Source organism: Lampetra planeri, chromosome 7, assembly GCF_965212315.1.
Source record: "Lampetra planeri chromosome 7, kcLamPlan1.2.h2, whole genome shotgun sequence".
Classification (NCBI taxonomy): domain Eukaryota; kingdom Metazoa; phylum Chordata; class Hyperoartia; order Petromyzontiformes; family Petromyzontidae; genus Lampetra; species Lampetra planeri.
Window position 1 is genome coordinate 17622224 of NC_136113.1, and position 143481 is coordinate 17765704.

The window sequence follows — 143481 nt, forward strand, 5'->3', positions numbered from 1 at the left end:
TGCATGCGCCTCTGCGTGGTGGAGCACGGCTGGGTAGAGTGGCGGGGGCTGCTTTGTGTGCTGGATGGCTGGCTTCGGCAGGGTGGTTATTGGAGAAAGAGGTAGGGGGGGGGGAGATGTAGGGATGATTGCGCCTGTGGTGATGGTGGTAGTGATGATGATGTCGGTGTTATGAAGGGTTGAAACAAAGTGTGGGTTGTAGGAGGTGATGTTGAGGAAGTGCCCCGTGGAAGCGTCTGTGCAGTGTTATCTATCCATCGGATGCACGTGCTGCTTGATTGAAATCGGCGCTTTGACACACACGGCGGTCACGTGCGTGTTTATTTTGGACGCGGCCGCATCCGCACATCCAAGCGTGCGTGTTTGGCGCTTTATATATTTATTTAATTACTGCATTTCGCAGTGTCCATCGCCTTCACCGCTTCTCGCCTTCAAAAGAAGAGCGAGATCAATATTGTCTGCGGGACTGAGAGAGTGAAAACGGCTCCTGGATCGATTCAATCCATGCCGGCTAACCTCAGAGGCATCCAACGTCTACTCAGCCGGTCACTTTAATGGGCTGCCTGGTCAATAATGCAGGGGTCGCCAGCCTTAACCCCGAGCCGTTTCGCCTGCCTGACTTTGAAAGCCTTTGAATAATCAGACCGAGGTCACAGGCATGGCTAACTTCAAGCGTGGAAGGAAACACTGATCGAAGGCATGTTCACTAACATACAAAAGTAATTGTGCCTACGGCTCCTTTTTTTCGTAGAAGCCCTCCTTTCGAGCAAAGCGAGAGGCTCTGTTGTCCTCGAATCGATGGTTCTAATCGAAGCCCGCGCTGTTTTGATTGTCCAGATCAATTAAAATCGTAACCGTGCCACGGCCACGGCGGCGGCGGCTCCGCGTCCGTGCAGCAGCCCCGGTACGCGCGGCTCCCTCTCTCCCTCTCGCCCTCTCTCTCTCTCTCCCTCTGTCTACCTCTGCATTTGTTTGGCCTCTCCCTCCCTCCCTTCTCTCTGCCTCGCGGGATGTATCGGCGATGGACCCGCAGCCAGCGGCTGCATCGGCAACCGCTCCTCTGCGGCCGCGCGCAGCGGCGGCGACTGAAGCGTCTGAAGCGGGCGGGCAGGCAGGGAGGGAGGGAGGGCCTCGTGCGCGACGCGCCGAGACCACCTCGAGTCGCGGTGGCGGCGGCGTCCAAGTTCGAGTTGAGGGGCGGCGGCGGTGGCGGGGCTCGAGGTTGGGGAGGGGGGAGCGGCGTGCGGGGTGGAGGGAGGGAGAGGTTGAGGGAGTGGGGGTGGCGGTGTGGCAGGGGGCGGGAGGCGAGGCTGCTGGGGGTGCAGGGTGGAGAGAGCGAGGGAGAGGGCTCTGCGCTTTGTGTGTGACCGCGTGTGTGTGTGTGCGTGCGTCTTGGGAGGATGGTGAGGGTACGTGAGAGTGCGTGAGCCCGCGCGTGTGTGTGTGTTGGCAGGGGAGCGAGAGGGTGCCGAGGGTAGGCGCGCGCGCGCGTGTGTCGGCGAGTGGAGGCGCAGGCTGGTGAGGAGGGTGCGCGCGTGTGTGTGTGCGTGTGCGCTTGGGGAGGAGGAGGAGGAGGGCGGCTGGGAAGTGGCGAGCGGGGAGGCGAGCGGGGTGGTGTCGTGCGGAGGAGGGGATGCGAGGCGAGGGGAGGGAGCAAGGATAGGGGAGGAGGGGACCGCGAGAGAGGGACGCGCCGAGGCAGTGTACTTGAACTTAGAGGTTACATTCCCCCCTCGCGCGTCGCATCACGGCAGCGCTATCCCCGCGATCCGCGTCCCACCTCCTCCCCCCCCCCTGTCTCCCCACCCCCTCCAACCACCCACAGACCCCCCCGTCCTGCCCCCGCCCGCCATCTTTGTATTATTTCCGATTTATTTTATGTCGCGCGCGGCCATTGAGGAGCTGATTTTCTCCGGACCAGAGGCGCGCGCGTCGATGTGACCACTGGGCGAGTGCGGCCACCAGCAGCATGTCGCGCCGCAAGCAGGGCAAGCCGCAGCACCTGAGCAAGCGGGACTTCTCGCGTGAGTCTACCACACTCGCCGCTGCCACCACCAACACCGCCGCCGCTGCTGCTGCTGCTGCTACACAATCCCACTCCGAGCATTGTTTTAAGATAACCGCACTTAATATTGCCGCCGCTGCTCCTGCTGCTGCTGCCGCCTGTTCTCAGCACTTGTGCCGTGACACATGCACACGTACTGCCTCTGCCCTTCCGCGCTGTTCCCGCCGCCGCCGCCGCTGCTGCTGCTGCTTTTTAAAACAAAAACACAAACTGCTCGGATTCTCTTCTTCGCTTCTTTAGTTTGAGTGGCGCCCCTCTTCGTGCTGTTCCCGTCTTCGATGGCTCGCGCTGTGTGCTCGTCTGTGTTGTAACTCAAAACAACTGTCTCCATTCTGGGATGAATCGTGCCCAGCGTCGCTGTGATGATCCTGGTTGCTACATCGGTAGCTCTCTCTCTCTCTGTGTGTGTGTTCGGCTGCGTGCGCGCGCGTGTGTGTGTCATGCAAACACTGCCGTGCGTTCGGTGGGTTGTGGCTATTGGCGACGGACGGATGCGCTTGTCAGCCGGCGTAGTCGTAGCTGCAGTGGTGGTAGCAGTGGTGGTGGTGGTAGTCGTGGTGGTGGTGGTGGTCGTGGTGGCAGTGCCGGTCTGAAGGGTGCCTCGCTCGGGAAGCCCGCGGGGTCCGGCGCGGAGCTCGAAGCACTTCGCGCGCGCGGTGCCGACACCGCGGGGCACTTTTACGCATTCCCAGTCTCCCTCTCGCACGCTTGGGGTGGTTGGTGGGGGGGGGAGATCCACGAGTGGTGCAGTTGCCGTGCGAGTTTGGTGTTTGCTGCCCATCCTGTACTGTGATCCCAAGCCCGGTCTCTCTCTCTCTCTGTCGCGTGCGTGTGCTGGGCAGGCGGTACACGTGTGAGTGAGGGTGCTTGCGATTTATGTGTTGGACCGATGTCTATATATCGTGCGCGTGTGTGTTGGCAGGGAGTGTGCGTCTGTGTGTATGTCTTGTGTTGGGTGTACGGATGTCTATTTAGTGTGTGTGTGTTGGCAGGGAGTCTACGAGTGTATGTGTCACGTGAATTGTATACAAATGCTCATATCATGCGTTGGCACGAAGTGTTATTAATGTATGTCATTTAATTGGTGTACCAATGAATATATCGTGTGTGTGTTGGCAGAGGGTCTACGAGTGTGTGTGGCACGTAAGTGGTGAACGAATGTCTATATGATGCGTTGGCACGGAGTGTATGGACGTGTCATTGTCACTGGTGTATGTTTGTAGCGTGCGTTGTCGAGACGAGTGTAACGCCATGTGTACATGTGTATACGCCGTGCTGGGTACCCGCATGATGTACGTGTGCATCTGTGTGTGTGTGTACGAACGTACGCTTCTATATACAGATCGCCAGTGTGTCTGTATGCCGTTAAATATGCATGAATGGATTTATGTAGGCGATGCACTCGAGTACGTTCGCATGGCGATGCGCGCCCGCATCTATCATGCCTGTACGATGCAACGCGTGTGCGTTTGTCCGCCTGTGCGTGTGCGTCCGCGTGCGTGTGACACAGCACGCGTGTGCACGTACGTGAAGCTTCCTTGTGTATGTCGACGTTTGTAGGGCTCAGTAAAGCGACGCCGGTAGGCAGGAGAGGGCAGAAGAGGTAGTAGGTAGGCAGGTACGAGGTAGGTGCTGGCCGGGAGCTGGGGAGTTTGTTCCAACGCTGGTCAGCCCTGGCTGGGTGCGTGCGCTCTGGAGCCCCGCGTTCTCTGAGTGGACCGAGCGAGCCGGCTTCGGCTTCCAGCCGGCTTCAGCTCATTGCCGGCTTCAGCTTCAGCTCACAACCGGCGTTTCTAAATCGCTTGCGGTCCCGGCGTCCGTCCACATCCCGGTCGCGGCTACGAGCAATCACTCCTCCCTTGCCCACAAGGCTCTCACGCAGGCGAGGAATGCATACGAATGCCACAATAATTATAACGACGACGACGGTGATGTTGCTGATGTCAGTGGTGGTGAAAGGTGTCCGCGTGTTCGGGACAAGCTGTGCGCGTTGCGCGCCCGTGGAACCCTGTGTCGCGAAGATGAGATTCTTGAGGCTTCTCTCTCTCACCAATTCGCGCTCTTCTCTCTGAAACTCCGCGCTCACTGACGAGGCGCCCATTTCCCGTGCCCGTTGATGTCTCGGATGCCGCGTCTGTCTCTGGGCGCGTGTCCGGTAGACTGATGTCGATGTAGAGTGAGACACGTGCGTTCTGTAGACCCTGTCGATGTAGAGTGAGATACGTGCGTTCTGTGGACCCTGTCGATGTAGAGTGAGACACGTGCGTTCTGTAGACCCTGTCGATGTAGAGTGAGACACGTGCGTTCTGTGGACCCTGTCGATGTAGAGTGAGACACGTGCGTTCTGTAGACCCTGTCGATGTAGAGTGAGACACATGCGTTCTGTGGACCCTGTCGATGTAGAGTGAGACACGTGCGTTCTGTAGACCCTGTCGATGTAGAGTGAGACACGTGCGTTCTGTGGACCCTGTCGATGTAGAGTGAGACACGTGCGTTCTGTGGACCCTGTCGATGTAGAGTGAGACACGTGCGTTCTGTGGACCCTGTCGATGTAGAGTGAGACACGTGCGTTCTGTAGACCCTGTCGATGTAGAGTGAGACACGTGCGTTCTGTAGACCCTGTCGATGTAGAGTGAGACACGTGCGTTCTGTAGACCCGTGTCGATGTAGAGTCAGACACGTGCCTTCTCGTGTTGAGCTCATTGAACCTTGGCTGCGTTTGTCTGCGTGTTGAATTGTGTGGCCGAGTGATGCCACTTTGCAGCTCCGTGTAGCGGGTCGGGATTGTTGAATAGTGTCTGGCGATGGTGATGATGATTACGGTGGTAAAGGATGATCCAATTCATTGCACAACGCTTCTGATTTAAGTTCTTGAGATGTCTAAATTGTAAGACTGTGGTTAATAAAAAAAATCACGTGTATAGGTGCACATATCGCGATGCGTTCCTAATCCATTTGCTCAACAAATTTAGCATAATTTGGCATTAATTCCCCAACGTGAAGTTGACATATTTTAACGACCCTAGATGTTTACGCATTGCGAAACTAGTTCTGTTCATCAGAACCGATTTAATACAAAAAAATACGTATGTGACCGCTTATTCGTATGCCAAAGCTCGTATTTACAAATTCCAATTGCGGCTCCTATGGAAATAAAATATAAATGAGATGAATATCGGTCGCCGGTGGTGGGAGAACGGCGGGGTCGGTAGCCTGTGTCTCGCGAAATTGATTTCTCTCCTCTCAATCCACCGATATGTGTCTGTGTCCAAGCCTCGTACACTCACGCGCTCACTCGCACGCACTCACGCGCACACTCGCACACTCAAGCACTCACACGCACTCACGCACGGACATGTTGCGGACATGTACCACTCACAGACGCCGCGAGCTAGCTCCTGATAGAAAAACAACAGATGGCAGATATATAACGGCTTTTATATTTGTTCTTTTTTGACATCACAGCCTACCTAGCTCATTTATAAATAACTAAAACACCACCCAAGATCGGGCCCTTCTCGTCCGATCACGAAGTCCCAGTCCCTAATATCGAGCTGACGTGGACAGGATAAGGGATCATTGAACGCGGGCGGCGTTGCCCGCGCCGTGCGCCATGCCGGGCGAGGTGAGGAGTGCGGTGCGCTCATCGCACTTGTGCGGCGCGCTGGCAGTGCGGGCGCTTCGACAGACGCCCCATCAGTGCCGGGCGTGGGGGGCGGGGGGCTCGTGAGGGGCTGTGTGCGTGTATATATATGTGTGTGTATGTATATATATGTGTGTGTGTGTCCGTGTGTCTGGTGCATCGAGGTTTGGGGGGGTGGGGGGGGGGCGATGAATTAACGGGCGGTGGGGAAGGGGGTTGTGGGAGAGAGAGGTTGGGAGCATCAAACCGTGCAATGCTTATGGGTGACGATGATCGTGGTGGTGGTGGTGGTGACCATGATGATGAATTCACTGTTGGCCAGGTGAGGCTCGTTAACCCGCGCGGCGCGCGAGTGAGCGCACGCGCCTCGGCTGAAGTCGGGTAACTCGGCTCCGCTCGGATCCCGATGCCCCCCAAAACCCTCAAACCTTACCGCCGTGGGCATCTCCCGCCCCCCTACTTTAGCGTTCTCCTGCACTCGGGGCTGCCGCTGCAACTCGGCCCGCGTCATGCGGTTGGCACCGAGCCGGCCAGGTGCTCCGCACCACCACCGGGGTGCCCACCGGGGTGCCCCCCGGGGTGCCCCCCGGGGTGCCCCCGCGGTGCGGAGGAACTCGCGGCTCTGCTGCTGCGATTCATGGGCACCGATGTTGATTGCCGTCGTCATTGTTGCCGCCGCCGCGGCATTGTTGAATTTCGCATTAACCCTTCACGCGGCCGCTTGGACGAGGAGGCGTGTTCAGCAAACGTGTTCTACGCACGCACACACACACACGCGCGTCCACCGTGTTGCTAGTATACCTGTCGAGTTCACCGCAATGATTAGCCGTTCGCGTGTTGTTGCAGTCGATTCCGCTGCGCAATTGAGTCCAGCAGAGCTCCTTCCTTGGGGCCTGGCGACAGCCTCGCGTGCACCCCTTCGTTACGTAACTCGATCGCGTGCAGCGAAGATTAATTAATGAATCAATTGGGAATGCCTCACCTGGTCCAACCGCAAGGCACTCACTTAACCCAGGATCAGCGATGCGATGTTTCATAAATTTTTTCCCGCAGAGCGCTGCTCGGCGACGAACGCCCGGGCCACGCTCGCACCGATCCGGCGTCGCCTCTGGATAAGATTAGTTTGCAGCGCGCTGCAGATGTTATATCCCCACTATTGATTAAAAGGAGTACTTATTTGAAGTTGCGACTTTACACTTTGACCGTTTTTCGCTTGACCGTTTTAGCGAGTCCCGTGACGCGTGAGCGTGTGAATGCGGTGCCTTTATTATTCCGTCGCAAACATTACGCGGCAATTGTGTCGTGATCGCCGTCAAGAGACGCAAACAATGTTTAGGAACGCGCTTCTGGCCAATATGTGAACGACTGAAGTGGTGGCGGGGCTTCATATATATTTTTTAACTGAACCCTGTATCAAGATAATTGGATGTAAATTTGTTTTTCGCATTCAGCCAAATGTTTGCAAGCCACTTTAGGTGAGCGTGTGAGACTGCGTGGCCAACTCCGCGGAGTTTGAAGCTGCGAATCGCAGACAATCTTGCGGCAACTTTCCCCTCCCTTCCACAAATATGATTAATTAATGTAGCTCGGCATTAAATTACCGTTGAGCATAATGAAAAGTGCTGAGAGTAATGTCAGACATCCACGCGCCCGCCAACCGTTATGTACATAGCATATGGTCAATTCACACCTCTGTTACTTTTTTAATTGCCTTGTGTGTTTTTTATTCTGTCGTTGGAGCATCATCAAATATTCCAACTCATCAGCCTTAAAGTTAATTTTATGCACGGATTTGCATTCTGTCATGAATAAAAGAATCGCACACTTGGCGTAACATCTGACACGTACATTATTTAATTCTCAGGCTCTGGGCTTGTTCTGAGCCCTCTGCTTGTTGTGTAGCGGCCCGGGCTGTTGTCCGTACAGGGGGTGGCGGTGGATGTGCGTATCAAAGAAAGGGGCCACTGGAATTAGATTTGCCGTCTTCAGATGTTTTGCTGTCTCAATGTCTCAAGACATTGTGCACTGTGCGCGGTGTGGTGTGTCTATGGGATCCTGTGTCTGGCTTGCTATGTGTGGTATGCTGTGTTGATGGTATGCAGTGTGCGGTATGTTGTGTTGACGGGGTCCTGTGTCTGGCTTGCTGTGTGTGTCGTGTGCTCTGTTGGTGTGTCTGGTGTGCTGTGTTAATAGTATGCTGTGTGTGGTATGCTGTGTATAGTGTGTTGTGTTTATGGTGGACTGTGTTTGCTGTGTTATGTGTGGTGAGCTGTTTTGTGTGTGGCATACTCTGGTGTGCTATGAGTGGTGTGTGTGTGTTGTATGCTATGCTGTGCTGATTGTGTGCTGTGTGTGGCGTAATCTGTGTGGGGTGCTAGCGTGATGTGCTGGATGTGGTATGCTACGTGTGGTGTGCTGCGTTGACTTCGTTCTTTGTTAAGTGCGCTGTGCCGAATGTGGGGGCAGTCTTAATGGTGTAGTGTGTGTGGCGTACCGTGTGGATGGTGCGTCTCGTGTGCTATGCTATAGGTGGTGTGCATTGTTTATGTTGGGCTGTATGTTGCTTGCCGTGTGCTGTGTTTGGCATGGGGTGTGTGCTATGTGTGCCGTGCTATGTGTGGGTGTGCTGTGCTGATGTACTGCGTGTTGTGTGCCGTCTTGCCCAAGCGTCAAATCACTACGCCGTGTCCTTCGTTGTGTTTCAGCGTTCGATTATTAGCGCCGTTCGGTCGGATTGCGCCATTTCCTTGAGTTGCGTTCCCGCTCAAAGTCGGTCTCCTTAAAGGTATCAGTGCCGTCCCGGTCTCGTTAGCGGCGTATTGACGGTGTCGGGCACGCCACCAGCTTGCGAGCCACGCAGCGCGGCTCGCCGTTCGGCCCCGCTTGCGAGCTCGTGACGAAAGCCAGGATCGCCGCCCCGTCTGTACCATCCGTGATCGCGCCACGGTCCCAGACGCAGGAAATTTGGCTCGCGCACCGTGAAATTCTCCACAGCTCCAGGTGTCGGCTCTCTCCCAAACTCAAGCCAGACGCCCCCCCCCCCGCCCCCCCCCCCCCTTTCGCGGCACCACTGTTGCCGACGGCGTTTTTTAAAACGAAAGTTATCCTTTCAATAAATCCCGCAAACGAGTTTCATCATGCAAGGCATCTCGCCGTCGCGCATTGATGATTTTGTCTCGCGAGCCGGCGGACGGTCGTGGCGGCTCGCGAGGAAGCGTCGTCGCGGGGATGAAAGGGCCCCATTTCGGGGGTCCCTCGACTCCGAGCGTCCGGCGCCCCGTGCCGCCCGGCGCCTGCTCCGTCAGGGGGCTGCGCGCGATTATGGAATCGCAAAACCGGCTACATAATACGCTCCGCGGTGGCAAAAGAATTGTACGGATTATTTCAGGCTTCCTATTGCAAAAATTATTCTGGAGGTGTGGGAACTCTGCTCTTGACTCTTTGCGAGCAGCACATCCGTTAGGAAGTTTAGTTTTTCAGGATCACGCACACACGCATTGCCGTGGTTGCTCTGGTTCGTGGAGATCGCTTCAAGGTCAACGGATTGCCGTTTGTGTTTGAAATCTTGCAGCACTTCATGTCAGTGATGGTAGTCGTGTGTTGGGCTTGTGCATGCATGTCTGCCTATGTGTGTGTCTGTGTGGGGAGCGGTGGCGCAGCGGTTAGCGCGCTGTGCCACCAACCTGCCGCTCCGATTTCGATTCCCGCTCACGGCCAACACCAGTGACGATTATCTGAACGGATTCTGGGCCTCCCCTAGGTCCACTCAGCCTCAAAGACGTAATTGGTGCAGTGTGTACACTTCGCCACTGGGGAGACAAAGGCGGTCGGGTGTGGTGCCGGCCAACCACCCTCTCATGTGCCGTGCCAGGCTTCATAGGTGCTCGCGAACAGCACTTGCCCCTACAGTCTGTAAAGGCTATAGGGAGATCTTTGTCTTTGTGTACAAATGTGTGCACGTGTGTGCGCAAACCAATTTGTGTCATTCACAAAATGCTATCGACTTGAGTTTGTAGATGCACACTTACTCGCAGAAACGTTTTTGGACGTGAATTGAATTAACATGCCTAAAATATTTTTTTATGTCGAAACCAGAATTAAGGGACAAGCAAGAAAGCAAAAAATATATTCAAATAAACATGTAAAATCAGATCAGCTGACAATAAATGCGGAGATGAACATGCACACATCTCTCGATGTCGCACGCACGCGCTCCCTATCTTCATACGATCTACGAGGGCTTCCAAACACATTCTTGCTCAGCCATATGGCGCGATTAATTTTATCGCCCCTATTTAATGAATTCCAAGCAAATGAATAAAAAAACGTTCCAAGCAAATTAATGAAAAAAATCCTGAGATTCGAACGAATTTTGTCGGGAGCGCCGCATCACGGCGTCGTGGTGCCCTCCTGCTGCGCCGTCGTCCTACCTGGAACTTTGCCGCTGTCTCTCTGCCGCTACCTGTGGTGCTGCGGAGAGCCGCCCGCCTCGTTAGCCGTCGCTAAACCGTCGCTAAACCGTCGTCGGTCTTGTTGGCGTGCGGCGCCCACGCTCGCCAGCATCACACGCGCGACGGCCGCCACTTTGGCCGCCGGGGCCTTGCTCGCGCAGCGGCCCAGAACGAGCAGCGTGATGCTGTGGCCTCTTTGCAGGAGGTCCACCGCCGCGGTAATGTACGCACCGTGTAATGGCACCGAGTCACTTCCCTGTAATTAACTGTGCGAGAGCCCATTGAGGTTTATTATCTTTTTCTTCTAAAGATATTCACATAATTGCAATTAAATATGAATTCGTTTTAAAATTGGCGGTTTAAATTCGGGAATTTCGCTGTAGGTATTTTATTTGAGCAGAGACACTGGCGTGTCAATTGCCTTGTCCACATCCTTGTGATTTGTGTCTGTTTATCTCAATTCACATGATCTCCATCGCCACCGTTGCCTGTCGTTTACCCTGAGATTGGCGAAATGTCGTTGGGCTTGCACCACCACGGCTCCATTTGTCATCTCTGTGTTTCCTCTCTTGCATATTGTTCTGCCGCTATGATGTTTTCCCTCACGGAAACCGTAATCCTGATGCTGAACGTTTCCTAATTTATTTTCTTTTCCGGAACCCCGGCGGGGGAAAAAAATATATTAGCCGAGCTTTGACCTTACGCTCGCGACCAGAAAAAAAACACGTAAACACAAAAACAGAACAGCGCCTCGGAACGCCGCTTGCGTTCACCTGCGCCGCGGGACCGCGATCGCTGCGAGGGACTTACGTGGCGATGCGTGTGGAAGGGGCGTGAGCACAACGCGCGCTAGTGTCGAGCTATTTGTGGCTGAGCGTCTCACAAGGGCCAGAGCGGCGCTGGGGAGGCACTGGGGAGGCTGGGAGGGAAGTCCGGCCTCCGTGGGTTCACGGTCGAGCGCTATCGCCGCCCGTGCTGACGCGTTATCGCACGTTCGTTCTTTTTTATTTTTTATTCTTTTCACCCCCAGTCCTCAATCTTTAAGCTCTTCCCTTTCACTTGAGATGGAGCAGAAATATAATTGTCATTGATGTGTGCGTGGTTTCAAGCCAGGGGAAAAAAAAGTGTCAACGGATGCCGTGTCATTGATGGCGACATAGGTGAGACCGGCAGGATTTAAACATCGCAGGGCCGCACTGGCGCACATGTTTCTGCAAACAAACTCACCGTTGTATCGTTCCCACGGGTCAGTACGCCAGGGACAGTAGCTCGCGCCGTACGTTTTTCTTACGCACGCACGGACACGTGTGCGTGTGAGTCGCTAGTGCTGAGCCGCGCAAAGAGCAAGGCCGCCCATAGCCTGGTGGTTGGAGCGTCCGCCCCTCGGTGGCAGTGCGCTGGTTTGTCGGTTCGAATGCCGCCCCTGGCCGGCGGCACGGCGGGGCACGGCCTGGCGCGAAGTGGACGTCTCCGATGGTGGGGGCGCGCCTGTGGGTGCCGTGGCCCAACGGCCATGCGTGGAATATTTGTCGCTGTTTAGGACACGAAGGCGGCGCTGTCGATGATGCCGATATCTGCGCTGGTCGCCATCAGGAGAACGGACCGGGCGTTACTCGTATAACAACAATGCGCCCACGTCAGGCATAGCCGACGGAGAATCATCGGTGACAGATCGGTGTTGATTATCTTTTGAAATAATAATCACGATAATAATTATCTGCAGCTCTTCGTCAATCGACTCCAGGACGAAGGCCTGCAAACGCCGTGTTGGTCGTGGGGGTTCGTTAACCATACTTCACTCTGCTGGTCTGTTGTGTTGTGGTTAAATTTGTATCCGTTTGTTCACCACATTCATAGCGCTGTTATGGAGGCTGAACATCCATTCATTCATTCATCGCATTAGGCCAAAGCCTGACTTTGCAGCAGAGTCATTACCAGTAGAGTCGACACATTTCTGGGGCGCGCGACTTGATCATTTACTGAGCACTGATTACACCCCCCACGCTCTTCCATCCAGAGTCGGAGCAGGGGTTCGTTCAAAGCCAATTCACACCCTGCAGGTCAATTCAGACGGAGTGAAGCCACCCGTGTCTGGGTCTAACACCGCTCTTTACTTGTCTAGCATAACTCTGCTAATCTATTTGATTTTATTATAATTAAGTTGCCTGTGCCGTATTAGTCCGGCAAGATCTGAGGAAAGAAGCCCAGGCAGCAGACCCTGGGTTTCTGCGGATGGTGCGACAGGGAGGGGCTAAAGATGCATTTAGGGGTCTAACGTCCCATCACCCCGGCCGTTCGTCTTCACCGTCTTTTTTGTGCTGTTCCAAATTTTTGAGTGCATCGTTTGTCTGGTTGTATTTGCCCTGTTGGCTTAAACGTGACGACGTCAGCGTGACGCTGGCGTCGATGACGTCCCCACGCTCGCGCGTCAGTGACGTTCCCCCCCCCCCCGCGCGCTACTCTCCCGTGTGCTCGCGCAGCCGAGCCCGAGCGCGTGGAGGCGCTCATGGGCGACGAGGAGGAGGAGGAGGAGGATGACGACGAGGAAGACGACCGCGCGACGGCGGCCGAGGCCCAGGCGCCGGGGGGCGGCGCGGGCGGCGCGTCGGAGCAGGACCTGCTCACGTGCGGGCAGTGCCAGCTCACGTTCCCACTGGCCGACATCCTCCTCTTCATCCAGCACAAGCGCAAGGGCTGCGAGGCCTCGCTCTGCGCCGACAAGGGGCCCGGCGGCGGTGCCGGCGGCGGTGGCGGCGGCGTTGTCGCGGGGGCTCCGCGGGCCTCCCCGCCGGCGCACGCGCTGGCGCGGGCGCCCGTGGATATCGGCGTGCAGGTGTCGCCCGAGGACGACGACCTGGCTGCGGGGCACGCCAAAGGAGGCCCCGTCAAACGGGAAGGCCCGGCGCAAGGTGAGCGCGGCGCGGCCCCCAGCTCGTAGACCTGCCCCCTCTGCCCCTCGTTCCCGTGGTAGGGTCCAGTATCTTCAAAGAAAGACCATTTTGTTAACTTTCTGCAAAAGTGGTGGTATTCATTGTATTGGCCCTGAAGAGAAGACGGGATGAGTCGACGTCTACCCACGGTTTGAATTTACATTCTTTTGCGCTGTCACCGCAGGGCCACCCTTGCGGATTAGCGATTTTTACTTTTAAATAAATAATCTGCTCGCATTTGACGCTCACCTGAAGGGACTCTGAGGTGGCCTGCAGAAGGCAGTACAGCAAGTAGGTTTCCCATAACACTTTAATCTCATCCCCTGCGATCCCCCGGGCACAGCACCCTCGATCAGAAATGTGGTTAAAAATCCCCGACGGTGGGGGCCCTCGGGAATTTCTTGAGACTCTGCTGAGGAATTCTGGGTAAATGAAGGAATATTTGTTTGGCTATTTTATCTGTCCATGACCTTGCCGAATCGGCCTTGGCGGGTCGAGCAGGAGCTTGCGTGCCACGGAGGGACGCGGCATTCCCGCCTCGCGATCCGAAGCCACTGACGACCGTCGGGGCTCAGGGCGTGGGGCGACTCGGTTCTCACTCCACGGTCGTTCGTGTCGCCCGTCATAGCCATGCCACGAAAAATCCTTTGAGAAAGATGCATATATATTTTTACAAGCGATTTACAAAATGCTATAACGGTCGGAATTGCTGCTTTCGTGCGATTATGCCAGTTTTGCAAATGGAGCCTTTGTGGTGTTGTTGCCGGAGAGATGGATTGCATCACACCGTTTGGCTTTTTTAACTTGCCACGCATTCTCAACGCCAGTGTTGGAGGCTGCGCTTCACTTCCCGCTCGGATCGCCGCGGCATCGCGTCAGCTTCACCGCCGGCTGATCGAGGCAAATGAAAGGGAACGTGTTTTGCCAACCAGGCCCGTTTGTGTTGATGTTAGCGGGAGGGCCGGGGCGGTGTGCCAGGCTGCCCAGGTGGCCCATGTAAGGGAGCGCTGACTCCGTCGCCACGATAGGACCACCGGTCCAAGCGCCCTGCCACCGGAAGGTTGTGAGTTAACGGACCGGTGGAGTGCGTCGCTTGCAATCGGAAGGTTGAGTTCAAATCCTGGTCGGGGATCGACTCAGCAACTCATCCATTCCAGGTCGATACAATGGGTGCCACTTAGTGGCAACATTAAAAGTGGTTCCCCTTTGGAAAAACTCACCCCTAGCATAGGAATGTGGAATTTCTAGCAACGGCTCAGTGTAATAAATATGGTAGGAGTGCCAGCGATTGAGTGGGAAACCACTTTGTCGTTTTTGTGGTGAAGCATTGTGGGTAGAAGGGGCCTCCATCCCAATGGTCTTTGCCAGGCTGCGCCATTGTGAGATTGTATAGTTCTCCCCACTGTGAGATGACATCGGCCACATCTCTGTCAGGCCATAGCTTCGTGTGCTGCTGCAGGTTATACTGCTGTGTGGTGATGTGACAAAGAATCCTGCGTGTGGCATTCGACCAAAGCACAACCAGGGCCTCCTCAGTAAACAATCTGTGTGCACGCCATAAAATATTGAAAAGGCACGACAATATTTTGATATTTTATAATGCACCCAAGAACAGATAATGACATTTGTCTGCCGGCTGGTCCATGAACGCCAAACACGTTATGGCCTGGCTTTGCCCACGGTGTTGGGATCAGCCTGACGTTGCTTGGAAATCGATGCGGAGCGGGATTATACCGATCGATAGCGACGTGCATATGAGGAGCGCAGCCCGCGGGGGGTGGCGCGAGCGCCGTGCTAGGCAGCTGTCGCGTGGCCGCCGCCGCCGACACCGCCGCCGACACTGCCTAGGAACGAGCGTCACGTGGGACGCCCGTCCGCGGCCGCACGTGGAGTCGATGGCGCCCGACCTCCGTTTCGCTCGGCACTGCTTCCCCGAGCGCGGCCTCCGAGCCTTGCCTCGTCAGGGCCCGCTCGGCGCGGTCATCGTTGTCGCCGTCGTCGTGTGGTACTGTGTGCGCCCGCGTGTCCGTGCCCCGTACGCCCGGTTGTTGTGCTCGATTCGAGGGCGAGGAGAGACGTTTCGTCCGTCGCAAGATGACTAACGAACCCTATTTATAGGGCGCGCGTTTCCAGCGCGGTACGCGCGCGTGCTCGCCGCGCACGCCCGGGCCCCGCGCGCGGGTTACTCGCACGAGGTGTTTAAAGGGCCCCTGACCTTCGTCTCAATGGTTGGTCACCCGTTACACGCCGCGCCTCCCGCGTGGACACGCCGTTGTTGTCGCACGCGAGGCCGTTGTTGGGCGATGTAAAGCCGCCGGAGAGGATATGAAGAAACAAGGTCGTTCGCATCAGCCTTGGCTGCGACCTTAACCCGCAGACATCGCTGATTGCCTTTTACTCTGAATCCAAGCATGCAGCTCGCGAGCTCCGGGCAGACGCGTTAAGCTACAGTACATGTGATACATTATTCCTGTGACACGTGAAGATGAATTGATTTCTCTATTATTGAACATTTATCTAAAGAATTTTATGGCTGTATTAAAAAAAAATCTTATTTTTAAAATAATTTTATTTCTCTCTCTCCATCGCTCTCTTTTCTCTCATTTTTTTTTTATAAAAGACTCGCTTATCCAAATAAACCGTTATAAGCCTCTGTCACTTTAAAGCCTGCCGCTTTGACAGATATAATTTGATTTAGGTCTGCCCCTTTGAAAATCGCTAATGCTCTTGGCCTGGTCTGTAGTGGCAATGGCGGTCGCTTTGAATTTGATTGCATGCCTAATTTCCACGGCGCGCACAGCTGCCTCGGGGCCCCTTTCTCTCGGCACTGACCTTGGTCACTGGGTTGAGCGGCCAGGGGCTCGCGACGCCTTTGTCTCCTGCTCGCCTCGCGAGCCACGGACGCGCCGGCTTCCCAGGCACCGCGCCGGCGGAGAGGGGATGAGAGCGCAGTGAGGGGGCGGCGTGGAACCAATTTGGACTTTTCCTTGCAAGAATAAATATACACGCACACGCACGCTCGCGCATACTTGCCGTGTATACTCCGGCGCGTGTAACGATTTAGATGTCAGGTACGGTGCGGTTCTATCACGGGGCATCATGCCAACTACATCTGAATTGACCCGATGAGTTGAATCCTCACGCATTCTATGCACGTGCAGTGTTCTTTATTTGAAATTTAGTTCCTTGGAAGTTTAAGCGTTTCATGTATCCCAGAGTCTGTTCTACAAGCGTGCGTATGTGTGCGTGTGCATGGGCGTGAGCGCGAGGACACAACACACAGCAGATGCTCGACGCGGACTCACAAAACACCCCAACACACCGGCACACGTGTACGCACAGACACACACATGGGGTGTGTACACTCAGCACGACAGCCAGCGGCAGTATCTTGAGTCCTCCTGCTATCGAGTTACAGGTCGTGTGTTGTTGGAGGTATGTGTACAATTTGTGTAGTGTTGGGGGTATGTGTACAAGTTGTGTGTGTGTTGTTGTGGGGGTACAGGTTGTTTAATTCGTAGTTTAGTGGTGGTTAATTGAAGGTGGAGGGGTTACCAGCCCCTCGCACCCGTCCAGAGCCCCCGTTTAGCCACTGTGGTGGTCACAGACGCCATGAGGGGAGAGGCCAATGGGCATTGGACCTCCCCCCACAGCACTGCCCACGACAGTGTTGCCCGTCCGGCACCGCGTGGTGACGTCACCGCCACTTAGTGGCGAATGGCGGTTGTTGTACAGGTTGTGTTGTTGTGGGGAGTACAGGTTGTGTGTGTTGTTGTTGTGGGGGTACAGGTTGTGTTGTTGTTGTGGGGGTACAGATTGTGTTGTTGTTGTTGTGGGGGTACAGGTTGTTTGTTGTTGTTGTGGGTGTACAGGTTGTGTGTGTGTTGTTGTGGGGGTACAGGTTGTGTGTTGTTGTTGTGGGGGTACAGGTTGTGTGTGTGTTGTTGTGGGGGTACAGGTTGTGTGTTGTTGTTGTGGGGGTACAGGTTGTGTGTGTGTTGTTGTGGGGGTACAGGTTGTGTGTTGTTGTTGTGGGAGTACAGGTTGTGTGTTGTTGTTGTGGGGGTACAGGTTGTGTTGTTGTTGTGGTGGGGGTACAGGTTGTGTGTTGTTGTTGTGGGGGTACAGGTTGTGTGTTGTTGTTGTGGGGGTACAGGTTGTGTGTTGTTGTGGGGGTACAGGTTGTGTGTGTGTTGTGGGGGTACAGGTTGTGTGTTGTTGTTGTGGGGGTACAGGTTGTGTGTTGTTGTGGGGGTACAGGTTGTGTTGTTGTTGTGGTGGGGGTACAGGTTGTGTGTTGTTGTTGTTGTGGGGGTACAGGTTGTGTGTTGTTGTTGTGGGGGTACAGGTTGTGTGTGTGTTGTTGTGGGGGTACAGGTTGTGTGTTGTTGTTGTGGGGGTACAGGTTGTGTGTAGTGTTGTTGTGGGGGTACAGGTTGTGTGTGTGTTGTTGTGGGGGTACAGGTTGTGTGTGTGTTGTTGTGGGGGTACAGGTTGTGTGTTGTTGTTGTGGGGGTACAGGTTGTGTGTTGTTGTGGGGGTACAGGTTGTGTTGTTGTTGTGGTGGGGGTACAGGTTGTGTGTTGTTGTTGTTGTGGGGGTACAGGTTGTGTTGTTGTTGTGGGGGTACAGGTTGTGTGTGTTGTTGTTGTGGGGGTACAGGTTGTGTGTGTTGTTGTTGTGGGGGTACAGGTTGTGTGTTGTTGTTGTGGGGGTACAGGTTGTGTTGTTGTTGTGGGGGTACAGGTTGTGTTGTTGTGGGGGTACAGGTTGTGTGTTGTTGTGGGGGTACAGGTTGTGTGTGTTGTTGTTGTGGGGGTACAGGTTGTGTGTTGTTGTGGGGGTACAGGTTGTGTTGTTGTTGTGGTACAGGTTGTGTGTAGTGTTGTTGTGGGGGTACAGGTTGTGTGTTGTTGTTGTGGGGGTACAGGTTGTGTGTAGTGTTGTTGTGGGGGTACAGGTTGTGTGTAGTGTTGTTGTGGGGGTACAGGTTGTGTGTAGTGTTGTTGTGGGGGTACAGGTTGTTGTTGTTGTGGGGGTACAGGTTGTGTGTTGTTGTTGTGGGGGTACAGGTTGTGTTGTTGTTGTTGTGGGGGTACAGGTTGTGTGTAGTGTTGTTGTGGGGGTACAGGTTGTTGTTGTTGTTGTTGTGGGGGTACAGGTTGTGTGTTGTTGTTGTTGTGGGGGTACAGGTTGTTGTTGTTGTGGGGGTACAGGTTGTGTGTAGTGTTGTTGTGGGGGTACAGGTTGTTGTTGTTGTGGGGGTACAGCACAGCGAGAGAGTGTCCAGGGACTGTGTACCTCTTCCCCTCGCGCCCCCTCCCCTCTCTACCCCCCACCCACCGCCACCCTCTCTAGAAATATCCTTGCTGGTTTATTCACATTTAACTTTTTGGGCCGCCTTGCCAGCGAGCGGATTGTTACACGCGGCGTACGGCCATTGTCAAAACACCCCAAAATTGCCGTAATTAATGCCTTTTGTTTTCTTGAGACTGTCCAGGCACGCACGCACGCACGCGGGGAATAATCAGATACCTCTCGCGGAATGTCAAAATCCGTCCCGCCTTTTTTTCTCCTTTCCTTTTCTTTATTTTCATTCTTTATTTCCATCTCGGCCGTAAATCCGCCGGGGCCCGGTCGCGGGTCGACCGGAGCGGCGAGCGCGGCCGCCGCGGGCGAACGGCGTGGCCCCGACAACAACGGAAACCAAATTTGGAAAGAAAATCTCGTCCAGCCCCGGTGCTTTCTTTTTTCTTTTCACTGTTAAATAACAACAACAAAAAAAACTCGTAAGAAAGACGCGGTTCAAGAGCGCAGGCCGGTTCAGGGTAGCCTTCTCCTTCCTACACCGCCCCTCCCTCCGTCCTCTCTCCCTCCGTCTCCCCTGATGAACACTGTCCCTCAAGCCATTTCTCTGCATCTCATCGATTGACGCAGGTGTTTAAACACTGTCTTCATTATGCGCCTGAGAGGGCCCTTTGGGCTTCTGGGGAAAAGGGACGTGGGGAGCGCATGCAGGGGTTGGCAGGGGGCACCGTGGGGCTCGGTGAGGGTTCGTTTAGAAGATGGGGCCCCTCGTATCCCCTCTCGCCCACCCCCTCCCGCTGGCAAAGAGCCGTGCGTCACAGTTCTAGCCACAGGGTCCCTTCGGAGACGGAGCTCAGATGCGGTCCTCCTGATGTCTCACGTTCTGTATCACTCACGTCCGAAATCCGTGAGCTAGAAAAATAAATAAAAATGTCACACTTGCGTCTTGACAACGGCACCGCCGCCATTGAAAACAACTCCGCTCTATGAGGCCCTCGGTCGACTAATTCAATAATTCTTGATGCGGATGCAGCCAATTTCATTTTGATTTTTGCCCTCACGCATTTGATGTGCATGAGGTTACGATTAAGCGATTGCGGCAGAATAAATACACACCGCCGCCATCACCCACTCAATCTACGCCATATCGGCACAAACGAAAAAAAAGAACCCTCGTTCCTTCCCCACGCTCGTTGGCCTCCGGGCGAAGTGCGCGCAATCCCCGCGGAGGAAACGGCCGCAAACGTTTACGGTGGGACCGCAGCGGGCGGCCGTAAAAGAGGCGTCCAAAGCCATCACCTCCGCGTGGCTGGCAGCAGCACGAGCCAGCCCGGGGCTCACGCGGCGCTGCCAAGCGTCGCGGCGAGTACTCGCAAAGTGCCGCCGGCCGTCGCGAAGCCACCGCCGACCCTGGCCCGGCCAATGAAGCGCCCCGGCCGCAGCGTTTCTTGGCGTGCTCGTTTCTGCGGCTCGGCGATTTGCCCAACCGGGCGCCGGGAGCTTGTGAGACGGCGATTGTAATGGACGAATGGAATAACAGCGGCACTTTAGCCGCAACAACAACAACGACGACGACGACAGCGGTGGATGAATTCGCGTAGAAACACCGCGGGGCAAAGAGAGAGAGAGAAAAGTACGAGCAACCACTGAGAGTCGAAAGAGAACGGATTGATATTTCTGCCGCAATTTGTTTTACAAATAGTTGCATTGTATTGCTGTCATGTAGAGGAGAAAAAGGTTTGCTTGTGCAGCCGTAATTTAATGTTGCTATATTTCCACAATTTACCAGAGTGGCTTTGTCATGCCAGAAGTAAGGAAGTCAGGGCCTGGCTGAGGAAGACAGTGCTGTCTGCCGCTTGTTTGATTTATTACTCAGCAGCGAGTGTGGCTAATTGAGGCCGCTGAAGACGGTCTGTGTGTGCATCGTAAACTTCTCCATCTCTTCACCTCGGCTACGAAGAGCTGCCCGCGGAGTCGACGTCCCCATTTCCCCAAATTCCGAGTCCTGCTCCTGCACTGGCCCGCAGGCCGCCACGCTTGCACGCAACGCAGGCCCACGGTGCCGGACACGTGACTCACGACGAGGATATCCAGCGGCGCGATGCTGGGGCAGACCCATTCGACTCGCGATCTTGGATCAGATCGCGTAACTTAAAATCCCAGAGTGTGAGTTCACGTTGTGGGTAGTCCTACAGATAGATTGGCCCCAGCCATACGAATGTGGAATTTGCTCCACTGGCTCAGAGCTTCCGACGGAGACGAGCCACCGCCCATCGCTCGTTTGAGCACAGGGCGTTTAAATGAGAGACGCCTCCGTTATTTCAAGAGACATTGTCCGGATCTTTCAAATGCAGCCTTTCGCACTTGAGTGGACCGTAGACAGCCGCTTTGAATGCTTCCCGACCGCGATCCGTGGAGGAGGAGAATGCTCGTGGGCCCTCACTTTAAAGCCCTTAAAACGGTGCTGTGGTGCGTTTCACGACGCTTCATCATGGGAAGCCATCAGCGCTTTCACTGGGAGCCCCGCAAACTACGCGACCACCCCTGAACTCTTCAAAATCTACTTTGCCCGAACAACAAAAACATTCTGCTAATCCCGCTGGGCAGCACTGTGGTTAGAGCCTCGACCCTCGATAAGAAGGTTATGAGTTATGATCGCGGTCGGGGGTCGGCCCGGTCCATCACCCCCACCGTGGCCTACGAATCCAGTAGCACTTTGTTTGTGTACACTTAGCAGTGCTAGCCGCATGGCGAGAGCCGCCCAAGCCAGATGAATGTGGAATTTCCACCGGAGGTGAACATGTTTCGTCACAGGCACATGTTTTCGTTTAGGCTCAAAGTGCCGTCTAACCCGCAACACGTTCCTGCGGAGTGACAATCGCTGCGGCGTGGGGACGCGGCGGCGGTGGCGGCGTGGCGGCCGTGTGGGCCGAGGGTTCGTGTCGCCGTGGGGTGGAGGGGGGTGGAGTGGAGACGTGTCGCCGTGGGGTGGAGGGGGGTGGAGTGGAGACGTGTCTGCCTCTGTGAAGGCGTGGGGAGAGCGCGGTCGCCAGCTCTGGGGTTGCCGTCGCGGTACGGTCGCCGTACGCGGTCGATACCGCGTGTTATTATTCTCGCCGCCGAGTGATTCCTGCGGGCTCGGCGTCACGGGTGCGTCCTTATCTCCACGCCTCTCCGAGTGGCACAGATTTAGAGGCGGTGGCGGTCGGAATGCACGCAGTTTAATTGTCGCGCAGTCACTTCATCTGACGACGGCGCAGCCACCGCAACACTAAAAGCTATTGGAGTGCTGTTGTTTAAAATAATGCCGTTATTGTTACTGATAGTAATAGCGCATTAACCACGCGCATTAACAACGTGCGGAAAGGTGACGAGCCGAGGGTACATTTCCATATGCAAATCACACCGCCCGCACTCCCACCCACAAACGCATTGTACAATGCGAAAAAGTGTCAATGGTGTCAAAATCGCCATCGCCCGTTTTTCAGAGATATTGATGAACTCCTCGTGAAGAGGAGGTGACGTGGACAGGGGCACGCGTGGCGGACGAGGAGACAAGGAGAGAGACGGGCTCACGCTCTGGCCAGGCCCGGCTGATGGGGTGCTTCGTGGCGGCCGCGGCAGAGACTCGGGGGGCTTGCTTGGGGTGGGGGCGGCGAGGGCGGTGGTCGGTGGGTGCCCGCGGGGTCGCCAGGGTGGGCCGGGCAGCGCGGCGAGTGTTTTAGGTCGGCAGGGGTGGTGGGGCTGAGGTTGGTGGTAAGGGGGGGGAAATGCCGCGATTGGGCGTGCGCCGCATTTTAATTACGGGGTGTCATTGCCTTAGCGAGCGGGCCCAGGACATTAAATCCCAAGTAGACAAATCAGCGCCGCTATCACTCCACAACAGTTCAATGGCACAGCTGCCCCAGGGCTCTTTCCCAGCCTCCTGCTTCAGGAAGCGGCGGATAGCGCTGTAATTGATGTCGCAAAAACACGGGCCATTCCCTTCCCCATCTCTCCCGGTGCTTTGTAGATTTACTAACGCTCATTTGAATATTAAAAACTTCTTTAATCTTCAAAGGCAAAATGGGCTCATGAATATTCATTTTGGCCAGAATCTAGTTCATTAAGTTGTAATTAATTCCAAAATGACCATCAAAATCCTAGCAGCACATCCATCCTATTGCCTTGCCCCAACACTTTTGCGGGGGAAGGCTGGGGGAGGGGTAGGAGAGAGAGCTGGCTGTGGGAGGAGGGGGGTGGGGTGATAAGGGGGAGGGGAGTCTGGGAGTAGAAGCAGGGGAGGGATTCCGAGGTTTTTGCGTCCGTGTCTCCAAACACCTTGACGAGGTGTAGGCTGCTGTCATTTAGTGGCATTCTTCATGTCCAGAAAAACGGATGTGGGGGCTGCACCGAAGGGAGGAAGGTGGGGGGGGGCACGTGGATGAGAGAGTGTTAAAAAAATGCTCTGCAAAAAATCAGCAGCTCTGATTTTTTTTTTTAAATCTGCAGCGAAATTTGACTTGTTAATTTTCCCGGTTACTTTCCGCTATTTCATTAGAGTAATTTGCATATGAAGCTAGTGTTAATTACTTTTCATCATGTTCCTGCATTATTAATGAGCCGTTCCCAAGCTCCGTGTCGTCCTCTCCCAGCTCACCGCCCCCGCGACAAAGTCCTGGGGCTGCAAGTGCAGCGAGACGGAGGCCTTCGGACGAGACGCGAGGACAGATAAATATGCATGAAGGATTTGTTTGATTTTCGGTGGCTCGCATTGCAGAGGGCAAGTGACTCCTTTCTCAGTCGACGAGCCGTCAGCCCCTAAACAACAACAGCGACCGCAAGGAATATAACAAAAGAAAAGTACGCTCATTAAACAAAAAACGATCAAGAATTATTTACGTGTAGAACGGTGTCATAAACTTGAACCCGCCGCTTGCCGCTAATGAAGTGCGTCTTCTCATTTGCGGCGATTGTTCGGGGTTCTGACTCCTTTCCCCGTGCATATTTATTTGAGAGGTCCTGTTGCATTTCGCCAGATAATGAATTTTATGATCACTTGCGTACAAATTGTAAGTACGGAGCCTTTGTGTTGTACATAGCTCGAGAGGGTAACTGTTATTGTGGGACTCCGTCTCTGTCAGAATGGTTTCATTTCGGTGCCGGGTTGCTCTTCGGGGTGAAAGTTTATTTCACACGAGAGCAGAAGTCAATTTATTTTCTCCTTTAATTAGAACATTAAAGCAACAAGCAAGGCACGTTTTGTTTATAGAAAAAAGTGCAATTGGGACAAAGGATTTTTTCTCTATTTTTTTGTTGTAAACCGCGGCATCAGAGTCCGGCGCGGTCATGGTGCCGGAATGTGCTGCAGTGGCCGTGTTAGGTATTGAATGCTTTATCCAATTAATGTGTTTGAATAATGACTGGGATTATTGCAATCTTTATAATACCATTTCCCTTGATGTGAATTAACATTCTTGTCAGGGAATTCGTGCAATTTGAATCATGTGGCAGACAGAGCAAGAAGAGTGATTGCTCCTCATTTTCATTGCTTTAGCGCACGGCCGACGCACAACCCTGTCCTTAAAATCACGAGTGGGATTTAAAACCGACGATCGCGAGCGTCTACAGCGTGCGGCGACGTGACAGAGTGCTCGACTCGCGACCGGTCGGAATATTGCAAGTTCAAGTCGCAGTTTGGGTTTTACTTGGCCCATAACATCATTCCTCTGGGGGTTACTAAAATGAGTACCGCTTTGTGGAAAATCAAGCGGCGGGCTCTCCCGTGGATAAATTTTGGTAGCCACGGCGGCACCGTGGAATATGCGCAACTGGCCCAGAGCCACCAGCTGAGTTGAGTGCCACCCCACGCCCATCTCCATATGGAACACTTTGATGAATATTATCTCTCGACGGACATTAAGGTTTGCTAATTGAAAGCACTGGCGATTGCAGCATGATGGAGGGCTGGAGAGAGCATTACAGACCCAGCCAGCATGGAATGAACGCAAATATCGAGAGAGGGAGAGAGAGAGACGTTACGAGTCAGTGGCACGGGTGTGGAGATAGCGGGGGAAGAGAGAGGGGAGGCCACTGACTTGGATCGAGATGAAGCAGCAACAACCGAGAGGCAAGTAGATTAAACGCTGCCCTCGTTTGCTCGCCTAGACTGTTGGGCCAAGTGCCGCTAGCGAGCGCACATCACAGCCAGCACGGTCTACAGAGGTCAGGCCACACACAGTCTCATTTGTCTCTCTGGCCTTGCTATTGACACGTCGCACTCGGCACTCACTTGCGGCTGACTTGGCATACGAGCACGACTTTCGGTATCTGGCACTGCCATTGGCGCCAACCACAGGTAGTTCCGGTCAATGATTGCGTGGCCTCAAACCGTACCCCGGTCACCAATATTTTCAGCGCGGTTTGCACGCTGCCATGCCGCCACTCTTTGAGAGAGCGCGCACGGACGCGGCGGACTCGATGTCGCACGAGGCATTCAGCGAGCATGCAGGCCCCCGCGTCCGCCCGTCACTCTGTTAATGGCGTAAGCGCGTGGTGGCCGCGTGCGCGCGTGCGTTTGCTCCGTCTTGTCACTGTCTCGATGAGCGCCGAGTTTGCCCGAGAATGCCGTGGATTGATCGCCCACTCTCCTGCCGCGGCGTGCGACCCGAGACCTCCCTAGAGATATTTTCTAAAAGGCACCGCAGCGAACAGAGACTGCTCAGAGCTGCCCGCCTGTTTTTTGCCTTCCATTTTATTACAATAATTCACAACGACAACAGCGCTCGTCAGAAGCAGAACTTAGACACTTTATTTTTTATTTTATTTGCATTTCTTTGTCCATACTATTACTTTTGCCCGTGCCGTTTATCCTTGCGTGCCAGGCCACTCTCTTTATTTCGCATTCCCTTGCACGGACCGTCGCTGCGCCCGCTCGGGGTGGGGGGGGGCACACCGTCGACGAGCGCCGCGTTTTGCCGGCTCGCCCACAGACAGCAACGAGCGCTCGCCGCTCTTTATGGAAAGTTGTAAATTTTTATATGAGGCTTGTGGGATGCGCTGAATATTTTATGATCTGATCCCGAGTATGTGTGTGTGTTGTTGAAAATGGGCCAGATTTTCGGCGTGCAGCATTCTCCGCACGGCGCCATCGCGGTGCGTTCTCGCGGGCCCCCCCCCCCGGCCGCGATGCGCCGGTCTCGCCTCGCGCTGTGCGGTTGCTTTTGTCAGATTGCCATTTGTTTGGGTTTCGCGTTTCATTCTGAATTTGTGTCATTTCCAATTTTTCCCGTTGTCGTTACCCCGCCGATGCCGAGACGTTCCCCCTGCGAGTCGGCGCGGATGCTGGCGCCGCGAAGTTGCCCGTTAAACGGTGCCGCTTAATGATGCCGCCATCGTCGCGATTGGGTGCCGTGTCCGCGAGCTCCGTGAGATTCCTCCAAACGAGAAAAAAACGGTGCTGGGTTCCGTTTAACGCTCTCTCATTTTTTCCCCTGCTCCGGAGGGAGTGAAGCCAATTAGCGGTGTGTTTGTGCGTACGTGCCTGCGTGTGTCCGCACGTGCGTGTGTCCATACATGTCATTTATGAATACGGCGCACACTATTGCATGCGAATAGAGAGGCAAAGAGCAAAGTAAAGTCTGTAGCGGTGCGTGTGTTTACAACGCCTGCGTGTGTTTACATGGGATGTGTTGAGGTGCATTTTGAGATTGTGATGTTGGTGTATGGGTGTACACTACCATTTGTTCAGGTTCATTACGGAAGTGTCTTAATTTCAAATGCTATATTCTATTGAGTGGAGCAGTGGTTAGTGCACTGTGCTGTGAACACGACGACCCGGATTTTATTCCCAGCTACGTCTAAAACATGAGTGAAGTACGTAATTTGAACTTCTTTCACACCATACGTAGCCAACCGTGCTACTCGGAGGTGCGGGGTGACATCCTGAACCGGTCCTCAAACTCTGCCCTTCACCGAAGCCACCACGGCCGACTCGGTGTGGGGAGGCCTTCATCCAGCAGTGGCTTGAGCTGTACATTATTGTAATGGTAGGTGAATATTACACAGTGTGTGTGTGGTTTTAAATAAGGCCGTTTGCAGCTTGACACAAATTATTTACGTCATTCTACATGCGTATTTGTACACCATTTAGAGTATCTATGCGTGCGTGCGAAATGTGTTTATAACATTTTGATATTCAGACACAATTTAAAGTGTATTTTTACTTCTAATGACAAAGTTATTTGTGAGGATTTATTTTTATAAACATTTTCTATGGAGAGAGAACGGTAGTCTAGGCCTTACCACTGTGGTGATCCAGGTCACGCTCGCACGTGAGGTCCACCCTCGTCTCGGGAGCTCTCATCTCGTCACACAACATCCCGGGCCACCTCGGTTTGATTCCTGGCCAGCGACAACGCCGGTTGGAATGTGTGTGATTTGAATCTGACCCTGGCCTCTCCTTGGTTGACTCGGCCTAAATGGAGCACGTGGTACATGGTGTTGCCACCGGCAATGAGGAGACGAAAACAGCCAAATGTTCTTTCGCCCCCCCCACCCCTTCTGTCACGTTCCACGCCGGCCTTCATAGACGCTTACTCAGAGCTCTTGGCCTCACGTTGTTCAAGGCTGGACAAAGGTCATTGTCGATGTGTTCCCGCGACAGGAGGACGTGTGCACAAACAATGCGCATTCTGTGCGACTGCTGAAGGCCGCTGCAGTGCCGCCGTGCGCCGGCTATGCAGCGGCTATGGCACAGCCGAGCGAGTCGTGAGCGAGTCGTGAGTGAGTCGTGAGCGAGTCGTGAGCGAGCCGTGAGCGAGTCGTGAGTGAGTCGTGAGTGAGCCGTGAGCGCGCCGTGAGCGAGCCGTGAGCGAGTCGTGAGCGAGCCGTGAGCGAGCCGTGAGCGAGTTGTGAGCGAGTCGTGAGCGCGCCGTGAGCCAGCCGTGAGCGAGCCGTGAGCGAGTCGTGAGTGAGCCGTGAGCGAGTCGTGAGTGAGTCGTGAGTGAGCCGTGAGCGAGCCTTGAGCGAGTCGTGAGCGAGCCGTGAGCGAGCCGTGAGCGAGCCGTGAGCGAGTTGTGAGCGAGTCGTGAGCGAGCCGTGAGCCAGCCGTGAGCGAGTCGTGAGCGAGCCGTGAGCGAGCCGTGAGCCAGCCGTGAGCGAGTCGTGAGCGCGCCGTGAGCGAGCCGTGAGCGAGTCGTGAGCCAGCCGTGAGCGAGTCGTGAGCGAGCCGTGAGCGAGCCGTGAGCGAGTCGTGAGCGAGCCGTGAGCGAGCCGTGAGCGTGCCGGGGAGGGCCTCGCGGTGCGCGCGCTGGCCACGGAGACAGTCCGCCCTGTCAAATCAATCGCTCAACTCTCACAGCCGCCCCGGAAATTTCTGTGCGATATTACCGAAATGCATCTCACCACGGTAAATTGGACGTTAATGAGCCTGTGACATCATCATCATCATCCTCCAGAGGCTATTGTGTGCTTATGTCATCGTCCAAGTCCCAAATTTGACTTAATTAATACATAAGCTCCTTCCCTTGCAAAATCTGTTCCCAGGTCTTGCCAAAAAAAGCCAAAATGAGAGTGGTTCAAGTCTCCTGGTTAATTGTTGGGCAGCGACTGCAGCGTCAGAGATCAGTGTCAAAGTGGAATAGAAGAGGCGAATGTGAATGTTTGACATCGGGTCCCCCTCTTGTTTTTGGGTTTTGTTTCTGCTGTCATAAGGTAGCAATTTGTACGCGTCCTGGCAATTTGAGTCGGGGGAACACAGCGGGAGGGTGGGGGGTGGTGGTGGGGGGCGCTGGGCAGGAGATGGCGGGGCGCTAGGGGGGCGCTAGGGGGCTTTAGGGGGGCGCTAGGGGGTCTAGGGGGGGGGCGCTTTCTCTCTGCGTCGCGGGATGCGAGGGCAGCGCGCGGCACCGTGGGGGGTTCAGCCCAACTGTGGGGAGGAGAGGAGTGGAAGGGGTGAGGAGAAGAAGAAGGCGACAGACAGAGAACGACGGGCAAGGAGCGAGTGGCCGTACGCGGGATGTCGGCAGTCGGACAGTCAACGTGGTGCGGGATCAGAGAAGGTGAGGGGGGGCCGGGCCCTGCCCAGCGACGACGGTGGCGGCGAGGAGGAGGAAGCAGGAGGAGGAGGCCGCGTCCCTCGCAGCCGTCACCAGGCAGACAGGAAAGGCAGCTGCTGCTCCACGCAGAGCGCCACCCCCCATGCCCCCCACATCTCCCAAACCCCGGCGCTCACTCCACAGACTCAGACACAATGGAGAGGAGGAGGAGCGGGCGAAGGGGGGGTGGATGGGTGAGTGGGTGGGTGAGCTCGGGCAGCCCGGCCCCTCCCCCACACCCCCAGTCCCGCACCCCCCCTGCCCCCCCACCTCTCCGGCGGCTCAGCTCGAGAAGGTCGCTGCGCCGCCACATGGCTCTGAGCCCCACGTCTTCTGTCTTCACCGCTCCCTTGACCATCGTGAACAACAACAACAACTCACTCCAGTTGACCTGTAATTAGTTGTTGTTTGTTTGTCTGTTAAGTGTCAGATTTGTGGGTGTGTGTGTGTTTTGTATCTCGTCACTTGCGGCGTTCGTTTGGTGTGTAAACGTCGCCACCCTGCACCGCGCCTCGTGCGAAGCTGCTGCTGCCGCCGCTGTCCGCTCGCAGCGCTCGCAGCCCGACGGCCTGTCGCGGGGCCCACGGGGACCTTTGTTCGCACGTGGGTGACGGCCCTTTAGGAGGGGGCGGGGGGGGGGGATTCGCTACGGGACGTCTGTGGAAAAGAGCTCGATAGCTCATCGGATTCCTCCAGTATAAATAAACATTCTGATTCTGGCAAAGAAGTTCGACCGGGTTGCGTGCGGCGCTTGCACGCCCCCCCCCCTCCTCTCCCACAAGACCGTCAGCCGAGTGGGGCAGCGAGCGGAGAGAGGGAGCCGCGCGGGGTGGGGGACAAAGATGAGAATCAAAGAGCTGCTGCTGCTGCTGGCAGAGCACCACAATTGTGCCCCGACTTGTCGCCTTGGCCGCGCGCGCGCGTGTGCGTGCTGTGTTGGGTTGGGTTGTGTTGGGCTGTGTGCTGTGTTGTGCTGTGTTGGGCTGTGTGCTGTGTTGTGCTGTGTTGGGCTGTGTGTGCTGTGTTGGGCTGTGTTGGGCTGTGTGCTGTGTTGGGCTGTGTGTGCTGTGTTGGGCTGTGTTGGGTTGCGTGTGCTGTGTTGGGTTGCGTGTGTTGTGTTGGGTTGTGTTGGGTTGCGTGTGCTGTGTTGGGTTGCGTGTGTTGTGTTGGGTTGTGTTGGGTTGCGTCTGCTGTGTTGGGTTGCGTGTGTTGTGTTGGGTTGTGTTGGGTTGCGTCTGCTGTGTTGGGTTGCGTGTGTTGTGTTGGGTTGTGTTGGGTTGCGTGTGCTGTGTTGTGCTGTGTTGTGCTGTGTTGGGCTGGGTTGTGTTGTGCTGTGTTGGGCTGTGTTGTTCTGTGTTGTGCTGTGTTTGGTTGCGTGTGTTGTGTTGGGTTGTGTTGTGCTGTGTTGTGCTGTGTTGTGCTGTGTTGGGCTGTGTTGGGTTGTGCTGTGTTGTGCTGTGTTGGGTTGTGTTGTGCTGTGTTGGGTTGTGTTGGGCTGTGTTGGGCTGGGTTGTGTTGTGCTGTGTTGGGCTGTGTTGTGCTGTGTTGTGCTGTGTTGTGCTGTGTTGGGTTGTGTTGTGCTGTGTCGGGTTGTGTTGGGCTGTGTTGGGCTGGGTTGTGTTGTGCTGTGTTGGGCTGGGTTGTGTTGTGCTGTGTTGGGTTGTGTTGTGCTGTGTTGGGTTGTGTTGTGCTGTGTTGGGCTGGGTTGTGTTGTGTTGGGCTGGGTTGTGTTGTGCTGTGTTGTGCTGTGTTGTGCTGCGTGAGCTCCCCGCCGGGGGCGAGACGAGTCGCCCGCTCTTCGACTCACTGGCGACTCGTGTTGACGTGTTGACGTGCGGTCTGGCCGACCCGGCCAGGAACCGGTCGGTCTGGTCTCGGGGCGAGACGAACCGCACGCGCGCTGCTCCTGCTGCTGCTGCTCCTGCTGCTGCTGCCCCGGTGATAGCGCAGTGCGATGATGATGATGATGGCACAACGACTCGCAAACTCAGATCGCTCCGACACGACCGCCCCTCCCACTGGCTTGTCGCAGGTGCTGGAGTTTTAGTTGTTGTCTGGTTTATAATGCCTCGATGCTTAACCTCCATCACGCGTGCCACGATTTTTATTACAGCTCCAAAAATGTCCGCAATGGTGTTCCCTATTGGGATGTATAATGTATTTGTAATGCATTTAGAGTTCACCGCACTGCTCGTGGATGGGTCATGAGCTGACAGACCACTTCAGCACTGAATTTTAGTTCTCAAAACGCCTATATATGTACGGTTGTTTTTTTAAAGTTTATTTTGTTTAATTTGTCAATGGGTATTGAAATCCCCAGTGCTGTGTTTTGCCGCTCTGGAGAGTTACTTGTGGAGCCCCATTTGTTTGAAGACCCCAAACGGGGGCGACTATGAAGCACGCGATGGGTGTGTGTAGGAGCTATCCCTGACGGGGGATGCCGGTGATTGAGAGGAGATCTGTGGGTTGACGTTGCCGATGATGAGTCACTGTGAAACGTACCTAGACAGACATTTGATTACATGTTTTTAAATCTGTGAAATGTCTCCTTCAGCGATAGACAAACATTCTACCCATCTGCATTTTCAAATAAAATGCATTTATAGTTGACACGCTCTCGCAGAATCGATGTCTTCATAAACTGCGCGGCCATAACACGATACAACCAAAACGAAACGTACACAACTGTATAACGTTTATTAAAAGAACCACCACCCCCCTCAAAGTCACTTTTTAATGAACTAAAGAAATACAAAATTGTGAGTAAACCAAATTGATCGGCTTATTGCTGAGGTTCACCCTCGAGCTATGCAGAAGCCGTGAATGGTACACGGCGGGGAGTAGCCGGGCCACCGGCTCCACGGAGCACGGCCCCTGCCACGTGGCACTTGGCACAGACGCAGGAGGAGGGCCGAGGGCAGGGCCACGTTGGAACAATTTGGCTTTGACGTTGGCGCGTTCAGGGGCCCGATGTTTTTTTTTGTCGGCGTGGTATGCTACGAATCTTAGATGGACGCGACTCTGTGCTCAGAGAGAGAGAGAGAGGACAATAGAAGCCTGCTTGAGTTGGTCTGTTATCTCTCATTGCCCCTTCATTTGTTGTCGTCTCAGAATGGCATTTTCTTGCAAAAGTTCTACGACCTTGCATCATGCTCATTCGCGTTTTCACGTCAAGCCCTCCGAGTGAGAGAGCGATTGGGATGCGGTATTTCTAATATGCTTTTCGCGTGGCCCGATTTTACTCCAATTGTAATCATTCTAAAACAGTAAACGGCAGTTTAAACACTTAAGAGGTTTAGTTTCTGTACTTCCCTACGATGTCGACATTCGTCGGCAGATGCAACGCCACCGCTGGATCGTTGTCCTGCGGATATGCAAATGGCCCGTGAATCTGTTCGGCACACGAGCCGCGAGGTGGTGATGTGTTGAAGGGTAAGAGAAAGGGAGAGCGAGCTTAAGTGTGCATCTGGTGTGTGATGCACGGGCATCTTCGCACTAATGGAACACGCACTCAAAGATAAGGGGGCATTTATTTCTTGCAAGTCTGGCTTTTGTAACGGCGCACAGCATCGACCATTGGGTGTGCGGTAGGTGTGCCGGTGAAGGTACGCGCAGGCGGAGATTGCGCTCCTATCGCGTTGCTCGTTTACAAATTGCCGGCACTGTACTCGGCGGAGGCCGGGCTGGAGGTGGTTGGCTGCCGCCGATGGAAGCTTCCTTGATGAAGCATCGGTCGCCTCGGCAGCAGCGAACGCTCGCTCGCACGCACCGCCACGGCACCTCGGAGCACTCCTCTCGTTTATTAAACAAGAGAACTTAAAGCAAATTCGAATAAAGTACGTCTGACCTCTCATTTCCCTTATTTCCAGCGGAATAGTTAAAACAAATTCTTATAAAGCACGATAAGCAAGCTCTGTGGATTCAGTTACTGCAATTACAGCTCTTTGGCCCGTTTTTTTAATCCTTTCTTTTTTTCTGCAGAAAGAAAAACACCGAAAGTTTGTTTAATGGAATTTTCAGGAACTGGCCCCTCACCTTTTCTGCCAAGCCACATCTCACACTCAGGCAGAGCCGGGCCATTGGGGAGGCTGGTGGTGTACACAGCACGGCCCTGGGCCGGCTTAGACTAAAATAGGATGTGACCTTAGCATGCTGCATTATTTAAAAAGAATAATCATTTGACTTATAATTTTAACTATTCTTCTGCTGGCGTTGAAACTGTTTCTGGGGTTTCTTTGTGTATTTTTTTTAAGGAAGGTAGTATTCAGAGAGGAGTAGCAGTGCTTTGGTTTGCACTCTGTGCTATGCAACCAGTTGCCTGAGTTCGAATCCCGGCCATGGCTCACATCAGTGGGATCTGAACCGGCTCTGCCTGCCCGCCCCACCCCCGCACGGCTCCGGCACTCGCCAGCGAGGTGAAGTATGGTTAAAATAACCCCCATAGCCGGCGTGGCTTGAAGAGGGCTTTCGTCCACCAGCAGTGGATTAAATACATTCAACATTAAAATATCTAACTTTAATGAACTGAATAAGACAGCAATACAGCTAACAGGCCCGCAACTTAAATGTTTTTTAATTGGCATTTGTTGATCATGATATATTGGTTTTCATCAGCAGACCAGTCATCTACACATCTTCCAGTTCCTTGGAGTGAGCAACCGTTATTAGGGCTATTAGATGAGCTGAAGCAGCAGGGTATGGTCTATTCGCACCCTGACCTCAATCTACCAGTGTGAAGCCGCACGTTGTCTTGCGTTCAGTGCGATTTGCATGGAAAATCAGGGCGCATGGAAAATACACGATGTCAGTTGTACAATTAAATAACTTTTAAATTATGCCTTGCATAATTTCATGAACTATGCCTTATATTATTAGCAATAATGTGACATGATGTTCTCTTCGTATTCCAGTGTTTAGGAACATCTCGACGCATTCCTGAGATGTTAACTCCCTCGCCTGATATGCAGGAGGTCGTGGGTTCGATCCCGATCCTGATGCCTGTATATTTGGAGTTTGCATGTTCTCCCCTTGGTCGCGTGAATTTTTATCCGTGTCCTCTGCTATTTCTCTCCATGCGTTCAGAGTATTTGGCTGCTGTACATTTCCACATGATAAGCCACTGCATTGAGCTATCATTTGTGGTCAGGTCGTTCCTGTACAAGTGCCATAGAGCTCAGTCGGCCTTACCTGCTACAATAAACACAACTGAAATAGGTTGCCCCCTTTGCATTGTTACGGCCAACCAAATGCCGTGCCCATAAATCGTTCTTTAGCACTTGTACAAAATTTGCTGTGGATGACAATTGCGTTTCTGGAAACCGTACAAGCCCGCCCGCGCCTCGCGACGTCTGCTGCCGGTCGAGCCCTCGCCGAAGCCGCCGCGTCCACCTCAGCACCGGCGCGGCACGCGCCTTGCCACCATCCTTGCCTAGCAGAGAGATGTGTGTGCCAGTAACCAGAGATGTGTGTGCCCCAGTAACACGTCCTTTGCTTCTCCCCCCACCACCTCCCTTTACTTTAATGGGCACTTTCTTCGCCGCATTTGTGTTTTGTTAGGCTGTGCGTGGATTTTTATTTACGATTGCCGTGCCGTGCTTGGCTCGTGCCGTGGGGCCGTAGCTGGCGACAAGGAGGCGGTGGTGTAAGCAAGATTCCTCAGACGAGAGCGCGGCCACCGGCACCTCGCGGCGTTCCGTCCCAAACACGCAGCGTGAGCGCAGTTTCACTGGGGCCTGCGTTCAGGGTGGCCGAGGTTTAGTTGCGCTTCGCGGTTGATACACAACGAATGCAGAGAGCAAGAGACGTGGTATGAATACGCCTGGACGGTAATTTGTGTTGCTTCAATTGCCCCGTCATTAAATGTTTTGGACGCTAATGTGAATAGTTTGAAAGTTTTGGGCAGAGTGCCGTATGGTGAAAGTGTCAATAGTCTATCACCGTTGTTGGATTGGGTTTAGCGCTGGGCTCTGTCTCGGGTTATATCACCTGACGTCGCCACGTGCTCCACACGCCGGCGAATCAATTTGATCTTTATTTACATTTTTTACTTTTTCTCAGACCACGCTGAGACGCGGCGTTTTATTTTTTGCCAAAGGGATCGTTGGTGATAAAACGACAAGCAAAGTTAAAAAACAATTGGGCTTGGCACTGACAGTCAAGTTATCATCATATTCCTGTGAACATTCACTTAACCCTTTGTGAACATGATGCGCTACAACATTTGCTTCATCAAGCTCCGATAATATTTTATCCTCGACTATTTTCCTCTGTTGACAAATGATCCTTATGGCGGTACCCCGAGGCAATTAAATATTTTATTTCTGGGACACTATTTTTGTCCAGGGGTGTACTTCACTCCGCGACTGGGGTACCGATCAATCCGAAATCAGTGCCACTCCACGATGTCGAAACACAGCGAGGACGATTGCGCCGAAACCCTGAACGCTCGCGGTACGCACCGTAGTGGTGCATCGTAGTGCACAGCTCGTCGAGATGAGTCGATTGCCGCGTCGCCGTCCATCAACAGACTAAAGATGACTGTATCACGGACATTGTCGAGAGCCGGAGTACTATGGTACCCTGGGGTACCGCCATAAGGTTCATATGTTTAGATTTCCACCGCTAAAATAATTAAATAATTGCTTTGTCTTTGGCGTGAAGCCCTCAAGTTGCATACTCGGCGAACCACCTGTTAATGTTGCCGCCGTTACACGTGTGGACACTGCAGCCGCACAAATATGAAATTATTAATTCCCTTTTCATTGCAATTTGCACACGAGTGATTGTAGCACGACATGAATAAGGAGTCATTGAAGGCGTATTCGTGGAGACGCACAGCGCTCTCACGTCAGCCGGGTATCAATGAGAGCTCGATTTGGATAACAAAACACCGTTTTTGTAAAATCTCTCTTTGCTTGAATAGTCATTTGGAGCCATTGACGAGTGCTTAGTTTGTGTTTACGATCAACGGCGTGAACAGGATTATTGTGTCAGCGAGGTTCGTTCAATTGCCGGCTGAGGGTCAACCCATAGAGCTCCTGCACGCAAAATGATTCCGTTGCTCCGTCTCCACGGCGGCCGCGCTCAGTCTCAGCGTGTTCCCTCCGGCGGCGGCCGCTTGGCCGCTGGCCGCGGTTGCCGACCACCGTCCCTTCTGGCGCCAACTCACTCGACGCTCATTGACACGCGCCTGACTTGTGCGCGTCCTCTCTGGTCCACACGGCTCCTCGTCTCGCAGTGCAATTCCCAGCATGCCCTTCTGCACACGTCTTCAACACGCACTTTTCAACGTTTGTTCCATTAGCTTTGTCACTTGATCCGTATGTCACAGCGTGTAAATATACGCCGATTAATTACCTTTGCGCCACTTTTCTTAAATCGGGCACTTGGTGTTCTGAAACGAAGCCTAATTGAATCCGTGATAGGTGGGGAAGATTTTTGGTGGCTGCGACGTGGTTGGGGGTGCGGGGGCCGTGGGGGCCTTCGCAATCCGTGCCTCCCTGGCCTCCGTGCGGTGGCAAGCGACCATTAGCTGGTACCGCCGGCGCCCCGTGGGACCGCCAGCGGTGCGGTGCTTGCCGCTGTCGACCAGCGCGCAGCATCAATTGCAGTTTGCCATCCCAGAACCCAATCCAAAATATAGGAAAAAAAGAGCCTGACTGTCACGTTGCTTGCCATCACACCGGCCGTGATTATCGCTGAAACATTTTCTCAGGTGCCTTGGCCTCGCTACAGCAGTTCCAATTTTCCACAAAATCCTTAACGATTTATAGCTGTAAATAAAGCCCTCCTTCCCAAGAGGGCCGAGGCGCCATCCGCAATGCGCTGGCTGGCTGGCTGGTGTTAGAAAAAAAAAACATCAGAACAGGTCGTCTGGTAGATTGGATTTTCTGCATGCGTGCATTACGGACAGCGGGCCTCCCCTCCCTGCTACATTAAAAAAAAACCCAGAGTAGAGTCACCGGCCAGTATCACCACTCTTGAGTAATCTCCAGCTGGGCTCGCCGGCATTGACCTTGACAGTGACATAGAGCAGCCCAAGGCATCTGTGACAAGGAGCTGCCACCGCAATAAATATTTGTCCCCCAATGCATGTTTTAGAGAATACACCCCCAGCCCTCGGCTGGGCGCTACCAGCGCCTCGCTCGCTCGCGCGTGCGTGTGTGCGTGCGTGTGCACGCGCGTGCGTGTGTGCGTGCGTGTGCGCGCGCGTGTGTGTGTGCGTGTGTGTGCGCGCGTGCGTGTGTGCGTGTGTGTGCGTGTGTGCGTGCGTGCGCGCGTGCGTGCGTGTGCGCGCGCGTGTGTGTGTGTGTGCGTGCGTGCGTGTGTGCGTGTGTGTGCTCACCCACGCGCACGCGTGCTGCGTTCCTCACTGTATATTTAAGGTGTTGCCTTTTTTTGCATTTACTCTGTTTATTGATGTTTATTGTTCCTGTAAAAAAAGGATTGATGCTTTACTCTTCCTGATGACTGTGTGTGCACTGGATAAAATAATAATTAGCATCCCTCGGCCGGATAACGGCCCTCCCCACGCCATGTCGGTCAGCATGATTGTTTAACCGTATTTAACCGTATTTAACCGTATTTAAATGCGCTGCCCCACGTGGGCTGGCGAAGAGGGATGGGGACCACCGCTTCCCCCGCGTGCACTAAAGCGGTCCCTCCTAGATAACAAATAATCTACAAAATACATATAAACACACCGCTGTGTGACATGTTGCAATGGGTTCGACTGAGCACTTGGAGGAAGAAAACAACCGTGATTTGACAAACATCTGCCTTATAATTATTGTTGTTGTAGTATATTTATTGTTTTAAAATTCTTAACAATGTAGCGTGGCCATTGCACCCTTGTATTTTTTATATATATTACAAGTCTATATTTTGACATGGATTTTCTCAAAGTCTCTGTAGTCCATTTGCGCAGTGGTTTGTTGAAAACTTGCTTTGGCAGCCTATAATTCTCTGCACAGCTTCACCAATTCATTCTCTTGGCAGCGTTTTATTTTTAATGGGGATGGACCTGACCGAGGCTGCACGGTGAGCCGCTCTCGGGCTCCCACGCCTCCCGGACCGTGGCTCCGGATCCCCAGGGACGGCGCTGGTATTACCTCCCCACTCCAGGCTCTCGGCCCCGCGATCCGCTCCGTCTTGTGCGGACCGCGCTATGTGAATTAAAGCTACGGCCTGTTGATTGGTGTGCAGGAAAAGCGGAGATGGATTCCATCCCCTGGAGCCTGGAGTCGAGAAAACGTAGGATTTGGATGTTATTACGGGTATAGCCGAGAGTGTACGTGGCCATGCAGTTTGCAATGTATTTATTTAGTGCGTGGCTGCTCCGTTTAAGCAACTCGCTCGGTATACCAATGTGCGCCCACTTCGTGGAATGGGTCAATAGAGGGTGACCTCATCTCCTTGGCAGACAACGGCCTCTACACTGGACACCACTGGCGATTTGCCGACACAATGGTGCCTCTTTTACCCACCCCGGACGGAAGATGGGCTGACTCCATCTGGAACCAGAATTTGAATTCATGGCTTTGCTGTTGTTGCCCGCGTTCTCTCAGAGCACGGCACTGCCCGGGTGTTCATTACTGCAGACGTCAGCAATCGATAAATGACGGCAGAAACTCGCGACGTTCCCCGTTAGGTGTTGCCACTTAAAGAACAAAGCAAAGCCATTTTTATCGTTCCGACCTGTGGTGTTGCTTGCAAAGTTATTGAGCTGAGTTTGAGTCGAGTTCCTGATTGCCACCTTCACCAGCACCGCCACCGCCACGGTCATTTCCATCGCACGGCATGTAGCGCCAGCCATTGTGAACACAGCCAGGCCACGTGGCGTCATCTGGCAGCCTGGCCAGCAGACAGAGCTTGATCTTGTCACTTGCTAAATGCTCTTCCGATGTGCGATAATGAATGGTCTGTCGTCACTCTCCACGTGGCCCGTGCCCGTTGCACCGCGCGTGGCCCCTGTGGCCGCGTGGCCCCGCGGCGTGCTCCTGGCGCCCGTAGCGCTCCGCACGCCGCGGTCGCTACGGACTGTGGGCCGATTGGGCGTCTTGGCGTGGCGCCGTGGGTACAGCGCCGTGTCGCGCTGTTCCGCCCAACTGGGAGAGACCTGAATGCAGAGAAGTTTGCACCTTGGGCTCGCGCAGTGAATCCGAAGGGTTCCTGAACGCGCAACACCGGCAGCTCGTGGTGGGGCCGCGGTTTCTGCACGCTCCGCTCGTTAATGCGTTGCTTCATTGCTTCATTGGTCCTTAGTGTTTTTGTTATTTCATGAATAAACATGGTTGGGGTTCATGCGCTCCTACGTTAAGCGCTCAATGCCCAGTGGCTGTGACGGCGGCGCGAGACCACACGTATGTGCGTGCGGGCGTGTGTGCGTTTAACTCCACGTTGTTTGCATACTTCCCGCCAAGCGCTTTATTTGGAGGATTTTAAACAGCGATTCCCCTATGGAGACATACAGAGAGGGCATATCACACACCGTACAATCGGAGGTAGTTTCAAGCGGGTGTCGTCACAGTTGCTCAAATGTTAGCCGTGGTTAAGCCTCCCAGATGTGCGAGGTGGCCAATCAGTAGGAGTTGCATCGTAGTCCTGGAGCGACGCACGGCGGTGCGGGTCTCTTGTTGAGTCGACGGCACGCAGCTCTTCCTCACTGCTCGCCACGTTCTCGAGCTGAGCAAGGGAAGGCCTGCGAGCTCACGGTCCGCGCCAGCGTCAGTGTGTTGTGATCGCCGTCTTTAGTACTCGCGTGAGCACTCACTCGCTTGTGCGAATACAGGTGGACAGAATGTGTGGAGGCACTTTGCTTGCACGGCAGCTCGAGAGGAAGTCGGAGGCGGCAGGTGATGGCTGAACCATTGTGACTCGTCTCCAGAACAACACGCACTCGCTCTGTGCATGGGTCAGCAGCAGCCATTCCATTGTCATGACTTCTTAATTCGGAGAAATAGAGCCTGACGTTTTCAGACGAGAGCCTGTTCGTGAATTACAGCCCTTTGGCGATCCACTGCTGGTTGAATGCCTTCCAATGTCACGTCCGTCAGAGGGCTTTCTGACCGTACTTCACCACGCTGGTTCGCGCAGGGTGATGAGGGGTTTAGGGTGGCCCAGAATCGGTTCAACCCTCACTGGTGTTAGCCACGGCCTGGAATCCACCTGGGTCAGCGTGGTACGCTCACCAGCTCACCGCCTCGCCGTACATGTTGCTCTGAAGTTGGCGCTTATCGTTATTGTCCCATTTTATATAATTGTTTCAATAATTTCTGTAAAATATATCTGAAGCACATAACGTCGGAGCGGCAAGAGCTTACTCTTGTCCACGTGCGTGCGTGTGAACGTGCGCGCGTGTACGAATCTACGTACGTGCATGCGAATGTGCGGACGAGCATGTGTGGGTGTGCATGCGGACGCACGTGCAGACGTACGTGTGGGTGTGTGCGTGTGTACACGTGTGCGTGTGTGTTAGCGTTGGGATGGCCCACGCACACCCCGTTGGCCGCCGTCGCCGCGTTTGGCTGACTGCGGGCGCGAGGGGAAGTGACAGCGTCGTGCTGAACCTGACAAATCCATTAGCTCGCCGTGTTTCACGGGAGGAGATGATTCGGGCCCCGGGCGCAAGCGGGGGGAGCGGCCGCCGGCACGGGACCCCGGCCGCGGCAGGCGGATGTTCTGGGGGCGCCCGACACGGAGGCGAAACGGGGACCCGAGGCTTGACCCGCTGCCACGAACGCACCGATAAAGGCGATGCAATTACGGCGCCGCCAAGACTCTGCGTGCGTGCGCGCGCGAGCGAGAACACACATATCGAAGGGGGGGAGGGGGGCCATAATTTCCGTCGCTAATTATGATTCTCGGTCGGCCTCTGCTGCTTCACTAACAAGGCTTGGTTATCACAAAGTTTACATTTTAGAAATATTGAAGGCGTGTGGCTTTGGGACTTTGGAAATGATTTGTTTCTTTAGTGGTGTATAATGAAAATAAAGCAATCCCTGGCTTCGCCATTGCTTCGGGGATGACCGATTCAGAGTTGGATTGTCTTCATAGACGTTGTTCTTGACCACCGATTTGACGCGGCAATTTCCCGTTGCGCGTCCGACCGTCCGTGCAGCGCCACGCGTGGTCGTCGGCAACGTTGAGATCGATCCCCCCCCCCCACCGATATGCGATGCGTCGCTGTCGTCACGGTGCGAATGTGTTGGCCGCACAAATTAACACGAGAATGATGAAATTGGTTTAAGTGTGAAGGGGAATAAATTGTGGCGTCGGTGAGGGTAATTATTTGTTTCGGAATGTTTGTTGTGAGTTTACGCCACGTCTCATGGTCTAAGCGCCGAGCGTATTCTTTAAACACCCCCTCCAGAAATTAATGATCGTGTGTTGAATGCAGCCGGATGTCGTGTTGGCTTTTCTATTAAACAATGCAGCGGCTAAAATTATTTCTGAACTAACTGTATAATATATAAACATATCAGTGCTCATTGACCTTATCATAACTACTTATTATCATTGGGAATTTTAAATCTTACGATTTAATTTCTTGATTCGGCAACCCTGGTGAGCTCACGCGTGCGTGCAAAGACGAAGGTCCCCTGGATAGCCTCGAAGAGTGGAGGGGAGAGTGCTGCGAGTGAGTGTCACTGTGCTAGTGTCACTGTGCTAGTGTAACTGTGCGTGTGAGTGTCACTGTGTTAGTGAGTGTCATTGTGCTAGTGTCACTGTGTTAGTGAGTGTCACTGTGCTAGTGTCACTGTGCGTGTGAGTGTCACTGTGTTAGTGAGTGTCATTGTGCTAGTGTCACTGTGTTAGTGAGTGTCACTGTGCTAGTGTCACTGTGTTAGTGAGTGTCATTGTGCTAGTGTCACTGTGCGTGTGAGTGTCACTGTGTTAGTGAGTGTCATTGTGCTAGTGTCACTGTGTTAGTGAGTGTCACTGTGCTAGTGTCACTGTGTTAGTGAGTGTCACTGTGCTAGTGTCACTGTGTTAGTGAGTGTCACTGTGCTAGTGTCAATGTGTTAGTGAGTGTCACTGTGCTAGTGTCACTGTGTTAGTGAGTGTCACTGTGCTAGTGTCACTGTGCTAGTGAGTGTCACTGTGCTAGTGTCACTGTGCTAGTGTCACTGTGCTAGTGTCACTGTGCTAGTGTCACTGTGCTAGTGTCACTGTGCTAGTGTCACTGTGCTAGTGTCACTGTGTTAGTGTCACTGTGTTAGTGAGTGTCACTGTGTTAGTGAGTGTCACTGTGCTAGTGTCACTGTGCTAGTGAGTGTCACTGTGCTAGTGTCACTGTGCTAGTGTCACTGTGTTAGTGAGTGTCACTGTGCTAGTGAGTGTCACTGTGCTAGTGAGTGTCACTGTGCTAGTGTCACTGTGCTAGTGAGTGTCAATGTGCTAGTATCACTGTGCTAGTGTCACTGTGTTAGTGAGTATCACTGTGCTAGTGTCACTGTGCTAGTGAGTGTCACTGTGCTAGTGTCACTGTGCTAGTGAGTGTCAATGTGCTAGTATCACTGTGCTAGTGTCACTGTGCTAGTGAGTGTCACTGTGCTAGTGTCACTGTGCTAGTGTCACTGTGTTAGTGAGTGTCACTGTGCTAGTGAGTGTCACTGTGCTAGTGTCACTGTGCTAGTGAGTGTCACTGTGCTAGTGAGTGTCACTGTGCTAGTGTCACTGTGTTAGTGTCACTGTGCTAGTGTCACTGTGCTAGTGAGTGTCACTGTGCTAGTGAGTGTCACTGTGCTAGTGTCACTGTGCTAGTGTCACTGTGCTAGTGTCACTGTGCTAGTGAGTGTCACTGTGTTAGTGAGTGTCACTGTGCTAGTGTCACTGTGTTAGTGTCACTGTGCTAGTGTCACTGTGTTAGTGAGTGTCACTGTGCTAGTGAGTGTCACTGTGTTAGTGAGTGTCACTGTGCTAGTGTCACTGTGCTAGTGTCACTGTGCTAGTGTCACTGTGTTAGTGTCACTGTGCTAGTGTCACTGTGCTAGTGTCACTGTGTTAGTGAGTGTCACTGTGCTAGTGTCACTGTGTTAGTGTCACTGTGTTAGTGAGTGTCACTGTGCTAGTGTCACTGTGTTAGTGTCACTGTGCTAGTGTCACTGTGTTAGTGAGTGTCACTGTGTTAGTGAGTGTCACTGTGCTAGTGTCACTGTGTTAGTGTCACTGTGTTAGTGTCACTGTGCTAGTGTCACTGTGCTAGTGAGTGTCACTGTGTTAGTGTCACTGTGCTAGTGTCACTGTGCTAGTGTCACTGTGTTAGTGAATATCACTGTGTTAGTGAGTGTCACTGTGCTAGTGTCACTGTGCTAGTGAGTGTCACTGTGCTAGTGAGTGTCACTGTGCTAGTGTCACTGTGTTAGTGAGTGTCACTGTGCTAGTGAGTGTCACTGTGCTAGTGTCACTGTGCTAGTGAGTGTCACTGTGCTAGTGAGTGTCACTGTGCTAGTGTCACTGTGTTAGTGAGTGTCACTGTGCTAGTGTCACTGTGCTAGTGTCACGGTGCTAGTTAGTGTCACTGTGTTAGTGAGTATCACTGTGTTAGTGAGTTTCACTGTGCTAGTGTCACTGTGCTAGTGTCACTGTGTTAGTGTCACTGTGCTAGTGAGTGTCACTGTGCTAGTGAGTGTCACTGTGCTAGTGTCACTGTGCTAGTGTCACTGTGTTAGTGTCACTGTGCTAGTGTCACTGTTAGTGTCACTGTGTTAGTGAGTGTCACTGTGCTAGTGAGTGTCACTGTGCTAGTGAGTGTCACTGTGCTAGTGTCACTGTGCTAGTGTCACTGTGCTAGTGAGTGTCACTGTGCTAGTGAGTGTCACTGTGCTAGTGTCATTGTGTTAGTGAGTGTCACTGTGCTAGTGTCACTGTGTTAGTGTCACTGTGTTAGTGAGTGTCACTGTGCTAGTGAGTGTCACTGTGCTAGTGAGTATCACTGTGCTAGTGTCACTGTGCTAGTGTCACTGTGCTAGTGAGTGTCACTGTGCTAGTGAGTGTCACTGTGCTAGTGTCATTGTGTTAGTGAGTGTCACTGTGCTAGTGTCACTGTGCTAGTGTCACTGTGCTAGTGAGTGTCACTGTGCTAGTGAGTGTCACTGTGCTAGTGTCACTGTGCTAGTGAGTGTCACTGTGCTAGTGAGTGTCACTGTGTTAGTGTCACTGTGCTAGTGTCACTGTGCTAGTGAGTGTCACTGTGCTAGTGTCACTGTGCTAGTGTCACTGTGCTAGTGAGTGTCACTGTGCTAGTGAGTGTCACTGTGCTAGTGTCACTGTGCTAGTGAGTGTCACTGTTAGTGAGTGTCACCGTGCTAGTGTCACTGTGCTAGTGAGTGTCACTGTGTTAGTGAGTGTCACTGTGCTAGTGTCACTGTGCTAGTGAGTGTCACTGTGCTAGCGAGTGTCACTGTGCTAGTATCACTGTGCTAGTGTTACTGTGCTAGTGTCACTGTGCTAGTGAGTGTCACTGTGTTAGTGTCACTGTGCTAGTGTCACTGTGCTAGTGAGTGTCACTGTGCTAGTGTTACTGTGCTAGTGAGTGTCACTGTGCTAGTGTCACTGTGCTAGTGAGTGTCACTGTGCTAGTGTCACTGTGCTAGTGAGTGTCACTGCGCTAGTGAGTGACGTCACGCCAAGCACTTTACTAATTTGGGGCTGAATTTACCGAGGGGGCGCTCGGCACAGGTTCGGATGCGAGGTGCCACCGATATTGTCCACGTAATGGTCAACCGCTTCCCACCTGCCTAGTAGGTACACCTGTGTGTGTGTATATCGCGAACGCAAAGATGAGACGGAAAAAAAGACCTATCATCGCTGCAAAGCGGCACACGCGAGGACGTGGTGGGGTTCCCGCCGTCATTTAAGGAGTCGAGAAATGGCAAGGCAGTTTCCGTCAAGACAGCCCAAGCCAGTTAGCCTACCACGACCCAGCCCTTTGAGCTGTCTCCAGCCGTTACCTATAAAAGCTTTTTGTCTGCAGGCTGTTCTCTTCCGAGCAACGTATATTTAAGTGGAGAAAGTAATTGCATGCATCATTCATGGGGTGCAGTCTCTCTCTCTTTGCCACGGCAGGCTGTCAAATCGCATCCGCGTCCGTGCCCCCATGGCCCAGTGAAATTTCGAGGCTCTGGCGTCTGTGGGGCCCTGTCCCCGCTGCCCTCCTGCCGGCGCCGCCAGCGCCGGTCGAGCGGAGGGGCCCCCCACAACCGCGACATTCGTTCTGCGCTTCTTAATTATCGCTTTTGAAATTCGTTTCAGTCACGACCAACAAAAACAATAAAAGCGACATTATGAGATATCTTCTTAAGACGCACGCAGAACAGAAAAAAAAAATCAGCTGTGAACTTTTAATTAGAAATACTCTTTGGGACATTTTCTTTCCAGATGAGGAAACTAATTGCGCTTACCGTAAAACTGACGCTGCGCAAATAACAACATAAATCGGGGCCGTTTTGTGGATTTCTGCGCCCTGCTCGGAATTGAAAGCCGAAGTCAGAGGTCCGGGCCCCTTTCAAACGTTACGGTGCGCCACCGCTGCGGGGCCACGGTGCGACCGGCGGAGAATTAGGCAAAGAGTCTCGGCGACTCGTGCCGGAGAGGGCAGCGCGTCGGCAAGGCCACCATCTCAACTTAATTTCTCTCCCCCCACCCCCCCCACCCACCCCTCCTCTCTCGATCCTTTCACTTGAAATGCTAAAACCGTGGCTTTGTGAGCCCGCGTCTCGCGCCCGTGCAGGTGCGTCCCATTTGTGTTCATCTCGCATAGTCTTTCCATTAGACTCCAAAGGGGTGAAGGTCAATCTTTCACACTGACCAGATGTGGCATTAGAGACAGGTGACCAGAATAGAAAGACTGAAATCACGCTCGCCACAATGAATAGATGCTCTCTCTACCTTTGTGGAAGATGTCTTTTGTGTGGGTCTCTATGCGTGCGCACAAAGCTTGAATGTGGTGTCTTGAATAGTGATGGATAATGGGGGGGCTTTTTTTCCCTTATTGTCCATGAATGCAGATTCTGTGACTAATTCCACTTTGTGCATATTTATAACAGTGCATGAGATTACCACAATCCAATACATAGGCAGAGCCAAAGCTTGAGTCAAAATCCATCGTAGTTATGAATGAGCATGGAAACTCACAATGATAGCGATAAACGTTTCAGATGTAATAATTCATCGTATTTTATTCCTTAATGGTCAAGGTTAATAATGTTTTAACAAACGAACAATAACGTATCAAAATTAATCAAGCAGCAGAGCGTGAATTAAATTACAGCCACTGCAATTGGTAACGGCCCTGTGCCCGTGGGTAGGAGTGGTGGCGCCGCGATGGGGCCGGCCGGCCGGCCGCCCTTCCGTACGCCGCTTCGTTCTCGCCGGGGGTGCTAATCGGACCTCCTAACGAGCCGAGGCCACGGCGGCCTTCGTACTACCCGGGCAGCCGACACGCAACCGACACGCAACTGACACACAACATGTGGCCGACACGCGGCCGACACGCAACCGACACGCAACTGACACACAACTGACACGCGGCCGACACGCGGTCGACACGCGGCTGGCGAAACGGCGGCCGTGTCCCACAGAGCTGGAGGAGGCTCCTCACGTGCCACCAACCTCCGATTAGAAGGACACCTGCAGAGAAAACAAGTCAAAGCCGCCGTGTCGTAATTTGAAATGCGACATCGTGCTCGGGGGAGGCTGTGGTCAAAATAACAACGATGGGGGGGGGGGAAACAGCTTTGCGGGAGTCGTTTCTTCTCCGCCACCACCACCACCGCCACCACCACCACGTCGAGTGGTTTGTGGTTGGCTGTGCCTCGTGTCACCCGCGCCAAGGGTTGCCTCCACCTTCGCTCGTGACCGCTCGCGGCTTCTCCGCCGCGTTTCCCCAGCGGCCCTGTCCTCGGCGGATTATCATTTTGCGTCTTTAAGTCCTCGCAGTCGACGTGGTCAAGCGTTGCGTTTGTTTTATTGGTCACGCTAAATGGTGGGGGAGGGGCTTTGCTGAGAGTGTATCCAACGCCGTTTAAAACGCTTTGCGAGCCGCCAACTGAAAACCCGTGCCAATAACGGTCGGCATGCCTCGGATGATATCTGTTGGTTATAGTTTAGTTTGATGGGGCCAATAAGGCACAGCGGTAATGGACAATGTTCTGCTTTGCATTATGCATTCCACCAGCAGGCAATTAGATTTTTGCTTTGCATTTTAAAACACTTTTGAAAATATCTTCAATCACTTTTCCAAGATATGAAATGTATTATCAGCAATTGAGGATACAAATACCACATATACAGTTAATTAGCCCAATAGCATGAGTATTGCATTAATTGCTGCGAAGGGATTGTGGAGTGGGTTCTCTGAAATTAATTTTGGCCGCTTGCCGCACGTGTCTCTTGGCAGAAATACGACGCAAATAGAAACTGATTTCCTGTACTTCTCAGTGAGTAACCGCTGTGCTCACTCGATTCCGTTGTGGAATCGCGTTATCTCAGCACGATCAATGAGGGCCGATGGCGGTTTTGGTTTCCGCGAGGGTTTGTCAGCGGCCCCGGCCGCGGGAATCCTCCTCTCATCGCCACGCCCGAGCCCCCGTCGAACGTAAATCACGCAACCAAACGTGCCCCGTTTGTCACGGTGTACCACGTGACATTTTTAAGAAGGCAACACGAATTGAAGAGCGGTAACGGTACGCGATCGAGGTGCCGTGCCGGGGCCAGCGTCGTGAGCGCTCCTCCGCATAGAGAATTGCATTTTCGCGACAATATTTCCCCGTGGGTTAAAGTGACGGCACACGTGGCAACAATACTGACTGGCTTTAACAATAACACAAATCATCATTAAGTCATTTTAGCAGGGGCCTTTTCAAATTAAATAATAGACCGCCGCCCACTTACATTTTCGGTGATAATACGAGGTCCTATAGACAGAGGAAGGCATTAACTTGCCAAGGTAAAGTGTTAATTACCATAGAATGACCACATTCACAATTGCAGATAAGCTGCATGGGGAGAAATTAACCTTTTTTCGGTAACCTATTTTGAATACGGACACGCCGTGCACACAGACACCGGCGCACTTCATTATCTGACGAATGTTGCTGCGGTTAAGTATTTTTCCCGCACAAAGCGTTACTCTTGTACAAAATGAACCAAAAGTGATGCATCTATGAGTATATAATTATTCATATTATTACGTGGGCGACAGGAGAGGGGGGAGCGTGGGTGAAGCCGGGTGAATTTGCGCAGCATTTTAATTTCACGTCGATGAAATCTCACTCGGCCGTTTCTACCGCGCCCGCCTCTCTGTCGACGCCGAGGTGACCGTGGCCCTCCGGCCCCCGCGTGCGTGCGTGTGTGCGTGCTGTCGCTCGCAGGGAAGGACGAGCCGTGCAGCTACGTGTGCACGACGTGCAAACAGCCCTTCTCCTCGGCCTGGTTCCTCCTGCGGCACGCGCAGAACACGCACGGCTTCCGCATCTACCTGGACAACGGCCACCCGATCAGCCCGCTGGCGCCGCGCGCGGGCCTGCCGCCCTCGCTCGGCCCCGACTCGCCCGCCCAGCCCCCGCCCCTGCCTCCGCCGCCCCCCTTGCCGGGCCTGCACCTGCCCGACGCCAACCCCTTCAGCTTCCTGCGCCTCTCGGGCCCCCCCGTGCTGCGCGACCACCACCCGGGCCTCCGGGAAGGCGCGCCGGGGGGCCCCGGCGGGCGGCTGCCCCCGACGCCGCCGCTCTTCAGCCCGCCGCCCCCCAGGCCGCACCTGGACCCGCACCGGCTCGACTGCCTGAGCGCCGAGAGCATGGCGCTGGCGGCGGCGGCCGCCCACCACCACCACCACCAGCACGCGCACGCGCACCAGCACGCGCACCAGCACGCGCACGCGCACCAGCACGCGCACGCCCACCCGCACCCTCCGGGCGGCTTCGAGCGGGCGCTCAGGCTGAACCCCATTGGGATGGAACCACCGCTGCCGATGGATTTTTCGCGGCGGCTGCGCGAGCTTGCTGGGAACTCGACGCCGCCGCTTTCCCCGGGCCGACACGGCGCCCTGCCAAGGCTTCTGCAGCCCTTTCCGGCTGGCGGTAGCGGCGCCGGGAACAAGTCGCCTTTTCTCGGCACTCCCCCTCCCCCGCCACTCCCCCCGCCTCCTCCCATCCCGCCCCCTCCCCCTCCGCCGGCCTCCGTCTCGCCGGCCGCGTCCTCGCAGTCGTCGCTCAAGCCCAAGTCGTGCGAGTTCTGCGGGAAGACGTTCAAGTTCCAGAGCAACCTGATCGTACACCGGCGCAGCCACACGGGCGAGAAGCCCTACAAGTGCCCGGTGTGCGACCACGCCTGCACGCAGGCCAGCAAGCTCAAGCGGCACATGAAGACGCACACGTGCTCGCCGGCCGGGGGCTCGTCGCCGTCGCACGGCGGCGCCGCCGGCAACTCGGAGGACGGCCGCTCGGAGGCCAGCTCCCCCGAGCCGGGCGCCAGCGAGGGCCACCGCGGCTCGAGGGAGCGTAAGTACCGCTGCGAGGGCGACGGCGACAACAACGAAGAGGAGGAGGAAGAGGAGGAGGAGGAAGATGCCGAGGAGGAGCTGGCCGAAGAGGAGCGCGGCCGGGGCCGGCCAGACTCGGCCTTCGACCTGAACGCGGAGAGCGGCGGCCGCGACCACGAGCGCAACGGCAAGCCGGCCGAGCGCAAACCGCTGGCGCTCAACGACGTGATGGACGGCGTCGGCCTCAACCCGATGCAGCACTACAGCGAGGCGCTCAAGCAGATCCTGGCCGGCAAGCGGCGTCAGTGCCCGCCCCCGCCCGAGCACCCGCCGGACGCGATGAGGGCGCCGAGGGACGGCCCCGTCGACAGGGACCCTTCCTCCCACGCCGAGTCGAACCACGTCTCCGAGAGTCCCGTCAACGGCCGAGGGTTCTCGCCCGGGCAGCTCCCGGGCACCGCCGTGCCCCGGAACCCCCCGCCCATCTCCAGCCCCAACCCGCTCAGCACTTACCCCAAGCGCATCAAGCTCGAGAAGGAGTTCGAGCTGCCGCCCGCGCCCATGCTGCCCACGGAGAACGTGTACTCGCAGTGGCTGGCGGGCTACGCCGCGTCGCGCCAACTCAGCAAGGATCCTTTTTTTGGGTTCGGGGACTCTCGCCGGTCCCCGTTCGCCTCCTCCTCGGAACACTCGTCGGAGAACGGCAGCCTGCGCTTCTCCACGCCGCCCGGCGAGCTGCTGGACGGCATGAACTCCGGCCAGAGCGGCACTGGCAGCGGCAACAGCACGCCCAACCTGTCGGGGCGTCCCAGCTCCAAGGACGGCCGGCGCAGCGACACGTGCGAGTACTGCGGCAAGGTGTTCAAGAACGGCAGCAACCTGACGGTGCACCGCCGCTCGCACACGGGCGAGCGGCCCTACAAGTGCGAGCTGTGCAGCTACGCGTGCGCGCAGAGCAGCAAGCTGACGCGCCACATGAAGACGCACGGCCAGATGGGCAAGGAGATCTACAAGTGCGACATCTGCCAGATGCCCTTCAGCGTGTACAGCACGCTGGAGAAGCACATGAAGAAGTGGCACGGCGAGCAGCTCATCTCCACTGACGACGAAGTCAAGTCGGAGCACACGGAGACCAGTTGAGGACGGCGTGACGTTTCCTCCCTCCCGCCCGCCCGCCCATCGGCCGGCCGCTCCACCGGTCCATGCCCGGTTCCTCCAAACCCCCCCACCCCCCCCCCCCACATCGACCGCCACCACTCCTCTAGAACCGCATGGCCGTCCTGCTCTGCTCCTAACTCTGGACCCGTTCTGCTCCCCCCTTCCACCCCGCGCCCCCCTCCGCCCCCTGCCGTGTTGGCCGTTTGCCCCCACGCGCCCTCTCAGGCGCACGAGCACACACAGCGGCCTCTCGCGCTACACTCCATTCCAGCCCTGGCGGGGGCTTTTCATTTCCTCCTGCCACCTGCCCGCCCGCCCGCCCGTCCCAGCAATTATATATTTCAAACGTTTTTATTTATTTATTTCCTTTGCTTTGGGTGCGAGCTGGAAGCTTGTAAAGTAATGTAAAAGTTGTGCTGATTTTCTGCCATGAAACTCGAATGGAAACACTTAATGCGGGAACAAAAATAAATCCCGCCTCTACTTTCAAGCGAACGTTTCAAGGAATGACCCGACTTTGAATCCCGTTGCTTGAAAATCAAGCTCATTCATTGTGCCATTATCTTTGAGTCAAGGCTAATGTTTGCAAAATGGCAACGAAAATATCGACTTTAAATATCGCCTGAGAGTGTATCACATTCCGTACAGTCGACCTCGACGGCAGCGTGGTCGCTGCAATGGTGCCCACCAGCGTTGAGGACAACACGCAAGCAGCTATATTTAATTGGTGGAGCCAACTTCTGGGTGGGTTGAGTACTAAATTGAGTGAGGTTATTCGCTTTGTAGCACTGCTTAGAATTCCAATAATGGCAACGGTGAGCACCACGCACACGGGAAATGTACAAATATAAATAACGTTAATGCGTTCTTTCAACTTAACGTGCCCGAGTCATTCAAGAATTTGTTGTCCAGAAAGTTTGCACAACTTGTTTTTTTTTAGATCGTCAACAATTCACTCCCCATGGGACCAAATTGAACAAGAACAGCAAGGGAGGGAGACAGTGGGGGGGGGGGGGGTGAGACGGAGGGACGGAGGAGACGCGACCGTCTCTTGGGCAACTCTGTGGCTGTGAGAGAAGTCCCCGATGCTACGCGCCGGCGACGTCCCCCGTCTTTCTCTCTCTCGTGCAATAACGGTCGCACGTGCGGCGGGGAGAGCGGAGGGGCCGCGTGGCGCGTCCAGTCGATCGCAGGTCACACAGGTTCCTAGTTTTCCGCAAAAATCCTCCGCGCCTTTTCAAATCCACAGTGGCTTATTACCACAGATTTGACAAAATATATCGGCAAGCTGTTGAAATAGACGGCGACTCTCAAAATAGAAGTAAACATTTGCGAGCCTCCTTTCAAATAGACGAGCGCTACAAGACGTCCACCGAAGCGAGTCGCGTTGCTCTGTCGAGGTCGCATTTCAAGTAATAATGGGATCGGAAAATTAATGTGCGAGTGCCTTGTAAAACAGTCTTTCCCCAGAAGCAAACGGAGCCTTCACGACATTTACCGGCCAGAACTTCCCAGGAATATTCTGCCGCATTTAAAAGCGCTTTTTTGGCCTTTTTCTTCTGACGAGATTAAAATCTCACGCTCTGCTAACTGTATACGTCAGGATGAATGCTTGCAAGAGCTCATCACTGCTTTTGTAGTTTTAATCCTGCCTTGCCTGCGTCGAGGGAATCCCGTTCGGTAGCGGTGCGCGCGAAACGCAAAGCACTGCACGCGCCATTTGTACAGTAGGAATCACACACGGAGATGCTAGATATTTAATTTTGAGATTGCCTAAATTATAAGCTGTAAGACTATCACATTAATAAACAGTTGTAGCACAAGCGGAGAGTGAGAGAGGGGTCGATCCTAGCACTGTTTTTCGCATCCCTGATTGTTCAGGGATTAAAGCATGTAAACTAAAATGAAATGCGTCACTTAAAAAGGACCGTTTGTTACTGATATCAACACTTAACTGAAAAAAACGCACTTATCGGCCACTGCGGCTGGTGTAATTTTAGCTCTAAGCTAGCCTGTCGTACTATCTTATTTGCTATGGATGAATCTTTTAAGGACTGAACACGTGAAAATGGATCTTCAAAAAATAGTATTGCATGAGAGAATCCGTTTCATCCCCTTTTTTTCTCCAGTAACTTTGGTACTCGCTAGGTTGCAGATGCTGTATTTTACATGTCAGTATAGTCGCTGATCTTGGATCACAATAAGCAAAATATAATTCAAGTATACGGAGAAGAGGCATATGAGTAAGGTGACGAGACAGAAGAATTAAGAATTCAATGCTGCATAAAATGTGTCATTGTTACCGGTAACTATATATGGAGAGAGAAGCAAGAGTGTACGTTTGGTGTTTATGCATTTATACATATTTAAAAATGCTAGTTACAATGGAAACGCCACAGCTGTGGTCCTTATCGGTAACTATTTCTATGTTGTTTGATGTAGATGTTCATTGTTGGCACTATGCTGTCCATAACTGGGCGTGTAATTTTTAAAAATAAATAATAATAATTGCTTTTTGATGTTTTTTGGTAGGACTTTAGTGGTACGCAGGCTGCCATGGTATATTTTTTAATTTGGCAGGATAATATACAGTGTGGGGAAGGCGTGCAGCATCATTGGTGGTGCTGTGCGTTCTTGAGGTCGGGCAAAACTAAAATTACGGGGGGGGGGGGGCTGCAGACAAAAAATATTGCACAGACGGGGTGGGGGGGGGGGGGCACGGGTGGGGGGAGGGGGGTGTCGTTTAACGACTGTAAAAGCATAATACGAAAAAAATGGGGAAAAAATAATTTTGTCACTTGGAATTTGTAGGTGATGTACAAATGTTTTTGTCAATAATTTCTATATATGGCATCTAAATGATTTGAATGCAGGCCTTTTGTCAAACAATAGGTGGTGTGTTTTTAGCGCAGTTTGGTCCCCTCATGCTTTTTACATTCCAATATTTGATATTGTTGTATATGCAGTAAGCTAAGTGTCCGCTACGTCTTCAGTTACATTTCTTTCCTTACTGCCAACACTCATGGTGCTTTTGTACTTTTGACTGAACATCATATGCAAAGTGATCAAATGTCACTTAAGTCAGTGGTTTTATACGTTGTTTCTCCTTTTAGTTCAGCGTTGTAAATGGCGAGACAGAGTTAATTTGCTACATGCCTATCTCCCTCTTTGTTTTATTTGGTAATTTTTTTTCGTTTGTTTAGTAACCCTGTAATTATGGAAATGCTCTCTTGGTACCCTGGATATGTTCGTAATTTGCTATGAAACTTTATATTTATTTTTTAACGTCGTTATATTTTTTTCGCTTACAAGGCGCTCTGTTAAAAATGGAAGCGCGGTTTAAATGTCTGTTTTTTTTTCTTTTAATTTTGTCAATTTTTTTAAAAGACAAATCTGTAAGGTGTCAGAGGTTGGCCTAAGGTCTCCTTACCCTGACATTTGAGTATTTATTCCGTCAATGTTAAAGATGCAAAATTGGTTCACCCAACATGCACGCTGTTGTGGCCATTGTTATGAATGCGTCCTCAAAAAAAACACGAAAAACACAAAAAAAAACGATAGCTCATTTAGCTTTTTTAAAGCCTCCTTTTTTGTTATTGTTTGAAACATTTCAAATAAAAATTTTGGAAGTTTCTTCCAACTACTGTTTCCCCATTTATTGATTTCTCACAGGTTGCCGCAAAATACCGCAGCAAGCAAATGGTTTGTCGGGGGTCATCGGGGTCACGTGCTCGAAGATCCGCCTAAAAGGATTCTCCGTTTTAACGCGAGGAACACGCCGCATGCATAAAATAAAATAAAGTGGGTTTTTTTAAAATGACTTTTCAAACACTGGATTTCACTTATTGCCTTTTTGAGGAATGAAAGCGTTTTTTTGTTTTTACGTTCCCTATTTTACCTGGGGCCAAACTCTTGTGTTGTGGGGACGATTGTTTTTTTTAAACCAATTTGCCTCGTGACCATCAAAGCGGACCGTCTCCACTAAGTGTGAGCGTCTGCATTTCGAGAGCCGTGAAACCCACAACCTTTGACAAATGCGGGCGTCCGCATCGTGGACAAACGAGTCCCCGTATGCAGGCTTGCGGTGCGACAGAAGTCTGCTCCCGCGACCCACACTCCGAGCTCGCAGTCCCCACCCCCATTGCCGCGCGCGGTTCGCGTCGATCCCCGTCCCGCAGAGCCCCGGCTCGTCGCCGTCCCCTTCACTCCCGACTTGTTGATGAAAACCGCCCGGGCCAAAACTGCCCCATCTACCTTTTAAACGCCAACCCAAACCCCCAGACCTCACCTCGCCCCCAACGAGGCACCTTGGCAGCCTTCCAAACATCCGGGGGCCAAGACGAAGTGGAATGACTGCACGACGAGGTGTCTGGAATGTTAAGTGTGCGCGCGCCAGTCTGGAGAGGGGTGGGGGCCCGGGTAGGGTTAGGGGCAGATTTGATTGCAGCTTTCGCCTCTCGGATCTGGCCTGTCTGCCTTTCGACAAGGTGGATTTTTTTTGGCACGCTGTCCAGTGGAGGCATTAGTTGTGGCTGGAGGTGGGTGCAATGGGGAGAATTCGGTGTGGGTGTGGAGCCGTGTTGGAGGGGGGGGAGCAAGCGTGGGAGAGAGCGACGGGAGAGGTGTGTGGTGGGGCAGATATTTTGTCAAAAGTGGGAGAAAAAAGTAAATAAAAAATATATAGCGTTTGCTTTCTACCTGACAGCGCTGATGAAAGCTGATGTTTGTGTGCGCTCTTACTGCACGACACTTTGCTGGCTCTCACGATGGGGAATTTCATCGCTAGAGGTGCGCAACTGGGAGCCGCGAGTGTTCCACCTAAAGCCTCCATTACTCCGCTCTCGACTGCTAAATCCACCGCATCGGTGGCGTGTAAGAAAATTGACAATGTTCCTATTAAGTTTCTAATTGCATGGAAATACAGCGGCTAAGAAGTCGAGTAATTTTTCTCGCGCTCCGCCGGACCCGATTATCACCGTGCCACCCTCGCGAGCCTCAAAGAGCGACTGGCTGTCAGCAGTTCCTGCTGCTAACCTCTCCAGAAGGAATTCTCTTTGGAGCATCAGAACGTGAAGAATATAGAGAGAGGGGGGGGGGGAGCGGGAAAAAAAACCTCGCTGCAGTGAAGTCATGGACGTTAAAGAAAACGGACCATTTTGCGGTCGGTGTGAAAATGTTTTAACAAAAAGGCTTACGAGACTGAGAGGTGATGTGAAGGCCCTAGCATGGAATTTTAAGCAATTTTCCACACTCTGCATGCTTTTAACAGATGCCTGCCAACTGTGTAAGCAATTGCATCACATCTTTGGTGTAATTGGGTTTTGTCCAAGGAAACAAAGCATTCTTCGGGAAGTGATGGACCTCTATTACGCTTTGACTGTCCTATGTAATCGCACGCAATTATTATTCTTATTATTTTTATGCATTCGCCAACCAATGGAGAAATGCGCTTGGCAGTGTTTAGACAAGGAACGCTGGAGCCGTGCGTTTAACGCAATTGTTACCGTTAAAATCGATTTAATAATTTTACCTCGATTCCCAGCTTCAAGACGTTTACATTTAGCGATGATATATATTTTAAAGTTTGCTCATTGAAATGCTGCAAAAAAGTGCAATATGCAGAGAAAGGATTTTGTTCGCTCAAGCCTGGGTCTCCTTTGTGAGATGAGGAACCCCCGAGTGAAGGGACATTCTCCATCAGTGGCGAGTGGCGGAGACGTTTCTACGACGGGAAACGCTGTGCGCTCGAACCACAAACTCCACTGCTCGACCGCATCTCAGCTCCACGGCGCGGGCGGGGGGGTGGAAGCTAATTCAAGTCACGGGGTCATCTTGTAAATGCCACGTCATCAGAAAAAAAAAATTCGTGAACAAAAATATTCGTGTATGAAATGGCACATTTAGCGGGGTGTTAATCTATGCTGGAGAGGTGTGAAGTGTGTGTTCATGTAATTTCTTGGGCCACATCGATTAAATCCCTTCACACATTCATTGCATTTGTCAAGGTATTATTCTTATTATTGGTATTATCAGTCGTTGCACCGGCTTTCCAGGGGCTTGCTTTGCGTGTCGAGCCCAACGCGCACCGCTCGTGCTGTCCCCACTCTTCCGCTGCACCCCCCCCACCACCACCCCCCCACCCCCCCCCCACCACCACCACTCCCCCACCACCACCACTCCCCCACCACCACCACGCTCCCGGTTAAACATTTTCGCCGCTGCTCGTTTGCTCTGCGCTAGTGTGGCAGGCGAGCCGGCGCTCACACAACGCGCGACGTCGGCAGAAATCAGTCGGCGAAGGAGTTTCCGCGTAAAGCATTCGACTTGATGGGCTTCCGCGCAAGTGAGGAGGAGGAGGAGGTTTTGGCGAGTGGACTGTAGCATTCGTTAAAGTGTTTTGTTCTTCGCACCGGGGTTGTGCACGCAGACTCTCAGGGAGGCCCACAATCCGGCACGCAGCACGCGCGCTGCAACGTCGCAGGGACTCGCGCGATATCCCTCGGCAAGGGGACTCGGGGACGAGTTGGAATTGTGTGCGTTCGATTGGAGATTCACGATGTGTGTACTGGTAGCAAACAACAACAACTAAAAGATCTCCTGTGTAGCGTTTAACAGACTTTTGGGGCAAGGGCTGTTAGAGAGCACCTTTGCAGGCTGGCACGGTACACGAGGTGGTGGGTGACATAACACACACAGAGACGTGGTCGGCGGTTGATAAATTAACAAAAATGAATCTCAAGAGCGAACCACGATGTGAGTCAAACATTGATATGCAGGCGCGGGGGGTGGGGGAGTTAGCTGCGCCGTGCTGCTGTGTGGAGGCAGATCGACGCTTTGGGGCGCCCCCTTTCTCAGGACGCGTGTGAGCGGGGCGAGGAGCCGTGTGGTTGAACGTTGATTCACGAGACATTTGACAACGCAAATACGGCGATGCCAGCCCAGCACCGGCCCTGAAACGAGGGATGCTCGCTCGGAATTGTTTCTGCAAACACACGACTCGTATTTTTCCCCAAGCGTTTGTGCGATAATTAACATCGATGACGTCAACGGCTATGGTTTTTTAAAACATATTTGTCACAATTTGCCTCTGTGGGGTGGTGCAGAAGTTCGAACCGTTCCGTGCAGAGACTCCGACAGGGGGTGAGTTTCAGGTGATGGGCTGTTGACAGCAAAATAACCTTTCATGTAATTTCACTCCCACATGTCTGGCTGTCCTCTCTCTTCTCTCTCTCTCTGCGTACAGTGTAAGCAAGGCCAAGCGACACTACAGCTGCAACAGATCCAAAACAGAGGTGAGTTGAGAAGGCATTAAAAGAAAAAACCTTCAACTCTTGACCCGTGGTGCTTAGCGAAGGGTATCTTGTGACGCGCGTGTGAGTTGGCAGCAGTGTGTGTGTGTGTGTGGTGCTCGCTAACGGCACTTGCCCCGACCCTCTGTTGAGGCTATACGGGGGATCTTTGTCTTGTTGCTGGAGGGGTGCAGCGGTGATCGGCCTCGTGTTGCTGCGAAGCCGGCCTCAAACGAAGACGTGGCCAGGTGTGTGAGCATCAGCGCTGGGGGGGGGGGGCAAAGGCGGCGGGGTTTGGCCATACTACCCCATGGGGCACAGTTGTAATTGGTGCTCGCTGACAGCGTTAAAGGGCTGTACGGGGTGGCTGCTTGGGCGCAGAGGGGTTGTTGTCTTGTCGTGTATAGTTGGTGTGCCGCGGGTGCGTGGCGTGCAAGTCTACACCGTGCGTGCTTATTCGTGAGTGTGTGCATATATCCTTGTGGGTGCAAGAGTCACGCGTGGACACACGCACGTACCCCGTGTGTGTGTGTGAGTGCGAGGCTCAGACAGGTAACTCGAGGAATGTAAACTCCGCGTAGACACAACAAGGCCGAGGTCACCAGGTGAGCCAGTCTGGCTCCGTGTAATGGGAGCGGTCTGTCCATGTTTTTTAAACCCCCCTCCTCAACAACCCCCCCCCCTCCCCCACCCCGTCCTTGCCAAACGCTAACAACCATCGCTCATGGGACATTCTTGTGTGCGTGGCCTCCGTGCCTCCACCTTGACCCCCGCAATGCTGCTCGCAAGTGCAGCATTGCGGGGCGATCGCTTCCAAGGGAGCCCCGCCAGGCGCGCCTCGAGCGAGGGCCGCCGCGAGGACGCGAGGCGGTGAGCGAAGCGGCGATGTCCAAGTTTGGCTTTGAGAGTTTCCTTTCCGGACGGGGATCACCACCACCACCACGGCCACCACACAGCCCCGCCACCAACACCACCACCACCGCCGTCTGCTCTGGGCGATCGCCTACGCTTCCCTCCGCTATTGCGTTCCTGCGTTCCAGCGTGCGAGCAGCAGACCATTGCCTGTGAGCGATGCGCTTTATTGTTTGGAGACACACAGACTTGAATGACCGCGGTCATTTTTTTTATTCCACCAAGAATATGGAAATGTGAGCGCGTGTTCACGCGAGCTTGGATGAAGTATTGCTCTGGGCACGCGTGGCTCGTCTTATGCAAATCGTGACCCCTTCGCGAGGCTCGGGGTTGCTGCTCCGAGACGGAGGAGGTCCCCGTGATGGCAGCGCGGCCCGAGCGAGCGGCCCTGGCTGCCGAGAAGCAGCTGCGAAGCGCCTCCTGCGCCATTACGATGATTCATCGCGAATTCACATTATGCTGCCTAAATGTTTGCCTTGGTCTTGATGGACATTATTAAAAAATAATACTTTACACCAGAATACCCACACACCTGATGTTTGCCCACCCTATAAGAAGCAGAGCGAAATTCTGCTGTAATGAATTAGGCTGACCCGGAAAATTACTTCAGTATAAACATTTACTCTGACGATGAGTTTATTTATTTATTTCGGCCTTTTCGCAGACCTTTCAGTTACACGTCTCTTGCAGTGTTACTTAAAAAAACACACCGAGCAGAGATCCTCACGAAACAGAGAGACGCGCATCAGATGCCCCTGCACTCACTCGGCATGACTGCCGGACAAAGAAAACAGAGCTGGTGCAATGTTTGAGGTGACCAACTGAGAGCAGCTGCCATCCGCTCCTGCGTGTTGTCCTCAATAGAAGAACACGCGTCGTTCCCGATGGAGATGAATTTTTTTTTTAAATTGTCAAAATGTTTAATGGGAAGTGACATTGCCACCCAGCAGCCGCCTGCTCCTCTCCGCGGTGTCAGCGCGAGATCTTTAGCGCCCCACTCTTTGGAGACGCTGCTGCTGCTGCTACTGCTGCTGCTGCTACTGCTGCTGCTACTGCTGCTGCTACTGCTGCTGCTACTGCTGCTACTGCTGTTGCTACTGCTGCTACTGCTGCTGCTGCTACTGCTGCTACTGCTGCTGCTACTGCTGCTGCTACTGCTGCTGCTACTGCTGCTACTGCTGCTGCTGCTACTGCTGCTGCTGCACTTCGGTGATTTCCTGCAGAAATGGCCAAGAGGCTTGTGGGAATAAAGCCACTTGGCGAGCAGGGCATGGATTTTATTTCCAGTCATTCAATTAAGCGTATGACACACACACACCCACATCTCACGTCAGGGGGAATAATCATTAAATCTAACCTGGGATGGTTTTATTCGCCGTGTGGGATAAACAACGGGCGTGAATAAGTAATGCCGCAGCATCGCTCGTGTTTCAAATGGTATTCCCGATGGCCTTGCGCGTCCTATAATAATAAAAAACACGGAGAGGCGCGTCGCCCTGCGACGGCGCGAGCTCCCCAGCAGCACATGTTCCGGAGCCGAGCAGTCTCCTCCCGCACCGGGCGAGCAACTAACGAGCGCGGCGGGCAGGGGAGAGGCGAGGAAGAGGCACACGTGGGGCCCTCCCCCTTGAGCCATCGAGGGGGTGGGGGGTTGGGGCGGCTACTTCAAGAGGCACATCGAGGCACATCCTGTGTCACGGGGGGTTGAGGGAGGAGAATGGAGGGGAGGGCGGAGCATGCGAGGGGCGGCGTAGGGAGCGAGCGAGCGAGCGGCGTTTTCGCGGGGTAGCAGAGCGGCGGAGTCGGAGGCTTTTTGAGTCACCCAGTCAAGGGGTTCTGTTTACTGGCCACGGCGCGCATCGGTGTAGCAGTCCCGTGGCTGCTGAGAGCTTGTGACGGTGGCAATGCCAACAGTGGGAACGTCCCGCGTGTTTGCGCAACCCCTGGGAGATGCTCTCTTGCCGGAGGGGGGGGGGGAGAACAAGGAGCTGCTGGTGGCGTGTCACGTGCTGCGGTCAAGACGGGGGGGCGGGGGGGGGGATACTTGCCATGGAAAATCACCCCGGGTCTTTTTCTCTCTCCAGATTATCGGAGAGAAATAAAATAAAGCCTCCCCGGCTAAAACCACAGCATTCGTGCGTGTTTGGAAGGACTTCATTTCATCTCTCGCCGCCGCTGACAAAAGCATTGTTTGCTGGAGAATGCAGTGAGAATGCGACGGCTATATTGGTCAGCGCTACATGATTCGGAGTAACATGCTCTGCGGGGTCAGTGGGTGCGTGCCATATTTTTAAATGCTACGTTTTTATAAACCACAATTTTATTTCATTATTATGTTTTAACGTGGGTTTCTTTTTGTTACCACTAGTTTGCAGAACAAAGACCCTCAGATAATCTAACGTATTCTAATGTGCAGTACTGTTTCTCCTTAACTCACTTCAGAAATTACTCCAAATGTAATGAAGTTTGTTATTTTAGACTTCATAATGTATGGTAATTGTACACCACGGGGCTCGATTGAGGAAATGTGCGGCCATTCATCCGTGAGTTTTCCTGACCCGGCATTACTACGGGGTCTTTGTTTCCAGTTATCATAATAATAATAACGTTTCTATTTATCCCAGAAGGGAACACGCAGTCCTCAGACTCTTTTGCAGGACCTCTCCTACATTGGCCAATTCCTCATAAGCGTTTAAATATCCAATCTTTTCAGACTCACCCGCACCTCCCATTAGCACGGTTGCCTACGTACGGTACGAAAGAAGTTCAACATACACACACATTTTCATTTCGAGTGAATATCAATACGCCGGTGAAGCAATGTTCTCTTTACCGCATCCTTGATGTTAGATTTGTTTAAAGACACGTACATGGGTTTACCATTATTGCTGACCAATGCAGGTATTCATGAAACAGTCCACATTGACCTTTAGATTTCCGAGAAATGCATGTTAATATGAGATTGTGTTCTCATAATCGCAAGTTTCAAACTTGACTTGGCGAGACCAGGAGAGTGGCTGAAAACACGTTTTACTTTCAGGAGTGACACAGGAAGACACGCTCGGCTCAGCGAATGATATCTCCGTCATAAATCACACGATTCATATCTCCGTTATTAATCACACGAATGCTATCCCAGTTATTAATCACACGAATGATATCCCAGTTATCATTCACACGAATTATATCTCCGTTACTAATCACACGAATGATATCCCAGTTATCATTCACACGAGTGATATCTCCGTTATTAGTCACACGAATGATATCCCAGTTATCATTCACACGAATTATATCTCCGTTACTAATCACACGAATTATATCTCCGTTATTAATCACACGAATGATATCCCAGTTATCATTCACACGAGTGATATCTCCGTTATTAATCACACGCCCGTCTTTGCCAGACTCGTGAGAAGAGAGGAACTAACATCGATCAAAAAGATCCACGCCTGTGACGGTCACTGCTGAGGAAGAGATTTAAACGCAGTTGACCACATAAGCATGCTTCGTTACTCGTAGGCGCGCTTGAGTGTTTTCTGTGGGTAATCTCACATTCCACAAAACGCACAAACTTTTTTTTTAAACAGCCTCTAGTGGAGGATTTAGAAAACTGCAAGTTAATTTGTCGGCACATTTGGCCACGAACACGGCGCGTAATTGCCTCTGCACTCGCACACAGCGCCCAGGGATCTTTGCTGTTCGTAAGCCGGTAAATGCGCAGGGCAGCCGCCACGCTAATTTGACAACGTTCCTGCGGCGATGTAACGGGGCACCAGACCTGCCGCGCGCATCGCTTTGTGTCATCGGCAAACGGCACGCCGGTGGATCTCTTGACCAGCCAGACGGCACTGCTGCAATAGCCCCAAAAGCCCTGACTCCATAATAAATAAGTTACACTCAGCACACACACAATTTATTGTGTGTGTTTTTTTTTCTATAGCAGTGTGCCGTCTGTAAGAGCTGACTGCCGTGCGTTGTGACACGTGACCCCATGGAGCCCCCGGGAACACACTGTGCATGAGACGTTGCATTGTAAGACGTCTGTGCATTGTGTAATGTGTGCACAATTAAATAAATAACCGTAAAAAAACGAAGCTCTAAAAATGTATAAACAAAGGCACGTTACCAAGGATGTGTTGAGAGAGAGAGACGTGAATTTAGTTTCGCTTGGCTTACGAGCTAATGTCTGTAGCCTGTGCCTTTTTAAAAAGAACCGACACTGGCTGATCTCGAGCTCACCTTTTACAAACAAAGATGCGATCGCCCTTCTCTGGGAGCGCGTCCCTCACCAGCTCGGGGCTCTGAGTACGACTGGCATTGTGTGGCAGCAGTGCGTGGTGGAACTTTAACGTGCACCAGAATACAGTTTCAAGTGGTTCTTAGCCTGCTGAGAAAAACGGAAGCTTGGTCTTCAAACCTTCATTTGCTTTCATATTCGTCAGAACTTATTCTACGATTGAAATTGTTTTCTTTTTATGTGCAATTTGCGCCACCTTGTAGGTAAATTATAGCTAATTCAAAACACTTACTGAAGGAATATCAGGCGTATCAATAGCTCAGTGGGTAGCGATTGTGCCACTCTGTGACAAAGAGGAGGTGAGACAGCACATTTGTCAATCTACTGCTGGATGAGGTCCTCCCTACATGAGGGTTATTTTGACCATACTTCACCACGCAATGGGCCAGTGTCACCGAAGCGTGCCAGTCACCGTAGAGTGGGTGCTAAAGGGCCTGGGTAAGACATTCACCAAAATAAGTCAATACGCGCTGGCATAATAGCGGCCCGTGTTTTGATGGTGCATATCTAACTTAGCTCTCGTATTCATCATGCACCATGTCATTCTTCTGGGTTGGTAGATCGTGCAAACATCACCTCATTGTTAGGAAGTCATTGAACCTGTATAACTGCAAGGTGGTATGTCGCTGGAAGCACAGCAAGCAGGCTGGGTGACCTATCGGTGTGTCAAGCCCGCCAAGAATTTGCATCGACAGCATGGCCTACCACAACATAGCATGGGCCACCAGATTATAGCATGGTCCACCACAACATAGCATTGCCTACCATAAACGTCTTCAAAGCAATACACGTGACAAACCGGCGAGGTGGATGCCAGTGGTAGAGCAAGTGGCTCGCAATCCCAGGGCTGCGAGTTCAAATCCTGGCTGGGGGTAGATCTAGCCCATCATCCCTCTGGGGTCGATGCAAATTTTCCCATTTTGTGGGAAAGTCAACAATGGTTGTCCTCTCTAAAGACTCGGCACCTGTCATAGGAATGTGGAATTTTCACCACTGGCTCAATGCTGTAAGTAGCAGATGAGCACCGCTTCACTGCTCATTTGAGCAGAAAGGCACCTTGGCTTTGAGTGAATACAAATAAACTACGTTGCACGTGGATGATGTCGGTGGCTTCGTCATGGACAAGCACATCGTACTCGGGCCTACGAACAGAGCCCGACATGGCATTGCTTCTCGTGTCCAGGTTAGCGCTGCGGGTGAGCGGATGACTTCGAGGCAGTAACAAAGCAATAATTACAACTCGCGAGCGCTTCTTAAAAAGCACAGAGAGAGGGAGAGAGAGCCAAGCTCAGGGCGTGTGAGTGTGCACGTGAGTCGCGTCCTGCCTTGCCGCCCGCTCGCCGTGAGGGATGCATATTGGAACAGCGTCTCGGAGACATGATTCGCAAGAACAAATAGAAACTGCTCTGTAGGTTGCAAGCCATCACGTTGCCATAGAGCAATGGCGTAATTTAACAACAGTCATTTAGGATATGTTAAGGAGGCGCATTGCCCAAGTGTTTTAATCTGAAAGGTAAAAGTGCATCCTGGATTCATTGTCATGAAGGATACATTACATTGAGGCAATGTTGCGTATCTACGACAGCTAGAGACGATGCATTTATAAGGACCCTGTGCGGTGGCGATATTTGCAGGCATTATGAGCCGACTAGATGCCTTCAGAATGATAATGTACGTACACACGTGTTCGTCGAATGTGGTCTCAAACAAGCTAACATTTTGTCTAAGTTTGTACACCATCTAATAGATAAAGAGGCGGTTTGAATCTGAGATTAATTTAATTGTAACTCTTTCAAACGTCCGTAAAGATGAGAGTTTTTAAACGTTGACATGCAAAATAAAATGTGAATATATTTATCTCGAAGCACCCTTGCAGATCAAACGATTACAGTTTCATTTCTACATCGTAAAATGCATATTATTGATTTTTGTTGTCTTACATTTCCACGATTACTGCTGCTGCTGCATTATAATCTGGAAAGCTGCGTTTGTGTGAGTGTACACAAACACAGAGGGGAGTCGTGGTGTCGTGGCGAGCGCTCCGCCCTTCGAGCCCAGCCACCCGAGATCGATTTCCGCTTACGGCCAACACCAGTGACAATGATCTGAACCAGGCCTAGGTCTCCTCTAGGTCTACTCAGCCTCAAATGCGTATCTGGTGTCATGTGTAAACATTTCCACGAGGGAGACAAAGGCGACCGGGCGTGGTCCTGGCCTCCCACCCCCACGTGTCGGCACTTAAAGGTGCTCGATAACAGCACTTGCCCCAACAGTCTGTTTTAAAGGCTATACGGGGGATCTTTGTCTTGTATACATACCTGTCTGGCAAAAAGGCCGAGCACTGTCGCTGAGTGAAACAAACCATCCAAATCCCCTGCTCTGAAGTGAGGGTCAGGACCATGGACATTGACACAGGACATGGAACAGGATCTAAAGTATGGCGAGAGTGGTCGAGACGAGCCCTGGAGTAGCAGCAAGGAGAGAGGCATCGGCCCTCTTGTGCAGGTACTCGATGGATAACTGAATAAGCATTCATCTAGCAGTGGGTAGATCATGGCTGGTGATAATAATAAAAATCGTTAAATTTTTTTGTTTGTAAATCTCATTCAAGTCACATTTATAATGAATATTAAATAATATTGTTCGGCTTTTTCTCAATTCCCTTGATGGATGAAGGCTTCCACATAGAGTGGGGGCTGTTTGACCATACTTCACCACGCTGTGGGGGTTGTGACAGGGGCTGGCCAGAGCCCAGTGGCGGTGCTTGGCTCAAGCAAACCGAGCACGCGGTTAGGGCCCCTAGCAACTCACGGGGCCACGGAACCATGAGAAAGAATATCATCTCGAATTGAAACCGAAATAAAGACAATTAACGTCAACAAATAATAGAGTGCTATCATCCCTGTCTCGTCCGCGCATCTCCTCTTTCGCCTCTCCCCACATTTGCACCTTGCCGACGTCTCTCACGGCAAGACATCTCTGTCTCGTCTGTATCTCTCTCCTCTCGCCTCGTCGCATTTCTCTCCTGCGTACATGCACAGTTCATCTCACTTCATCTCTATTCTTCTATACATTTCTCCCGTCTCACGGCATCTTTATCTCTCGTCTACCCCTCGTCCGTCAACTCACTCCGAGTTCATCAATTCGGAGGGGATGAATCCGAGTGTAATTTCTGTCACCGCCACCACCACCAGAACCACTCGCCGCCGATGTTATAACCGTGGCCGGTATTTGAACTCAGGGATCCGGGTTCACAGCGCAGTGTGCGAATCACTGCGCCACCGCTCTATTTCAAAATCTCTCCGGCTTTCAGGGATCACCCCCGGTGTATCTGTGGTCTCCGCATGCATAACACGCGCAGTCATTCACGGGATTCATGGCAGTCCGTAGATGAGCATGGCTTCCGAGGATACACCGAGCACCCGGCGCATCTCTCGCGGCGTGTCGCTGGGACTGCCTCACTGATGAGCCCTGGCGAGAGAAAGACGTGCTCACAACTGCCAGGCTACGAACCTCCTGAATAACACTCGCCCTGCCAAGGAGTGAGTGCCGCCGGTACCTCGTGATGTATTCGCCTGTTTGAACATCTGCATGCTTTTTTTTTATACGTTTGTGAAATGTTGCCGCCTGCAGGGTTTCACTGCGAGGTCACGTGCTGGGCTGATTGTGAGACATGGCTCTCCACGCTACCTCTCTCCCCGTGTAGAACATTTGACTGCTGCTATGCATTTCCACGTGATAAGCCACTTCGTTGAGCTATCATTTGCGGCCAGGTCGCCTCTGAAAAAGAGCTACACAGCTAAGTGGGCCTTGCCTGGTCAAATAAAACGTGTTTAGTTTAGCTTTAGTTACCTCTCTGCCCGTTACTTCTCAAACGTGAGCACTGAGCAAGCCACCAAATCACTCCAGACGCTGCCGATCCATTTATTTTTAAAAATAAAATAAACAGAAACATTTGGCAGCGTGAACATTATTAAAACATGCCGTGTTTCTTGCCCGATGGTGTCTTGTATTATTTTTAATGTAACACTTGAAGCTATTGAACGATTTAAAGTGTTACAACAGGATTTTGGCACTCACATTTTTTTTATTTATTTCTGAAATTCGAGATAACTTTGCTGTAAAGATGAAAAAAGGACATCAGCAAAAATCGGGATTCCACTGTTAAATAATGATTCAATAATTTACACCCCTCTATGAATAAGCTGCCAGATGAAAGCCTCCCCATGCCGAGTTGGTCATGGCAGTTATTTGACCATACTTCACCATGCTGGTCAGCGTGGGTTGGTGAAGAGGCGCCCACAGGCTGGTGGTTATCACTCGCCACCATTGTGAGTCTTGGTCGTGAATTTACATCGCGAGGTTCAAAGTGTGGTGCGCTAACTAGTGCACCACCGCTCCACCACAAAATTATTCTGATTCATGAACAATAATGAATTGTAGTAGACGGACAAGTACATGTAAAATGGATTGTTTTTTTATGGTTTAGTGTAGTTTTGGATTTTGGAAATATCTGGGGAAGCACGGGGTTAGAGGTCGTCACGTGACCGCTGGCACTCGAGTCGACGTTTCGTTCCCTGGCGGGAGAGACTCTGACTCCGTTTCCTGGGACGCGTTTATCTGTTCTGGGCGTCCGTGAGCGCGGGCTTTCATTCAGTAAGTACGAGAAATCCATGTGACATTCATACCTGCGTAAGTGACCCTTAAAATTATGGAATATGATGTGAAACACGCGTCATTATATTGGACGTAAGTGGGGACGGAGCAATTATTTACGGTGCAATAAAGATGGCTCCTCTGAACAGCGAGGCATTTAAAGAAACAATGGCGTGAGAATCACACTCCACTCTGGATGGCCATGGGGACGAGATATCTGAGGATGAGGCCGCGATGATAAAATGCACAAATTGGCTTGGAAAGCGGAGTTAGCAGAGCTCACGAGCAACTGAGCAGTGATGATCTTTTCATGAGAGCTTACAAGGAGAATATATTGTCAGGTTTTTTTTTTAATGCGTGTTTTTTTAAGATTAGATGAAAGCTGTCTTCGCTTAAAAACAAATTTACCGAGGAGACTTGGGAAGGAAGGGACCAGGATGTTAGATTATTCAATAATTGTTTTGACAATTTATTATCAGTTTTAATTCTATGAAAATTGTGCTGTGACAGAGGAGCACAGTCACGCTGCCAGGCAAGGGGCATCACAGGGTCTTTAACGTCTCCTTCACAGCATCTACGTGCTGCTTTGAATCATTAAAATATCACTATCTCATCTCGGCACCACTTCGGATGCCTTTGTCCACAAAAGAGGCCTCTGGAGCTACCAAAAATCCGAGAAAACAAATGCAAATCTTGATTCTAAATTGGATTTTTGTTGTTCTCACACACAGACTGTGGAGCCGTCACGTACAAGAAGCCGCTGCTTTCCGCGGCCTCATCTCGGCCAAGGGGAGATTTCTCGCTGCATGCAAATGACGCTTTTGCCGGGTTCAGCAGTTTAAGACGCGGTGTGGTCATTCCTCATCCTCTGTCAGAAATCCGGATTCTGATGACCGCAAGAATTGTTTATTCCCAAATCTGCATCTCCTGTGCCTCTATTATTCATTCAGGACCCCAAAGACAGGGGACCAGCTCTGCCGCGTTACTCAATTATACATTAGCGTACATCACTCGGCAATCTGTTCATATCAATTTAATTGGATTTTAATGCTGCCTCTGATCTTGTTGTCTAATTAACAGCACTGGCTGGCATTAAAGCAAAACCACATTGTACCTAGCACCTTTTGATCCCAAGCCATATGTGGCTCTGCCGTTTGATTGCTGCGCCTCGCAAAAGTCACGCTCCTAGCGAGACGGTGATCAATGAGGGACGGAAATCCATCCCGGGAGGCGATTAAAATTCACCTGCTCGTCAAAAAAAATGCCGTTTTACATTTTTCAAAAACACAAGCTGAAAGTGCGCTCGCAATTTCATCTCCCGCAGTGGGCTTGTCTCTCATTGTATTTATTTTTTTGTAAAAACCCCCCAAAATGCCTATCCATCTATTTATGCACGTAGTCATTTATTGATTTGACATTTTTTTTAAATGTCCTATTTATTTGATATTAAAGATAAATAATAGATGGAGTGTTTTCATTTGAATTCCACATCACCTCTGAAACATTTCCGGTAGCACCGCGGGCTCTCTAAAAATTATTTTGGTGAATGGCCGAAGAGTAAAACAACATATATACAAGGAAAGTTCAGCCGCATCTTGCACTCTATTGGAACGGCCGTGTCCAGCGGCTAAGGAAATGCTAATGGCGGGTGTGCTAAAGCGAGGGTAACGCGGAGTTTTGTCAATATAGATTTACCGCGTTTGAAGCGGCCTTATAGCCGGGGGAGAAAAGGCAACTGTCTGAAATCTGCAGCGCGTTAATTTCTGATGGCTGCCAGTCTCGGCTCCATTCTGGAGGCACATTAAATCAGTCGCAGAGCGGAGCTCAGCAGGGCGTCTGGGAATTCGCGCCGATCCACTTAATTTTCTATTCCCTTGAATCTGCAGGTGCTCATTCGGAAAAACAACCACGACGCATGAACAAAGATAACACGTCACCCTGCATGATGAATACGATCGGCGGCGGGTTTATTATTTATGAGCGTCTTTGCGCTCGCCTAATTTTTTCGGTGCGGTGCTGCGAGGAACATCTATTTTAAAGATGGCTCGCATCAAGGTTGAAAGATGGTACCCGCTGATGTGCAAGGGAAATTAGGAAGACGCTAGTGGCCTTGCTTTGCATAGTGGGCACGGATAGGGTCTCTCTCTCTCTCTCCCCCTCCCTCTCCCGCCCGCTCGCTCGCTCTCTCGCTCTCTCCCCTCCACACCCAATGCACAATGCCACCCTTGCCTCTCCACTCTCCCATCTCACCCCTCCCCCCACATCCTCACCCCATCCTTCTCCCGCCCACCCAATGCTCTTAAGAAAGTAGCAGCTCCTTCTCCTCCGCGCCACCTCGGGCTGTCCGTGGTTGGATCCAGGGTATGGACGCGGGGGTGGGGGATAGAAGAAGAAGAGAGAGGAGAGAGAGAGAAAGAGAGAACGAGGGGGTGGGTGGGTGGGTAGGGGAGAGAGAGGGCTGAAATGAGGTGTCAGGGGAAGTCAGGAGACAAATGAGGGAAGGATGAGGAATGACAGGCGCGGCTGTGGCTTGGGACGCGGCGCTCTTTTATAATTAGGTCTGTCACCTTCACGTGTCAGTGGCGCAAATCAACGTGCCCGCCGCCCTGCGCGCGGGGAGCGGGCACCACGCCGGCCGTGTTTGCACATCAGCGGCCCACATTAGCATTCCTCCTGCCTCCCCGATATATATATTTTTTTCCTTTTATTGTTTTTTTTGTATCGTCATGTGGCGTATGTTCGCATTAGAAAGTTTTTTTTTTTACCGTCCATACATGCTGTCTCGTAATTTCTTCTTACAAGCTTGATTGTCGGTCTGGTATTTTTCGGCGAAGATTGTACGACCACCAACGAAAACAAGTTGTTGTTCAAAATGATGGAAACTCCTTCGAACAAAGCGTAACCACAAGAGCCCTTCCCTAGGACCTCGGAAGGATCGTCACAATAGTTCACGGTAATGATTTCTGTGCGTGTTGAGTCGCCATTTTCTGCTTCTTTCAGTTGTTGGAATTTGTATATTTTGTTATTCGTGATGTCTCTCATCACGTGGCGACGCGAACCCTCGCACGAGGGGGCGGCGGGGGGGGCGCACGGGAGAGGAAGCTGCGACCCGCGAGAGCGCCGATCTCCACGCCGCATCAACATCGTCGTTGTCGTGGCCGGGCACATTCCGTGGGCGCGGTGCGGCCTGTGGCTCACCTTGCCTGGAGCCACTGCTCTCGTTAGGCCGGGGCCAGGAGCACGAACGTCACGGACACGTAGAAAGGCCCGAGTTGGCAATTAAAAAGTAGGTTTGGGTGTTTTTGTCGCGATGAGGGGGGGGGGGTCTGTGGGGGGGGGGGGGGTCTGGGGGGGGGTCTGTGGGGGGGGGGTCTGTGGGGGGTCTGTGGGGGGGGTCTGTGGGGGGGGGGTCTGGGGGGGGCCTGTGGGGGGGGGTCTGTCGGGGGGGGTCTGTGGGGGGGTCTGTGGGGGGGGGGTCTGGGGGGGGTCTGTGGGGGGGGGGTCTGTGGGGGGGGGTCTGTGGGGGGGGGGTCTGTGGGGGGAGGGGGATCTGGTGGCTTCGCAGGTGGCGACAGCGCTAGGTGGGAGCGGTCTCGCGCGAGATGGCTCCGACAAGGAGGTGTCGTGGTGACTTCCCCAACTCGGCCACGGCGCAGGAACTTTGAGAAAGCCGCTTGAAATGTTGAACTCGGAAGGATCTTGACCAAAAACTGACATTGGGTCGAGTGATGCGTTCATCTCGTTGTACGTGGAGGTCCCTGCGACGGAGCTTGTTCTGTGTGAAGGCCCCTGTGACGGAGCTCTTCCTGTCTGAGCGTCCTCCACTGGAGCTCGTGGTGCATCGCGGCTGCTCCTGTGTGGAGGCTGTCCTGCTTGTGGAGGTTTGCTCATTAAAGCTGAGAAGTCTCTGGCGAGCTCACAGCTCGGCGGCAGCTGTGAGCTCCCGAGTCCGGAGAGGACACTGACGCCCACATGGGGATACCAACCTGACTGTTCACGCAAAGGAAGAGACCTTGGATTTGTTTATAATTTGCAGTATATTTATATATATATAAATATATATATTCACAGTCGTGTTACATGTCATATTTGCAGTGCGTGTTTAATTGTACGATTAGCACGGTTGGCTACGTACAGTGCGAAAGTAGTTCCACATACATACGGGCCTTGATCAATTCACCACTGGATGCGATGCCAGTCATGGGTGTGGGTTGGTCGTTCTTCCGCACGCCGCTCAGTGCCGGGGACAGTGGGCTGGGCGGGAGAGATGGAGAGTGGAAACCGTTCAGGCGTCACTCACCAACACCGAGAGCCATGGGCGGGAATTGAACGCAGTCGGCTGGGTTTGTAGGACATTGTCCGGACCACTGCCACCACTCTCCCCACAATGCTTGTCACTGTGGGGAGAGTGGTGGCCGGAGTTCATTGACACGGCTCAGGCCTTCCATTGGTGACCCTGCCACAGGTGCTCCATAAGTACTCGCCATGCTGTGAACGTCAACGACAAGGAGACAAAGGCGGCCGAGTGTGCGCGGTCCTGGCCACACCATTGCCTCCAGCAGCTCACTCGCCTTGCTAGACGCTCGCCGAGATCGCTCGCCCTCCGTCTATGCGGCTAAATGCGTGATCTTTGGCTTTGTTTTTATGCATGCGTGCACGCGCTATAAATAGTGGCCGTGTTTAACTTTGCACACAGCTGCCCAAGATGCCAGCTATTGCACAAGACGGCTCTCTCCATCACAACCCGAGCCACGAGGTTGGCAGTTCAATTGTTAGCATGAACAACAAATTATGTTTAATTGATTTAGTAGCCAGCAGAGATTTTTTTTCTTTCTGTAAATGTCGACAGTTCCGACTGTGTATTTTTAATCAGCCTGTCCCAAAGCAAAAAAAAATGTTGGCTTTTACATGAAACAATTCCACAGTCAACTTCGCTTTCAATCTTTGGCGTTCCTCCCGGGGGGGTGAGCATTGAGCTCGTTTAAGTAATTCTCTCGCTGCCTTCCCTCTGCCTCTGGCAGCTTTGAACGCAGCCCGCGTCTGTGGGCCGAGAGTCTCGGAATGAATTGGTATTTCATGTGGTCGGCGCTGGAGCATTCGAGGCACTTATCAATTGTTTCTGGCTCCACTTGGGTCATCTCCCCTCCGGGCAAGGTCGGCTGAATGTGCGGGACACTCCTCGGCAATGTTTCGCTGTCTAAATGTTTCACAAGCACCGCCCGCCCCTTTCACTAGCCATGTCCATTAGACGGCCTCACCACGCACAAAGATGCGACCTTGGAAGACCTTCACTGTGTTTATTTTTTACATTTATTTAACAATGTATTCGAGATGTATAAAATATGTGCACTTAAATGTGACAACAACATTTAATAATTATTATATTAATTTTTGAAAACCAGAATTGCTTCTGTCACCGAGCGCTAGAATAAACATCAATGTGTGTACCTGCTTGGCATGCTTTTGTTACAAAGGGCAGTTTGATTTTTTTAAATCTAAATTTATTTTTTATTCAAAAATCTCTGCAATAAGGCCCTGTTTTGCATTTCACTTGATCAAGTAGTGTGTGATGTCGAAGAAGCTGCAATTCAATCTAGCATATTCTTTAAAAAAAACTATGAAAAGTTTCTGATTTCTAACGCTTCCACAGAGAATGTCATTCAGCAAGCACGCGACATCCCAAGATGCTAATGTAGGTGCAAGGTCGCGCCGAACGCCCTGGAATGATGCGAGCCTTGATTCCACAATCGTCACAATTCGCTCCGAGCTGTAATTGTTTTGTCATTGTGTACAATGCATGCATTGTACATTGTATAATGCATGCATTGTACATTGTATAATGCATGCATTGTACATTGTATAATGCATGCATTGTACATTGTATAATGCATGCATTGTACATTGTATAATGCATGCATTGTACATTGTATAATGCATGCATTGTACACCCATGGCACATATTCTTAGGTTTTTTTCGGTAAAGTCACGTAGCAGCAAATCTGGCTGTGACGGTCCCACCTGATGACGGAGACTTGTGTTGCCTCCGAAACGTCGTGATTTTTATTTTATTTTACTTTCATTAATTTTAATGTTTTACCTACGTGACTTTACCGGAAAAAAAACCTAAGAATATGAACCCATGGCACAGTATTGTTTTGAATATTACGTTCGAGTTTATAATATACACATATCCACCCAATCTGATACACACACACACGTACCTAATTTAGTAACATTTATAGAAATACAGTGTTACGTACACGCAGACACAGACACAGAGAGAGAGAGAGCTTTGCACGCAGAACACCGCGCTTAACCCTTGTGCCAGAGACAGGCTTCTGAGGAAGGGATTAGAGACTCCGAGCCACTCGCCGGCCACCTGTTCCACCGACTAAAAATTGACCAAAACAAATGTCTTGGCAGGCACGATGCTTGCCACACGCATGGAATCACCGAAGCCACGCTCTGAAATCCGCACGGCACATCAGCGTTCACGGAAGTCTAACAAAACATGCGAATATCGTTTTCAAGAGCATTATGTAAACGAAGCAAGTTATGACTGGTGACAAGTTGCACACATACAGCGGTGGGCATTGGACTCTGAGTTTGATTTCCAGCCAGGCGGGGCATCAGTGGCGAACGATGTCGGATCCCCGGCACCTCCCTGTCTCCACATTAGCCCCCACCCTGCAAGACTGATCCAGCATGAGGAGGCCTTCATCCAGCAGTGGATAAGACAACGGGCTGCTTTATTTAGGCAATGGTTAAGATTCTAATTTCCTGGTGTCACGAGTGATATCTCGACATTTCCTACGGATCTCTGAAATAAGTAATGCGACGTTGCTATCACGAGTGACTGGAACTGCCATGCGGGTGTGATGAAACATGCTTCGCGGCATTCGGTGTCCATATTACAGGTGAGGCGTTACAGGTGAGGTGTCCATATTACAGGTGAGGCGTTGCTGCGCTATGCTGCGGTGTGTTTGCCTGCACGTGAACACTCCACGGCATTACACTGATTGTCACTCTTGATCACAGTTGCGCGTGACGTGCCATGTGCCTCCTTAGACGAAGAAGGAGGAGGCCTGGGTGAGTGTGTCTGTTCGCCATCATCGGCCCTGATCTACCCGCCCCTGCAGGATGAAGGCCTGCACGCGACGGCGCTGTCCCTCGGGGTCCTCTGATGCCAAAATCCATCTCGCTCCTGCGAGGGAGCTAATCTTGTCCCTCTCCGCCATGTTTGTACTCTCGTTTGCATCCTCGACTTGGGCTGCTATTCCTTCACCAGACTATTCGTCGGCCATCCTTCTCGCCACAATTTGTCCTTTCCAAGCGCAAATTCTTTCCCCCATCAGTCAACGTGAGGTCTCTGATTTCCGCCTGAGTCCGTGTGTTGCCCTATCTGCCTCCCGGTGTAACTCCAAGCATGCATCTCTCTCTCTCTCTCTGCTCAGGTGTGTGCTTCTCAGATGTAGCTCCATTGTTCATTATCCTCCATGCTTCTGGCCCATGTTTATTCGCAGGCATTGCCTGTGCATGATCAACAGCTTGCTGTGGAGGTTACTCATCGCGAATGGGATTCCGTTGACATCACTCGGGTGGCATCGCTGGCGCTCACCCCGCAGCGTCAGGGAGGCTTGCTGTGTAGGTTAACTCGTGTGGGTTAATTCGTGTGGGTTCACCACTCGAGTTCCCTCAATAACAATTGGAAATATCCAAACTTAAAAAAAAACGTTATCTGAAACGATGGAAATGTCTTTGAACTACTTTGTAAAATTTATTTTAAAAGCAACCGAGATGTAATTTCATCCAATTATAACGCTGATATCATCAGCTCTGAATATTTCACTTCCATTACGACCGCCCGCTTATAGACAGCGCTCCATCGATACGCGCGTGCGGGCTTGGGGTTGGGTTTTGCCTCTCTACGAACTGACAGATGTGCAGTGTTTGCGAAAATCTGTTTGAACGCACGCGGAGAAGAGTGAACCGCGTGCACTGCACCTTGGTGCATGCTCCGCTCGCTGACGCCAAGAGACGACTTGGGTGGCCCTAACAAGAGCCGCCTGCTCCGATTGGCTGCAGTAATCCGGTATATCGTAGGGACGTTATTAAGATATGATCAAATCAATTTGACTGCTGCTCCGTAACAAATTAAAAGTAACAAGGTACACTGATAATAATCTCCACCAGCTCCCGGGCATTAATAAAGCAGGCTCTGAGCCTTAGAAGAAGAAAAAAAACCTTGCTTTAAGTACCATAACTGCCAATCTCATGAATACATTAGCGGAATTAGTTGAAATAGTCGATAAATTGGGAGCACTGCAAGGGATATCTTGCTCACAATGCATTTTAAACGGCAAGAAAATATAGTTATAAACATGCGAAATTACATCAAATGGAGGGCCTAATAGATGTTTAATGGTTCAGTGTAAGTGGCGGGATATGTGTAAATAGCGTAGCGTCATTACGCGCCGCCACCGCATTGCACTGTGGAGTGCACGCGGTGAGCGATCTGGGGCCGAGACATTCCCACAGGTAGGTGAGAGACACTGGTAGGTGAGAGACACTGGTAGGAGAGAGACACTGGTAGGTGGGAGACACTGATAGGTGAGAGACACTGGTAGGTGAGAGACATTGGTAGGTGGGAGACACTGGTAGGTGAGAGACACTGGTAGGTGAGAGACATTGGTAGGTGGGAGACACTGGTAGGTGAGAGACAGGTAGGTGAGAGACACTGGTAGGTGGGAGACACTGGTAGGTGAGAGACACTGGTAGGTGGGAGACACTGGTAGGTGAGAGACACTGGTAGGTGAGAGACATTGGTAGGTGGGAGACACTGGTAGGTGAGAGACACTGGTAGGTGAGAGACACAGGTAGGTGGGAGACACTGGTAGGTGAGAGACACAGGTAGGTGAGAGACACTGGTAGGTGAGAGACACTGGTAGGTGAAAGACATTGGTAGGTGGGAGACACTGGTAGGTGAGAGACACTGGTAGGTGAGAGACATTGGTAGGTGAGAGACATTGGTAGGTGGGAGACACTGGTAGGTGAGAGATACTGGTAGGTGAGAGACATTGGTAGGTGGGAGACACTGGTAGGTGAGAGACATTGGTAGGTGGGAGACACTGGTAGGTGGGAGACACTGGTAGGTGAGAGACACTGGTAGGAGAGAGACACTGGTAGGAGAGAGACACTGGTAGGAGAGAGACACTGGTAGGTGGGAGACACTGGTGGGTGGGAGACACTGGTAGGTGGGAGACACTGGTAGGTGAGAGACACTGGTGGGTGGGAGACACTGGTGGGTGGGAGACACTGGTGGGTGAGAGACACTGGTGGGTGGGAGACACTGGTGGGTGGGAGACACTGGTAGGTGGGAGACACTGGTATGTGAGAGACACTGGTAGGTGGGAGACACTGGTGGGTGAGAGACACTGGTAGGAGAGAGACACTGGTAGGTGAGAGACACAGGTAGGTGAGAGACACTGGTAGGTGGGAGACACTGGTAGGTGAGAGACACTGGTAGGTGAGAGACACTGGTAGGTGAGAGACATTGGTAGGTGGGAGACACTGGTAGGTGAGAGACACTGGTAGGTGGGAGACACTGGTAGGTGAGAGACACATGTAGGTGAGAGACACTGGTAGGTGAGAGACATTGGTAGGTGGGAGACACTGGTAGGTGAGAGACACTGGTAGGTGAGAGACATTGGTAGGTGAGAGACATTGGTAGGTGGGAGACACTGGTAGGTGAGAGATACTGGTAGGTGAGAGACATTGGTAGGTGGGAGACACTGGTAGGTGAGAGACATTGGTAGGTGGGAGACACTGGTAGGTGGGAGACACTGGTAGGTGAGAGACACTGGTAGGAGAGAGACACTGGTAGGAGAGAGACACTGGTAGGTGGGAGACACTGGTGGGTGGGAGACACTGGTGGGTGGGAGACACTGGTAGGTGGGAGACACTGGTGGGTGAGAGACACTGGTGGGTGGGAGACACTGGTGGGTGGGAGACACTGGTAGGTGGGAGACACTGGTATGTGAGAGACACTGGTAGGTGGGAGACACTGGTGGGTGAGAGACACTGGTAGGAGAGAGACACTGGTAGGTGGGAGACACTGGTGGGTGGGAGACACTGGTAGGTGGGAGACACTGGTAGGTGAGAGACACTGGTGGGTGAGAGACACTGGTAGGTGAGAGTCACTGGTAGGTGAGAGACATTGGTAGGTGGGAGACACTGGTAGGTGGGAGACACTGGTAGGAGAGAGACACTGGTAGGTGAGAGACACTGGTAGGTGAGAGACATTGGTAGGTGGGAGACACTGGTAGGTGAGAGACATTGGTAGGTGGGAGACACTGGTAGGTGGGAGACACTGGTGGGTGAGAGACACTGGTAGGAGAGAGACACTGGTAGGTGGGAGACACTGGCGGGTGAGAGACACTGGTAGGTGAGAGACACTGGTAGGTGGGAGACACTGGTAGGTGGGAGACACTGGTGGGTGGGAGACACTGGTGGGTGAGAGACACTGGTAGGAGAGAGACACTGGTAGGTGGGAGACACTGGTAGGTGAGAGACACTGGTGGGTGAGACACACTGGTAGGTGAGAGACACTGGTGGGTGAGAGACACTGGTAGGAGAGAGACACTGGTAGGTGAGAGACACTGGTAGGTGGGAGACACTGGTGGGTGAGAGACACTGGTAGGTGAGAGACACTGGTAGGTGGGAGACACTGGTGGGTGAGAGACACTGGTAGGTGACAGACACTGGTGGTGAGAGACACTGGCAGGTGAGAGACACTGGTAGGTGAGAGACACTGGTAGGTGAGAGACACTGGTGGGTGAGAGACACTGGTGGGTGAGAGACACTGGTAGGTGAGAGACACTGGTAGGTGAGAGACACTGGTAGGAGAGAGACACTGGTGGGTGAGAGACACTGGTAGGAGAGAGACACTGGTGGGTGAGAGACACTGGTAGGAGAGAGACACTGGTAGGTGAGAGACACTGGTAGGAGAGAGACACTGGTAGGTGAGAGACACTGGTAGGTGGGAGACACTGGTAGGAGAGAGACACTGGTAGGTGGGAGACACTGGTAGGAGAGAGACACTGGTAGGAGAGAGACACTGGTAGGTGGGAGACACTGGTAGGTGAGAGACACTGGTAGGTGAGAGACATTGGTAGGTGAGAGACACTGGTAGGTGAGAGACACTGGTAGGTGAGAGACACAGGTAGGTGGGAGACACTGGTAGGTGAGAGACACAGGTAGGTGAGAGACACTGGTAGGTGAGAGACACTGGTAGGTGAAAGACATTGGTAGGTGGGAGACACTGGTAGGTGAGAGACACTGGTAGGTGAGAGACATTGGTAGGTGAGAGACATTGGTAGGTGGGAGACACTGGTAGGTGAGAGATACTGGTAGGTGAGACACATTGGTAGGTGGGAGACACTGGTAGGTGAGAGAAATTGGTAGGTGGGAGACACTGGTAGGTGGGAGACACTGGTAGGTGAGAGACACTGGTAGGAGAGAGACACTGGTAGGAGAGAGACACTGGTAGGAGAGAGACACTGGTAGGTGGGAGACACTGGTGGGTGGGAGACACTGGTAGGTGGGAGACACTGGTAGGTGAGAGACACTGGTAGGTGGGAGACACTGGTGGGTGGGAGACACTGGTGGGTGGGAGACACTGGTAGGTGGGAGACACTGGTGGGTGAGAGACACTGGTGGGTGGGAGACACTGGTGGGTGGGAGACACTGGTAGGTGGGAGACACTGGTATGTGAGAGACACTGGTAGGTGGGAGACACTGGTGGGTGAGAGACACTGGTAGGAGAGAGACACAGGTAGGTGAGAGACACTGGTAGGTGGGAGACACTGGTAGGTGAGAGACACTGGTAGGTGAGAGACACTGGTAGGTGAGAGACATTGGTAGGTGGGAGACACTGGTAGGTGAGAGACACTGGTAGGTGGGAGACACTGGTAGGTGAGAGACACATGTAGGTGAGAGACACTGGTAGGTGAGAGACATTGGTAGGTGGGAGACACTGGTAGGTGAGAGACACTGGTAGGTGAGAGACATTGGTAGGTGAGAGACATTGGTAGGTGGGAGACACTGGTAGGTGAGAGATACTGGTAGGTGAGAGACATTGGTAGGTGGGAGACACTGGTAGGTGAGAGACATTGGTAGGTGGGAGACACTGGTAGGTGGGAGACACTGGTAGGTGAGAGACACTGGTAGGAGAGAGACACTGGTAGGAGAGAGACACTGGTAGGTGGGAGACACTGGTGGGTGGGAAACACTGGTGGGTGGGAGACACTGGTAGGTGGGAGACACTGGTGGGTGAGAGACACTGGTGGGTGGGAGACACTGGTGGGTGGGAGACACTGGTAGGTGGGAGACACTGGTATGTGAGAGACACTGGTAGGTGGGAGACACTGGTGGGTGAGAGACACTGGTAGGAGAGAGACACTGGTAGGTGGGAGACACTGGTGGGTGGGAGACACTGGTAGGTGGGAGACACTGGTAGGTGAGAGACACTGGTGGGTGAGAGACACTGGTAGGTGAGAGTCACTGGTAGGTGAGAGACATTGGTAGGTGGGAGACACTGGTAGGTGGGAGACACTGGTAGGAGAGAGACACTGGTAGGTGAGAGACACTGGTAGGTGAGAGACATTGGTAGGTGGGAGACACTGGTAGGTGAGAGACATTGGTAGGTGGGAGACACTGGTAGGTGGGAGACACTGGTGGGTGAGAGACACTGGTAGGAGAGAGACACTGGTAGGTGGGAGACACTGGTGGGTGAGAGACACTGGTAGGTGAGAGACACTGGTAGGTGGGAGACACTGGTAGGTGGGAGACACTGGTGGGTGGGAGACACTGGTGGGTGAGAGACACTGGTAGGAGAGAGACACTGGTAGGTGGGAGACACTGGTAGGTGAGAGACACTGGTGGGTGAGACACACTGGTAGGTGAGAGACACTGGTGGGTGAGAGACACAGGTAGGAGAGAGACACTGGTAGGTGAGAGACACTGGTAGGTGGGAGACACTGGTGGGTGAGAGACACTGGTAGGTGAGAGACACTGGTAGGTGGGAGACACTGGTGGGTGAGAGACACTGGTAGGTGACAGACACTGGTGGTGAGAGACACTGGCAGGTGAGAGACACTGGTAGGTGAGAGACACTGGTAGGTGAGAGACACTGGTGGGTGAGAGACACTGGTGGGTGAGAGACACTGGTAGGTGAGAGACACTGGTAGGTGAGAGACACTGGTAGGAGAGAGACACTGGTGGGTGAGAGACACTGGTAGGAGAGAGACACTGGTGGGTGAGAGACACTGGTAGGAGAGAGACACTGGTAGGTGAGAGACACTGGTAGGAGAGAGACACTGGTAGGTGAGAGACACTGGTAGGTGGGAGACACTGGTAGGAGAGAGACACTGGTAGGTGGGAGACACTGGTAGGAGAGAGACACTGGTAGGAGAGAGACACTGGTAGGTGAGATACACTGGTAGGAGAGAGACACTGGTAGGAGAGAGACACTGGTAGGTGAGAGACACTGGTAGGTGATAGACACTGGTAGGAGAGAGACACTGGTAGGAGAGAGACACTGGTAGGTGAGAGACACTGGTAGGAGAGAGACACTGGTGGGTGAGAGACACTGGTAGGTGAGAGACACTGGTAGGTGAGAGACACTGGTAGGAGAGAGACACTGGTGGGTGAGAGACACTGGTAGGTGAGAGACACTGGTAGGTGAGAGACACTGGCACTGGTAGGAGAGAGACGTTGCCACTGCCACGGGCTGGAACTAAATGTTTGTCAGTGCAGGTTTATTCACGAGGTGACACAAAGACAACGTTCCCTCGTTTTAGCCGTCATCGATGTTTGGGGTAAGTGCACCGAGGAAATACGGAACGGCACACGAAGGCGTCGGTGGCCAGCACCACGCCTGGCCGCCTTTGTATGTTGAACTTCTTTCGCACCCTACGTTAGCCAACCGTGCTAATCGGAGGTGCTGCGATGCTTACACACCGCGGCAGGTCGTCTTTTGAGGCTGAGTCGACCTAAGGGAGGCCCAGGACCGGTTCATAAAATCGTCACTGATGTTGATCATGAGCGGGAATCGAACTGGGGAAGCGGGGTTCGTAGCGCAGCGCGCTAAGCCGTGCACATTCACACACGCACACTCGCTCCCGAGTGTAATCCCTAATTAGAATGTAGCTTCACAAACGTGCCTTCTCCTAGTCACCAGTTTACCAGAATGCAGGAAATAAATAAATACATGCATGCAAAAGTATTATTAAATGCAAACAAACTTTCCTTCTACGAGGATCAAAAGCTTGCTCGGGTTTTAAAATCATAATCGCTGAAAACTGTAAATGACAAAGTATCTGGAGTGATGTGACTCGCGCTGCTCGCAATGGCCTGAGCAGTCCGCCAGAGTTTGTTGTTTGCAGCCGGAGGAGGACGGGGGGGGGGGCTCGACTTGCCGACCTCTGACCTTGCTGAGTCCTTCCCTCCGGCCTGTAAGCATGGCCCATCCATTACTCTGTCAGTAGCACCAAGCCCTTTGCGGCTTTGAAATATCTGGATGATTGTTTCGGAGGGACGCGGGTTGCTTTACGAAGTTTTGTAACGCGAACCAATGCTAAGAGGGGCTTCCATGGGCAGCAGGAAGCCGGCGGGAAGCAGCCAGCGAAGTCAGCGAGAGGGAGGGAGGGGAGAGAGATGTGGAATGATATTTTCTGAGAATTTCCGCTGAAGGATTTCAAGGGCGTGCACCTTGAATAATTATTTATTTTCCCAAATCGCGCAGTGACCACAGCAAGCAGGGGCCGGTGTCCCAGCAGCCGGGGATCACGTTGTGTTTTGTTGAAGGACGGACGGTGTACAACCCCGGCAGGTGGCACCCACGGGCGTGGCTATCGCAGTGCGCAGGCGGTGCAACTGCAACGGGCCCCACGGGCCGGTGGAGGGGCCCAGGCGTTGGGGGGAGATGTGATTGGGGACACGAATGAACGCCACGTGCCAGGGGCCCACGCCAGCCACGCTGCGCCGCAGCTGATGCGTCAAGCATCCAGCTCGGAGGAGGTGGCGGTGATGTGAGGTTGTGACGCTGGTGCACTGTAGGCAGAGCTGTTTGGGGTTAGCCGCTAAATGGTTCTACTATAATGTCATTCCACTGGTGAATCAAGTCCTCGACATGTCGTGTCGGTCCTGGGGGTTGTTTAATTATACTTCGCCACACTGGTTCATGTGGATTTGACGAAGGGGTGTCCAGGACCGGTCCCAAATGTCACTCGGCATCGATTTTATCTGTGGCCGGTAACGAGAGTGAAAGTGGCGGGGTTCGTAGCGCGGAGGAGTCGAAGGGGCGTGCATTGTGCGGAGTATCAACACGGGGCCGCTGGCACGGCAAGACGGAGAGGGCCCGTCCCGTGGGGGGCCCCGTGCCCCAGCGCGGGCCCCAGCGCGGGCCCCAGCGCGGGCCCCAGCGCGGGCCCCAGCGCGGGCCCCAGCGCGGGCCCCAGCGCGGGCCCCAGCGCGGGCCTGCACGCCGCGGTGCGCATGCGACGGTAGCTACGGCAGCGCCATTTGCAAGGTCAAAGGGCACCGTCAGAAACAATGGGAGTGCTGCCCTATTCCAGGAAAGGTTGGGGGTGGAAATAGAGAAGGGGGCTCGGAGGGGGGGGGGGGTCTCTGTTTTGGGAAGTTTGCGCACCAGGATGGAGCGCCGCGAAGGATACAGCCCGGGTGATGGATCGAGTGTCTGGATTTTTCAGGTGGTTCTGCTTGAAGTAGCGCGTTCTCAGAATTAGACAAACACGCAGACTGTCGACTCATTCGTTACCTAGTAGCTGGAAGCGTCGTGTTTTAAATGTTATACTGTTATACAAAGTGGTATGGCCATTGTTTTGCTTCAGGTGATGTACACATCTCTTAGTTGTTCTGTGTTGATGATTTGTCGCGGAGTTATTCGTCCAGCACGCGTGGGCAAAGTGGACCCGCGACAGCCGGCAATGTACTTTTGACTCGGGTGCAGTTTTTTCAGAATTCTGGGAGCGCAATTAGATTTTTTGTTGAACGTAAAAATCGAAAAGCAATAATAACGAGAGGAGCGGGAGGGGGGCGACGAGGAGGAGGAGAGCGAGAGAGGCGGAGGGGAGAACGTTCGAGAGCAAAAACTCCAAGACGGCTGCATTTTTTTTCCAAAAGGCTTCAAAACCGAGACATGTGTTGACAGCTATAGTTGTCATGTGTATTGTTTACGCGAGAAAATATAACGAGTTCGTAATTGCCCCATTTGTCTGATACGCTGCATTATTGTAGGGCCGTGAAAAGACACCCACGTGAATGTGGCGGTGATTGCGGTGCAGCAGTGGCACACCCGGCAGAGCCCAAGCTGCTCCGCGTTTCTGGAGCTGCGAGCTCGGCGGCAGACAGCGGGGGGACTCGATGCTGCCAAACGAGCGGTCGGCGTGGAGAGCGTGCGAGCTGTGGGCACGGCCCAGGGTGAAAGCCGCGTGGCTGGACGCCGCGCCGAGTGCGAGATCTGAAATGCTTCTCGAGGGTGGCGCTGCACGGACCACGTGGCCCGAAGGAGCTGTCGCTCTCTAAGACCTGCGGTGATTAGCTTTACCCACCCCCACCCTCACCCACCCTCACCCACCCTCACCCTTCACCCACCCTCACCCACCCTCACCCTTCAGCCACCCTCACCCACCCTTCACCCACCCTCACGCTTCACTCACCCTTCACCCACCCTCACCCACCCTTCACCCACCCTCACCCTTCACCCACCCCCAGCAGCAGACGTCCTGGTGTCGAGTGGAATCTTCGTATGAACGACCGGGCAGGTGTCCACCCCTCCGTGTGTGGGTGAGAGAGATTGTGAGAGAGATTGTGAGAGAGATGGTGAGAGAGATGGTGAGAGAGATTGTGAGAGAGATTGAGAGAGAGATTGAGAGAGAGATTGAGAGAGAGGTTGTGAGAGGGTCACGCTCCAGGGTCTCCCTGCGCCAACCACCAATGGAGAGGTGCTCATCTCCACCGCTGGCCCTGAGCATGTGGTGGTCATTCCACATTCTCATGGTGGGGACCAGTGTCTGCGTAGGATGAAATCTGTTGGCGTTCCACAAATTGGCACTTAATTTATCAAGCCTCGAGTGGCGTTAGATTGATTTAACCCATGGCCGGGTTAGAGCTCGCAACCTTTGAATCGTGAGGCAAGGGCAAGTCGGGAGAAGCGCGTTGGCAATTGTAGGAACCCTAAGACACCTTCACGTCACACTCTGCCACGGAAACCGAAAATGGCAACGCAACTCCCTTGTTGTTGTGAGCGCTCCCTCTTGCGAAGATCGCAACAAAGACGAACCACACGTCCCGTGCAGAGTAATCACGTCCATCGGTTCAAATGCACTTCACCCGTGGCACTGTGCAGCAGCAGCAGCAGCGGCATCGTCTCATCTGGGCAAAGACTTCTTGGTGCTGAGCAACTTTGTACGATGGCTGATCGTGCAACTTCGGCTCTTTGTGACCATGATTTCACCATCACGATCAACCATTTTCTATCCACTGCTGGATGAAAGCCTCTCCGTGCCGCCATGGCCTTGCGATTCCATCATTGATCACGAGCTGATCTATTCGCTCCATCTCCACGGTGCCTGCCCTGGAGTGTGTTCTCGCCTTTGGCTGTCTTCCTTTGACCGATGTCTTCCATCCTCCCTATGAGTGACGTGTCCTGCCCAAGCTCACGTCCTGTCCTTGGCAGTCAATGTGACGTTTCTGGCTGCTGCTTGTCCCACGTGTTGCTCTTTCTTCAACGATACACTGCATTGCATTGGGCTAAAGGTGTCGAGGTATGGCCAAACAACCCTCAACGACTGACACAGCGACTGAACATGAACCACATCACATGGTTTGTTCTATGATGCTTATTAAACAAGGCGATAATGCAGATGTTGTTTTATACATTACCACGACCCAATACGATATCTCTCTATGTTGATAATGATTAAAATACAATCATAACAGCTCATTGTTCTTTCTCACTCTACCATTCGTTGTCGGCCTCCCCGCACACCGAGTGGGTTATGTAACCGTGCTTCGCTACGTCGGTGGGTGTGGCCTGGTGGAGGGAAGCGATGCCCAGATTGCACACAGATATGACTCACCATTGACGTGAGCCAGGGCCGGGAGTTGAGCTCAGATTGGCAGGTTTATAGTGCAGTCCACCCATCACTCTGACACCTCTCCCCCCACACCCCACCCCCATCCTATGTTGATTAGTAACAACACAAAATCAAAACACTCATCAAAAACGGTGCCTATAAAGGCACAAAAATATAATCGGCGACGTTTCGGGCAATTGCCCTTCGTCACAAGCACATCACTGTCGGTAAGTCCTCGACGTGTTATTCAACAAAACAACTCTGCAACGCGAGGAGGCCCGCAGTTGAACCGTGTATCAAACAATTGAAAGAAAGAAAATTCATTACAAAATAAGTAATGGAAGAACCCCACGACTCCAGGAAGTGGCCCCGAAGCTTGCCACGACGTAAGGGGCCGTTGTGATTTACCGCCAACGTCAGTTAAGCGTGGACAATTAGAGCCAAGCCGAAACATAACATATAAAAAATAATGTTTAAAAATATTCATTTTTTATTTTTTTATGATGGAATATAGTATTGTCGTCAGTATGACATAAGTATACCAAGTTTGCAGTCGATACCACATTGGGAAGTGGGTTAAAATTGAGTTACAAGATTTGAGGATACAACAACGACAACAACGACAACAGACAGTGAGTTAATAAAAAGCGTCTAAAAAGGAAGCCCTGCATGCGAGTCGCTCGGGCACGCGAACGCCTGGCCGGTGCCACGCCACACGTGGGATGACGTCACACGTGGGAAGACGTCACACGTGGGAAGACGTCACACGTGGGAAGGCGTCACAGTGGGAAGACGTCACAGTGGGAAGATGTCACTCGTGGGAAGACGTCACACGTGGGAAGACGTCACAGTGGGAAGGCGTCACACGTGGGAAGGGGTCACACGTGGGAAGGCGTCACACGTGGGATGACGTCACACGTGGGAAGACGTCACAGTGGGAAGGCGTCACACGTGGGAAGACGTCACACGTGGGAAGGCGTCACATGTGGGAAGACGTCACAGTGGGAAGACGTCACACGTGGGAAGACGTCACACGTGGGAAGACGTCACACGTGGGAAGGCGTCACACGTGGGATGACGTCACACGTGGGAAGACGTCACAGTGGGAAGGCGTCACACGTGGGAAGACGTCACACGTGGGAAGGCGTCACACGTGGGAAGACGTCACAGTGGGAAGACGTCACACGTGGGAAGACGTCACACGTGGGAAGACGTCACACGTGGGAAGGCGTCACACGTGGGAAGACGTCACACGTGGGAAGACGTCACACGTGGGAAGACGTCACACGTGGCGTGCTGATGTCGCCCAGTCGCACCCTCGCCAGCGGGTGCCGCCGCTGCGAGACGAACAGAGTCAACAGACGCGAGGCAAGAGAGGCAGTGGTCGGCCTCGGTAATGCGCATCCTGCCTTGAAAGTGACAGCGAGAACGGAGGGACTCAATATGAGATGAGCTGGTGTTGAAATGATTCTCCGGCCGCGGTGCACGTTGAAAGGCAGAGACGGCAACACGTTGGTCATCTCTAATGCAGCCTCTAATGTGGCGAGACGCTATTGCGCGTTGTCAAGTGAGCGACGATCACGGGGTTGATGAATAGCGATCAATAGTGGTTGTCCTACGGATCAACTGTCCCCTGCGATGGGAATGTGGAATTTCCACTGCCGGCTCAGGGTCACGAAACATGGGATTTTTAGTGCCGCCCATTTGCTCTTGAGCAGGGGGGAATCTTAGACTTTTGACGGGAAATCACGACTGCTCGTCGTGACGAATCATAGCAAGGACACGGACATCGATGGGCGCGTGGGTATTCGACGGTGACTACGAGTCTTAACTCTCCGGCCATGGCAAAGCGACGGCCCTCCCACGGTGGCTTGTTTTCTCCTCCCCTTCCCCTTGATAGCCGCTATCTCTACCGCACGTACACATGAAGAATGCACGACGGGCCGCTTGGAAGCCGCTGCCGCCCCACGCCGTGGCTATGCAACGCGCCGGTCTGGAGCGGCACCGAGGCTAAGGCCACCGCGGCATTTGCCTCTCTTTGAGCAAAGGGACCTTGGGCACCTTCTGGAGACGAATCTGGGTCGCGAGGCTTTGGAGGACGGCAGAAATCTCGAGACACGACCTTGAGAACTCCCTCACTCGTAACTGGGTCTCGCCGACTTGCATCCTTGGCACGGCAAAACGTGGCTTCACCGTCGAGGGAATCTCCCGCTCCTCCTCCTCCGCACCGCCTCCTTCACGAGACGCTTGGCTGGCCAGCCATATGGTGAAGGAAGAAGAAACGACACAAATAAACAAACAACAACAACAACTTCTAAATGAGAAACGTATATGGGGAGGAGGTGTATGGTCTGTTTATTGTGCTATATTCTCCACAACGATGCTGATTAATTTATGTAACGTGTTATTTACTTTTGTGTCCAACTCAGACACATATTTAACAGACAGGTTATTTGTCTATTAGTATCTGGGAGTTCACCAGCATTGGTTAAAGTAAGCCTGACTGCTGATGATAAACTGAAGGTCGAAACCGGTTGCTTAAATGATGCACTCCCAGAAAGCCGTTGGATCGATGGGACGTATCAAGACATTGTTTTTTTGTGAAATTACGGATGATATACGAAGGGAGGTTGCTATTGCCTGCTTAATTATGTTGTTGAAGATGACAAAAGGTGGACGAGGGGGTGGTTTGTCTCGGGTTGCCATCAACCGGTGACTTCCACCTCACACGCCAAAAACCTCAACCGCAGCCCTTCCGCCCTCCTTGGAGAAAAAGGAGATGAGTAAAATTTCCGCTAATGCAATAAAAGCAGATAAATCTATTAAGTGGTTTCCTCTGGTGCTGCACGCTGCTCGGGTATAATTGATGCACTGTCTGCAAACGTCCCCGGCGAAATCCTCTTAATATTTAAGAAGCGACCTTGACTCATCCTTGAGATGTCATCTGCGTATTTAAATAATCGCCCGGAGATGAGGCAGCAGGGCAGAGACTCAAGGCTGCAGCCGATAAAAAAAAAACACACCCCGCCATTGCCTTTTTAAAAAATTGCTTTTAAACCGTTGGCGACCATAACTTCAAACGGCAATTGTGGCAGTCGGCAAACGCTCTGTGGTTGAGGGGGGGTGGAGGTTGCTTGCGCTCGCGACCAACGCTGACAACCACAATGCATCCTCATTTTTTAACGGCGCTCGGTCTTTGCTTGTATTTCCATCGCCACGTTATTGAATAGATTTTCACTTTAACGGTGACATAATTCTCGACTCACAATTAAAATGCCACGCGCATGTTAACATTGCATCGCCTGCTATTTTCGAGTAAAGTTATTTTTGTTGTTGTTGTTAAGACCTGAAATGTAAAACCACTTGTGGTGGACTGATGTATTTGTGAACGCATAATTTTGTTTGCTCTACTCGGGCCCGTGTGTCCAGTTCCGAGCATGTTTGTATATTTATTTTATTTCTGTGTTGTTTATTTTGCGACCGCATTATACAATTGGACATTTTTCTCTTCAGGGTTCGAACTGCCGCAGCAGTATATACAATAACACGGGTCTGCACTTACTGTATGTGCAACGTACATTCTTGAGGGTTTTATTTTTACAATATTAACACGAACAACAATTCATTTTATTTCCGCCGATTGTATCTTCAGTGATCATCGAAATTCCGAAATGTCGTTGCCTCTTTAAACGGTGACATATTGGTATTGCTTTGAGCGCCAAGCGAGGGTGTGACAGCTCCATGTCTTGTGTCACGAGCGGGGCCCTGGTGCGAGCGCCTCGCGAGTTCAAATCCTGCTCGGGGGTTGATTCAGACCATCATGCCTTGAGGGTCGATACAATCATTGCCACTTTGTGGGGAGGTCAACAAGTGACCGTCCTATGGATAGGCTCAGCAGTGCAATGCATGTGAAGTTTCCACCACTATTATTACTTTTATTAATTTTAATTTTCTTTTTTTACCTACGTGACTTTACCGACAAACCCTAAGAGTATGAATCGTTGCAGTCACGAGAGCTTCACATCTAGAACTCCCACCACTGGCTCGGCGCAGATAAGAGGAGATGGGCACCAATGCCCGAGTGCTCCTCCGAGCAGGAAATCGCTTTGACTTCGTTGGGTTGTCATGCTTTAACGAATTCCTTTTTGAGGTGTTCATTCTTTTGTTTCTGCGCCTCTTCTTAAGACGCCGGGTGGGTCTCTGTGTGACACGGCCAGCCGTGCAGCACCACGCGACGCATTCCAGCAAGCACGGCTGTGACGGCGGTCGCCTTCCGCCTAAAGGTGGCTGATGACGAAAAAAATCATTTCCCCACACGAAATTGAACTACATCTTTGCTCGTCAGCATAATAAGCACACATTAAATGGAGAAATATAAAAGTGGTTGTCAGATGGAGGCGCGTTGCCTCCGTGACCCCGCTTCATTTTTTGAGATGTTCTCTCTTTTTTTTACGAATATTATTATTGCCATTATTAATGATTTGTTTGGCGAGGGGATGTCCACCCGTGTTTGGTGCAGCGGCTCCCTTGTCCTGTAGCAGGGCCCCGCCCGTGCTCTGTGCCCCAGTAAATATTCCCCTCGCATGCCGAATGACAGCCTCATCAACCTCCGCCGAGCACGCCCAGGCCCAGCGGTGACACGGATCCCGCTGCCCGACTTCCCCAAGACAATTTAAGCAATTTAACGGCGAGGAATTAAATTTCCATCAAGTTGACAAGGCTGGGGCCTTTCCTTGTGAGGGAAACGACGAGAGGTGGGGGGGGGGGTGTCGGACCGGGCCGCATGGGGGGGCTCGTTCTGGGGCCAGCACTTCGTGCGTCGCCGCTGTTTGTCCGTGGCACCACCACCACCACCCCCACCACCACCCCCCACACCACCCCCCACACCACCCCCCACACCACCCCCACCCCCCACGTGCCTTCCCGCGGTTTTAATACAATTTTTCCGCCCACCATGACGGCATGGGACAATGTCCCACATTTCTCCCACGCCGAGGGGGAGGGAATCATTGGCCCTGTGCGCGTGCGCGCGCGCGCGTGCATGCGTGAGTATCCCTGCAGGCTGCCTCTCCACTCGCGCAAAAATTGTTTACAAGGGATGAAAGTGCTGCAAACATCAGACCTATAGCCTATAAAAAATAAACAACCTATATATATACACACACACACACTACGTATGGGCATATGCAACAAAACACATTCTCTTTTAATGGCATGCCTTACGTGTGTTACTAATTATTGATGCATTATCTAGAACGCTTTCACGTGTTACATCCAGTGTGCGCGCCAGCTGCACTATTGGTTTGCATACTCCTCATTACAACACCACCACCACGACACGACACATAGTTCTGTTTGTTTCCACTGCCATAACCCGGACAGGTGGCTCAGTGCGAGAGCGTGGGGCTCGCAATCGCAAGGTCGCGAGTTCAAATCTAGTTTGGGGGTTAACTCAGTTCGTCATCCCTCCGGGGGTCGATAAAATAGCTACCACTTTGTGGAGAAGTCAACGGTAGTTGTTCCCGGCCATAGGAATGTGGCATTTCCACCACCGACCCAGGGCTGTAAGCAGGAGATGAGCACAGCATCAATGCCCATTTAAGCAGAAATTCACCAACTCTGCTTTGCCCTCACGTGAGCCTGAACACACACACATACAAAGATCCCCCGAATAGCCTTAACATGCTGTTGGGGCAAGTGCTGTTAGCGAGTAGCACCGATAAAGGCTGGCACGCCACACGAGGGGGTGGGTGACCAGCACCAGGCCGGGCCGCCTTTGTCTCCCCAGTGGCCATGTTTACACAGCGCACCAGGTACTCATTTGAGGCTGAGTCAACCTAGGGGAGGCCCAGGAGGGGCTCAGATAATCGTCACCGGTGTTGGCCGTGAGCAGTAATCGAACTCATAGCGCTCCACAGTTGTTGTCCAGGTGTTTGTCCCCTAACCCACGTGTTGTCCCCTAACCCACGTGTTGTCCCCTAACCCACGTGTTGTCCCCTAACCCACGTGTTGTCCTCTAACCCACGTGTTGTCCCCTAACCCAGGTGTTGTCCCCTAACCTACGTGTTGTCCCCTAACCCACGTGTTGTCCCCTAACCCACGTGTTGTCCCCTAACCCACGTGTTGTCCCCTAACCCACGTGTTGTCCCCTAACCCACGTGTTGTCCCCTAACCCACGTGTTGTCCCCTAACCCACGTGTTGTCCTCTAACCCACGTGTTGTCCCCTAACCCACGTGTTGTCCCCTAACCCACGTGTTGTCCCCTAACCCACGTGTTGTCCTCTAAGCCACGCGCACCTGGACGCGGGGCTCGAGGGGAGCTCGTCCGCCCATGGCTCTGCATATTCCAGGGAGCCGACGAGCGCCGCGCAACAGAAGCGTGACACTCTCGCTCTCGTGTTAATTGCAAAGTTGTCGACGAGCGTTCAAGCCGGCGGGCGGCGGCACATTTGTCGTCGCCTGTATGAATCATGGCGTGCTCGGCACAATTACCGCAGCGATCTGTACACCGCGGCCCGGTGGCCTCGCTCGCCGCATTGCTGGCGCCGCCAACGCGGCGCGGCTTTGCCGGCTTTGGAAGACGCGTCTGTCTCCACGTCTGTCTCCACGACTGTCTTCACCGCTGTCTTCACCGACTGTCTTCACGCCCTGCGGTCCCGGCCACTGCATAACAATCATCCGCTGGCGTGCGATGTGTTACAACATGGAGAGGAACAGCTCTCGCGCTCTCTCTCTGTGTCGGCCTCAAAATCCACTGCTGCACCAGATCTTCCCCGCCGCTCTGCGAATTGCGACGGTTATCCCATCATACTTCACCACGCTGGTCAGTGTTGCATTTTTGGTGAAGCCGGTTAGTTATGGGGGGGGGGGGCGGTGCTTGTGAAACATTTAGACAGCGAAACATTTCCGGGAAGTGTCCCGCACATTCAGCCGACCTTGCCCGGAGGGGAGATGACCCAAGTGGAGCCAGGAACAATTGATAAGTGCCTCGAATGCTCCAGCGCCGACCACATGAAATAACAATTCATTCCGAGACTCTCGGCCCACAGACGAGGGCGAGGAGGGTAGAGTGGGGGGGGGGCATAGAAGTACAGTACAAAGATTGATGTTCCTATTTAATGCAAGCCACTAAACATAAAGCTACTCTTGTCACGTGGACACAACAAGGGTTTCCTGACCTGGGTGAAGACAAATAGATGAATAAACGAGACTGCTCCCACAGTATGATGTGGGCTCTCTTATTACACGGATATAATCGTACAATTAGTATTCATTTTTACTTCTACAGCGTACTAAATACGAGATTCATCTCTGTACGTTGTACAGGAACAACTATTCACGTCCAGTAATGCGGAGGATGAGGAAACTTCGTCTATCATGAAAACCGAAAAACGCAACATTAAATTCGGATACAATTTGAAGAAATATCAAAACGTGACCACACGGGACACTGCCGCGGGGCTCGTCTGAGCAGAAGCCCAGAAGCGCAGGGGAGATGCTGCTGCTGCTGCTGCTGCTGCTCGCCCACCTGTGTCGTGGGACACCTTGTGGGTGAGTCTCATGCGGCCACGCGGAGCCAGTCCACGGCCCTCGTATCGGGAGCAGCTGAGATGTGGACATGTGACTGTGCACACATGTGACACATGTGACAGTGCACACATGTGGCACATGTGCCTGTGCACACATGTCCACATGTGACTGTGCACACGTCCACATGTGACAGTGCACACATGTGACACATGTGCCTGTGCACACATGTCCACATGTGACTGTGCACACGTCCACATGTGACTGTGCACACATGTGTCACATGTGACTGTGCACACACGTCCACATGTGACTGTGCACACATGTCCACATGTGTGCACAGACCCCGCTCCTTGTGGACGGAACGTGTGTACCAAGCAACACGTAACGTGTTATTTTCGGTATTTAGCTTGGCTACTTAAGCCTTAAGATTTCTATTCATATAAATAAATAAACACTTAAAATGCCTGGTACGAGCTTCAGGGAACTGCCTCTTAAAATCCGCAAATATTCGTCGGGGAATAATCATTGCCGACAGTCAGGACGGGCATTCGCGTCATTTATTTTTTAGGAATCCTGTTTATATATATATATATTTACGTGTGTGTTTTATTAAACATATTTGCTGTGTGATGTAGAGTAAGCGGCGTGGAGTGGGGGCAAAGTAGTTAGCACACTGTGCTTTCAACTTGGCAACTTGAGTTCGCTTCCCGGGTCTGCCTCCCTTGGACTTCCCTTGACCAGCAGAGTGAAGTATGGTCAATCAACCCCCATCACGACAGACACGGAGAGGTCTTCATCCAGCTGTCGATTGACTAAGGGCTGCATATTTTCTTTATAAGTACAGGAATCATCATCATTGTCATCGCCGGTATCACCATCGTCGTCATCGTCAGTCACAACTGCTATAGTCCTCTCATTGCCACTGCCACGGTGCAATATAATTGTGCACATGGAGCCCAGATGATTTATGGTTGTGGCCGAATGTTTCGTTCCACCTCGCCGACGCGTGCTCGTCACCGTGCGCCTGCCCGGTGCGTCCCATCCACCTCGACTCGCCGCCGATGACGGCAGCCTCGGGGTTGGGTTCCGTGGTGCTGCTGCCTCCTACCGCTGTCGCCCAGGCCGCTCCACGCGCGCGCATCTCCCCAATGCCCCTTCTGTGGTTTTCATTTCATTCGTCAGCTTCGTGTGAATTAGAAAACGTAAAGAAGCTGCGATGTAGGGCCGTGCGCGTGCGTGAACCGTGGAGCACTCTTCGAGGTTCCACGGCGAACCATCTCTTCTTGACCACAAACACCGAGCTTGTACATTTGTGAACGTGCATATCAGCAAAACATTTTTAAAGATGATAAACATGAATTGGTAAAATTGTACAAACTAATCGGATGAAGGTAGTTTCAACAAACACAATTGATAATTTCACAAGATCTGTGGGAGGGGGGGGGGCGCTATTAGCAGGCATTGCGGAGGAAGCGAGAAGTCCATGCCATCTTCAAAAGCCAGTGGCGAAGAGTATTACATTCTTGGCTGGAGCTCTCGACACTCCTGTGTCTAGCTCAGCATTGGGGGTCCACTCACCTGCAGACAAAGACTCCCATTGTGCGGGCTCAGGCATGCGAGGGGGAGAGAGAGAGAGGACGATGACAGAAATGGACGTGCATTTCTTACTCTCCATTCTCGCCGCTGTTTTTATCCCTCTCCACTTTTCGACGATTGACAATGGAATTGGAACTTTCTTCTCGGCCGCTACGAGAGGCAGTGGCCGCTGGGATCGCAAGTGTTCTATTAACAGATTAGCAGGAGGGCGATGGTCAGATTTCCCACCCTCCCACACCCATTCCTTAAAAAGCATATCACTTGGGGGCGAGCGCGAAAGATCCTCCCGAGTCGGCGAGCGGCTGAGTGGCACCGCGAGCCCGAGCGGCAACGCAGCCGCGTGTAGGAGGCGGGGTGCGGATAGAGCAACGATACTCGACACAGATGTGGCACCACCGTGGTGAAATAAAATAACAGTCGCCTTGTTTTAGTGATAAACACGAAAACGCCGCGCGATGCCTTGCGTCTGAAGTGTTCACTTTTCCCGAGGCCCTCCTCGGATAAAAGCTGTCCGGCGTCGCACGGGGATGGGGGTCACGCCGCTTGACGCGGGGTCACGCCGCTTGACGCGGGTCACGCCCGCACGGACTCTGGCGCGCTGCTGATCTGACCCGGGACGCGAGACTCGGGCAGCAGTCGCCGCGAACGATGCGACCAGGTGGGATCATTCGGTGTCTGTCGACGTTCAAAATGAAATCGAGCGCTTGTGCCATGACAGATGCAGATCGGGCCACTCGTGCGAGAGAAGACGAAACGCAACCCAAGCAGGAACACGGTGCTCATTTTCAAAGCAAAACCTCTGATCAAACACCGCCAATCCGCCGAGTGGTAGGCCGTGCATTAGCATGATCTCCATTCTCAAAATAGAGCATTAGGGATATCCTGTCAGCGTGTTGCCCATGGGGTCTTTTGGTCAGTGCTACCGCACCATTAAAACACAACTCGCCTACATCTCATCATACATCATATATGCAAATGTTTTAGGCAATTTGCTTTTCCTCTTGGCTTGGGATCAGTGATTGGCTTTTGGTGCCGATTTTACAAAAAAAACAACCCGTCATATTTTTAAAACGTCATGTCAAACCATGTTTTGATGGTGCGTTCCGTTTGAGAGCTATTAATCAATTTGGCAAAATTGGCCACGGCGAACACCTGCGTGATTGGTTCACTTCACTGGCGGGTGCACGGCTGCACCGGCCCTCCGTTCCGGAACCGACTTCACTCACCTGTCTAACGGAGTGGCGGTGGCCGCTCTAACTCGTGAGAATGCTCTGTGTCCTCATCCTGCGGGGCTGTGACGAGAGTCGGATAGAGCCGTGGTCAGGGATGCAAAGTGACCGGTCGTCGGGAATGGATTGGGCAGCGTCAGTTTGTACAGCGAGTCGTGGGGAATCTGAGGTCTGCACCTCCAGCAATAGGCCACGTGCTCCTCGCCAAACACAATCCACGTACGGTGGAGCAGTGGGAGACGCGCAGTGGGAGACGCGCAGTGGGAGACGCGCAGTGGGAGACGCGCAGTGGGAGACGCGCAGTGGGAGACGCGCAGTGGGAGACGCGCAGTGGGAGACGCGCAGTGGGAGACGCGCAGTGGGAGACGCGCAGTGGGAGACGCGCAGTGGGAGACGCGCAGTGGGAGACGCGCAGTGGGAGACGCGCAGTGGGAGACGCGCAGTGGGAGACGCGCAGTGGGAGACGCGCAGTGGGAGACGCGCAGTGGGAGACGCGCAGTGGGAGACGCGCAGTGGGAGACGCGCAGTGGGAGACGCGCAGTGGGAGACGCGCAGTGGGAGACGCGCAGTGGGAGACGCGCAGTGGGAGACGCGCAGTGGGAGACGCGCAGTGGGAGACGCGCAGTGGGAGACGCGCAGTGGGAGACGCGCAGTGGGAGACGCGCAGTGGGAGACGCGCAGTGGGAGACGCGCAGTGGGAGACGCGCAGTGGGAGACGCGCAGTGGGAGACGCGCAGTGGGAGACGCGCAGTGGGAGACGCGCAGTGGGAGACGCGCAGTGGGAGACGCGCAGTGGGAGACGCGCAGTGGGAGACGCGCAGTGGGAGACGCGCAGTGGGAGACGCGCAGTGGGAGACGCGCAGTGGGAGACGCGCAGTGGGAGACGCGCAGTGGGAGACGCGCAGTGGGAGACGCGCAGTGGGAGACGCGCAGTGGGAGACGCGCAGTGGGAGACGCGCAGCGGGAGACGCGCAGTGGCTCGCGCACGACACTTGGACGTGACTACCTGAGTTTGAGCCCTTGCTCGAGATAATATTCGTAACGAGCGATGTCTGAACCAGTCTTGCTCCCAGCCCACTCCCCCACTCTCCACTACGCCAACTTGCGCTGACCAGGGTAGTGAAGTATAGTCAAACAACCCCCACAATCGACACGGTGTGGTGAGGCTTTCGTCCATCGGTGGATAGGCAAAGACTGACGATTATTGATGTGCCGATGGCAAATTTGGTGGGTGGGTGGGTGATTGGGTGGTTTGGTGGGTGATTGGGTGGGTTGGTGATTGGGTGGGTGGGTGATTGGGTGGGTGGGTGGGTAATTGGGTGGGTTGGTGGGTGATTGGGTTGGTGGGTGGGTGATTGGGTGGGTGGGTGATTGGGTGGGTTGGTGGGTGATTGGGTGGGTGATTGGGTGGGTTGGTGGGTGATTGGGTGGGTTGGTGGGTGATTGGGTGGGTGGCTGATTGGGTGGGTTGGTGGGTGATTGGGTGGGTGATTGGGTGGGTTGGTGGGTGATTGGGTGGGTGGGTTGGTGATTGGTTGGGTGGGTTGGTGATTGGGTGGGTGGGTGGGTGATTGGTTGGGTGGGTTGGTGGGTGATTGGGTGGGTTGGTGGGTGATTGGGTGGGTGGGTGATTGGGTGGGTTGGTGGGTGATTGGGTGGGTGATTGGGTGGGTTGGTGGGTGATTGGGTGGGTGGGTTGGTGATTGGTTGGGTGGGTTGGTGATTGGGTGGGTGGGTTGGTGATTGGTTGGGTGGGTTGGTGATTGGGTGGGTGGGTGGGTGATTGGGCGGGTAGGTGGGTTGGTGATTGGGTGGGTGGGTTGGTGGGTGATTGGGTGGGTGGGTGATTGGGTGATTGGGTGGGTGGGTGATTGGGTAGGTTGGTGGGTGGGTGGGTGATTGGGTGGGTTGGTGGGTGGGTGGGTGATTGGGTGGATGGGTGATTGGGTGGGTGGGTGATTGGGTGGGTGGGTGATTGGGTGGGTGGGTGGGTGATTGGGTGGGTGGGTGGGTGATTGGGTGGGTGGGTGATTGGGTGATTGGGTGGGTGGGTGGGTGATTGGGTGGGTGGGTAGGTGATTAGGTGGGTGGGTAGGTGATTGGGTGGGTGGGTAGGTGATTGGGTGGGTGGGTGGGTAGGTGATTGGGTGGGTGGGTGGGTAGGTGATTGGGTGGGTGGGTAGGTGATTGGGTGGGTGGGTGGGTAGGTGATTGGGTGGGTGGGTGGGTAGGTGATTGGGTGGGTGGGTGGGTAGGTGATTGGGTGGGTGGGTGGGTAGGTGATTGGGTGGGTGGGTGGGTAGGTGATTGGGTGGGTAGGTGATTGGGTGGGTGGGTGGGTAGGTGATTGGGTGGGTGGGTGGGTAGGTGATTGGGTGGGTGGGTGGGTATTTGGCTCGGTGAGCAGGTGGGTGGCGTGGACCTGTCTCAACGGTGAGGTCACGGTAATGCAGGTGGATACGCGCCTGCTTCTGTCTATCACCAGCAATCAGGCCCGTGGGCAAAGCAGCGTCATACACTGTACGTACACATGCACCTCTGACCCACATAAATGGAATTCTCTGTGGCTAACCAGCACCACCTGTGACGTCTCAGAGACCGCTGTGGTATGGACAGGTGAGGGCAATTACCGTGGGCAGAGCCGGCGTCTCAGGTAAGGCACCTGCCGTGCGTGCACAGGCCGCTCCTGGCTGCTGCTGGATGCTCTGTCATTCTTCAGCGCTGCCCTCATTTCTCAGGCTTATTTTTCCGCTGGCTCAGCAGAAAATTTGCCATCCACCCGTGCAGTTTTTTTGTGCACCGTATTGTGCGTTGAAATTAGTAACACGGCCGATGGACTTGAGGTAAATGAAACACACGTGATGGGCATTTTTTAACCGTACACAAAGCGCTGTTTGTTTTTATGCATGTTTTGTACGATCCCCACACGGACCCACTGCCGTGCCGTCATGCCTCAAACATTCATATTGCTTCTGACAAAGCCTCTGCAAAGGCCACTGCAATCGTGGATATTCAAACAAGACATCGGAATGAATGCAGCTCATCTTGCACGGAACTTGGGGGGTTCTTTTTCTTGTCTTTCGAGGCAGTGGTTTGTTCGACGTTTGTGTAAAGTGTGAGTTACTGGGAGTCACGCGATATCGGCTTCATTGCTACCGGGAGAAAGCGGGGGAGGGTGGAAGTTGCGTTTTGCCGGGACGAGTCCGGCAGGGTGCCTGCCCTGTGATGTTGTCGCGTTCCGCGCTCACGATGCCACGGTGGAGCTGCCGCGCTAATCGACGTTGTACCCAGCAGCTCGACGCGTGCGTTTTGTGTCCGTGCCTAAGGACTCTCTTCTGATTCAATAAAATCACGAGAAAATATTCACGTGCACTGTTTTTTAACGTGCCTCGCAATGTAACAAACGACACTACTTCTGCAAAAAAGAATGTCTTCTTGAAATGGTACAGATCTATTGCGATATTTAACGTATGCTCCGGGAACGTGCCTTATACGTTGATGCAAAGGTCAGGTAAAGGATTAAATGGCCTTCCTTGATCTTTTCTATAGTTGCAATATATCTGCTATGCTCTCGTGCTCTCGGGCGATGGAGTAAAATTTCATCTTCCCCCCTCTTCTCCGTCTCCACGCCTCAACCGCCACGCAATCGCACGGCGCATCTCAAGCAATTGCCGGCGCATTGTCCGAGCTGTGGGAATCTTCTCCCGGGTACGCGCCTCCACACCCGGCCCAACCAGGTCAAGGACGCAGCAGAGCTGCGATTGTTGTGTGTGTGTGAGTGTGTGTGTGAGAGTTTGTGTGTGTGTGTGAGTGTGTGAAACACGAGCGGCTTGCGGGCGAGCGTCTCCAGGTTCCGCAGCGCCGCCTCTTTGCACACTTGGCCGACACCACTCCGCGCCGCGACTCTGCGCGCACGTGGCGGCCCGGCTTTTGCACAGAGAGGCGGCGCTGAGTCCCTCTGGCTTGCGGAGCGTGGAGGCGGTAGATAATTCTTACCACCTGCTCGCCAACATCGCCACAAGCTAGCGGGGCCCCGAGCCGTTGGCTGGTCGAGATGTTTTGTTTTAGTTTTTAAAACTCCACGAGGCTCACCGCCACGGAACGTCGACGCTTTGAGGTGACGCACTTCCATTCGGCGAGGCAATCCACGTCGCGAGCGGGACTACTTTCCGATTAAAGTTGATGTATTTCTGAGAAGCCGAGGCTTTTTATATGAGCTCAAGAACAGGACACTAAACCGTACAATTGCCATTGATCATTCGTTGACACCGAGGGTGGCGGGCAGTCCCAGCGTGCGCTTGTGCAGCAGGGCCCACTTGTCAACATCCAATTTGTGCTGCTTAATGTGTAATTTATTTTGAGGAACGCGCGCCACGAGCGGCGGCGATTCCCGTTGGATCAGGGATTTCGTCTCCCCCAGCATCGCCCACTTATGATCATTTATAGAAGCAGGCTCCCCTGACGGCGTTCACTCCCCGCCACACCGGGGGAAGGGCCGAGACGAGCGCACTTGTCAGGAGGAGGGCTTTAACGAGCTATTTTATTTTGTTTCCTCTTTTAAAGGCACTTATCCCCCTAAACGCTGAAACCTGAGGCTGCTAACGGTGGGAGTGTCACAGTAGGTAATGGAGACATTCACCGACTTTTGTTTAAACATGTGGCCTGCATAAGGAGCTGCTATAATGAAGGTGCTGGAGCTACAAGCGCTGTCATTAATAAGCACTTGCTGCTCACTCTGTGACTATTGAGTGGTGGTGGTGGTGTGGAGACATGTGGTGTGGTGGTGTGGTGGTGGTGTGGAGACATGTGGTGTGGTGGTGTGGTGGTTATGGTGGTGTGGAGACATGTGGTGTGGTGGTGTGGTGGTTATGGTGGTGTGGAGACATGTGGTGTGGTGGTGTGGAGGAGCATGATGATGGCGTTTAGGACTGGTGCCAATAACAGGAACCAATTCACTTGCAGGAGGTAATTTTCAGATGAAAAATATAAAGCAATTAACTTGAATCGTGATCTCTGAGGCTGGGATTCAACTTGGAGAGCGGTAGCGCACCCCACTCATGTTCACTTCTCTTTCACTTCTCTCTTCGCTCGGCGCCCTTCGACGAGCAGGCGTTGCCTAATGCGTCGGGTGCCACTTTCTGAATGGCGTTGGCTTCCTCATTCCTCTATTTATAACGGGGGGGGGGGAGGGGAGAGGGTGGTAATGAAGAAATGCTGAAATATTCAGCACAAATACTTTTGGCCACCTTTCCGCAGCAAGGACATCGCTTTTCACCTTACCTTGAACATAGGTAGCTGTACAATAATAAAAACACCCTTAGAAGATGCCCTTCCAGCTCAGTTAGCGAGCTGACTAGTACCAGTGCCCAGCAGTAACACCAAACGCGCCCTGTAGCAGCGATGCATATGCGGTGGGCGCCACAAAGCCCCCTTATCCTCGGTGATCAGCTCTCCATTCGAGATCTCATTTTGCACCTCTGCTCCCAGCAACACCCCAATCTTTTACCAGGGTACAGAATTTACTCATGACTTATGAGGCGGTTATATATAAGGTTAATATACCGAGCATAAAAAACCAGCCCGTGCATTTTTTTCTTGAAGGTTTTCAAAGTGCCATAATATTTTTGTGTTCACTTAATGTCCGTGGCGGGCGGGGGACAAAAAAAAAGCCTCATCTCGGCAAGTTGGGCCGCCGAAGCACGCGGGCGCAATTTTGCCGTTTCCACGCACGGCGCTTTCTCTCTCTGCATGGCTGACCCACGCGCCATCACCCCGATAATGACAAATTTGCATGTGTTAAAACCATAAGCAAGCATTATTCACAAAACTGCGTTAATATTCATACCAGCGTGGGGAACGCGAGGCGCTTTAACCCGTCGCTGTGCCAACTTCCGCGCGAACGGCGCGTGCTGCCGACGCCGAGACGCCTTTTGGCTCCGATACGAATCTGGTTGCACCTGGACCTGCAGAGCAACGCGGTGCGCGACGGAGTTCCCGACACAAACACGAGGCGCATCGCAGCTCTCGTTTGAATCCATTCTTCTCGAAGCATCGTGGGTCAACGTGGACAGTTGTTCATTGTCATCGGTGCAGAAAATATCAAAACAGCACTGCACGTGCATTGCACTTAAAGCGAGAAGTGTTTGTGAGGTTTTTATTCATTATATATCAAAAAAATTATAATTAGTATCTTGTTTCAGATCAGTTTATTTTTCTCCGACATAAGGTTTTTCAAGTTGAAAGATGATAGCTCTTTACATTTTTAGTTGTAACCGTACATGCAACCGTAGCGTGGCGACTGGCAATAATTGGCACAACAAACCCCGCGCTGTGACATGAACGCCGACGCATTTTACATCTGGGGGAGATGTCTCCCAGCAGTCGCGACGAGCCTCTGTGAGGTCGGGACAAGACAATAATGAGTGAGTCGTGGTGGACATAGCAAACATCAAACGTGCGAGCACGATGCATACTTACAGATGGCACTGCCTCATGCCTACACAATGGCCCCACGCGACTAGCTCTATTTAAGTCAAAACGTTTATTAATTGCACATTATCGACCGTGATTTTATTTCACGACAATAACATCGGTTAAAGAAAACGAGTCGTTACATGAACCATGATGCATGCTGTTCGTTGGCGATGGCTGCTTCCAAATGATCCCAAACGGGCCCGGGCCACGTTGCCTCTGTCGACATTGGCCTTTAAACTCTGCACTGGCCTCCCACGCAGCTCGCGTCTGAGGGCCCAAGGCCACGGCTCTGCCACAGCCGTGAACTCCGCTGTCGAGCGGGGCCTCGGGCGGAGGCGGGAGGGAACGGGTCAATTGTGCGGCGGCGGCGGCGGCAGCGGCAGCAGCGGCTTGCGGGAGGCGGAGGAGGGAGGGCTCCTTGCCGAAGGAGTGGGGGGCTGAGGCGAGCGAGAGAGAGAGAGAAGGGGGCCTTTGGAGAGTGGGTGGGATTTAGCGGCGCTCACCAGGAAGGGACCTCAGCGAGTCACCGCACTGTTTGGTGTCAGAGGGCCGAACAAAGGCGGTTTTATCATGCACATCAAGCCTTGATCTCTCCGTTCATTATTCCCCAGCTGTACTGGGCTGCGAGATCGTAAATAATTAAGTCTGTCATCAAATGAGGCTTTTTTTTTTCCTTTCTGCACCTTCTCCTCCCCTTCCTATTTCTTTTTACCTTTTTTTCGCCGCTTTATTTGATGAGACTCGTCCAGAAGTCATGCATACGAGAACAAAACGCGGGCACGTTTTCACGAGGCAGCCCCTCCCCTCCCCCATATGCATGCGGTTATAACAGGAACGCGATGCACACAGCCGCTCACGCTGCAACACGTGTACAGCGGGAACCTTTCTGGCATTGCCCTTCGTTACAGACACATGTAGGGTGGCCTGAGATATTCGATGAGTAAATGAAATATATATAAGTGTGTTTTTTTTATCAGTGTCACCATCACAACCACCATCACCATTCATGCATACATGATTGTGCTGGGCAGTTTGGCCCAGAGTCACTCGCACCCATCTTTAAAGAAGTAGCGGAGCTTTAAATGCACGCCGCATAATAATAATAATAATATGTCGTCTCCGGGTGGAGCGGTGGCACAGTGGTTAGCACACTGCACTACGAACCCGACCACCCGAGTGCGACTACCGGCAGTGGTGAGCTGATCCTGCCTCTCCCCTCTCCATCTTCACTCCCTGTGGTCTCACCAAACTGCACTCACCACCATGGTGAAGTATGGTCAAACAACACCCATGACCGATACAGCAGGTCAACAAAGCGCTGTTACATTAAAATGTAATCAATTATCGTGCACCGTGTGTACATGCGTGTCTGTGCGCGTGTGTTTGTCTGCGTGTGTGTGTCTACGTGTGTCTGTGTGTGTCTCTGTGTGCGCGTGTGTGTCTGTCTGCGTGTTCTCCGTTGACTTCAAAATGTGTTCTCTCACACTTTACGGCAATGGGAAGTAAATTGTAAACAGTGACTAATTAAATCAACTGAATGTGACTCGTAGAATTATATAATGTAGTCAGGCGTAATCCTGCTGCGATTAATTGATGAATAATTGATCACAGCCTTTGATTAAAACATCATTAATAAGTAAAGTGCAGGATGCGAAGGAACCAATAGTTGGTCTATTTTGGACACGACGAAATCTCAGAAGATGATGATGCCGGTCGCGTGTCCGATGCTCGTGCCTCTAAATGTTGCCATTCCTTGAAGCTCCCGCTCCGTTATTTGTTTCCCACTTCATGAGTGGAGCTATTTATAAGCTAATGGATATTTGTTTCCCTTGTATAAGGGAACGGTCTGAAGTCGACTTCTTTTTCTGTATGCCTTCAAAATGCAAATTCCAAATGTATTTAAATAAGATTTTTTTTCGTAGCTGTTAGATGAAATATGGTATTCTTTTTTAATTTCCCAACGGACCCGATGATTTTACAAAATTTTATTACAACATTTTAAAGCGGACGAATTTTTTTTCCCGTCCTCCTGCTTATTTCATTGTCAAAATCACCAAAGCACAGAGACGGTTTAAAGACAAGTAAAACAGAGAAATGAAATGCTTTCATTGAATTAATGGAGCGTAAGAAAGGAGAGGCCCGCTATTTTAATTTACAGCTGTGTAGATGAAACTCCCTCATTCACTTCGCCTCCCGGAACAGGGAGTATCCCTCGCATGCAGGCAAGCCGGGAATTGTGTTAATGAGGTTAAGAGGTTACTTTTATCGTGGTGCTAATGGCCACGGTCAGAAGCTTGTGAAGTCCAGACAGACATGCGCGTGTTTATATTTAATGGCTGGATGTGCCACGGCGCTGCACCGTGGGTGGCAGCCGACGCGCTCCTGCCGAGACTGCGCCCGGGAGGCGAGGCTACCAGCGGACGTGCCATCAACGCCGTCCGCCGCCACAAGTTCGTCAAGCCCCGCAATTATCGGCGATGCCTCTTTAGGGTGGGAGACGCTCGCAGGCATCAGGCCACGCGCACGCGCGCACCTACCGCGGTGGATGTCCGCAGATGGCACACGCACTCACTCACCCATTCACTCACCCATTCACTCACCCATTCAATCAGCCACTCACGCACGCACGTACGCAGGAACCCATTCACTCACGCACTCACTCACTAACGCACTCACGCAGGCGTGCACTCACCAAATCACTCACCAATTCACCTATTCACTTACCCACTAATACACTCACCCATTGACGCATTCATTGACGCATTCACTCACGCACGCACACACGGACGGACGAGTGCCCTATATAACTCTATGAGCCGTGTGGTCAATCATTTATTCATAGCCTATTAAACGTGAATATGGAAACACCACGGAGTCACGTGGACGCCGACACAAAGGCTTGGAGGAGCTCACGGGTTCGGAGATTTCCGAAAACTTTCCCTTTCATCATCTGGAGGGAAAGAAAACAACAACAACGACAAGAGGGCTGCTTCTGCTGCTGCCGCTCCGCCGCTGCTGCTGGGGCACAGAGACGGTGCCCCCCCGCATTGACCAACCCCCTCCCTCCCCCTTCTAAACATCTGGGCAGTTCACCGAGCAAACTCGGGACCGGTGTCGACACGGTGTCTCATCAGCAGAGTCGTCGGGGCGTGCTGGAATCCCCATGCCTGGTGAGAGCTGTCGCCGCTCCTCCAGGCCAGCGTCGTCTCTCTCGGACGTGGGGGTCCGTCTCAGCTCGACGCTAATCTCTACAGAGCCGCGGTGTCCCACGTGTACTGCTGCTGGGTGGACAGATTCCATCTGCCGCGCCAGCAGATGGAATCGAAGAGACGACCTCTGGATTGCGCGTCCACTGCGCTCACCATTCGGTTATGACATCACTGTGGCAGCTGCCTTCATCTATCAGCTGCAAAGGTAAATATGTCACGGTTATTGCTGTAACAGTTCCTATTCCCGATTGAAGAGCTTATTGGCTTACAGGGTAATTCAATATCAACTGAACTGAACTATTCGTGGCGAGCATCAGGAATCGGGTTTTACCGATTTTTCATACAGTTACCGGTAACCCAAACAAGGGCTTTTACAACCCTCTCACGTGTGGACCTCACCAGCCAGGCGGCTCGCCAGCAGTGGAGCGGGCGGTGACATCCCAAGTTTGTCAGTCCATGTCCTGGTTGCGGGTTAACTTATCCCATCATCCGTCCTATGCTGCCATAGGAATGTGGAGTTTCCGCCACTCGCTCTGCAGGGCTGTAAACGGGAGATGGTCGCCAATGCCTCAAGGACGAGTTGGGTGAGTGGGTCTCACAGGGTGGACGAGGTGGGTGAGTGGGTCACACAGGGTGGACGAGGTGGGTGAGTGGGTCTCACAGGGAAGACGAGGTGGGTGAGTGGGTCACACAGGGTGGACGAGGTGGGTGAGTGGGTGACACAGGGAGGACGATGTGGGTGAGTGGGTGACACAGGGTGGACGAGGTGGGTGAGTGGGTGACACAGGGAGGACGAGGTGGGTGAGTGGGTGACACAGGGTGGACGAGGTGGGTGAGTGGGTGACACAGGGAGGACGAGGTGGGTGAGTGGGTCACACATGGGCCCAATATCATCCAAGGCGTAGCTTGAGATGGGGGCATGAGCAGCAGCAGAAGGGCAGCCAGTCTGCCCGATGCTTATCGCAGTCTCTCTCGCTCGGTGTCTCCCGCAGGGCCGTAAATAAATGATGGCCAAGTGCAAGGCGTGGACAGCTGTTTTTATCGTGAGAGTTCACAACACAGCCTGAGCGGGCTTGGCTTGCCTCATTGTGGGAGGCAAGCTTGAGGGAGAGAGAGAGGGAGCGAGGGGGCTTCACGGACCTGGGGGTGGGGGGCAGAGTGGAGGGGCCGCTACCTGCAACAGGGAGGAGCCGGGGGGGGAGGGCGAAAACAAAACCGCGGTGCGGACGTTCCCCCACCCCTCGCTGCCCCCCCCCTCGATGCCCCCTCCCCTCGATGCCTCCCCCTCCCCCTCCCGTTGGGCACCCCGGCGACGTCACGCCACGCGCCGGCTGCAGTCGACGCGGTTCTGCGTCCCGTCCACATCCTTGGTGATGCGACGCGAGTTGGTAACACGGCCCGAATGGCACTTCTCCACAGCGCCAACCTGCCCACGCACTGCACCAACCTGCCCACGCACTGCACCAACCTGCCCACACACTGCACCAACCTGCCCACGCACTGCACCAACCTGCCCACACACTGCACCAACCTGCCCACACACTGCACCAACCTGCCCACACACTGCACCAACCTGCCCACGCACTGCACCAACCTGCCCACGCACTGCACCAACCTGCCCACGCACTGCACCAACCTGCCCACGCACTGCACCAACCTGCCCACGCACTGCACCAACCTGCCCACGCACTGCACCAACCTGCCCACACACTGCACCAACCTGCCCACGCACTGCACCAACCTGCCCACACACTGCACCAACCTGCCCACGCACTGTACCAACCTGCCCACGCACTGCACCAACCTGCCCACGCACTGCACCAACCTGCCCACGCACTGCACCAACCTACCCACGCACTGCACCAACCTACCCACGCACTGCACCAACCTACCCACGCACTGCACCAACCTACCCACGCACTGCACCAACCTACCCACGCACTGCCGCGTGCGTCCAGTCGAGGGCGCGTTACGCGGACGCCGAGATAGGGACCCAATCACGTTCAGGTGACCATGGCATATCGTGTTTTGGGATAACTAAAACCTACACATTTACAGTAAAATGTATTGAATTTATTCTATTTTTTTGTGTTATTATCTATTTGTATTGTTGGGCAATTTTACTTAGTGTATGGATGTCATGTGTGTGTACAGTACAGGATTAATGTTATAAAACATTCTTTGTTTTCTGCCGCATGTTCATTCGGGTTCTGCAAACCTCCTCTACTTTCGCGAATTCTACTTTCACGCAGATTTCCAAGGACCTAAAACCCCTCGCGAGTGTCGAGGCCTTGACCCATACTTCTCAGTCGCCGCGCGGTGTGGAATTCCAATTGAGGAATTCGCCGGTGGGTTTTCGAATTGGGCAAATATGGGCCATTACGCCGGCACACAATGGCCTGCTCGTTTTAAATGATGTCACGGGATCGTTGACGTCCACTGTTAATACACACAGCGCAGTATTAACCAGGGTGGCCTGCCACGTTCAAACCGGGATTCTCTGCAACGAGCGGCGAACGCGCTGCCGCTGAGACGGACGACACGGCACAGAGGGGACAAGGGTCGTGATTATTATTATCGTGATACCAGTGCACCGTCGTGGCAATGCTGCGATAGCAATAACACCTCCAGGATCATGGTGCTGGTGTCATGGAACTTACATTTGTAACGTAACCCAGAGGCACTACTCTGTAGCTAAGTCGGTACTAGTTCTAAGACCACAGCGGAAGGATCGTGTTTTGTTACATAGTTTTTTTTATTAAAAAAACATTCAATCAGATCTCCTCTTCACCCTACACTAATGGGCACAATCTCACTGGACGTAGGACCTGCATGTGTGTGCGGGCAGCTTGACTCCGTTTGACATTTGAGAAGCGTCGTTCGATGAGCGACACGAACCGCTTTCGTCCGGACCGGTGGCCTCTGCTATGGCGGCACCGCTACGGACGCCGCAATAGCCTCGTGCGCCATTCTGACTGCAATCGCATCTTCGCGGCGCTCTCCGGTACCCGATTGTTTGTTTTCCCCGAGCCCTTTGATCTCCTTCAGGGCGTTGGCCACTTGACGCGGCAGCAAGAGTGGACGCCCGGGTCGCGGGGACGCATCGCCCACTCGTAGGGGCCCAGATTCACCCATTAAATGGGAAATTGATGTCACCTCGATCCGATGGTGACGGCGTCGCATGAGTTAATGTTCTCCTGTTCCGTATTGTGCACTCGCATTTCTCCAATGCACTCTCCCTTTATCTTGAGGAAACTCTCATCAAGAGGTGGAGCCGTCTACTCGAGTAACAGTAGTAATAATAATAACAACAACTTTTTTTTATTTTCAGGCTCAACAGCAGCGAGAAGATTGGTGTTGTTTTGAAAGTCCTTTAAAAAAGCAGCTCTTTGTCAGCCTTCGATTAAGCAACCAGAGCAGTACTTTTTCAAGGTAACGTGGGATACACAACACGAGAAAATATTAAAACGGTGACTATGCCACATTGAATCTGGAAATGCACATCCATCCAATCATTCATTACCCCACTAGGCTGGTCAGTGATGGAGCGAACGGCTCGCACTCACGAGGTCGCGAGTTCAACCCCCCGCACCTCCGATCAGCACAGTTGGCTGCGTACCGTGCGGAAGAAGTTCAACGTACATGCAACTCCTGGTTGTGGGAGAAGTGGCGATAAAACGAGTACCAATTTGTGAGGAAGTCAACAGTGTTTGTACTATGGATGGACCCACCCCCACCATAGTAATGTTGAATTTCCTTCAAAGCCTTACGGCTGGAAACGAGTCACGAGCGCCGTGTCGATGCACATTTGGGACGGAAAAATCACTTTTACTTTTTTTTTTATGGAGCAACTTAAAAGCACCCAGCGAGTGTTGTGAGCAGAATGGTCCGTTCTGCGTGTCGGCGTGTGAAGGAGGATCGTTGTGCCGAACGAGCATTAAGTCCTCGGTGAGTGGCAAAAAGGGAAGAATGATCATCCCCGGTGCCAGTGTGCTCGTGCAATGTGGCCATTATTTATCTTGATGTCGGCAGCGGTTCCTTAAACAGTGATGCACTGCGTTGTAAGTAATGATTCTTAATACCTATCGTCGTGAGAATGTGGGTACTGCTGCTCGTACTGTGCCAGGGAAGCATGTGATCATGGCGTTCGTAATGTCAGCTGTCGGGCACAATACTTTTTAAAACCCACGGCGATGTAATTGGAAAACAAGATTATATTTTATCTCACGCCTGACCTTTGTTCAAACACGTTTTTTTTCTTCCCCCAAACGCTGTTAACATATCTAGACTTTTGTCGATGAAAAATCTTCGCTTCACAACTTTACTCTCTCGTGCATGTCGCTACGCTCAAAGCTGCCCATGAAAGCGAACGGCAACAAAAAGAGAATGGTCGCAGCTCACGTTTAGTTGCATTCATCTTCACGAGATCGCCGGGAATCTCTCGCGCCCGTTTCATTTCTCAACGCTGGAGTTTTGATTAATTAGGGAGTGTTCCACCGTCTGCGGATGGCGGCAAGCTGTCAGCCCAAGTGGTACTGAGGGCTAGCCGACAATCCACGCTTCGAGTGGGTTTTGGATTGCGAGCCAGCCTTCCCCGAGCTCCTGTTGGGCCAATGCCGCCTGGCGTTAGCACTTAATGAGCCATAAACCTTCTTCTCGGAGACATTTCCAAACGAGGGCGAGGCAATTAAAGGCCGCTCCTCCGCTGGCAGAGCCGATGTGCATAACTGCCGATAAGCGGTTTCTAAACCGGCGGGGCATCCCCCACTCCCTCCTTTGACCCTGACGCTGTTAAAACGCTTCGTGTCGCCGTTGGCGCGCGGGCTGTTTCCAATATCAATCTGTGAACAGGGCCGTAGTTTATTGTATGAAACATATACTCGCGTCTCTGTCCACGCACTCGTGTCCAGGGGAGAACTGAGGCTGCGGAACGTCGATAGGAGCGTGAGCGTGCCCGGGTAGCGTTCTAATGGATCGTTCATTCGCGTGCGAAACATTCCAATTAAAACCCAACGTACCGCCACGACGCTGGCCAGCACGCAGAGTGTAAAGTTGTGTGTTGGAGCTTTCATGAAAGACAACGAGCGAAGGAGCGAGAGAGGGAACACCCAAGACCGTACGTAATTAGTGCTGCCACAAAAAAAGAGACAGGTGTTTTAGTTTGACAGAAAACGTAAGCTGCCCAGTCTGGCGCGCGGCTGCCTCTCCCGAACGGCATGCCCCTCTGCTGGGCGCACGTTCGTTATCAACACACAACGTGGCACGTCGCGGGGGTGCCGTGCCATTAAAGCCACTTCGGCAGCGGCACTGGAGATGTGATAGCGGAGCACGGCCCCCGCCTCCTGCCCGCCGGCCCACACCACGGGTCACGCCACGGGTCACACCACGGGTCACGCCACGGGTCACGCCACGGGTCACACCACGGGTCACGCCACGGGTCACACCACGGGTCACACCACGGGTCACGCCACGGGTCACACCACGGGTCACGCCACGGGTCACACCACGGGTCACGCCACGGGTCACACCACGGGTCACACCACGGGTCACGCCACGGGTCACGCCACGGGTCACGCCACGGGTCACACCACGGGTCACGCCACGGGTCACACCACGGGTCACACCACGGGTCACGCCACGGGTCACGCCACGGGTCACACCACGGGTCACGCCACGGGTCACACCACGGGTCACGCCACGGGTCACACCACGGGTCACGCCACGGGTCACACCACGGGTCACGCCACGGGTCACACCACGGGTCACGCCACGGGTCACACCACGGGTCACGCCACGGGTCACACCACGGGTCGCTCGCCACGGCTCCGGACGCGCCGTGGACGCAGTCGGGGAGGGGGGGATGAGCAGGAGGAGGAGGAGGCGAGTCTGGCGGAGAGAGAGGAGGAGGAGGACGTTGGTGAGTTGTGGAGGGCGCTGGCTGGGCGGGGCGTGCGGGGTGAGGGCTGTGTCAGGTTTGTGGGTTTGGGTGTTTGTGGGTGGGCGAGTGTGTGGGTCTGTGGTTGTGTGGGTTTGGGTGTTTGTGGGTGGGCTAGTGTGTGGGTCTGTAGTTGTGTGGGTTTGGGTGTTTGTGGGTGGGCGAGTGTGTGGGTCTGTGGTTGTGTGGGTTTGGGTGTTTGTTGGTGAGCGAGTGTGTGGGTCTGTGGTTGTGTGGGTTTGGGTGTTTGTGGGTGGGCTAGTGTGTGGGTCTGTAGTTGTGTGGGTTTGGGTGTTTGTGGGTGGGCGCGTGTGTGGGTCTGTGGTTGTGTGGGTTTGGGTGTTTGTGGGTGGGCGAGTGTGTGGGTCTGTGGTTGTGTGGGTTTGGGTGTTTGTGGGTGGGCTAGTGTGTGGGTCTGTGGTTGTGTGGGTTTGGGTGTTTGTTGGTGAGCGAGTGTGTGGGTCTGTGGTTGTGTGGGTTTGGGTGTTTGTGGGTGGGCTAGTGTGTGGGTCTGTAGTTGTGTGGGTTTGGGTGTTTGTGGGTGGGCGCGTGTGTGGGTCTGTGGTTGTGTGGGTTTGGGTGTTTGTGGGTGGGCGAGTGTGTGGGTCTGTGGTTGTGTGGGTTTGGGTGTTTGTGGGTGGGCTAGTGTGTGGGTCTGTAGTTGTGTGGGTTTGGGTGTTTGTGGGTGGGCGAGTGTGTGGGTCTGTGGTTGTGTGGGTTTGGGTGTTTGTGGGTGGGCGAGTGTGTGGGTCTGTGGTTGTGTGGGTTTGGGTGTTTGTGGGTGGGCGAGTGTGTGGGTCTGTGGTTGTGTGGGTTTGGGTGTTTGTGGGTGGGCGAGTGTGTGGGTCTGTGGTTGTGTGGGTTTGGGTGTTTGTGGGTGGGCGAGTGTGTGGGTCTGTGGTTGTGTGGGTTTGGGTGTTTGTTGGTGAGCGAGTGTGTGGGTCTGTGGTTGTGTGGGTTTGGGTGTTTGTGGGTGGGCTAGTGTGTGGGTCTGTAGTTGTGTGGGTTTGGGTGTTTGTGGGTGGGCGCGTGTGTGGGTCTGTGGTTGTGTGGGTTTGGGTGTTTGTGGGTGGGCGAGTGTGTGGGTCTGTGGTTGTGTGGGTTTGGGTGTTTGTGGGTGGGCTAGTGTGTGGGTCTGTGGTTGTGTGGGTTTGGGTGTTTGTGGGTGGGCTAGTGTGTGGGTCTGTAGTTATGTGGGTTTGGGTGTTTGTGGGTGGGCGCGTGTGTGGGTCTGTGGTTGTGTGGGTTTGGGTGTTTGTGGGTGGGCGAGTGTGTGGGTCTGTGGTTGTGTGGGTTTGGGTGTTTGTGGGTGGGTGAGTGTGTGGGTCTGTGGTTGTGTGGATTTGCACGTGTGTGGGTTCGCGGGTGTGTGGTTATATGAATAGTTATGTGTGCGGGTGTGTAGTTTTGTAGGTTTGTTGGTGTTTGGGGTTGCGTGTCTGTGATTTGAGGGTGTGCGGGTAGCAGGTGTGTGAGTCAGAGTGTGGGGGTGTGAGGGTGAGGGTGGGTAAGTGTGGGGGTGTGAGGGTGGGTAAGTGTGGGGGTGTGAGGGTGGGTGAGTGTGGGGGTGTGAGGGTGGGTTAGTGTGAGGGTGGGTGAGTGTGGGGGTGTGAGGGTGGGTGAGTGTGAGTGTGGGTTAGTGTGGGAGTGTGGGGGTGGGTGAGATTTGGGAGTGTGAGGGTGGGTGAGTGTGGGGGTGGGTGAGATTTGGGAGTGTGAGGGTGGGTGAGTGTGGTGGTGTGAGGGTGGGGGTGTGAGGTTGGGTGAGTGTGGGGGTGTGAGGGTGGGTGAGGGTGGGGGTGGGGGTGTGAGGGTGGGTGAGTGTGGGGGTGTGAGGGTGGGTGAGTGTGGGGGTGTGAGGGTGGGTGAGTGTGGGGGGTGTGAGTGTGGGGGGTGTGAGGGTGGGTGAGTGTGAGGGTGGGTGAGGGTGGGTGAGTGTGAGGGTGGGTGAGGGTGGGGGTGTGAGGGTGGGTGAGGGTGGGGGTGTGAGGGTGGGTGAGGGTGGGGGTGTGAGGGTGGGTGAGGGTGGGGGTGTGAGGGTGGGTGAGGGTGGGGGTGTGAGGGTGGGTGAGTGTGGGGGGTGTGAGGGTGGGTGAGTGTGGGGGGTGTGAGGGTGGGTGAGTGTGAGGGTGGGGGTGTGAGGGTGGGTGAGGGTGGGGGTGTGAGGGTGGGTGAGTGTGGGGGGTGTGAGGGTGGGTGAGTGTGAGGGTGGGTGAGGGTTGGGGTGTGAGGGTGGGTGGGGGTGTGAGGGTGGGTGAGTGTGGGGGGTGTGAGGGTGGGTGAGTGTGAGGGTGGGTGAGGGTGGGGGTGTGAGGGTGGGTGAGTGTGGGGGGTGTGAGGGTGGGTGAGTGTGAGGGTGGGTGAGTGTGGGGGGTGTGAGGGTGGGTGAGTGTGAGGGTGGGGGTGTGAGGGTGGGTGAGTGTGAGGGTGGGGGTGTGAGGGTGGGTGAGTGTGGGGGGTGTGAGGGTGGGTGAGTGTGGGGGGTGTGAGGGTGGGTGAGTGTGAGGGTGGGGGTGTGAGGGTGGGTGAGGGTGGGGGTGTGAGGGTGGGTGAGTGTGAGGGTGGGGGTGTGAGGGTGGGTGAGGGTGGGGGTGTGAGGGTGGGTGAGGGTGGGTGAGGGTGGGGGTGTGAGGGTGGGTGAGGGTGGGGGTGTGAGGGTGGGTGAGTGTGAGGGTGGGTGAGGGTGGGGGTGTGAGGGTGGGTGAGTGTGAGGGTGGGGGTGTGAGGGTGGGTGAGTGTGAGGGTGGGGGTGTGAGGGTGGGTGAGGGTGGGGGTGTGAGGGTGGGTGAGTGTGAGGGTGGGTGAGGGTGGGGGTGTGAGGGTGGGTGAGTGTGAGGGTGTGAGGGTGGGTGAGTGTGGGGGTGTGAGGGTGGGTGAGTGTGAGGGTGGGTGAGGGTGGGGTGTGAGGGTGGGTGAGTGTGGGGGTGTGAGGGTGGGTGAGTGTGGGGGTGTGAGGGTGGGTGAGTGTGGGGGTGTGAGGGTGGGTGAGTGTGAGGGTGGGTGAGGGTGGGTGAGTGTGAGGGTGGGTGAGGGTGTGGGTGTGAGGGTGGGTGAGGGTGGGGGTGTGAGGGTGGGTGAGTGTGAGGGTGGGTGAGTGTGGGGGGTGTGAGGGTGGGTGAGTGTGAGGGTGGGGGGTGTGAGGGTGGGTGAGTGTGAGGGTGGGGGTGTGAGGGTGGGTGAGGGTGGGGGTGTGAGGGTGGGTGAGTGTGGGGGGTGTGAGGGTGGGTGAGTGTGAGGGTGGGTGAGTGTGGGGGGTGTGAGGGTGGGTGAGTGTGGGGGGTGTGAGGGTGGGTGAGTGTGAGGGTGGGGGTGTGGGGTGGGTGAGGGTGGGGTGTGAGGGTGGGTGAGGGTGGGGGTGTGAGGGTGGGTGAGTGTGGGGGGTGTGAGGGTGGGTGAGTGTGAGGGTGGGTGAGGGTGGGGGTGTGAGGGTGGGTGAGTGTGGGGGGTGTGAGGGTGGGTGAGTGTGAGGGTGGGTGAGTGTGGGGGGTGTGAGGGTGGGTGAGTGTGAGGGTGGGGGTGTGAGGGTGGGTGAGTGTGAGGGTGGGGTGTGAGGGTGGGTGAGTGTGGGGGGTGTGAGGGTGGGTGAGTGTGGGGGGTGTGAGGGTGGGTGAGTGTGAGGGTGGGGGTGTGAGGGTGGGGGTGTGAGGGTGGGTGAGGGTGGGGGTGTGAGGGTGGGTGAGTGTGGAGTGGGGGGTGTGAGGGTGGGTGAGGGTGGGGGTGTGAGGGTGGGTGAGGGTGGGTGAGGGTGGGGGTGTGAGGGTGGGTGAGGGTGGGGGTGTGAGGGTGGGTGAGTGTGAGGGTGGGTGAGGGTGGGGGTGTGAGGGTGGGTGAGTGTGAGGGTGGGGGTGTGAGGGTGGGTGAGTGTGAGGGTGGGGGGTGTGAGGGTGGGTGAGGGTGGGGGTGTGAGGGTGGGTGAGTGTGAGGGTGGGGTGGGGTGGGGGTGTGAGGGTGGGTGAGTGTGAGGGTGTGAGGGTGGGTGAGTGTGGGGGTGTGAGGGTGGGTGAGTGTGAGGGTGGGTGAGGGTGGGGGTGTGAGGGTGGGTGAGTGTGGGGGTGTGAGGGTGGGTGAGTGTGGGGGTGTGAGGGTGGGTGAGTGTGGGGTGTGAGGGGTGGGTGAGTGTGAGGGTGGAGGGTGGGGGTGGGGTGTGTGTGAGGGTGGGTGAGGGTGTGGGGTGAGTGTGAGGGTGGGTGAGGGTGTGGGTGTGAGGGTGGGTGAGGGTGTGGGTGTGAGGGTGGGTGAGGGTGGGGGTGTGAGGGTGGGTGAGTGTGAGGGTGGGTGAGTGTGGGGGGTGTGAGGGTGGGTGAGTGTGAGGGTGGGGATGTGAGGGTGGGTGAGTGTGAGGGTGGGGGTGTGAGGGTGGGTGAGGGTGGGGGTGTGGGGTGTGAGGGTGGGTGAGTGTGGGGGGTGTGAGGGTGGGTGAGTGTGAGGGTGGGTGAGTGTGGGGGGTGTGAGGGTGGGTGAGTGTGGGGGTGTGAGGGTGGGTGAGTGTGAGGGTGGGGTGTGAGGGTGGGTGAGGGTGGGGGTGTGAGGGTGGGTGAGTGTGGGGATGTGAGGGTGGGTGAGTGTGGGGGGTGTGAGGGTGGGTGAGTGTGAGGGTGGTGAGTGTGGGGGTGTGAGGGTGGGTGAGTGTGGGGGTGTGAGGGTGGTGAGTGTGAGGGTGGGGGTGTGAGGGTGGGTGAGGGTGGGGGTGTGAGGGTGGGTGAGTGTGGGGATGTGAGGGTGGGTGAGTGTGGGGGGTGTGAGGGTGGGTGAGTGTGAGGGTGGGTGAGTGTGGGGGGTGTGAGGGTGGGTGAGTGTGGGGGGTGTGAGGGTGGGTGAGTGTGAGGGTGGGTGAGGGTGGGGGTGTGAGGGTGGGTGAGTGTGAGGGGTGGGGGTGTGAGGGTGGGGTGAGGGTGGGGGTGTGAGGGTGGGTGAGGGTGGGGGGTGTGAGGGTGGGTGAGTGTGGGGGGTGTGAGGGTGGGTGAGTGTGAGGGTGGGGGTGAGGGTGGGTGAGGGTGGGGGTGTGAGGGTGGGTGAGTGTGGGGGGTGTGAGGGTGGGTGAGTGTGAGGGTGGGGTGTGAGGGTGGGTGAGGGTGGGGTGTGAGGGTGGGTGAGTGTGGGGGTGTGAGGGTGGGTGAGTGTGAGGGTGGGGTGTGAGGGTGGGTGAGGGTGGGGGTGTGAGGGTGGGTGAGTGTGGGGATGTGAGGGTGGGTGAGTGTGGGGGGTGTGAGGGTGGGTGAGTGTGAGGGTGGGTGAGTGTGGGGGGTGTGAGGGTGGGTGAGTGTGGGGGTGAGGGTGGGTGAGTGTGAGGGTGGGTGAGGGTGGGGGTGTGAGGGTGGGTGAGGGTGGGGTGTGAGGGTGGGTGAGTGTGGGGTGTGAGGGTGGGTGAGTGTGGGGGTGTGAGGGTGGGTGAGTGTGAGGGTGGGTGAGTGTGGGGGTGTGAGGGTGGTGAGTGTGGGGGTGTGAGGGTGGGTGAGTGTGAGGGTGGGGGTGTGAGGGTGGGTGAGGGTGGGGGTGTGAGGGTGGGTGAGGGTGGGGGTGTGAGGTGGGTGAGTGTGGGATGTGAGGGTGGGTGAGGTGGGGGTGTGAGGGTGGGTGAGTGTGAGGGTGGGTGAGTGTGGGGGTGTGAGGGTGGGTGAGTGTGAGGGGGGGTGTGAGGGTGGGTGAGGGTGGGGTGTGAGGGTGGGTGAGGGTGGGTGAGTGTGAGGGTGGGTGAGGGTGGGGGTGTGAGGGTGGGGGTGTGAGGGTGGGTGAGGGTGGGGGTGTGAGGGTGGGTGAGGGTGGGGGTGTGAGGGTGGGGGTGTGAGGGTGGGTGAGGGTGGGGGTGTGAGGGTGGGGGTGTGAGGGTGGGTGAGTGTGAGGGTGGGGGTGTGAGGGTGGGTGAGGGTGGGGGTGTGAGGGTGGGTGAGTGTGAGGGTGGGTGAGGGTGGGGGTGTGAGGGTGGGTGAGTGTGAGGGTGGGTGAGGGTGGGGGTGTGAGGGTGGGTGAGTGTGAGGGTGTGAGGGTGGGTGAGTGTGAGGGTGGGTGAGTGTGGGGGGTGTGAGGGTGGGTGAGTGTGAGGGTGGGTGAGGGTGGGGGTGTGAGGGTGGGTGAGTGTGGGGGGTGTGAGGGTGGGTGAGTGTGAGGGTGGGTGAGTGTGGGGGGTGTGAGGGTGGGTGAGTGTGGGGGGTGTGAGGGTGGGTGAGTGTGGGGGGTGTGAGGGTGGGTGAGTGTGAGGGTGGGTGAGTGTGGGGAGTGTGAGGGTGGGTGAGGGTGGGGGTGTGAGGGTGGGTGAGTGTGAGGGTGGGTGAGTGTGGGGGGTGTGAGGGTGGGTGAGTGTGGGGGGTGTGAGGGTGGGTGAGTGTGGGGGGTGTGAGGGTGGGTGAGTGTGAGGGTGGGTGAGTGTGGGGAGTGTGAGGGTGGGTGAGGGTGGGGGTGTGAGGGTGGGTGAGTGTGGGGACGGTGTTCCGGGGTGGAGAGAGTCGCGCGCTCAAATTAAACGCGGCCTGGGAGCGGAGTTACTTGGCTCATTTAGCGGCAGAGATTGGACGTGAAACAGGCGCCGCGTGGAGCCACTTACGGCGCTCGGCCCTTGTCCAGGAGAAGGAGCAGCTACGACATTTCCGGGATTTCTCCACTCAAGGATTACCGCGAGGACACGCGAGACCATCCACTCGTTTGTGTCAAAGCTCTCGTCATTATGCTGCTCGGAATGCGAGCATTAGTTTCTTTTTACGTGTGTCATGAACAAGAGAGTGTAGTTTCTAAAGCATGAAAAGTAATCAATTCTCAATTTTTACTGAAGTTGCATTTTCGAAAACCGTTGCTGTTTAATGGGCGAGGTGCGACGCAGACCATCACCACGTCGAGCCTACGACGCCGCCTCCTTCTCCTCGATCGTCCCACGGGCACCGAGCGGCTAAAACTCGCGTGCGCTCCGAGACGCGGCGGCGGCGTGCGTTTGACAGCTCTCATTGCATGAGGACTCCAAACGCAGTTGAGCGGTTGACCTTACGCAAAGCCTCTTAACTTGTACTTATAATTACACCTGCGACGTCTGTCATTTTCAAGGAAGTTGAACCAGCGTCCCTGCGGATACTGTACCAGTTCATTACCGATTAACCATTCCATCAGTTAAATTAACATGGAAATCCTTGCGCCGATGAAAAGTATTCTCGGCGTATTAGTGCGCCCGTCGAGGGCTCGTGGAGAAAAACGACCGCAGTCACTTGTCCGGTTTAAAAGTGGGGCCCGACATCATGAACCTGGACACTCAGCTCGACATGCACAACAGGGCTGCCACCTCTTCCATTGACCAAACCCAGACGCGTTTCGCACTAGGCCTAGTGCCATAAAAAAAATTAACTCTGCGGTTCACTGCAACAAAGTTATACGTATTATCGGTACCAGATCCCCGTACGAATCGATTCTAGAATGCAGGTGGCAATTCCCGGACTCTCCGGGTCAAACGCCAGACAGGTATCGACCACAATGCACATTGATTCATAACTGCAGGCCCAGTGGGTTTGATTTAGTTTTATCATTCAGAGATCCTGGCTTACACGCAACCTTCGGCTTATGAATGCACATTTTACGTTTTTGTTCACAAATTTATGCATTTGTCTCAGCCGAGATCGATAGGTTTTCTATCTGCCCGATATGTTTAAAGTGGTGTTTAAAATAAGATGCACACCGTGAGCGTCGTGGGCTATGCCAATGGAATCTGAGACGGCACTTGGCGCGTTCACCCGCTCGCTGCAGCGGACACGAGCGCACGGAGTTCGAGCTTCAGACAGGGCACGTCGCGCTCTGCGCCCACTGCGTGAATTGAAGTTTAGAGATCGCTCCGAAGGGAAGGAAGGATCGCTGGTGGAGTTTACGTTTGGGGGAGCTGACAGCGGCCGAAGGGTGGAAGGGCAGATGCTGCACGAGTTTGGTGGAGGTGGGCTCGTAAAGGAGTGGAGCTAGCGGACGAGAAATTGATGGCGGGGGCTGAGAGAAGGGAGGTCAGTGATTAGACCAATGCCCGAAGCATTGGGCCCCACGCCGTGCCAATTACGCCCCCGGTTTCTCATTGCCACGATGGGCCCCCACTGTCACGCAATCAGCCACTCACCGGAGATGAGCTCGGGGAGGCGCTGAGGCGATGGTACATGGCTGCGATGGGCTGGAGTCGGGAGGTTGTGGAGGGGACGGGCTGGAGGGGGGAGGAGGGTAGGGGAGAGAGGCAAGCCCGGCCCTGTCGAAAAGGGGCTCATCTGCCAGCCGCGGATGGCACGCTGCCTTCTGGCGAGCGGGCTAATTACCGAACAAAGCATCAGACTGGGAATACCGTGTGCACTCTCGCGAGGGGAGTGGAATTACAAGCACTTGAGACGGGAGAGGCATATTTGGCAACGAAACAAAATGGCTGCGCTAATTCCAGCACGCGTAAACATATGGCGGCAGTCGCCGGCGATCTGCAAGGAGCGTCGGCGCAATGGGGCACAGAGCTCCTCGCGTGTCGTGGGGGGATTCTCGGTGGTGGTTTTGTACAGGAATGAAACAAAAAATTTAGCTATACTGAATGTGGATACTAATGTTAGAATCACAGTTTTATTTTGGTAGTATTGACTCAGTGTCGGTCTGGCCAATGTGGACGTCGTGTTGGACGAGTGCCCCTGTGTAAGATGGAGGGCTGGTGGCCGCACTGATGTGACCGCTGTGTGTGAGTGTAGTTGAGTTGGTATTCAAACATCGCAGAGCGCAGTGTGTCAGTCATTTTTTTATTATCTGAGAGCAACAGAAGATAGAAGCAGTCGGATATCTTGGCTGTCTTCAATTAACATCTGGAAGAACCACCGGCCAACTCAAACATCATTGTCTTCATTCCATGCCCACCACCAGGGAATCCCATTCCATATGTTCACCGAAGGCGCTACATGTTGTACACGGTGGCTGAAGAGTGTCACACTCACGCCGTACACAACAGATCAACCTGCAAGCGCTATGAGACCATGGTGTAACCTTTCTCGTAAATGTACTCCACTTAAACCATCGGGCATATTTTGATGAGCATGTGCTTATATATGTGGGCTTGGTTTAATCAGAATTGTACCTTTGATGCGACACCTTTGACCTATGCCCTTGACCTCGAAAACACGCCCACTGCGCCTCCCTGTGCGTGGGCACCCACGCACAGGGAGCGACGTCCGGAGGTCGTAACCGCAGCGCGCCGCCGCCGCCTCCTCCTCCTCTCGCGTCCTGCAAACACTGCCGACCCCTGCGGGCGGGCCCCAGTCCCCCGTCATGCGGCCGCGAAACCTGCCCCTTGCTGCCTGGCCACACGGTGCCACTACAGTGCTCGTGGCAGCCGCTTGCCCTCCTGCACCCTGCACACCACGCGTCCCACCCATCACTACCGCCTCTTGTAGGTTCCAGCGACGACTCTTCCTTGCCACGGTTTATTAACTGTATACATGCCAGTACCTGGAGCGCGCACTATCATCTGGCGAGTTAAATACATCGTGATGACTGACAAGAAAAGTAAGTGTACTTGGGTAGGATGCGTTGATAGGAGGAACGATGGCCTGTGATTGAGATTAATGAGAAGAGTGGCGGCCAAAGGAGGAAACGTTTCCTAGAGCACGTCCTTGGTGGAGATGGGGCGATGGAATCAGCTCGTGTGCAGGAGGAGCTCGATTGTTGCATCGCGAGACTGTAAGAGATGGCGACAGCTTAAGGATGTCTTCAATCAGCAGTGGATAAATCATGGCTGAGGACGCGGATGACCTGGAGCTTGATGGCCATCGGAGTAGCATGAGCTTCCACACGTGGACCCAGAGCGGCGAGGGCCTTTGTGGAGCAGGGGGGGGGGCAAGCAGTGGACACCGGACAGGGTGCAGCTGCCGAAGGGTGGCATTCAGTCCAATTGCAACAATGTGTTCACTGCTGCTGCGTGCTCGCACCCAGGGCGGGTGCGCATACAGCCCACATTGCGAGCGTGTGCACCTTCGCAGAGGGCTTGCTCGAGTTGAATAGTGTCTGCTTGGGATGGCCCAGAGACCAATAATGAACTTAGATGTTTATTTTTGTTAATAAAAAACATTTCACCTGGATAATCCACTTGAGATGGAATGTCGCATTTGCAAGGGTGTCCAGGGTGTCGTCGATTGGTGCACACAGAGAGCAGCACATACCGTGCTGAAAATGGTCTCGTGGAGGTGGTTAAATCGCCAGTAAATCATTTGATCGTGAACGATGGAACATACAAACATCTCTGTGTCACTGCTTATGAATGATGTTAGGCTTTACAATAGTTGTGCATATAAGTTGAACGAATCACTACTTTGTGAACACCCTTGGTACGCTAATCACGGACAATGCGTTGAACGTAACAGCACGCGGTACTTCACTGTGATTCACACCTCCGATTAACGCCGCTGGTTACGTATGGTGCGAAAGAAGTTCCGCATGCATACATGAATCATGATTAGTATTATAATACGGGGCTTATATATTCAACATTAATCGTTGGTAACATGTAGCTGGCTGAATTAAAAACTTTTCAGCCTGCAGCAAGTACAGATTCCTGGAAAAAAAAAGTTTCCCAAAAAATGTTTGGACCACATTCAATGCCTGCATCCCCTTCCGTAGCGAGAGGTTGAAGGAATGTGTGCCCCACTCTGCCAGTCCATGGCGTTGATGCAAACGTGCATTTAGCTGGAGGCAGAGTGCACCGCCTCAACTTGTACATGTCTCCAAAGGCAAAGCCCGTTCGTGACCTCTTTTGAACATTTTTTTAATAAAATCGACTCATCAATTATTTTAAAACTGATTTCAAATGCCCGAAACCCACGCTGCACGTTTATATCTCTTGACTCCTGGCACCGATGCCTAAGGAAGGAGGATGAAATGGAATGGTTTACATGGCTTTGGGTTCTCTGCGAGGACGCTGCCTTCCCAGCATCACAGCCAGCCCTGTCACCCAACCGCGGCACTGCCACCCAACCCCAGGCCCTGCCACCCAACCGCGACCCTGCCACCCAACCCCAGGTCCTGCCACCCAGGTCCTGCCACCCAACCCCAGGTCCTGCCACCCAACCCCAGGCCCTGCCACCAAACTGCGGCCCTGCCACCCAACCCCAGGGCCTGCCACCCAACCGCGGCCCTGCCACCCAACCCCAGGCCCTGCCACCCAACCGCGGCCCTGCCACTCAACCCCAGGTCCTGCCACCCAGGCCCTGCCACCCAACCCCAGGTCCTGCCACCCAACCCCAGGCCCTGCCACCCAACCCCAGGCCCTGCCACCCAACCCCAGGCCCTGCCACCCAACCCCAGGCCCTGCCACCCAACCCCAGGTCCTGCCACCCAACCCCAGGCACTGGCACCCAACCCAGGCACTGGCACCCAACCCCAGGTCCTGCCACCCAACCCCAGGCACTGGCACCCAACCCCAGGCACTGGCACCCAACCGCGGCCCTACCACCCAACCGCGGCCCTGCCACCCAACCCCAGGCCCTGCCACCCAACCCCAGGCCGGTTGCAGCCGCCAATGCATTCGTTCGTTTGTCATCCACGTGCCAATCAATGTTTTATAAAGGTTTGGCTAAGTTAGAGGCTATTTAAAAAAATATATTCTTCGAATTACGAAATCCAAACATGAGAGATAGCAGTGAGGAGGGGGCCGTGAAGCGACGACGTTACGACAACGTAACGACGACGTAATGTCACTACAGCTGTGGTGGGGGGCGAGAGAGGGGCGGGTGGACTTGTGGAGGCATGGGGAGCGGGGTCGTGCCGGGTCCGTGCGGGCACGGTTGGCGTGGCGATGTTGGCGATGGGAACGCGCACGCGCGCCAACGAGGAGTTAAAGTCGCGGAGGCATCGCGAGCGAGCGTGCCGCCGTGGCCACGACCAGCAGCCCGCGCGCTCGCGCTCGCTCATGCGCCAGCACGTGTAGGGGTTGTGCTGCAGGCGATGTGCAGCCACTTGCGCTAAAGTGTAACCAGCCGGGCGCATTCTGTGCACGCGGGCGGCGGGCGCGACGCTCCGCGGGCCTCCGTGCCGCGAGGGTGCCACGATTGTGCCAGGGGGGACACGGGTGGAATGGGGGTGATGGCAGAGCGTGGCGGCTGGAGAAGGCGCATTAGAGCGGCAGTGGTGGTAGGATGATGGCACGACGAGGTGACGGGGTGATGGGTAGAGTCGGCTCCCGTGCGCGACTCGAGGGAGCGTGGGGCGGCCAGGGGGAGACGGCGGGCGAGGGCCGGACGAGGGAGTGAAAACGTTGAGTGGAGAGAGAGAGAGAGGCAGAGACGGAGAGGGAGGGAGGGAGATGCCAGCAGCTTCCAGACAGTGCCGTTATTTTCACGCCAGGAGCAGATGCACCCATCCAAGTTGCTTTGTAGAAATTTCATCAATCACGGAGGTAATTTAGCCGGTTACAATGTGCAAATACTGATCTGGGCTTTGATGAACACCATGTAGCCATGCTTGGTAAAATATAACAATGTTTACATTTGATCGACCTCGTGGGAAGAGACCGTTTATTTTATTATTTTCTCATACTACTTTTTACGTGAGAACACCTCTGAGTTTAATCATAAAATGACTGTAAAATAGCTCTCAAACTTTACTTTAATTAATTCCAGATATTACACTAAGCGAACATTTATATTCAGGGTAATAAATTGAATTTAATTGCAAAATGAACAGCTAAGCCAACGATTTGGGGGAAAAAATAAGTTGTTGAAGTTTACCGGTGTCTTTAACCAAAGAAAAGATAAAATCCAATTAATTTAGCCCGATGATTAAATGTTCCCTAATTCCTCCCGAGTCACCTCATCGTGGCCACCTTTCCCACGTGCTCCGCATTATCCCCCTGCCAGATTGGCGGCGGTAGTTCGCCTGGATCGTCGCCCCCAGTGACGGAGGGAAGCATTCAAAGGTTCGGATTGCTAGCCAGACCGGCGGGTCGGCCAAATTAACCCCAGAGATAACGATGATCTGCTGGCCGACTGTTTCACAAACCCCCGCCGTTGAAAGCGAGAGAGGGGAGAGTGGGAGAGAGGCAGAGGGTGAGGAGAAGAAGGAAAGAAGGAGAGAAAAAAAATCTCTGTTGTTGCGCCGATTCCCTTTTTTCCCCTCTCATTGGCTGCCAGGGAGAGGTCTTTCAGAAGCTGGCAGCAGACACTTGCGAGTTTTAATGAAGAGTAAATTGCTTTGTAGAATCGACGTAAGCTGGGTTCCAGGGGTTAAGCGGTAGGCGCCTCGGGTCCATCTAATCACTGCAGTTCATTAAGTTGCGCTATCGACTCTGCTGGGGCGGCTGTTAAGGAAGGACTCGGAAGGTTGGGGGCCGGAAGTCAGGGCTGATTATTATCCTGGAGGTCCACAGCCACCCAAGTGAACGGAATTCAATCAAAACTAAATTATCTGTCAAACAGGAAATGGTCGAGCGAGAGGGATGCAACGGCACGCGCGCCTCACGGGCGCGCGTGCCGTGTGCATCGCAAACAACACAAGACACAGCGGCGTCCCCCGTGTAGCCCACGCAGACTGTTGGGGCAAGGGCCGTTCTGGAGCACCTATGAAAGCTGGCACGGCACGCAAATGGTTGTTGTGGCCAGCACCGCGCCCGACCGCCTTTGTCTCCCAATTGCGGAAGCTTGCATTCTGCAATGAGTACTCATTTAGCGCTGAGTTGACCTAGGGGAAGCACAGGACTAGTTCAGACATCATTCACCCACGGATATTCGCCGAGGCCAGGAATCGAACGCAGATCACAAGATTCATCGTGTAGTGCAATAACCGACACACAACCACTCGCACACACACACACACACGTACGCTCACGTGCGCGCGCAGGTTGATAGGCGCACGCGCGTTCACATAGGCAAGTGCACACTTGGAGGAGCCGTTCGTGGAAGCCGGTTTCTCAGATCTCCCTTAAACTGGCTCCATAAAACCAAATGGCATTTGTCATTGACGCGCATCATTCTCGAGCCTCTTCTGTGAGTGCGAGCGAGCGGTGCGCCGTGGGCTGCCCAGCCACCAGTCAAGCCCTCGCCGGATTCCCGTCCCTCCGGGCAGCCCCCTGAGTTATCGTTGCCGAGTTCCCGGCTCCAGATTATTTAAAAAAAAAATTGGCGCTGCAATTAGCCTTGATGTTTCTCTTTAATTTGCACGGTAAGACGTAAAGAAATGTTGCTACAAAGTAATAATAATAACAATAAAAATGTAATGAGGAGCAACTAAATATGCTGCGGTGAATTGAAGCGCCCTTTTGCAGTGGATTAATTTGATGTTATTTATTACCGCGCTCCGAAACTCTAAACTAAAATCGGCGTTTGGTGCTCATTTTTCCGTGCTAATTTTTTGCTAAGAGCTGCTGTGTATGGGATCCTTTCTCGACACAAGGCTCCTCCAGGAGCCACAAATGAAAAACAATAACGTTGCGTGTCATATTTTTTTTATGTCGTTGTTGTTGTTTTGGGTTTCAGTGAACTTTACAAGGAGAGATTAAGGGCAATAATTGATAGTTTCCCCATAAGTACCCGCAGTCTTCAGTCCTTGGGGACTGCCACCTAATTGTTGCTGCAGAGCACTTGTGTGTCCCACTCCCATGGGCAGAAAGTGACTAATGTTCTTACTTTGTTTGTCGCTAAGACCTCACGCTGTCCTCACGTGCGGCTGAGCGCGCCCACGTTACATTTCTCCAGATGCCGAGAGAGAGCCGCAGACCTGAGGAATTCCAGCCGGAGGAGCAGAACTGAAAAGCCAGCGATGCCCACGCTGTGCAACAAACAGTCAACATCGTCCTCAACTTTATTTTTTATCAAGCTGCCTTTATTAACAAACAAAAAATAAAATAAAACCTTCCAGCGTCTCGCCAATAACGTGGTGCATGGGCATCACGAGATGAGGAGCAACGATCTCCGTTCACAAGTCTCACAGCGAGCAGTGCACTGCCTTGTGGCAGAGAAGAGCCCTGGACGATGATGTCACAGAACTGCTTCTGTCTGCCTTTGTAAACTAAGTGAAAGGGGCAGCGCCGCAATTGCTCGCTCACACGGAAGGGCCGCCACTCGAGGGTATTTGGTCTACTCTTCCGCATTACCCAGCCGTGTTTGAAGAGGTGGGTGTACGCACACTTTACTCCACCACACTCAACCTGCCGATCAACCAGTTGGGGTGCACCCTGTTGGACAGCGGTTGGGGTGGATTTGAGAAATGTGCCCCCCCCCCCCCCATCGATTTAAATGTCACGCCGGGAGATGGAATGGAACCGGCACCCTCTAGATCGCGAGTGCGCTGTGCGAACCCTCGCTCAATGGCAGCTACTTGGCTACGTAAAGGGACGCATTTTAAAACTCTGAATTGCCAAAGAAAATTATTTTATTTTCCAGAAATGAAAACAATGCAATGATTTGGCAATAATCACAGTATCCGTAATGAGTGAAGGAAGGTTTCTTTTCATCTTCTCTGCACACCACCCTTACCGAATGTGAAGAAATAAGAGATTACTAGAATATTAAAGCCATGAATTTAATTTGAAGTGGTTGGAATGCCAGCCAAATGCTGCAGCGGCTGAGGCTTTGCCATCCTGTAAAATCTAATCACTCTGTCAGAGACCACTTACGCCTCTCGCTGGCTCGGTTATTTCAAATTAAAATAAGAAAAATGTATAAAAGTACTAACTACATTAGTGCCGAGGTACACACGTGTACAGTAAATTAATACATTTGAATTCTCTGCTTGCGATGCTATGCCGCAATTCAAAAAGAGGACATGATGTTTTATTATTATTGTTTAAGGTATTATTTGAATCTTTGCCATGGCACTAGGTGCCAGCTACGAGAGCTCTTGCCTTTGAATTACTTCCTTGCTGGCTGTTAACCGCAAGCTGCAATTTGTTGACAGGTGATGTGCACTTGACATTGTGCCACGTCCCCACCATACATTGCCTTTTAATGTGCCTCATTTCTTAAATTAGCAGGGCGCCCTCTGCTGGGTTTGTTTCAATTGTCACTCACTCTGTAGCTCCCCCCTCCACACCACCCAACTCCAAAGTCGAGTACGGTCAAACTCCTCAGACCTACTCAATTTCGGGCAGCCGTGCATCGCGCATTCAGTCCACTCTGTGACTGCGCTTGGTCAAACAACTTACCGCAGTGTGCACGCAACATTCACCGCAGCAAATTCAAAACCTGGGTCTTCTCAAAGGGCATCTGCTCAATTCTCTGAATTAGAATAAGGAAAACGACGCGTAAAAGCCTTCTGGACCAGGCCTGGCCGAGTGAAGTGCGGGACCTCTCTGCGATCATCGTGTCTTGAGAGCTCCTGGATGGACCCAATTCCACATCACTGGTTGCAGAACCAAGGGGCAGATTGCCCGTAGGTGTCCACTGGACATTTCGTTATTTGTTTCCAGTTTCCTCTGCCTTTTGCCAATATGATCAAGTAGTGCTACACCTTTCTGGCACCAATCTCTTGGCTTGTTGTTAAGCCATCCTCTTAGGTCTTCTTCTCTGTCCGGTTCCTTCCATTCTTCCGAACACTTTACATTTTCCTGTTGTCCATCCTACATATGTGTCCAAATAGTGCCAGTTTCCTTCTCATCACTGCCTGCATCATCAGGTCTTCTTCTATGTGCATCATTTCTCTTACTTCAAAGTTGGTTACTCGTTGGGTCCAGTTTAGATGCAGTATCCATCTGTCCCTCTGGTGTTAAAGTCCATCAACTATGAAGCCAAGATGAGAGTGCGGGATGGTATTTGGGGTTTTAGAGAATTTTCCAAAGTTTTGTCACCCACGTGTTATACACATCAGCCTGTTTGGCGACAACAGCCACTTGGCGGACAGCCGAGCAGACGAAGTCTGAATGTTCGTGAAGTGAAGTCCAGACCTTTGCCCACCAGAAAGAGTATCGAAGAATTCACCGGTCGCGTTTAGTCTCTACGGGGAGGGGAAGAGTTGAGCCAGAATTAGTGTGTGATATATTGTTAAACATATATGGGATGAAATTTATCGTTTCGGTGTATGATTCATAAGAAAACGACATCATGGGACCTCCTTTGCCAATACCAAAACATGAGAATAGGGTTTTCCCCTTTTTTCTGGCAACAAAACAGGTGTTAAGATGTTAAAACACCAAAATTGTGGTTAATGCAGACACAATTCCTTGTAAAAGGTTTCAGTTTGGTGTATTAACATCTTAACACCTGTTTTGTTGCCAGAAAAAAAGAACCTATATTTTTTTTTTTAAACTAGTTTACAGCTCAATATCCTGCTAGATGAAGTTTTACCCACACCATTTCAATCATGGAGGTTGTTTAACCATACTTCACCACATTGGTCAATGCAGGTTGGTGAAGGGTTAGGGGCTCTTGGATGGGTTCATACATCACCTGCCACTGGCCAGGAATTGAACTCGGGTGTGTGGGTTCATAGCGTCGTGCGCGACATCCTCAGCACCATGGCTTCCTCCTCCGTCGTTTATACGATCGTCTCCGAAATCGTTTCTTTCGATGCTTCATTGCAAAACACTAGCTTGCACAAACATCTCGCAAGATTGGTGTCCACAGCGCAAGGGACAGCCACGTGCCTCCGCCAGGTCCCGTGAGGGGACGGCTGCGTAGGGATTCCATAGAGTCTGTGGACGTGCAAGCGACGTGAGCGAACTGGCGTCGGTTCCAGATTGTGTCCCCCCCCCCCCAACGCTAAATCCACACCGCTCGACGCGTCTCGGCTTTCTCCTTCCTGCTCAAATGGGGATTCCCAGCCGACGTTCACTGACCGAGCCACGATGTTTGCGAGGATTTGGCTACAATTATTGTTTGGACGCAAAGTTGCGATGTTGGCGCCTGCTCTATTTTGGATTTTTTTTCGCGGAGCGTTTCGCCATTGTATATATTTATATTGCATAGAAAGAAAATCACGACAGATTCATAGCTGTACACTTCACCACGGACGTACACACGCTGGCAAGCCGCCGCAAAGGAGCCTTCGCTTTGCCCCTATAAATCCGTGAATGAATCAATCAATTAATAGCGGCGCGCGGCGGTGCCAGGGCCTCTTCGAAGCCGGGAGAGGAACAAAAGGAGTTAGCGATTGAGCTCGCCGTGCTTGATGGCGCCGGAACAGCTGGTAATAACCCGTGCGTCAGCGCGGTGTCGCGTGCTACGTGGCACGCCACACCGCGCCAACCGTCGCCCCCGCGCGCCGTCCTCCTGCGGCGGCGGCAGGGAGTGTGCTCCCCATCTGTCCGGAGCGCGCTCGCGGCCGCGACGCCGCGCGCTGCCTGCTCGATGGCGCCTGCCAGCGACGCCGCGCGCGGGAGCTGGGGGGATACGCGGCAGAGGTAGATCCCACAGGCAGCAATGTGCCCGGAGGATATGGGGCGGGGGGCTTGTAGGGCGGATGGGAGGTGTGGGGACGCGAGTTTGTGCCGAGTGTGGGAGGGCCTGACTGGAATTGAGCCGAGGATTGCCATCTTCATCTTATTAGATTGTCGTTACCTACTATATATATACTCGACGAGGTTGGATAAATGAGATTGCGGGGAGATGGAGTGGGATGCAGAGTTAGTGCGAATGTTTAATTGGAGGAAAAGAATTTGATTAGGGATTTTGGAAACATTTCAACATAATTCTCAAGTATTGCTCCTGATATCCTTAACGAAAAAAAAAATTAGGCAAGTTGGCAACAGCGTGCATTGGACCCAGGCCGTCTGCCGCGGTGGGCACGCGTGTGCCCTTTTGAGTTGGCAACCAAGCGAGCGCTCGGAAGATGATTGTACCACTTGAGCCAGGCGTGAGGTTCCATCCCCGGTTACTCGGTACCGAGAGAGCTCGGACACACAAACGCTGCGCTCGGCACGAGTTGTGCGGTGGACTCACTCAAGAGTCGCTTCAAGTCCATCACTGATCGTGGCAGCGCTCCGAAGATCTGCAGGTCCACATTGTGCAGCTTGAACAACGGAGCCGCGCTCCGGTTAGCACAGTTGGCTACGTACGGTGCGAAATAAGTTCAAAACACGTACATACATACGCGTATTTCAGAAGAAATATGGTATCGCATGGCCTTTGCAAATCATTATCTCTGAAATTACAGTGACATGGGCAAACATTTTGTGCAAATTATTTTCCAGACAAGTGTTCCTACTCGTGGCATTGGGGCGGCTGCTATATAGTTATTTTCTCATTTGCTAACACATTATTATTATTGATGCCGTGTTGCTAATTCTTAATTAAAACTCGTATCTGATGTAGATGCCTTTGCCTGGTCTCCTGAGTACTTTGATAACAACAATAATAATACTTTTAAACCACTTGCATTCATAAGGATTCTTTTGACAATGACCCTAATCTCATGGCGTGGCTCAAGGACATATTGGGATGTGCATCTACAAAGAGCCGTCACCAAATGGCTGTGAATTATCACGAACTTCACCTGGCTTGTGGCCACCTGCTTTACACACCTGCTTTACACACCTGGTTTACACGTCTGGCGATGGATGCAAGTTTACATTCAAAGTCAGTTGGCGTAGAACATGGAATGCCATTCTCATCGCTAGTTTCCATTTTATGGAAACAAGTTGTGTGTGCATGATAGTACATAATGATCAAGTTTTACATTCATGTTAATGAGCAAACGATCAATTAATGGGGCAAGTGAAAGCTGAATTAATGATCTAATTATTCCGTTTTAATTTGGTTGTGTAAGATGTAGCACAGGCCCTATGCACAAAGTAGCAGACTGTAGCCAAACTACAGCGATCAGCTCTCGACAGGAAGTGTGCGCTCAATCTGTGTGTGTTACTCCTCCAGATAAATGCACATTATGGCTGTAAAAATGCTTCGAGTCTTTCAGCAATATCGATTCTTCAGCTCAAGCAAAATGTTACATGGCACACGCACGAACGCGTGTTTCCCCCCCACCCGTACACGTCGTAGGGAATGGGTTCGCGTCCTGGAAGGAGCCCGCGTGACACGGAGCAGGGGAGCTCGGGGCGCGCACACCGCTGGCTGGAACATTGCCCCGTCGGTGCCCAGACCAGAGGTGACAGTGGCCCGGGGAGGGAGGCCGGCGTCCTGCAGTGGATGGACCATGGCTGCTGGTTGCTGATGGTGGTGGCGGTGGTGACGATGATGCCGTGGTCACGCCGATAAAGAGGGAAGTGACGGTCACCGCTTTGCATGAGAAAATAATCATTGTTGAATGGAATTTTGCAAACCCTGCATCGCGACAATAGTGTACTTGAAACCAAAAGAGACAGGGGATTAATTTCTACATCCCGAACGCTTGGTATAACGATCCCATTAATATATAACGCAGTCTATATATACGAAATTACAAATCAAACATACACTCAAAATATAGCAACATATTCGCGGCGGCTTGCTAAGATAACAACAAGAAATTACAGCGCCGCAAGGGGTGTTTATCTACAAGGAGCTCCGGTTCTTAACACAGTGGACAATGTCAAAATTGACACTTCAGCTATGAATGGCATTCAACAATTCACCACTATAGGGATACAGTCATCATATTTACATTGTATTAATAGGGTTTAGAAGCTATTTGCAACTTTTTGAGATTTAAATCCCAACTAACTGATCCGAGCCAATAACCCCCATGGCTGAAACATCATGCGGTGACGCCCCCCCCTCCCCCACTGCGTGCGGCACAGGCGTGGGTGATTAAGGCCGTTACCGACACGTTACCGACACGTGTGTGTGTGCTGCTGTCTCTCCGTGGCACAATTTCCTCCGTCCAAAATACGAACACAGGGCTGTCGAGAGGAGGGCCGTGAGTCTCCGTGAGACCCTTCTTTGATAAGTTCATAACTGGTTTTCAATTTTTGTTTCAATAATTAGTTTGCCATCATTGATTTTAGATGTTACATAAAAAATACAACACGATACAAAATAAGCCACAATTGTTTTTTTCATTAATGTATTAAACAAAATCACCTCTCACCATTTCCACCACACCTCTCGCTTACCTTATACATTGAAAGCTAAATTAAATGTTTAGTTTGTTGTCCTTCCCCCGCACCTCCGTTTAGCACGGTTGGCTACGTATGCTGCAAAAGAAGTTCAAGCGCCACACCACCTGCACCACCATCACTTCACCACACCACCTCATCCAGGTCCACCTACCTCCCCACCTCCGCCTTCCCACAGCCAAGGCACCCAAACATTTACGTCTGACAAATGCGGCAGCAGAGTCAATATTCGCCGAATATATTTTACCGTCACCATCGTAATGTATTCTGGCGGACACACCTGCTCGTACTCCGGCTCGGGAGATCCGGCGATTCCCTGGGACGGAACGCACCATACCCGAGCCCAGTCCGGATCCATAATCAGCGAGAGAGGAAATCGGAATCTCTCTCCTCCGCGCGAGCTCGGCGGAGTCGGAAGGAATCGTTGACACAGCTGCGTGGGCAGGTGCTTGCTGTTTACTCGGGAGCTTTAGAATCGGTGTAGGGGAGCCGCCTGTAGGATTTGAACCTCTCTCCCTGGAAGTCGCCTGTTGGTTACCAACCGAAAACACTTGATTTTCACTCGCTCGCGAAACAGGCAGGATTTCTATGGAGCGGGGCCCGCGTGGATAGACTCAGGATATGTATTTATATAAAACACACACACAGACGTAAATATACAGAGTAAGTATTTAAATTAGCCGAGAACACTGAGATATGGACACTTTTTGGCCAGGATGACCAGGGCTCCGATGAACAGGAAAATAATTAACGAATGGAGGAGTGCGGCAAAATAACGCCAATACCGGCCGAATATAAAAATAGAGAATATGTCAACACGTGCGGTCTAATTAACTTAGGAAATATACACAGCTTGTACGTGGAAATATGCGAGTGTTATGAATACGCGGGTTTAACGCGAAGAATCCCTCCGCCCCGAACAGAGTCTCGCTTGTTCTGCTCCGTTCACCAATTTCTAAAGCGCATTGTCCACATGCGCGGCCAGGTGCTCACGGTCGTGGCGGGGCCTGCGGGTGCCGCTCTGAGGCTGCGGCCGCCCGGATCCTGTGGTCTGCACCCCTGGCCAGAGACCGGAGGTGATGGGTGCCTGGTGATGGGTGGACGAGCTGATGGGTAGAGTCACAGGAATATTGATGAATTGATGAGTTGATGGATGGATGAATGTATGGAACAGATGTGTGGCTGAATGGATGATGAATGGAAGGATGGCAATGTTAGATTTATGGATGAACCGATGAGCTCACGGAAAGATGCGAAGTGCATGATGTCGCGTGTATTAAAGATGTCGCATGGGTGTTTGGATGGATGTGTTGATGGAGATATGTTGGATGGATATGTTGGATGGATGGAAGGATGTTTTGTGTGAGGTAATGGTTAATGAAGTTGATGCTCGAGATGTGTTTGTGTGCATGCGTGGCTTCACACGTGTGCAGTGACATAGAGTCGGTCACGTAGCAGCATAGCGCTGGCTGCTGGTAGGGAAGGGGATCTGCAGCTCACAGCAGCCCTGACTGACAGCAGATCACGTGATAGACCCGGGATGGGTGTAGGGGAAAGGTTACGGAAGGGGCACATCGAGAACCCGCTAGTAGGTTCCAGAAGGGGGGCGTGGCCGGGGGCGGAGCCAGGCCGCGCTGACAGTAAAAGAGGGGACCTCGGGGCTGTCGTGTGGAGTGGGGGGGGGGTCCCCGGGGTGGATCCCCGTCGTGCTGCTGGAGTCTTCTTCACCATCTCGGCGTCACCAGTCAGGCGGTCTGCCAGCTGTGCTGACTGGGAGCCGTAGCTACCAAGTGTGTCGCCTCCTACTCGTGGTGTCTTTCAGTCAGTCACTACACATTGCCATTGTTCTAGACACGTTGATGGCAGAGAGGAGGAGTAGGTTATTTATAGAGAATTTATGGAAAGATAAAATGAAACTCTGTGGTAGTCGTCATTACGCATGCAAACATCCAAATTTAAAAGGCTATAAACAGAACAGTGTGTAACTATACAGGATGTGAATAAAATATTAATTTCACTTTAAATAAACACAATGAAATCGAATACCTCTGACTCTTTAGGAACAAAAATGCAATGACTGCGATATTATTTGCGCAGTTGTTTGCATTCGTAGAGCACCAACGTTAGATTGGTCATGACGTCTCACAGTCCAAGTAGCGTCACGCCTGGTACGGGCATTGTACTTGTACTGCCCGATATGAGCATTGTACTTGTACTGCCCAATACGGGCATTGTGTTTGTACTGCCCGATACGGGTATTTTTATTGCACCGCCCCTTTGCGTCTGGCGCACACGACATCCAACGAGGTGTCAGCTCTCCACTTCTAGCGAAATCTGGCAAAACAAGCCTCCATGACAGCAGCTTCATGTTGCACTCAGAATCTCGGAATAAATTCCTCTTGTATCTCAACGCCGCGGGCGAGTGTCGTGCTAGCGAGCGCAGGGCATTGCCTTTTGCGCCGCACCAAAGTGCCGCCTCCCCGATTGCCACTCTGCGCGATGCGTTGGGACGATTCCCGTTGTTGTTGTCGTCACTGACTGAACAGTTACAACAGGTCGAGGAGTTCTAGCGGTGTGCTTATTCCTTCGCTTACAAACTGGTCCCCTCTGCTACCTCCAGCTTCCAAACTTAATGGGAACCTGTGTGACTATGAACGCGTGTGACTATGTTAACTTACAAGGTACGGTTGATCTGTCAGAAATAGTTAGCAGAGGTGTGGACTCGAGTCATGTGACTTGGACTCGAGTCAGACTCGAGTCATGAATTTGATGACTTGCGACTCGACTTGGACTTGCGTAACAATGACTTTGTCCCACCTATGAGATGTGGACTCGAGTCATGTGACTTGGACTCGAGTCAGACTCGAGTCATGAATTTGATGACTTGCGACTCGACTTGGACTTGCATAACAATGACTTTGTCCCACCTCTGATAGTTAGGAATTCGAATATTTTTCTAAATTGATTGCATTTAGCCAGATGAACGAGATAAGACCGACTGAGAAATACTCTCTGCCTGTGCGGGAAGGAGTGGTGGTGCCGTGATTGGCGCCCCGCACTTTAATTCTTGGCAACCACGGTTGGAGTCTCTGCTATGGCCGCGTCAGTGGCGAGTGACTTCCTGAACCGGTTCTGAGATTGCCCTTTGCCAACCCGCACTGGCCGGCGTGGTGAAGTATGGTCACGCAATCCATCATCGAGTCGCCAGCTGGCCAGGGTTGGACAAAACGTAGTACACTTTTCACCAAGGCAGCGAGAGAAAACAGACTAAGTGTCTCTTTAAGAATCACGGTTAAAAGACAAACAACATGTATATTGTGAAAAGAAGAAAAACATTTTTAAACGTATACGTCACGTGCGACCATACTTCATCACTCTGGTCAGCGTGGTCGAGTGAAGGGTGTCGCGCTTCGGGTTAACGTGTCCGGCTTGTGTGACGGGGTCGACGACGATGATGATGATTGTGGGGGGGGGGGGGGGTCGCCCGAAACCGGTTCTGGCATCGCTCGCGGCCTTCAGCGTGACCAGGCATCAAACTCGGGTTGCCATCCTCGTGCGCTAACCATTGTACCACCACTCCACTAGCGGTGCTTCATCTGACCCAAAATGTTTTCACGCATCTGATCACAATCGGGTTTGTAGACACGTCGTTACATAAAGGTACAAAACAACCCATGGAAATTGAAAAGAGGTACATTTAAGAGAAGTTTTTTTGTCATTCTCATGCCCAAAAAGCTCGACTTTGGTGAGAGTAAAGCCACATCACGTGGGCCGCGTCCGAGGGCGCGAGGCCACATCAATGGGCGGCTGTTTGCGTGCATTCCTGTGCGATGTAAAGAGATAGCCCGGCACGGTACCTTTTCTGCTCATGCGAGGCAGGCAAAGATAACTGAGATCACTCTCAGGAGATTTTACAACCGGGAGCTCCTTCTGCAATAACAGAAGGCAGTGGCGTGCACCTTACTGCCCCCACCATTGGAACCCAGGCCGTCCCTGGGAGAGACCCTGTCTGTCTGTAAGCCTGCTGAGCCGTAGCGCCTCGCCACCACCGCTCTTATGTTGTATCGACTTATATAACGCCTTAATCCAAGACCGCTTTACAACAATTGTACAATTGTACGTAAGACGATAGTGGTAAAAATAAAGAATGGGGTTATTCAAAATGGTGGTGTAGTTATGGTGACAGGAGGGCAGGTGGGAGTGGTTAAGGAGGAGTTGGGGTAGTGATGGGGGTTGGGGTAGTGATAGGGGTTGGGGTAGTGATGGGGGTTGGGGTAGTGGTGGGGGTTGGAGTAGTGATGGGAGTTGGGATAGTGATGGGGTTTGGGATAGTGACGGGGGTTGGGGTAGTGATGGGGGTTGGGATAGTGGTGGGGGTTGGAGTAGTGATGGAGGTTGGGATAGTGACGGGGGTTGGGATAGTGATGGGGGTTGGGGTAGTGATGGGGGTTGGGGTAGTGATGGGGGTTGGGGTAGTGATGGGGGTTGGGGTAGTGACGGGGGTTGGGATAGTGACGGGGGTTGGGGTAGTGATGGGGGTTGGGATAGTGACGGGGGTTGGGGTAGTGATGGGGGTTGGGGTAGTGATGGGGTTGGGGTAGTGATGAGGGTTGGGGTAGTGATGGGGGTTGGGGTAGTGATGGGGGTTGGGGTAGTGATGGGGGTTGGGGTAGTGATGGGGGTTGGGGTAGTGATGGGGGTTAGGGTAGTGATGGGGGTTAGGGTAGTGATGGGGGTTGGGGTAGTGATGGGGGTTGGGGTAGTGATGGGGGTTGGGGTAGTGATGGGGGTTGGGGTAGTGATGGGGGTTGGGGTAATGATGGGGGTTGGGGTAGTGATGGGGGTTGGGGGTAGTGATGGGGGTTGGGGTAGTGATGGGGGTTAGGGTAGTGATGGGGGTTGGGGTAGTGATGGGGGTTGGGGTAGTGATGGGGGTTAGGGTAGTGATGGGGGTTGGGGTAGTGATGGGGGTTGGGGTAGTGATGGGGGTTGGGGTAGTGATGGGGGTTGGGGTAGGCATGGTCGCTGTTGGGGAGTGGGGGCAAGGAGTAGCAGGAGCTGGGAGAAGAGATTGGGGTTGTTTGAGGGAGGAAATTGATGCAGCAGGTTAGTGAAGGTTAGTGAAGGTTCGCGAAGGTTAGTGAAGGTCAGTGAAGGTTAGTGAAGGTTCGTGAAGGTGATTATTTGACTGGTGGAGGTAGCGCCTGGCTTTTCCCAGCAACGGAAATGACCGAAGTGCACGAAAATGAGCGTGGCTCCCGCTCCGTTCTTTCGGTCAACATTTCTGAGACGTTGTTGAGTGCTCCTTTATTCTCGTCCCTCGTGTTGTTTTTGTCACGTGGTCTTGCTATTGTCACGTGGTCTTGTTATTGTCGTGTCGTTCTTGTCACGTGGGCTCGTCGCTTTGTCGGGCCGCCCTCTCCACGTGCAGACAGCCGCACCGAGTCGCGCTGCCACGTGTTCACCGCCGAACGTCGAGCGGAGTAAATAAAAGCCACGTGACCGTCGCTGTGTTCCCACGATTGCTTTCAATTTGCACTGGCAACATAGCTCGATTGTACTTGGCTTTTAGAATACACGGTTAGGAATAATCCAGATATTATGTCAGTGCTGAACGTATAATTAGGTTTTATTATACTTTGTCCGCTGAATTTAATAGCGTTCATAATTTACTTTGATTTACGTTTTACTCTTGGAGTTTTCACAATCCTCTTCCGGAACATGGATGGCAACGTGTGGATTTGTGGCGTTACAGAATACCGCAGTAGATAGACCATGGCTACTGCTGATGAGAATGACTTCAGGTGAAATTCAGTGATAATGCTGGTTAAGTAAATGCACAACAACCTCGACAAAAAGAGGTTTGGACAATGTTTGAATTATACATAGAGGGTGCAAAAAGTCAAAGTCAAGATGATATCTTGCTCCAGCGAGCAAAGAGACGGTGGTCGGCTCCTATTTACAACCTTAAGCCAGTCGTGTAAATTCCTCATTCTCATGATGAGGGCGAATATATCCATAGGACAACCACTGTTGACTTCCCCCGAAGAGTGGTATTATTATATCGACCCTGGGGGGATGATGGGCCGAGTCAACCCAACCAGGACATGAATAGGATTTGAACTCACAACCTTGATACTGCGATCCGCTCGCTCTACCACAGACCCACCCTCAAATACAAAGGGGACACCAAGGGATGCCATCGACAGCTGACGGTGGCGATAGAACGGAACGTGCCTCCCGTGTGCTGTGCGCGCCGCTGCAGAGAAGGAAAGGGAACAGCCGCTGAAGTGAAACACTGCCACGTCTCGTGCTTTTGGCAGTGACGATCATGAAAGCCAACATCGGCGTTTCAAATGAAGCCTGCTGCGCTGCCGCTTGAGGATGGCACACTTTGTTGTGGACACGATTGGGATTGTGGGGGCTTGCTGTGCGCTGCTGGGCCGATGCGTGCCCACCTGCCCGAGGCCAATGCGTGTCCGCCTGTGCAGGGCTGTGCTGGGCTTGGCTGAACGAGCTGCAGTATTTTGGGGCCCTTCATCGCTAACGAGGTGCCAGAAAGGACAGACGATGACGGTAATGGTGACGATGCTGTGCTGGCCCGTGCTTTGCTGGACCTGAGCTGAGGCTGAAGGGGTTAGTTAAGTCAGGGCCAGGCTATGCTAGTGTAATAAAGGACTCTTCCACTGTGTCTATCTCCGTTGTCCTTTATTCGGGTTCTTACAACTTGTCCCACACGGCCCTCGCTCAGAGCCTCCCCGCTTGGCAGCTCGACAGCTGCCGTCGCTCCCGTAGCCTTTCTCACTCCGATGCAGCTCCGCTGCAGGTTCCCCTTGTGCAGTCCTTCAGCTGCTCTCACTGCAGCTCCACCGCTGCTCTCCGTTCCTCCCGTGCCCGGTCACCCTGGCCGACGGTGCCGAGTCTCACCGCGTGGCGATCTCGCCACTTTCCACTCTCCGCCCTGCGTGGCCTCACCCTGTCTCTATTCCCATACTCTCCTGTCGTCTCTTCCGGTTCTCTCCCTTATGAGCTTACCCCTCTCTCTCACGTGACCTAACCCCTCCCCCCGTGACGTCATATCCGCGAGGCCGTTTACGCCCGCATTACACTAGGGTGAGCTGTGTTGAACTGGGCTATGCTGGGTTAGACTATGCTAGTTTTAGCTGTGTTGGGCTGGGCTATGCTGGGTTAGACTATGCTAGTTTTAGTTGTGTTGGGCTGGGCTCTGCTGGGTTAGACTATGATAGTTTTAGCTGTGTCAGGCTGGGCTCTGCTGGGTTAGACTATGCTAGTTTTAGCTGTGTCAGGCTGGGCTCTGCTGGGTTAGACTATGATAGTTTTAGCTGTGTTGGGCTGGGTTCTGCTGGGTTAGACTATGATAGTTTTAGCTGTGTTGAGCTGGGCTATGCTGGGTTAGACTATGCTAGTTTTAGTTGTGTTGAGCTGGGCTATGCTGGGTTAGACTATGATAGTTTTAGCTGTGTTGGGCTGGGCTATGCTGGGTTAGACTATGCTAGTTTTAGCTTTGTCGGGCTGGGCTATCCTGAGTTAGACTATGCTAGTTTTAGCTGTGTTGAACTGGGCTATGCTGGGTTAGACTATGGTAGTTTGAGCTGTGTTGAACTGCGCTATGCTGGGTTAGACTATGCTGGTTTTAGCTGTGTTGGGCTGGGCTATGCTGGGTTAGACTATGCTAGTTTTAGCTGTGTCGGGCTGGGTTCTGCTGGGTTAGACTATGCTAGTTTTAGCTGTGTCGGGCTGGGTTCTGCTGGGTTAGACTATGCTAGTTTTAGCTGTGTTGGGCTGGGCTATGCTGGGTTAGACTATGATAGTTTATGCTGTGTTGGGCTGGGCTATGCTGGGTTAGACTATGCTAGTTTTAGCTTTGTCGGGCTGGGCTATCCTGAGTTAGACTATGCTAGTTTTAGCTGTGTTGAACTGGGCTATGCTGGGTTAGACTATGGTAGTTTGAGCTGTGTTGAACTGCGCTATGCTGGGTTAGACTATGCTGGTTTTAGCTGTGTTGGGCTGGGCTATGCTGGGTTAGACTATGCTAGTTTTAGCTGTGTCGGGCTGGGTTCTGCTGGGTTAGACTATGCTAGTTTTAGCTGTGTCGGGCTGGGTTCTGCTGGGTTAGACTATGCTAGTTTTAGCTGTGTTGGGCTGGGCTATGCTGGGTTAGACTATGATAGTTTATGCTGTGTTGGGCTGGGCTATGCTGGGTTAGACTATGCTAGTTTTAGCTGTGTTGGGCTGGGCTACGCTGGGTTAGACTATGCGAGTTTTAGCTGTGTTGGGCTGGGCTATGCTGGGTTAGACTATGCTAGTTTTAGCTGTGTTGGGCTGGGCTACGCTGGGTTAGACTATGCGAGTTTTAGCTGTGTTGGGCTGGGCTATGCTGGGTTAGACTATGCTAGTTTTAGCTGTGTTGGGCTGGGCTCTGCTGAGTTAGACTATGCTAGTTTTAGCTGTGTTAAGCTGGGCTACGCTGGGTTAGACTATGCTAGTTTTAGCTGTGTTGGGCTGGGCTATGCTGGGTTAGACTATGGTAGTTTTAGCTTTGTTGGGCTGGGCTATGCTGGGTTAGACTATGCTAGTTTTAGCTGTGTTGGGCTGGGCTATGCTGGGTTAGACTATGGTAGTTTTAGCTTTGTTGGGCTGGGCTATGCTGGGTTAGACTATGCTAGTTTTAGCTGTGTTGGGCTGGGCTACGCTGGGTTAGACTATGCTAGTTTTAGCTGTGTGGGGCTGGGCTATGCTGGGTTAGACTATGCTAGTTTTAGCTGTGTTGGGCTGGGCTCTGATAGTTTTAGCTGTGTTGGGCTGGGCTCTGCTAGTTTTAGCCATGTTGGGCTGGGCTCTGCTGGGCTGAGCGGTGTCGCGAGCGGGGAAGGGGGGCTGGGTTTGGCGACCAGCGATGGGGCGGCGTGGGAGAGGCTGCAGGTTTTGATTAAATTAACGCAGTGGCGAGGCTGACAAATCTAATCGGCGCGGGCGACGCGCCGGAGTGAGGCGCGACATACGGGCGTCCCTCCCCGGGTCCCTCCCGGCTCAGCGCGGAGCGGGGCCCGTGCCTCGTCTCCCCGCGCCGGGAGCCTCATCAATCCTGCCTTAGCCGCGCGTGACAGCGCTCGCCACCGCGCCTAATAAGCAGAGCGCGCGTCTGCTGGCGCAGCCCGCTCCGCCAGCCCACGTCGCCAGCGTGCGCAACTCGTCGCGAATTTGGGGGAGGGAAATTTCAATGGTTTTTGTTGTTGTGTGTAATGTTTATTTCACGTTTTCTGACTGATTTTTTTACAAATGGCAACAACGTACTGATTGTCGCAGTCCTCGGCTATCTGGGTGGAGGCCTCGGCGTCTCAACGGCGTCCCCTCGGGGTCCCCACGGGGTCCCCTCGGCGTCCCCACGGGGTCCCCTCGGGTTCCCCTCGGGGTCCCCTCGCCAGGCACCGCCTTCCTCAGTGGGCCTCGTCGTCCTTTTAATTCCACTGAATTTATAGGAATTATTTGACTTGTTTCAAGAAAAGTTGTTTATGAAAATTGTACACAATTCACCGCGTACTAATTTTTATTGGTTAATGTTTTATTAATTATATTTCTCTTTCTATGTTCACTTTATTCTGTATCGTGTAAATAATATTAAATTACAGATGTTCACATCAGATTAATTTTAATTTAGCATTTTTATTATCTGTTGCATATTGTATTACTCAAATACTTTTTTTGTGTAAGTTTTGATAAAGCCTACAGTTTAGTGTTTGTGTACAGTATTAGTGTTTGTTATACTTACCTATTTTAATTATATATTAATATTGCTATGGTTTTTCTCAATATTTTACCATATTACGCAAGACTGCCGCCATGTACCCTACTTTGGCACATTCACTCTCACTCTAACTCATGTCGCCTTGTGTAGCCACACAGAAATGTAAGTCACAGATCTCCCATTCAGTATGATAGATGGTAGGGACGAGTGCTGTTAGCGAGCACCTATCAAGGATGAAACGGCACACAGTGGTTTGACTGTGACCAAATCCACCCTTAGTCTCTGATTTGGTCTTACACTACTCCAGGTATTAATGTTTACAATTTATGCACCGATAATGCAGCATGCATGTGCAACAATGACATCACACTCATCGTCGCTTATCTGTAAATGCATTCATTGTAGGAGTGTGCAATATCCACTCATGTCCTGGTCAAACATCAAAATGTCTGGGCGGTGCTCATCTCCATCAGTGGCTCAGAGCCAGCAGTGGAAATTCCACATTGTCATGGCGGGCGTCATTCTCCTGCGTTTTGCGAGTGCTTGGTTACCGAGCGTAGTCTCGCGCCTGGTGAAGAGCCGACGCGTTTGGTGACACGACGGATCTGTGTATGATCCTGTACCGTACTCCATGTAGGTTCCGTGCTAGATGTGTTGAGCAGGGGCACAGCTGCCGAGGGTGCAGGAGGTGCCACTGCACCGAGGCCCACAGCCAGGGACGAGGCGTGGTGCACGCGCGTGACAAGCAGCCTGGGCCGGCACCACCACAGGTTGATCAGCCACCGCCGCCGCCGCTGCTGTTGCAGCGCTCGTGTCTCTCGCTGGGGAGACTCGCATGTAGCCAACTTGTCGGTCCGCGGAGGCAAAAAACGACACAAGTTGCAGCGCTCGAGGGGCCGTCTCTACGATCAGCCAGAGCCGCGGCCACACGGGGCGTCTTGAGTGACACCCTGGGCCGCATTAGCGCAGTTAAATTGCCGGCTATGCAGGACCCACGATGTGGCCATGAAGCCCTCTCCCTGCCTCTGGGAGTGCCACACGTATTATTTTCTTGTCATTGTTGTTGTTTATGGCTGCTCGACCGATTGCACTGTCCTTAACCACATCTAGTTATATCGTAACAGTTTGCATGTTGGATACCTATTTAGACCATTTTACAACAGAGAGGTGGCTGTGGGTGGATGTGGTGGCCACAATGCTGAGCCAGCGCTGCTGAGAACCTGGGTTCCAGTCCAGGTTAAAGCCACATGTGATTAAACCAGGTTCTCAAGTGTCGCGAGTTGATGGGCTCAGCCCCATCAACAATGACTGCTGAGATAAAAACGCCATCGTATTCAAATTTGACTTTTACTTAATTTGACT

General features: G+C 53.1%; 1 protein-coding gene across 2 annotated transcripts; it reads left to right on the forward strand.

Moving 5' to 3' along the window:
• Positions 1–1826: 1826 nt before the first annotated feature.
• Positions 1827–50224, forward strand: BCL11A (BCL11 transcription factor A). Of its 2 annotated transcripts, none has more exons than XM_078596620.1 (3): positions 1827–2024; positions 12640–13068; positions 47846–50224. In XM_078596620.1, exons 1-3 carry the CDS (start codon positions 1970–1972, stop codon positions 50092–50094), a joined length of 2733 nt encoding a protein of 910 aa, XP_078452746.1. In that variant the 5' UTR covers positions 1827–1969; the 3' UTR covers positions 50095–50224. The 2 variants fall into 2 exon arrangements, with proteins under 2 accessions (XP_078452746.1, XP_078452747.1); XM_078596621.1 differs by lacking the exon at positions 1827–2024 and adding an exon at positions 11165–11319.
• The last annotated feature ends 93257 nt before the right edge of the window (positions 50225–143481 follow it).

Coding starts and splice junctions, on each gene's coding strand:
- BCL11A (XM_078596621.1), top strand. CDS start 11,250: ATGTGTGCGTGGTTTCAAGCCAGGGGAAAAAAAAGTGTCAACGGATGC. Junction 11,320..12,639: donor TGTCATTGATGGCGACATAG/GTGAGACCGGCA, acceptor GTGCTCGCGCAG/CCGAGCCCGAGCGCGTGGAG. Junction 13,069..47,845: donor ACGGGAAGGCCCGGCGCAAG/GTGAGCGCGGCG, acceptor TGTCGCTCGCAG/GGAAGGACGAGCCGTGCAGC.